Source organism: Haemaphysalis longicornis, unplaced genomic scaffold (genome assembly GCF_048455015.1).
Source record: "Haemaphysalis longicornis isolate Haplotype H1 unplaced genomic scaffold, Haemaphysalis longicornis Haplotype H1 scaffold_4, whole genome shotgun sequence".
In the NCBI taxonomy this organism is placed as follows: Eukaryota; Metazoa; Arthropoda; class Arachnida; order Ixodida; family Ixodidae; genus Haemaphysalis; species Haemaphysalis longicornis.
This window is the reverse complement of record NW_027526361.1, coordinates 40,361,181-40,475,092: the sequence shown is the minus strand read 5'-3', so window position 1 is coordinate 40,475,092 and position 113,912 is coordinate 40,361,181. Positions and strand designations below refer to the sequence as shown.

General features: G+C 48.5%; 5 protein-coding genes across 9 annotated transcripts in view; 1 reads left to right on the top strand and 4 right to left on the bottom strand.

The window, feature by feature from the left end:
• The first annotated feature begins 5,785 nt into the window (after positions 1–5,785).
• On the top strand, positions 5,786–31,194 carry LOC144178543 (protein FMC1 homolog). 2 transcript variants are annotated; one of them, XM_077706479.1, is made up of 4 exons: positions 5,854–5,887; positions 11,701–11,810; positions 28,975–29,127; positions 30,939–31,194. In XM_077706479.1, the coding sequence occupies exons 1-4, from the start codon at positions 5,869–5,871 to the stop codon at positions 31,044–31,046; spliced, it is 390 nt and encodes a 129-aa protein (XP_077562605.1). In that variant the 5' UTR covers positions 5,854–5,868; the 3' UTR covers positions 31,047–31,194. The 2 variants fall into 2 exon arrangements, with proteins under 2 accessions (XP_077562604.1, XP_077562605.1); XM_077706478.1 differs by lacking the exons at positions 28,975–29,127; positions 30,939–31,194 and adding an exon at positions 14,488–16,541 and having other exon boundaries at positions 5,786–5,887.
• Positions 31,195–35,833: 4,639 nt separating this feature from the next.
• On the bottom strand, positions 35,834–51,789 carry LOC144179726 (sodium-dependent phosphate transport protein 2C-like). The gene is made up of 8 exons (XM_077708169.1): positions 51,744–51,789; positions 50,504–50,824; positions 49,304–49,558; positions 46,888–47,079; positions 46,707–46,822; positions 46,526–46,643; positions 38,738–39,334; positions 35,834–36,321 (listed from the first exon to the last, which is right to left on the bottom strand). Exons 1-8 carry the CDS (start codon positions 51,787–51,789, stop codon positions 36,071–36,073), a joined length of 1,896 nt encoding a protein of 631 aa, XP_077564295.1. The 3' UTR covers positions 35,834–36,070.
• A 4,722-nt stretch (positions 51,790–56,511) lies between these two features.
• On the bottom strand, positions 56,512–64,315 carry LOC144179725 (sodium-dependent phosphate transport protein 2B-like). Its single transcript, XM_077708168.1, has 3 exons — positions 64,293–64,315; positions 63,373–63,574; positions 56,512–56,735 (listed from the first exon to the last, which is right to left on the bottom strand). The coding sequence occupies exons 1-3, from the start codon at positions 64,313–64,315 to the stop codon at positions 56,526–56,528; spliced, it is 435 nt and encodes a 144-aa protein (XP_077564294.1). The 3' UTR covers positions 56,512–56,525.
• Positions 64,316–64,350: 35 nt separating this feature from the next.
• LOC144180320 (sodium-dependent phosphate transport protein 2B-like) lies at positions 64,351–67,021 on the bottom strand. The gene is made up of 4 exons (XM_077708693.1): positions 66,912–67,021; positions 66,454–66,556; positions 66,102–66,244; positions 64,351–64,828 (listed from the first exon to the last, which is right to left on the bottom strand). Exons 1-4 carry the CDS (start codon positions 66,999–67,001, stop codon positions 64,391–64,393), a joined length of 774 nt encoding a protein of 257 aa, XP_077564819.1. The 5' UTR covers positions 67,002–67,021; the 3' UTR covers positions 64,351–64,390.
• A 34,692-nt stretch (positions 67,022–101,713) lies between these two features.
• LOC144178538 (sodium-dependent phosphate transport protein 2B-like) overlaps positions 101,714–113,912 on the bottom strand; it is a 102,588-nt gene continuing 90,389 nt past the window's right edge. For all 4 annotated transcript variants that reach the window (XM_077706472.1, XM_077706471.1, XM_077706473.1 and 1 more), the window contains 5 exons: positions 108,145–108,417; positions 106,321–106,512; positions 105,769–105,887; positions 105,182–105,290; positions 101,714–104,685 (listed from right to left, as the gene is read on the bottom strand). In XM_077706472.1, coding sequence (XP_077562598.1) covers positions 103,676–104,685; positions 105,182–105,290; positions 105,769–105,887; positions 106,321–106,512; positions 108,145–108,417 — 1,703 coding nt within the window. In that variant the 3' untranslated portion in view covers positions 101,714–103,675. The remainder of the gene's footprint in view (positions 104,686–105,181; positions 105,291–105,768; positions 105,888–106,320; positions 106,513–108,144; positions 108,418–113,912) is intronic.

The window sequence follows — 113,912 nt, the reverse complement described above, 5'->3', positions numbered from 1 at the left end:
TGGCGGCGTCGTGAACTACCCAGTACGCCCGCTTGATGGCGCTGTAAACACGGCTTTGTAAACATGGCGGATGCTTTTTGCACAGGCCGCTTGAGCTCCTTAATAACATGGCTGCCCTCGCACGGCGGCCGCCGGCTCGCTGCTCCACGGCCGGACTCGACTCTCCTCCTCCCGCGCGCGAAAGGGGCGTCGAGTCCGGCCGTGGCTGCTCCTGCTGGCTCCTGGCTGGCACGCTGGTCGCGTGTTTACTTGCGCCGCGCTAGTGAAGTGATGTTACGCCAGGTGACCAGATGGCCTCGACTGGCACAGACCACAGTGAGCAGCAAGTGAGAACAAATCGTTTATTGACATCCGCAAGTTTACAGAGGCCAGGACATCATTTCATTTCGATCGCTGCAATTGTACGTCGCTTTCGTGACATTTTTTTTTTCATAACAACTCGTTCACTTGCGCTAAGATTTCGAACGAAGGGCACAAATGAAGTATTGACGGCGACAACGGTTTCCTTTGCACCGTCTTTCTAGCGGAGTGCATAACACTCACCTTCTGTTGGAAGAATCGAATATTCTGGCCTCGACAGCTGCCTTCCGATGCGGAATTTCCCACATTTGTCATTCCACAAGCACTCAATTCCCGTGTTTTGCCAGTCCTCTCAACAACTGATGGACGCAAAAGCACATAACAGCAATAACAGTCACGAAACCGGTGCTCCGCGCACATTGAAACGGTCGGCCGTTGCAGCGGTTTCAATTTGAATTGGCGGCTTTGTGGTTGCGAATTCAGAAACGAGGTGGTGCACCAGTCGGCTGTTCGTAAAAAGTTGCGTACATTTTTGCTCAACGGATGTTTGATGCGGAACTTGTTAATATTATTTTTAAATAACACATTGTAAGCGAACTGTGTGGGCTCTTTGAGTCACGGAATGAATGTTTTGTATTCTATACCAAAAGTAACATTTTGCCTGCGCCGTCTGGTGGGCTTGATGGTCGAAAACAGCGCTTTAGGTTGGTCACGTGGGGCGTCGATTTTTACGCCGCCTATAGGGAAGACAGGGAACGTCCAAGCTTGAGAGGCCTGGCTGCGATATTCTCAAGAGAACACAAAAAAAAACATAGAGTTAATACTACTGACTCTAGAGCAAAAGCTGCCCGGCCAGCCCGTGCATTGAAACCGTGCTACACCCGGGCGCTGACATGATGCCACCCTCACAGCGTTGCCCGCTGCCTTTTTGCCTACTAGAGTTGGCGGCAGTAGTCGGTATTCACCTAGTAACCAACGCATTCCATCATGGCAGCCACCGCGCTGTGAGTGCGCCGTGAAAACTTTGCTGTGCAGAAACGTTGTGTGAAGCTTTTCCTGTGGTAGGTAGCGAACTTTTGTGCCATGCTGCCGCATTAGATGCAGTTTTGCATTCTCCGCAACTGAAAAGGGTAGGGCCTAGATTAGCGGGTACTTCGTACGCTCGGAGAGGTAGCTTTTGCGGGTGCGTCAGGGGAGTGTTCGGTCGTCGATTCGGAGTTGAGCGGACGTGTTTTTTCGTTCTCCTGTGCTTCGGAGGGGCTTCATTTCGGCGGCCCGTTGCAAGCGCGGGCCGTTGGACGTCGCCTGGCTTTCGCTCTGCTGGTGTGGGCGGTCGAGTGCCAGCTCCCGCCCCCCACCCAGTACCCGTCTCCAAAGCGGTCGGGACCGCCGCAGACTTCGCTCTTCGTCGCACCATGCTCGCCTCCGCGCTTCAGTGTTCCCTTCGAGGTTTCTCGTCTCCCGGACGCAGCATTACGCCAGCCAACAGTGTTCGTGGTGTGTTGTGTGCGACGGAATCGACCACAGTGGAACTACTCTTCTCTACTCTTTCCTCACCTTTCTAATCTTTACTTTTCTTTCTCCTATCCTATTTCCCTAACTATTCCCGCTTCCGGACTGTGTTAAATGCAGGTGAGCTCCCATGAGAGCTTAATAATATCCCCATTTCATTTATTTTCCTGCTTCCTTTAAAAAGAAATCACTTCCCCCTGATTGCTTTTTTTCCCTGATTTTTTTCCTGGTGGCTTCCCCTGTATTCGCGCATGCGCTGTTTCTGTATATATCATTTTGTGTGTGCTAAAAGAGTTCAGTTGATATGCAGCGCTAGTCCTGTGTAGTCTTTTCTTTGTTGTCCCGTCTGTACAGCGCTATTTTAACATGTTTCACACGCCTCCCCCCCCCCCCCCCCCCCTGTTTGCGTCAGCTGATTGTTTTCGCAATCTATGGAGGTGCCCTTTACAACTACTTGCTTTTCTAGCGAATGGAAGTTCGAACTGGACAACGCTTCCAAGAAATGCATGTAAATGGAAATCGTATTTGTCACTGCACTTTATGCTAAACAAACATGCTTTCTGTGCCTGTTCCTGTGCCTGTCTACGAGGCCCCTGCAGCACGTGTGTCAACTCTTTTCTCCAGTTGAAATGCTTTTAGGTAGTGGCCCTTGCATTAGCTTAGATTCAATAACCGTGAAATACCCAAGCCTAATATTACTAAGTTATGTGCATCAAGAAACTCTCTCAAGAGATTTTCCGTTTTTCTAGGTACGCTTAGAGGATTTGTCATTAATTGTATGCTTGGGGACGTCACACAAGGTACATGATTAATGTTGTCAGGTTACATTAGGTCGCATAATTCTATTTAATAGCAGCTTAAACAAAATCTCGACAAAAGCAAACCAGAGACTAGAAGATATCATGTAGAACGCGCATTTCCATTCTGGGTTTGTGGAACTATAGCTTTCAGTAATTCCAACTACAAATTAAGTAGTGCAAGTGTTCATTAGTCGCTGCAGGGCTCGTTACCTTTTAAAATTTCATGCCTCCTCTCCCAGAATTAAGAAAGAGGAAAATTGTGGGAGGAACTAACTATTTCCAGCAAAGCTATGGCAGGTTTAAAGCCAATAAACAGACAGGGTTAAAAACCAAAAACCTTTTTGAAGAAAAAACAATTTCATGATAAAAAACCTAAGCACTGGAGAAGAGGAGAAGAACGAAATAAACAAATACAAGCACAGGCAGCATAAAAGAGCAAAAAATGAACAAAGCAAATGCAATTCTACGAGGCAGTTAGTCACGAAAGCTTCCACGAAGGAGCAGACACTTCAGGAGAAATTTTAAAAAATTAGAAATTATGTACCCTATTTACATTATGTACACAGAAAATCAGACATATTTCAGTGGTTTTAGACAAGATGGAGCTGAGGCAGCCAAATCAGTTCTTGCCTTGAAGAAGCAGATTGCAGTGATTAAGAGAGAAAAACAGTCACACGTGCTGTAGGGGTGTTACCAGCATGCAGCATTCTTCGTTTGCCCATTTCGTCATTTTGCCTGCTTCTTTTATGCCTATCTTTTTTTCGCCCATGGTGCTGTCTTTGTACTGGCCATTTCCTCGCCATGTTTTTTTTTTCTCACGAATTTTTTATCCTTTATTTTATGCCAGTCCTTTCCTTTCAAGTTTACTGTTCCCATTTCCACATGTAGCACAGCCAGCTGGACAGTTCTTCTTCTTCTTTCCTTGGTTAACCTCCCTAGCTTTCTTCTACAGTTTCTTCCTTTCTTTAAAGTCGCACATTAGGTCATCTTAGCCTTGCTCTTACCATCACAAACTTCCCTAGAGGTCTGGTGGTATTACTGGTGGTGAAATAAAATTTTTTGGATAGGAATTGCTTGTACATATGACCCTCTTGCTTTTGCTGTGTTTATTTTTGCTTCTGATACACGGACTGATGGCATTGCGATTGCCCATTATTTTTGATGAAACTAAGAATGCTGATGACCACAATCTGAATGAGCATTAGCCAGAACTTTCATAATCAGCTACAGCATTACTGGAACCCAGCTTCGGTAATGCAACTTCGTCATCATCCTTGTTGCTGTGAGCACGCTGGAATGGAAGCGTGGAAATTCTACAAGGTCTGGTGTGGCACCTTTGTGGCCACCGGTTTGATGTTGGCATAAATGAGAAGGCTGTGCTACACATATCGAATTCCTTCGTTCTATCGCGTATCGCATTCCTTCCTTTTATCTAGTGTATACAGCTGAAGAACGTCTCCAGATGGCCCTGGCTGAACCGATACGTGCAGATGTAACAGTCGCAAATAATAAAATTGAGAGTTCAATTTATTGTCGGCTTTCTTAATGACTGCCATATGCAATGCACATTAAGTGTCTGAATACTCTATATTAGCGATTGATAGTCTCATGCTAGGCAGTCTGATTCACCTGCTATAGTTATGTTTGGCAGCTGTTTCAAAATTAACCACTATGATTGAACTAATGAGCGGCAATAACAATTTATAGGGGCACTGAAATTAATTTACTTTTCAAGGGAGACGTATATCCTTCGTCGACTTCGCCTTGCACAAAATACATGACGGTCTCATCGCGACCTAAGAAAGCGCATATGTGTGTTACCTCAACATGCTTCCTAAGCGGTCTCTGTTTACAGACAGATTTCCGGCCGAACCCGCAGGCATTTCAGGCAAAACCGCCTGCAGGCGGGGTGGTCCTGATCATTGGGCGTGAACAGAAGTGGCCGTTTCCGTTCATTGGTGAAGGCACCCAGGGAAGGACAGAATAATTTTTCTTAACGCCCCACCACACGGGTGCCCATCTCACATGAACGAAGTTTACTCCTCCCCACCTCCTCTGTGCAGGTATATACATGGGCCATATGAGAGCAGAGGTGCAAGCATACGTAATTAAACAACGTCGCTCATCCGCCGAATTTAAGAAATGTGTTATGCAAAGCATCAAATATATTCTCGAAAATTTCAGATTGCGTGTTTCAGCGATCGAAGGAGCATGCACCAATCGCACACACCCATACAGGAGATTTCTGCACCTACATTCGGGATTACCTTTCGGCTTCGCCTTGTCCTCCTCTAGAAAACCACCTTATCGTGCAAATAAAGTTACCATTATTATTATTAGTTGGCAGTTGTTTTATCTCTGACTCAAGTAAAACACCGTTCAGTTAAAGTATAACAGCACCCGTAAACAAGAGCCTAGTTATACGCTAGGCATAGTAAAATGGTTCGTACATTTCTTTGTTTTTAATTTACGAATCATATGCGATTAAAAGGAGCCGATCTGCCCAGACATGTTTCGCGTAACATATGACCGGCTGACGGCGAGTTCAAATCGGCAGCAGCCACTATGGACATGTAGAGAAGGTGTCCTTGAAGATAGGCGGCGGCGGCTTTATTCCGTATCGTCGGCAGTCTTCGCAAGCGTGTCTTCGCAAGCAACGAAGTGACACAGCAGACACTAAGGCGTGTTAGAGTGAACCTTTGTAAATTAGCCCCACACGACTGACGCTCCTCACAATATACCGAAACTGAATTTGGCGCCTCAGCCCGACGTCTTCCTTTTGCTTATAATTTCATTTATTTTTGTTCGTCAAGCATAAATACTTCAAGAAGACTAATAAAAAACATACAAACTCGTAAAGAAACTTAGTTATTGCCATAAAAGTTGCCTAATTTTAGCTTAGGGCCCTAAATTTGTGCCTCATTTTTAAGAAAAATTGTTAGCCATATCTTCAACTACTGATCTGGCAACTACAGCGTGGCATCATGGCGGCTTTCGTGTTTAGACACATTTTTGAGCCAGCTTTACCCGCCTGAAAAAAAACAACGTGACGTCATGGAAAGTCTACTCTCGTTACCAGGCTGCTGCTTGGTGATGATCGCTGCGCCCTCATGCGTACATTTGTTTTTTCTGTTTACTTTTTTTGCCGTGCCCAGACCCCATAATGGCGGCTTACAGCTGCGGTGCATGTGCACAAGAGTTCGTATGTTCGCTCGTCATTTTCAGCAGCGGCGGGTTAACCAACCGATTGCCAGCGATGCAAGATAGTGAGTGTGGTGAGTACTTCCAGTTTGTTACGATTCAATGCTTTTATTAGCTCTACTTTTCCTTCTTTGCTGTGTTGCCCCGTGACGGTTGTCACAAGGCCTTGCACCGGGCGATCGTAGTAAATTTGCCGCAGCTTCTCGTGACTGTTGGAATGCGTTGGCACTAGCTGCTAATAGGGCCAATCCTAGCTGTTTTTCAAACAAGCTGGTTGCTTATCCTGAATGTAAACGAATGAAAATGCAACACAGCCAGCGAGACAAACTAGGTCCTCGGAGGCGTTGCCAAATCACCCCCCTACTCGGGTGGGTAAAATCAAGACAGACTGATCAGTTGCAGTTGCGAAACGACACCAGCGAGGATTGCTGTACTGGATGGGAGCAGTCTGTCTTGATCTTTACCTAACCGGCCAAACCGCTTCCGCTCACTGACTAGCCAGCGTCACTATCAATAATTAACAGTGACGCTGGCCAGTCAGTGAGCGGAAGCGGTTTGGCCGGCTGGGTAAAAATCAAGACAGACTGCTCCCATCCAGTACAGCAATCCTCGCTGGTTTCGTTTTGCAACTGCAACTGATCAGTCTGTCTTGATTTTACCCAACCGGACAAACCGCTTCCGCTCACTGACTAGCCAGGTGATTTGGCAACGCCTCCGAGGACCTTGCCCACATTTCAAAGGAAGGCGATGAAGGTCAACACATATAGTACCTCTGAAATGTGGAAAGTCTTACGTAGGCCAAACGGGACAGTGCCTTGAACGTTTGTTTGCATGAACATGCAAATGTACAGTCATGGACGATTCAAATACGAACCGCGGAGCGCACGGCCGAAGATACCGGTGCCCTCCTCACCTGGCAGCGGCCTTGGAAAACTCACCGACAGGCGTAGTTAATTATCAAAGCGATCTGAGGGGCTAGTTGGTGTATTGACATGATGTAATAAAAATGCGCGTGTAAGTATGGGACAAGCAAAAGGAGACAAGACGCAGCGCAGCGACATGATGCGCTGTGTGGTCTCCCTTCGCTTGTCCCGTCCTTACATGCGCATTTTTATTACATCATGTCAGTTAATTATGTCGGGAGCGAGGCTGCGTGTCCCACTGCGATATGTTACCCTTTCCTCGCTCGCATGCTTGCCTTGTCACCATGCCGCAAGAGCGCTGAAAACAATTGTTAGCGATGAGGCGCGAGTCAGTATCTGCGTGCTAGGCTCACATGAGCGCCTCCTCCTCGTGTGTGCCGGCGTCTCATTGCCGACATAGCTTTGAATGTGGAACGCAGTAACTTGAGCAAATAACGATGGACACCTGGGTCACGCCCAAACCATGCTCGGTAATGCCCGCTCCGCAGATTTCTACAAGTACTGAGGTGCCTGCCAAAACAAAAAAACGAAAAAACCGGTCCGCCAAAATTGTTGTACAAGGGCAACTGGCCTACAGAATGGTTGGACCTGCGTATCTTCTTAATTTTTGTGAATATTAGAATTCTGCCAGTAATTTTCCCAGCCTACACAATGCTTGCAGTTAATGTATATGATTGGAGACGAATCGTGGTGGTATATCTATTGCTTGCTCCAAGCACCGAATCCGCCAAGTGACTCAGCCATGACTCCGTCGAACAAAGGCGCATTCTTGTTGCCGGCCAGCTCATTGTTCAATTCCCAAGCCACTGCATTACGAATGAAAAACAATGCAGTGCCATCAGAAGTTAGGTGGCATGCATTTATCTTTGTCTCCATTTCCGTGCAGTGGTTTTCTTCGAGACAGCATGATGAGCTAAACAGTATGCCTTGCGAGAACGTGCACACGTTTCCCACGCAAGCACTGGCCGCAGCTGAAAGCAATTACGCGCTGCATTGCTCTCAGCGCGACCAACTCCTTCAGCTGCAACGGCGGTAGTACTTGCAGAGCTCTTGCGGCATGGCGACAAGGCAAGCATGCCAGCGAGGAGAGGGCAACATATCGCAGGTAGACACGCAGCCTCACTTGCGTCATCTCAACTGCGCATGTCCATGCGTTATCCACACCCGCTGCCAGGTGACAGCACTGGTATCTTCGGTCGTGCGCTCCGCGGTTTGTATTTGAATTGTCCATGACTGCATTGACACTTAGCTACGCATTGTAAAAATGGTGCTTCCAGTCCGTTATCTGACAAATGGGAGGTGCTCTTCAGATCGAGGGAGACAGTAGAAGCGGCAAATATTCGGAGTGTGCAAGAAAGCTGTATCAGTGTGCCATCGTGCACGGGCTTGACAGTGCATGCAGAATTCATGTCCTGTGACTACCCCTTCTTGGTTCTTTCCTTTTATAGCTTTATCTGTTCTTAGTGTGTTACAAAGAGGGTGTCTATGTACCAAAATTCAGTTGTAGTAGCATACTTTTCTCACGTCCTTTCACAGACCTTGTCCATTTTTTGTGCTCAACTGTGCCAACCATGGTCTACATATAAAATTAGTTTACACGAACAGCTAGAAAACTTCTTGCTGCTGAATGTTTCTCCCGTTTCTGCTTTTTTGGCAATAGGTCCCTTAAATACGATTGCTTAGCTTTCTGGTTTAAGCTTGTGAACTGCTCAGGGTATCTCCAATGTACACACAGAATCAGTGCATTACTTTCCACGCACAATGCCATGCAAATACTTCCCAAAGTGTCCAACATCTAGTTGTCACACATCCAAACCCTGCTGTGATGAATTTGCAAGAACAGCCAAATTCTTGGATTCTGTCATGCAAGCGTTAAGAGTAGTAGTATTGTATTTTCAGTGCCCATCCTGTTTTTTTTTTTTGCCCCCTTCACCACCCTAACCCCCCTCCCCCCAACCCTGAGTAGTGGGAGACCGAGCTGACCATTTCAGCACCAGAGCGACAGGAAGCCCCAGTGCAATGAATGTGCTCTGGACTCTGCTCGGGCTGGCGGCCTCCTGGACATGGGAAGCTGAACACATCCTCTTGTGCTCAATAAAAGTTTATTCCTCCACCTCTGTGTATGTTTAAAGCTGCATTGTTTTCCAGCATGCATGAATACCAACTGTCCATCCTTCTGTATTTAATGCATCAGCTTTAAAGCTCCACCTTTGTGAGTGAGCATGCTTTCCATTGCCTCAAATGGACAGGAATGACGGATTGCTTTTTTGCCATTGTACAAAAAACAAATTAAAAGCAATAAGAATGTTGGATGAAACAGTCGATGCTCATTTACAAGGAACATTTTGCAAAACTGCTGGCTGTGTTAAGCAGAAATAAGTTCTGTGGATGCTTTACTGGAATAGAGAACGGATTTGCTACTCCAATTTTCGCACTGAAAAAGCACTCCGTGGCTAAAACTTCAGCATTCACTGACAGGCCTCAGAAATGAAGACGACGCCGCCCAATTTATTTTCTTTCATGGGCTCCAATAAATATGCTTGTACAACAACCCTTGTTGTGGTTTTGTGTTGTGAAATGGTGCTTCAACGTGTGGAATAGCAGCTACTAAACACTTGGGTAACGGAGCAAGGGCAGCAGCAGAGTAACTGCAATTCCGAGGATGCTGCAGCGGTAATGTCATCATAATTTATTTCCTTAAAGACCCCACAAGGGGTGTACATACATACAAGGGGTGTACATACACATAAGGGGTGTACATACAGGGTATAAAGAACATTTGCCACATAAGGGGTTGAAATACAAGCCATCAAGAAAATTTGCTACATAGGGGCAAGTACACAAGGTATAAAAACGTTGACACATAAGGGGTGGCTATAGTGGTTATAAGAACATTGCCACAAGGGCTCACTGACAGATGACTGGTTACATTTTTAATGAAGGTTGATGGGCAGGTGATTGTGACGACGTGGTTTGGAAGGTGGTTCGAGTCCTTCGGTGCACGGGGAAAGAAGGCAGCAGTTCTAGCGCGGTAACGAAAAACTAGGAGGGGGTGGCAGGTGCGGTGTGAAATACAAGTCGAGGGGAAGGGGGGGGGGGGGGATGGCAGACGGTTGAGGAGCGAATGAAATAGAGAAAGGGTGACTATGCAGCGTCGAAGGGAAATTGACAGACTGGGCTTTTAGGATGAAACATTAATCTCGTAAGAATATAACGAATGTATGAATCGGGCAGAGCAATTTTGAATTGACTCGAGGTCATTGATTAGGCAAGTTTGAGGTGGGCTCCATATAGCTGACGCGTATTCCAGTTTTGGCCTATGAGGGATGTGTATGCGAGCAGTTTTACGTGTTGTGGTGCGCAACGCAGATGACGCTTCACGAAACCCAATATTTGTTTGCTGATGGGATAACATCTGTAACATGCGCATTCCAAGTTAGATCGGTAGACAGTGCGACCCTTTGAAACGCTGTACTATTTCTAGAGGGGCGTTAGTGAATTGGTATGGGAATAATAAAGGGTTTTCACGGCGAGTGAATGAGACAACTTTACAATTGTTGGTGTTAAGTTTGAGAAGCCAATTGCTGCACCATTCTTGAATGTTATTCAGATCGTGTTGTAGGGTTGGTTGATCGGAAGCATTAATTATCGTACGGTAAATCACAATCGTTGGCGAACATGCGGATTCTTCAGGACACAGGGGCAGGTCATTTATGCAGATGAGAAATAACAGGGGGCCGAGGACACACCCTTGTGGTTCTCCTGATGTTACATCGAGAGGTTCAACCCCACAACACGATCTGAATAACATTCAAGAATGGTGCGACAATTGGCTAGTCGTGATGTGTGCTCAGACTGCATCCACCGCCACCACTAACATTGCAAGGAGACAGGGCAAAGCATAGGCAAAGAAATGACAGTAGTCAGGTCAGCATGTAGAGAAGTTTGCTCACCATGTTAGCACACAAATTGAGCATGTTTATTAAACAGAAAAACACAACCTTTGAAAAGGTTGTTGGCTCTAGAAACTTACTCGACTGCACTTGCAAAACACACACTCAAACTAAAAGTCTCGTACGCACAATTGAAAAGAACACAGATCAAGACCGACACAAATCAAAACTTGTCGCGAGACAATTCCCTAGATGGACTTCAGCCGTACGAATGCATACCAACCTGATGTTGCGATAATATGCCATGCTAGAAATAAAAAATCCGCCAGGCCACAGCCGCAACAAGTCCTCACGGATTCCAGGTCTGCGGTACCAAGCTGCGTGAGAAAGCAACAAGAAACCGCGTCGAGAACAAGGAACAAAGCAGGCTTTGTACCTTTCAATTAAGGAACCAAGATAGCGAGAATGTGGCTTAATGCAAACATTTTTCTGTAATCAAATGCCCAGGCAGCTAGTGGTCTAGTCCGTCTCGTTGGCCTCCTGCCTACGTAATGTGTGCTGCGTTTCCTTCGTTTGTATTCAGGCTAAGCAACTGCCAACGGATTCCAGCAGTCATGAGAAGCTGCGGTAAATTTACGATGATCGTGCAAGGCCTCGCGACAACAGTCTCGGGGCGGAATAGCTAAGAAGGAATCGTAGACGTGTTTAAAACATCGAATCATAGTTACACTATACTGAAAGTACTCACCATCTCGCATCGCTGGCGATCGGTTGGTTAACCGCCACTGCCGCTGCTGAAAACGACGACCGAACATACGCTACAGCGAACTCTGTGCATACGCGAAACGACTGAATGCCGCGATTGCAGGCATGACTAAGGAAAAGAAAAAAAAAAGAAAAAGAAAACCGTACGCATGAGAGTGCCATAGAGTTAACGAATGAGAGTGCACACAGATCACACAGATTCATCGACAGATCACAGATCACACAGCAGCAGTCTGGTAGCGAGAGTAGACAGTAGACAGCCGATGACGTCACGTTTTTTTTTGTGTTCTTTTTGGAATGTCGCAGCGCTGAAGCTTTCGTGGCATGCCGGGACGTTATGTAACATGGCGGCATCCAAGGAGTCGCGGGGTTTGATCCGCGGCGTTCTAAGGGAACTGCGAAAAGTCCTACCTCAGGTGCGTACCTTGTACTTCCACGCTGCTAAATGTGCAGCCCTGATTCTGCACCCACAAAATAGAAGTCATGAAATAAGTCCTTCTGGTGGTAATAAAAAAATGCGTCTTATACGATGGCTGGTCAAGCTTACCTGTCCAGCGTACTATCTGAACCGTTAAACCGCGTGGTACCGCGAACCATTGGACACACGGAAAAAGTGTAAAATAGCCAATGCACTTCGCATGCTTTGTGATGAAAAAAAAAATTCCGTTAAAAGGGAATTGACTCTTTTTAGTCGACCTTAACGAAGTAGGCATAAGTACAAAAACTGGCGCTCTGCCTGCAAACGCACAAAATTTGCGGCACGTCTCGCAACATTCCGAATTTCACGCCTACCGACACTGCCGCCGACGTGGTCAACAAGGCAAATGCCTACTTTCAGAAATGAGTGGACGTCTGAGCGGGGGCGCATTGTAGCATTCAAGCTAAGCTGCATTTCGTGCAAAGAGTTTGATGACGCTTACTTGATCAGAACAGAAGCGAGACCTACGTATTAATGCATCAAATAGGTGCCGCTCCTGATATATATATATATATATATATATATATATATATATATATATATATATATATATATATATATATTGCCACTAAACACCTCCTGTACGTTCTTAATGCTAGCGCATTTAGAACTACCCTTTTCCCGGAGAGTGCAACCTGCTTTCTTTTTCCCTGTCCCGCTGTTTCCATCTTATTGCTTGACGTGGGTCTGCTGGAAATCCTAACCTACAGATAAATTAGTCATGTCAATGTGTCTTGGTAGGCGCGTGGCATTCATAATTTCTACCGTGTGACATTCTTTTTTCCTCGACCTCGTAAATCAATGTGCATATTGACCTCTGTTTGTCTCATATTGTGTCTCACGGTTGTTTCAGACGTACCCAAATGCCAGAGTCAAAGGGGCGTCAAGTGTGCCTGAGGCTGCGAGTCGAAAGATACGCCTAACGTAGCCAGTGAATGAATGTCCATACCAGTCTGTTCGATGCATCTGCTGGTTGTCCATAGATATGCCATGCTCGCTGTCTGGTTTATTACACATGGTGAGAGTGGTCTGTCTCAATTTTAGCCCAAGCGGCCAGAGTACTACTGCCCAGTGACTAGCCAGAGACGCCATTAACCTGCCAAAGCAATGAATAGTAAATAAATAATCAACCTTGACTCTGACTAGCTGATGAGTGGTAATGGTTTGGTTGGTTGGTTATAAACAAGACAGACTTCTCACCGTGAGTAGAGAAGCAAGTGGCGGGCATAATGTGGCTCTGGACGATTCAGCATGTGCCAGCAGTGTGTGCAACAGACTGGTACTGGCATTTAGCGGCTATATACCAACATCTTCTGTGATTCCCATATGTCCTCATACCCTTAGAATCCCTGTCCCGTGAACATCTGGCGTACCTCTAGCTTCTGGGGGAGGAGTACGTCTTATCTACCTTTAGATACACCGTACTGAATACTCATTCTTTCTCAAAATTTTGTATGCCCTGGAAACTGTGCCTGGTCCAGGCGGGCTGCCCAGCAGGAGCACTGTGGTTGCCACTGTCGTAAGGTTGCACGGCTAAAGATAGTGAGAGGGGAACTTTCGCTCTTGCTTCTGTAGTGTGGTTGGTGCAACAGTGCAGCGCTTAGTGCCTGTGCTGAGAAACCAGCCACGCGCTGCCTTAATTGCGCCTGCTCTGGTCATAGTCACCTTGGCCTATAAAATTTTGAAAAATACTGTACCTGTACCTGTGTGTTTATATGGCTGATGTACCAGATGTAATGTACGGCAAAAGGTTCAAATTGGGGGGAGAAATGCTGGATCCTGAGGGCTACGGATTAATTTAATTTAACATGCAAAAATCTCATATTCAGAGGCGTTCTCTTATTTAGCTTCCGTAATGCAGCCTCCACAATCGAAATAAAGCCCACAACCCTGTGGATAGCTGCCCCATTTTAAATCCTTGAACACATGGCACTACAGCGACGAGCTGAGCTTTTGCCCTCGTAAATGGCCGTGTCACTCATTTCTGTCTGATGAGAAAACTCCACTTGTCGTTGTGGTCCTAGTCATTGACTGCACTCGTCAATGTGGCATTTGATGCTGCCGCTGGCTGTGTGGCTTGCCGCTGACACTCCATGTTGCTATCGCTCGACTTGTAAGGGTATCTCATTTTTTGGACCGTGTATTTTGCATTACAAGTTAGGCTTATTCCGATTGCAAGCTTGTTACCTTTTGGGTTTCGAAAGCCTAGCTAGGTACACTCTGTTTGGCATGAAGTCGACAGAGTGGGATCAACCGTCCGTGCACATTATCTTACCTATGCCGCTGAAGTATCAAATGTCCACGAAGCGTGCACCAACCAAGTTGCAAACCTTGCACTGGACTGAAGAATTTCAAGGAATAAAGGCAGCAGAAGTTGCACAGCCGCTGTACCTTGTCAAGGGGAACAGAAGAAGATTGACAGTCCTTTTTTTGTATGAGGGGTTGCATGAAGCCTTGTTTGAACTGTGGGACAATGTTTCTTCTCAAGTCGGCCAACACAGTTTGCTTGATAGACCTGTAGCTGGAGTGGCCCTTCTTGTATTGGCCCTCGGTGCCGCCGCTCGAGAAGTGCCGGGGCCCACTGATTATCTCGTCCCTGTGGCCACTGCTTGCAGGGGCAGCCCTACCTCCCCACGACGAGCCTGTAAGAAGAAGCCCCATCTGTCCCTTCATCTGTGCCATGCCCGTGAAGCGCATTGATGGACTTGCATCTTGTTGGTGTACTCGAGTCATCCTGCCCCTGCCGCAACAACTATTGGGACCCTGAATCCTGTCCCGAGCCGAGGTTCCAGTCTCTCTTCGCAAGTATGCCTGGGCCCAGTACGGGCCACAACTCAGATGATCTCCAAACTGTAATTAAGGACTGCTCAGTGGCACTGCAACGACTAGAAGACATGTTGCCCAATTTCCAGTATGCAACGCGGTCGGCGAATACTCCGGCTGGAAAAGAGCGGCGGCTAAGAGCGCTGGCGTACGCAAATGGCACGGCCGAAGTGCCCACGGACGATTGGATACGGGACCACGTCCACAGACAGCTGTGGCGCAGTCGAAACGAGAAGCGCCTCGTGGTCATGAGCCGTTTGGGCTACACGGTCACCAGCAAGGACCTGAAAACGGTGTTAGGCACCAACTGGCTCAATGACGTCATCATTGACTTCTACCTGGGACTTGTCGCCGAGCGCGCAGGCGAAACGCCCGATGGCCTCCGAGTGCACGCGTTGACTGCGCACTTCTTCAATGTGCTCCGGAACCGTGGCTACGATGCTGTACGCCGGTGGACGGACAGTCTGGACCTGTTTGCTGTCGACCTTGTGCTGGTGCCCATTCATGATTCGGATCACTGGTCGCTAGCCGTTCTGAACATATCGAACCGGTCGTTCGACTTCTACGATTCGATGGGTCGCAAGAACTGGAATTGCTACCAGACCCTGATGGCCTACCTGCGCAAGGAGCACAAGGACAAACGAAACCTTCCGCTGTCTCCAAGCAGCAAGTGGGAGTGCCGCTTCATGAAGGGCATCCCAGTGCAGGGCAACTCGCATGACTGTGGCGTGTTCGTGTGCCTTTATGCCGAATGCCTGGCGCGGGGTGCACCCTTCAACTTTTCGGCCAAGGACATTCAGAGGCTGAGATACATAATTGCGTACGAGATAATGTCGGGGAAGCTGATGGATCACCAGAGCTAGCTTGCGGACGCATCGGTCGTGTTTGAAAGAAGCTTGTGTTGCAGCCTGCCATCATCACCTCCAGTGCCTGTTTCATGTAACGGGGTGACTTTTGTCTTACCCAGCCGGGTTTATACAGTCCTGCTTACCAGGCCTGGAAACTCATTGACTCTTCGTCCGGGCATGCTGACTGTTAGTGTTGTTACTCATATCGGCCGATTCAAGCCTGCCAAAGTGATGTGAAATACCCACCGGATGGTGATTATTTTTAAAAAGTTCTCTGCTAATCCGAAGGCCAGCAAAACACAGTAGGATGATGAAGTACCTTTGTGTATATACTTTGCGTAAGATATACTATGGAAGCTCATGCTTTCTTAGTTTGAATAAGATTCAGTTCATTATAGACCTGACATATCATCTAATGACCTCGGCAAGCATTCTTTTGATTGCAAGGATTGCAGTCACCCCCAGTTAGCAAAAGTCTGCTAACTTATGTTTATGGATCATTCTTTATTTAAAAGTTCACATATGTGCTATACTTAACACTTAACATGTTTTCTTTTTTTTTGAAGTTCTGTTTGCCAAGCTAAATGCTGCCAGTCATAAGCGCTCTGCGACCTACCTTGGGTGAGGTTTGCCTTTCCATAAGCGGTGTACCATATGGGCTCCAGGGATGGTTTCACGGGTACTTTTTTGTTGGGATTCCCTTCTTCATACACTTAAAGTGTAAACTATTTAATTGGAGTAGTTGTCAGTGATTTGAAAGCTTCCTCTGAACAAATTTTTTTGCGGAATATTGATTTTCTGATGAGCTTCTTTTGAAGCTCCTGTTTTTTCGCTGTTTCGTAAGTGTGTTACTGTTAAAACTTGCAGTCATCTTTTTGCACAGCGAGAGGCAGTGCACATATCTGAGTTTGGTTTTGTGGGCTTGGGTGGTTTGCTTCCCTTTTTCTGGAACCTGTGAAAAAAAAAAATAAATGTTCATGTATTTTTTTACTGTTAAATGCTGCTCACTTATGATACTTTGAGAACAGCATTTGTGGGGTGAACTCTGCCACCATCTAGAGAAGTGCCTTCTGTGTCCAAGTTGATAGCACTGAGTACACTTTCACGGCATTTAGTTTCCTCTCAATGGTGTTCCTTATCCACCCAAGGCTGGTGCTGCCCCCAATTGTTATCTACCCTGGGTCAAATGCTTGATGCTTCCTCTCGGTTCATAGATGTCAGTCTATGCGCAATAAGAAAATTGGAGTGCAGTTTGCTGTCTGCACGAAAAAAAAACTTGCTTGACTGGTCAGCATAACCAGCGTTGGCCGTTTAACAAACTGGCACAGGCAGGTGTTGTGAAAGTGATCTGTGCTGCAGTTTTCCTGGAGTGCCTGCCTCGGGAAAATTTGGAAAATGTTTGCAATACTAGCTTGTTTTAGAAATGTATGGTGGTCTTCAGTACGTAAATGAACGCATCAACATATAAAAAGTTGAAAAACGCACAATAGGCTTGATCCCTGGCCAGAAATAATGCTTACAAATGCAGGGCACGAATGTGAACAGTAAAAATACCTGGAAACATTAAACACTATTGATTGCTAGGATGTCATTCCTGCAGCATTCAATGGAGTATTTAACATGTAAAGGAAAAGTGAAAGTAGGCAATGCAAGTGCTGCAGTGGCATTAAACTAAGTGTCGCACCTGCCCCATCCCAGAGCTGTAACGTTGCACGTGAGTGGGGGTGTGTGTAGTTAGCTGAGCCCCATGACGATTACAGTTGTGCAAGTTCATTCTGTTTGGCCAAAAACTAGTGATGGTAGCTTGGGGCTTAGTCCCATGCAGTTAACTTGTACTGTTGGAAAGCCTTTCACTGACTTTGCATCAAAAACTAGCAAAAATGTTCAATTAAGTGAAGCTCTAAGCCATTGCTGCAGTGAGGTGAGTGCTGCTCTTTATAACAGGCCTGAGTATGTGCTAAAGATAAAAAGAATGACTAGACACCTTATAAGGGGCTACACGCTTTTTGGTTTTTAAGCATGAGCAGAGAACTTGCAGTTCAGTATCCCTTAATGCAGAGAACTTAGTTTTAGTAAGTTGAATGTGTTTACTTTTTGCATTGTAAGATTATGGGGCTACAGTTACCAGGATGAGAGATGTAAGGTGTGCTTAGGGCTGTTATGAATTCCTCCGAATACAGTAAAACCTTGTTACAAGAGACACTTGGTTACAACAGCCATTTGGATGAAAACAGTTTGGTTGGTTTTCCTCTTTTTGCCATGTTAACATCACACAGACCTTGGTTACAAGTGACATGTTTCCTGGGTCCATTGAGTGTTTCTTGTAACGAGGTTGTACTGTACCATCAAAGGTGCCTAACAAGTGATTGAAGGTTAAAGAAAATTTTGCTCCCAACGCGAGCAGGCCTTAAATACAAGCTGGTATCAAAAAGTTTAGAGACTAGCTCTGTTTGCCAGGAAGTTCCATATCTACCCGCATTCATGCACTGTGGCTGCAAAAGTGATACCCTTGAACAGCAGTACAATGCTACCAGCTTTCATGCCACTGCTCGAATGTGTCCTCAAAATGTTGTTCTTGAAGCACATCAACCCTTTTCTGCAATCCGCAATGGTTCTTTGCAGTGGTTTCAGTCAAAGAAACTTTTGAGCTGGGTATTTCTTAAGGAAGAGGGGAAGTCTGCAGTAGGTAAATCTGGCAAGTATGTTTCAGGCAGTGATTTCGCGTGTGAGGAAAACTTGGGGACAAGGCGCATTATTGTCATGTGTATGGATAGTGATGCACATGTGAGTGGGGATCAAGACAACTACTTCATGGCAGGAACAAGAATGAATAGAGAGTTTGTTAGCATTTTGTTATATAGGCAAACATGTGATAGCAGTACCAACTGCACTGTGTGTGTTGGCGCTGTAATAAGGTAAGGCAGGCATTGCATGCTTGATACATTGTGCATCAGAGATTCAATCACTTGTACCCCAGTCACACGGCAAATCTAATGTCGTTCAAAGTGAATGACATTAGCTGTAATGACATTCGGTTTGGCTGTGCGGGTCTACACGGTGAAACAAATCTCATTTGATAGTGACAAAGAACCAGGAACAATCGGCCATTTCTTCTTCTCCTGCCGACGGTTCTCCTCGATAAGACGAAGATACTTAGAAAGTACATGCAACCGGCTAAACCTCCCGCTGTCTGCTACAGTTATTTTGTCATTCGGGGTGAAGGAACTGGGATTCTGCCACGGGGATCTTTGCAGTGTGTTGCACTCATTCATCCTGGAATCAGGCCGTCTGCCGTGCTAGACAGCATTTAGCTTAACTGCGTTTCCTTGTCAAGAATATGCGCGCCCAGCTCACTGCTTCGTCTGTACCACTTTCTTCGTGTTTCTTACTTCCAATTTTCATTAAATGGTGTTCGTTTTTACCTTTTTTCTTTCTTTCTCTAATCTCCTTACTTTTATTTCTCTACTCATCTACTGCTAATCCATCCTAATATTTAAATATTTTTCTTTCCCTACAAAAATTACCTAATTTCTTTCAGTAAGGCGCTCATTTCCTGGCCAATCCCCCTGATTGGCCTGGAAAATTTGAAAATTATCAAATCAGGAAAATTATCAAAATTGGCCAATCCGCTCATTTCCTGGCCAATCCCTCACGGTGGTGATTAGCGAGCTTGCTAAATCTGCAAAATTATAATTCAAGTGCATCTAGAATCTTTTCATACATAACATTTTTGTAAAACATAAAAAATTGTTTAAAAATGAAAAATCACTGGTTTAGGTGGCATCAGTAGACATTACAGGCCGAAACAAGTCCGCAAAAAATCCGTATTAGGGGAGTGCGCGCACTGGGGATGAGATTTTCTGTTTTGTTAGTACTTGTTTGTCTTTTTTTTATTTGAAAAACAACATGAAGAGGAAAATGTGAGTCCACTAACAGTTTTTAGAAACAGTATTTTTTGGTTTATAACTGAACTCTAGCGACATGCCACTACTGTCGCGGCTACTCATTTGGCTGATGAATGAGCTGCCGAACCTCAGTTACGCTAAATGTCATTCGCTATTATCATGTAGCGCCGAATTAATTACATTGAGAGCGAATTACATTTGCTCTAAATGTCATTAGATCTGCCGTGTGACAGGGGTATTACACCAAATAGCCAACCTTTAAAAGCCTTAAAACGTCGCAGTAGAACTTGCTATGGACGGTATGGCCCCGGGAGATGAAATCTTGATGCAAAACGCCGCAAATGTCGAAGAAGATAACGAGCATCCACTTGGTTGAGCTGCGGAACTACCACACCTTTTAGGGGCGAAGCACATTAAGGCCGAGGCTTGTTCGTCCGGCGTCCGTGCTCACGGCACAGCACCGTGTAAATCGAAACATCTGTGAACAAAAGTTTAAAAAGAACAAAATAAAAGGTTCACGAAAGGGGTGAGAGAGAGAGAGAGAGCGAGAGACGCACAGCACCGTGTAAATCGAAACATCTGTGAACAAAAGGTCAACAAGAACAAAATAAAAGGTTCACAAAGGGTGAGAGAGAGAGAGAGAGAGTGCTCCTGGAGAGCCGTGCTGCGCATGCGCAGAGAGCATTGGATTGGATTGGATTGAAACGGATTAGATTGGATTAAATTATTGGATTGGATTGGCAATCGTTTTAGCAGCAGTAAGCACTCTCACGGGTGATTTACAGTAAGAACGATCCCCAGTGCTTTGCCCACTCGTCATGATTCACTTCGTGAGATGCGTGATTTTTTTTTTTTTTCAACTGTGAAGGTCGTGGGTTCTTTGTGTGTGAAGATTTGCTTTTTCTCGGTTGCACCCGTACACCTAAGTTTGATTATCAGAAATGATCGTCAACACGAAGGATGGATGATCACTGGCCCGTTGACGGAGTTCTTGAAATGCTTTGTGCCCTACAGTGCGCCTTCTACTGCTGAGTCAGCAGCTGGAGGCAAACTTGGTAGCAACACAACGCATCTCTAATCACGTGAGGGCTGTCTAGATTGACGTACGACACACCAACAATGGCGGCAATGTTGCGGATTGTTCTTCAACAATTCTCATGCATAAGTTGAAGCTGCTGAACAGTTTTGGTATCTTCAGCTGTTGAGCTTGTTGTACCTGATCTCACATCATCTTCTAGCGACATCCTTTCACTCTAGAACAGCATGTGTCCGTCAAAACACCTCATTTCACGACTCATTGCAGCATAACCATAAACTTGCCAGATCTTGCCAAATGTCTCTGCAGCAGGTCTGCCCAATTTTACGCAGAATTTCACATCTACTCTTTTGGTACAGCCTTCTATTCGTGACAAAATTGCAGACAAGGTAACACACATGGTCAGATTACCAGTATTTTCACAGCTCCCAATGTACACCGAGCGTCTTGTGACACCAACTTATGGAGGTTGGGATTTCCTGTTACATATTGCAGCCTTGTGCTGCTCATTTATGGCATGTTACGAAAGTTGTGTCATATCGTTTCTTATGCCATCTCGTATGTCACTGCAGTCCACTCTTTTAGCCAGTTAGCTTGCAGCAACCTTTTTGAAGCTGTCAAACAGGGTTCACTTGTGGCGAGTTCAGTTGGTCACCATGAACCTCTGGTCGGTAGCTGCAGTTGCTGGCTGCAATTCGAGAAGGCGTGCGAAAGAGAATGAAGACAACTAGTAAAGATAGCAGACGACCGTTATCGTTTGCAATTAAAGGTGTTCTTAGCAGAGCCATGGCCCTCGGTCCACTTCCTCAACACTTTAATGCATGCTCAGTGGACCCTACATGATGGCATTGCGCAACTTCAAGGCACGGGAAACCTGGGAAGCTGCATGATCCCTAGATCCAGCAGGCCTTTCCCTTGAACAGCACCCGCCATGGCTGGCTGTTCAATGCATCAGACCGACCACATAGTACACAGAGGTATGACCAGAACACTTTTCCCAACGACATTGACCCAGCAGTGGACAGCAAGGTTGTGGGCCAACCATAAAGAGTTTGGGACACTCTCCAGGAACAGATATCTGACCTCACCAATGCACCTGACCGCGCCTTGAAACTGCCGTCTGCAGCAATAGATACCGTTTAAAACCTTTTAAAAATTAACCTGGCAAGAACACGTTGACCTGGTATGACTTAAAAACCAGATCGAAAACATCTTAGATTTTGAACGGTCCATAGTGAGTCATGAAAAGTTAAGTGGTTAGTCGCACCAAGTGACTGAATCATGAGCTAATATCGAAAATGAGCTTCCCAACAATGCAGGACATCACACAGCAAGTCAGTAAGAGCAAGCCTCCCTGGAGGCCTTATGAGACCGCTCCTAAAATAGCATCTGGTGAAACATCGTGGAGTCTGCGGTGACCTCTTCGCCTGCTTGTGATAAAGCATCCAACCAGATCCAACCACGCAGACAAATTTCTCATAAACCACGTCATTGCATGTAACGTAAATTCTGTCGCGTGTTATGCCGTAGCAAAGGAATCTGGTGAGCTCCTCCTCTTAAGCGCGGGCTGAAGGTCCGGGGTATTATAATTTTGACGCCGCCAGTTCAGAAATGTGCAGCCATAAATACCAACTGAAATCTGAGCAAGAAACAGGCGCTTAGGCACAACGCCAGATGCTAAGCCTGAAATGCGGACTGCCACTGCCGGACACTTCAAGAACGAAGAGGTCAGCCATTTTGGGGCGAGGGCACTATGTTGATGATTGTTCAAGCTTGCACAAACAACTGAAGCGTGCACAAACACATTCAAGTCAACATGGCGAAGCATGTCGACCCAAGATTTCACTCGGCCCTTCTGCATAACCGGTGAAAGGGTTTTATTTACAACAGACATCGCTCCCTCAGGGCTCCAAAACGGGCTAATTGCAACGGACAGCTAAGTACTTGTAATAGCAGTTGTACTCGCAAATTTCGCGATTTGAAAAATTCTCGAACTTTTGCGGTACGTGAAAATTTTGCATTTTAGTAGTATAATTACGCTCCAATCGCCAACTCCTGCCACAGGCGGCTACCGAACCACACCATCGATGTGGAAGGCAGAAAGTGCACTCGTGCGCCAGGTGTGCCGGTCACCTACCGGTAAAATAGGTACAAGCGACTTACTGGCCTGGCACTCGGCCTTGTGCGGGACAACACTTGGGAAGTAGACCCACCTTGTAAGGGGAATCGCCCATACGAAATGTGGGTCGTCTGGAAAATGCTTCTTGCATGGAGGAACGAATATTTTCTTTCCTTCATGTTCTTATAACAGCGAAGTTGTTCTTGGTCGAGGCTGTCAAAGGACGAGAAGGAGAGCAAGCACCAAGCACACGAACATATGCATGCCTGAATGAGGCGCTTATATAGGCAAAGCTTTTCTGCACTACTAAATCTGGTGCAATGTATATAGACCGTTCCATCGGGCGAGGGGGAAACGTACTCTCGCTCGCGGCGCGCGGCCGCCTTTCCCTTTCTCTGGAGTGTCCGCGCCGATCACGGCGGGCCTGGCGCGGCTGCTCCTTTGCCTTGACTACGCTGTGTAAGCATCGCGCGTGCGGGTTTACCACTAAGTTACACATTATTCTAATGAAATGTAAATAAATGAGCCAGACTAGGAGCTTTTGAGTTGCTTGTGTGCTTTAACACGCAAGATGTTTGGCAATTTTGTTCTGCTGAGCTCTTTCTGTACGCCTACTTTGGAGTAGTTGTAGAAAATTCTTCTACCTTCTTTCCTAACTAAAATAGGTCACTGAAGCTTGCCTCTGCCGGAGATGGTATTAGCTCCATCTCCACCGTTGCTGCGGTTACATTGCGGCAAACCCAGCTCCGAGTATTACGTGGGCTGGCCTTGGCGATTTTCACAGTGACTACCACCTCCCTAGGTTGTCCCTTTCCCCAGAAAATCTGAGGGGAAGGGGGCTACTGAAGGGGATTGTACCTCTCTTCTTCCCCCATCCCCGATTCGGGCAAAATAAAGTTCACTCGCTCACTCCAGCCAAGAGTGCAGTCTATTACCCAAATGTGATGTCTCTTTGTCGGCAACATCAAACTAAGCAACGAAAAAGCGAACGCTTGTCTGGTTGCCCAATGGCGGGCGCTTAATAAATCCTCATATGACGCCCTGCAGGAGCTGTGTTGTTTATTTTATTTATGTTGTACATTAGTTTCACGGCTAAATGGTTCTGTGGAACAGCTCGAAATTCTAGAGGGCGTTTTGTTTATAGTTAGCGGCAGTGCTGGCTGAGGGTAAGGTGTTTATATACCGATAAGATGTAATACAAACTATGTGATGTACCAAATACTTGCTGAAGTCTGTTACACTGACACGCGCTTGTGCTTGTTGCCCCTGGGCGCCGAGCGAATAACGGTTAGATCGTTTAACAAACATCAGTTGTTGCAGTAAAGCGATCAAAATACCCGCTATACGCTATCCCGAACACACACACGCAAACAAACAAAAAATTGTGACGAAGTATTGCAAATATATGTTCGACACGGCATCATTTACCCACCGTGGGCCACGCTACCTCGAGGCGAATTTCAGCTCCCCCGCGGCCCAAAAAGCCACCAATTTAAGCCAGATCGCTTAAACTCGTCCTACGCAACAACTTTCTTATTTGAAGTATATTACGGAAATGAATGTACAACGCGCTACAACGGAAAATTCACCGAGCCGCCGTTGGCGCCCATGCGCCGCGGAGCAAACGCCTTATAAGCCAGCAAATCGGCCAGCTACAAGAAGGCGCTGCGCACGCAAGATGGCGGCGCCCTCGTTGGAATGGTCTATACTAGTCTATATTGTTGAGCAACAACAAAACGTTGGGCATATTTGAGAGAAGGCATCAATAGATAAGTGATATTTGCATTGTTCTTCTAATTAAAAATACATGGCTGCGTGATTTTTGCGATACCAAATTTACAAAATACGCCGTGAGAAAACGAAGCGCTCGGAGCGCCCCCTCGTGGCAGTGTTCCAATTTCAAAAGTAACAAAACGTTCCAGTAGATGGCGCGAGCAGTGGAACGTGACAAAAATGAGTTGGCGCGAATGGAATCGATCTGCTGGTCTTGATAAGTTCTATGAATCTTACCCTTGCGACTAGGGATCCCCAGGCAGCCTCGCTGTTAACATCAGCGTTCGCGACGTGAAGTCATGTCTGTCTGTCTGTCTGTCCCGTGATTCAGCCGCCCAGCCAAAAGTTAAAATTATAGCCTTCTTGAACGAGACGTTTTTATGGACAAAACATCCATGCTACTAAACCTAGTGGCACTGTTTATACATGTCAACATTGTTGAGCAAAAATAAAATAGGCATATTCGAGGCAGAACGTCGATACCTGAATGATATTTGCAGTGTTACTTCAGATAAGAGCACATGGCGGCTTGATTTTTGCGATTGCAAATAGAAAAAATGCACCTTGAAAAACATGTTTTGACCGGAAAATACAAAGAGCGCTCGCTTGCGACACTAGCCCTCCTGGCGGCATTCCACGAAGTCCAACAGTACGAAAGGTTCCAGTACAGTGGCTAGTAGTTCAGTAGAAGGCGCGCAAGCAGTGTTTGTGCAAATCTCCACCGTGTTTATTGTGGGAGGAGCGAGACGGGAGGGGAAGAGCGTGGGAGGTGAACGGGTCAGAGAAGAGAGGCATTTCCGTGGCAAGGTCGGCAGACGACTATCGTCTTTCGACGACATTTGCAGCGACGCGAGCAGATGCGCGGCCCTTTTTTGTTGTTGCAAAAATGCAGGGGTAATTTTTGACGGGACTGGATTGGGGTGGCGGGCGCTCTGATAAGAATTGGCCTCCCCTTGCGGGACCCTGCGCACGCCACCGAAGTGCTTCTCATTGGCGGAATCGTGATAGAACGAGCGCTTGCGAAACAGGGTGCGATGACGTGCGACGTGGGTACAATTGTGCTTGCCGGAGCGAGTTTCTGAACGCTTCATTAGCATAGATTGCAAACTGTCACTTAGTGTCGATACGTACCTATGAAGATTCGAAAGATATAAGAAATAGCTATAAGCAATTCAATTTGCGGTAACACAGCAAAAGAAACGATAGGGCCGGTTTAGACCGTGTTGGCCTTTCCGGCGTAGTTCAAACTGAATTTACGAGGTTTGTCTACTACGCGTTTGCGTCGTCATGTACGCTTTTTCTCCTTTTTGTTGTCAGGCGCTCTGCGCTCCCTGAGTACCATCCGCTCTACTTTTTTACCCAACTTTATTTAGAGTTTTTTCCTTGCATTTCATTGCGTGCCGTTTTTATTTAACGTTTGTTTTCTCTCTAATTTGTTGCCTTCCCAATCTCTCACATTCACCCCACTGCATCGTAATCACATCATCCCCATCTGGCGTAGCAAGCACTGCCGCGAGCAGAGCTGACCTCTTCAGCCCACATTGAAGAGCTCTCTCTCTCTCTCTCTCTCTCTCTCTCTCTCTCTCTCTCTCTCTCTCTCTCTCTCTCTCTCTCTCTCTCTCTCTCTCTCTCTCTCTCTCTCTCTCTCTCTCTCTCTCTCTCTCTCTCTCTCTCTCTCTCTCGGTGGAAGTGACTAAACAACAGGTGGTTGGCAAAGCCTTTCACTTTGTATAACCTGGTTAACTTCCTGAGTACTGTACAGTCTAAGGCAATCCCGTGGTTCAGCTTCGCCGCAATGCACTTGGTTGATCAATCGATGCATGAAATTTCAGCTTATGACGATGTCAAGCATGCTTTGACTCAGAAGTGCCACAGCCGAGATCATATTTTTGAGTTAAATGGTATTTGAATGGTATTTACGTTGCTGCCATTCACGGAATTTGCTGACGGCGTTGATTCGTCACTTGAGTGTCTTGCGGTAAATCCGGACTACGGGATTACCTTGGAGTGTAGAATGTGTGGGTGCGCTAAACACAGCTGCAGCCCACTGTATAGTAAACAGTTAAAGTGCCTCAAAGAAGAGAGGGATAATATGTTTGCTCCGTCGCGTAGAACATTAATAATATTGCATTTATAGGTTATTATTGTAATAGTAATAATAATAATAACATTAATCATATTAACAACATTATAGAGAAATTTGCCGTGGGCGCCTTTTACACAGGTACGCCACTAGTGCCCTCAAAGCAAAGTGACGCCCCGTTCTTTTTAAATTTTATTTGAAGGCGTTGTACTTTTAAAACAGACAAAATTGGCCACATTTTTCTGTCATTGAATACCGTCTTAACCCAAGTCAGTGCGCCTAGGGGAACGATCCAGGACCTCACGGGATTTGACGAGAAGAGGAAGGGTATTTTTAACACGATGTGTTTTATTCCCGGATACACAGAGATTTCAATGTATTCCCGGATACACAGAGATTTCAATTTCAATGTATTTCAATTCACTGGCGAGGCGCGCATGCGGGCAACCGTGTGAGTGCGCCGCCACTCGTTAAGTCGGGCTCCGCGGGATGGCGGTACCTGTCCGTGCTAAGCACATGACTGTGTTGCACGTTAACAAACTCTACCTCACCGAACGCAAAGCATTGCCTTGAGTCGAATGTGAGTGTGATTAATAACATCTTTGTTGACACCACCGTGGAGAATCAAGTTGAAACGGAGCAGACGACGCACGCCGGTGTTTTTTTTTCTTCGGCGCGTGCGCGCAGTGGCCCAAGCCGCGCCATGTCCGTGGCGCATCGGCCCCATGTCTGTGGCCGTTTCCAGTAGCGATGAAATTGCCAGCTAAACTTTTCCACGAAGACCACCTATAGAGGCAAAAACAAAAGCGCCGCGGAAACGAAAATTTTTCGCACGACAAAGAACCTCAGGTTCGCTGCGGTAAGCTTCATAGACCAGCTGTGTATGCGGTGAAAACCATTGTTTCAATTTTTAAGGACGATAGCCTTTCTTGGCTATACTTCAACATCAAAATTTTGGTCCGTCCGTCTGTCGACTTAGCCACACGGCCAAAAGTTGGAAGAACTTTGGACAAGAAATTAATGAGTCAAAATCTTCCCGAGCTACTAAATATGGTACCATGCTCCATACCTGTCAACATTGCTGAGCAAAAAAAAAAAAACACATTAGGCATATTTGCGTCAAGATAGCAACGCAATTTTTTTTCTGGCTGTATTATTTTAATTAAAACCAGATGTGTGCTTGATGATAGTATTGGCGCGGACGTCAACCCATGTCTCCCTACAACCGGCAACGCTGTTACCTGATTACATTCCAATGGGACTTGCTAATTCATGACCCACGGGCTTAAAAAGCATCGTGCGCCAATATAAAAAAAGTCGCCCGCCCGCATCTTCCCACGGGGGGAACTCGAGTAAATGCGTCGCATAGGGTTGGTTGTCAGCAGCTCGACGTTCACGAAAGGAAGCTGCTTCTCGGGCACGAAGTTCCGGATCAGCAGCTCGGCGTTGCCGTTTCGCAGCAGCTTCTCGAGCACGCAGTTCAGGATCAGCAGCTTGCTTCAAGCGCTTGCGTTCAGCGTCGTATGCTCTTGTCTTCGCAGCCTTGTCTTCTGCTGTTGATGGTGGGGTAACGTTGCCTTCAACGAGTAGAGTGACGCTGCTGTTGCATTGTGTCGCACTACTTGTTGACGGTACTGTTGCTGGAGCCAAACGAAATGCAAGCAAAGACGCACTTGACTGAAGTTCGAACGCGCGCTCCGCCGCTTATATACACTGCGCGCGCTGTCGAGGGAGAGGAGTATGGGGGAGAGACGCGCATGCGCGCACTTCCGTACACAAGCGCGCGACCTTTCCACGCCCCCCACCACGCTGTTGTCACGCAGCTGTCACGCCGTTAGCACGCTGCTATCACGTGTACACCTGCCGCTGTTGCTGCTGAGCGCGACGGAGCGCACGGGGTAACTACTGCGCATGCGCGCGCAGACGCGTTCCCCCCGCACCGCCGCAGCTGTTGTTGAGAGCGACGAGGGTACGGGGGAGAGGCGCGCACCTGCGCCTCGACGTGACGTCATGAGCTGCGGACGCCTATGGACGGAGGAGTTGGCGAGCCTAAGAAATGCTCCGCATTTAAAAGGTTTAATAAATCCATCAAAATGTTCCCAACGGCCTGGTTTGCTTCTCTGAGAAATGTTGCGCTTCTTTACTGAAATAAAAAATAATCAAGAAACTCATTTTAGTTTATCTAGTCTTTATTAGATTGCGCTAGCGGTCTTCATGAAGTAGTAAGTCCCATATAAATGTTAACAGGTGAGTTAACATTTATATGGGACATACTTGCTTCCTTCTGGGCTTAAAATAAGTTCTGGGAGGGTTAGAAAAAAAAAAGAAATAAAATACCCGTCCTTACACCGTCGTGTAACATGGGGGAGCGAAGGGAGGGTACGTATAATTTACGGTGGTGGAAACGTGTCGGTGAAGTTGTTTTTCTCCGCAAAGCGTGCCGTATCTTGTTTCGAAAAGGGCCACTGTCTTCGTCGCTGACACTTCGTGGCGATCCTCGCGCATTATACTGCAGAAGCCGCTGCGGCCGCACCTGGCGGCGCAGTACCTGCTGTCGGAGGCACGCAAGCACCAGACGACCGAGGAGCGGCTGTGCAGGGCGCGCCAGGAGCTGCAGGCCAAGATGGACACCTACCGCTGCTACCTGGCCAGCTCGCGAAGGGGACGGGTGCGCACTACCCGTCGTGCACGCGCGGGTGTATAATTTTGCAGACGGAACAACGAGAGTGGCGAGATCCTTTGCGGCATAAAGTTTCATACTAGAGTAAGGCCGGCCCCTTACTAGATGGGAATCTGGCGCCACCGTCTAGGGGAGCCGCGCTTCAGCGGGCGTTCCGTCATGTACCGGGCAGGCCATACACGTTCCACTTGACCTTGGCATGGCCTATGAACAGGCAGAGAGTTGCCTCTGGCTGCCCAAAAGCAACAATAATACTGTAAAAGATAATTCAAATTTGTTTTGTTATTATAAAAATAATGCGCCAAGGAATTTACTTGCCAGTGAATATTTAAAAGCTTGGAAGAAATGTTACCCTTTTTTGTTAATTTTCGCTTTGAGACAAAAAACTAGCCATGTCGCTAACCAAGCGAAGTTTAGGCGAGGAACGTCTCTAGCTGCAATGGCGGCGCCCATGGCGGCCCGCCATCGCAGCGCCAGATCTCCCTCTAGTATATATTAGTATGACACTCTATGCCTTGTGGCTACTCAAGTCCAGCATTTGATTATGACGCTTATCGGCTTCCCCTTTGTAACGGGGTGGTGTTTCACGGCGACCTTAGTCGTAACGCCACTGCACAATCACCTTGCCAAAAAAGGGAAGAAAGCTCCTTTTATGGAATTTTTTGTGCTAGTCTGACTTCTTTGTTCGCATGTCTTCCCAGATTGTTCCCTGCTCTTTTCCCACCAACCTTCTAACCTTATTTTACTAACCTCTACGGCTGTCCAATTCACTTTTCCGTTAGCCTTGAAGCCAAGGGCTCCCGGAAGCTGGGTGTCATCCTCGCTGAGGACTGGACGGATACCTTTGCACTCCGTTACAATATGTCGGATATCCTGTGCGCACCTAGTGCCATCTACTGCCTCGCTCAGAACACTGCTTCTATTCGTTTTATGCAAGTGCTAGGAGAGCTCCGCTGTTCTGCTGCAGTAGCCTATAGGGATAGAGAGGGACAATAACATTTTTGTTCGTCGATCAGAGGCTGTTATGGGCCTCAGTCTTGGTCTTTGGAACGATCGACCGGTGTTCGAGCCTGAGCGATGCCAATATTTTTTCCGTAGACCCGATATTTTTAAATCGTAAATTGCTCTTCTAGCTCAATTCTGCGCATTACTTTTGTAAATAAAAGTGGTCTTGTGTCCTTTCTGTTCAGGGGTGGGGTGCGGCATGTCAGCGCATTTAATTGACGTCCTTCATCGCACCGGAAGGACCGGCCTTATTCCTATATTAGAGAGAGAGAGAGAGAGAGAGAGAAAGAGCGAGAAGGAGAGAACTAATGAGTATGCACGAACGAACGAATTATAGAGGCACGAAGACCTTTGGGGGAAGGAGGTAAGTAGGAAAGGGATAAAGGGGGAAACCAAAGTTCATTGTGGGTTCTTAGATCCTTCCGTGCGCGCCTTCGTTCTTGTGTGCCGCCTAAAAAAACATGTTCAGGCCCACTCTATACTGCTTTATAGAGAACGCTCTGCAGTGCGTATTGGCTTATTGCTCCGAGTAAGGATGCGCTACTCCGGAGTAGCTTTAAGTGCACGTGAGCGCCAGATGGCAATGGCCATTTATCAAGGAGGGCGGCTCTGCCCTGGTCAAATGTCGGACAGTGCCAGATTAGATGGTACAGGTTAGACATAGCCTGCCCACAAAAGGTACGCGTTGGTGCCGATGTGTATACAATTTTCGTGTTTCGGCTGGGGTATATGCTAAACCATTCAGGCGCGCAGTAGCCCCATTAATCGGGTTGTGACGCGCCTTCGCTTCGCAGGAGCTGTACTTGCAGTACCATGCCCGCGGTGAGCGAAACGTGGAGGAGTCTGCCCGCCTCGTCGGTCTCAGCGTTCCGAAACCTTTCGACAACGGCCAGGACCGCTGAAGGCAGTTCTAAATGTAGTCAGTGCCGGAGCGTAGAACCGCCCTCGTAACAGCGAGACTGTGAAGAGACCTCCTCTCTGGAGAATGAAGAGCCTTGGTTGTCCACGTGGACAGTATATTGAATAAAGGAACAGCAACCGGGCACACGAGGTTTTGTTTATTGGTCTTGAAAAGGTCACGGGCAGTGGTGAGCGGGAGGAGGGGCGGCTCTCGCATCTGCCCCGCTCATCGACAAAGCGTGACATTTCTGCAGGCGGCTGGCAGCTGGAGCATGGGCGAGTGAACGGCGCCGTCGTGGAAGCTCCAATATCAACGGAATTGCATCGAGGCGTAACAGATGCAACATGACGAATACCACTGGACTCTTGTTTTGTTTGCATTTTTTGTGTCCCACGGGCGGACGTGCAAATCCTAGACGATGGACTTCGAGCATTGGTCCCTAGGAAGCGTAGCGTCTTGTGTAATCGTACACAACCATGCCAAGTGTACCATCGTACACTTGGCGTACAGTCTCGTCGGGCGTCTCCTAGCTCTGTCTGAAACGTATCTCAAGTCGGTGTGCGAACGGCCTGTCTTGTCGTTGTCTTCCAAGGGTTTTCCATAGACTCAACTGCTTCAATTTACCGCATCATAAACTGTTCTCGTTACTTTTTAACATACAAAATACGGTTGTTTGTAAATTAGCCTTATGAAGCTTGGAAGAACCACATTTTTATCTGATCAGATAAACGTAGGATTGTCCATTCCACAGCGTCTTTGAGGTGCTGGTGCTGCTGGAATTACGAGCGACGGCTTTGTAATTCGTACTGAAACTGCAACTGATAATTATCCATGATGTCTTCTTGTAATCTCTCGAGCAGTCCAAAGTAATATATTTTGTTTCGTGGTAGTTCACATTAAACATGAATCACAGTTTGTGTAACCGATTCTCCAGCCCTAAAAAGCTCATGTATTGACACAAACGTGAATTCCTAATCGTTTACAACTCCATGGTGAAATGAGAAGTAAATGAAATTGCGTGATTAAAAATTACCTTAATTCTTTCCGAGACATTAGGTTGAGAGCTACAGAGCATTAACGAGAAAGTTGACTTCACCGCAAAGCGTATTCTGTGTACTTTTGTGTGCTGACGCCGGGCATGACTAAGTCATTGGAGGTACCGGTAGAGCGCACTTGCGCATGCTCGCAACCAGTTCCGCCCCTTGCGCACGCCCAGGGCACCGGTAGCCTAGGGCACGGTATACGCTTGGCTACAACTTTCTTTACAGCGCGGAAAACCGGTACCGCTATGGGCCTGGTGAATTCCGGTACCGGTATCCGGTCTGTTGTGATAATGGAGGGAAGGTGTAGATTTTCTCTTGATAACGTTTCAGGTTCGCTTTCAGTCCATCCAAAAATACCGGCCTGGTTCCTGTCGCGTCCGACTCTGCATCGGCTTAAATGCTCTGGTTTATGAAAACCGAAGGATTGATTGCGTCTCTGAGTATCGCAAAACTAGCCACAACTTTATAAACGGTGTGCGTTCCTTTGATGCCCGTTAAACAAAAATAAGGTTTGCGCACCATACATTTGGTGTGGTCTAGTTGGTTCATTATATGTCGAGGGTACCACGGTCCGTGGTGGTACCATCTTCTGTCCCGCCATCGACCCATAAAGGGAAGGGCGTCGAAGTCTGGGACTAAATTTCATGTATACGTGGAGGAAGGGAAGCCATAGTGCAACTTTGTCGCGAGTACCCGCCATGGTGGTTCAGTGGCAAAGACGGTGCGCTGCTAAGCCCAAGGTCGCGGGTTCGGTCCCGGCCGCGGTGGCTGCTTTTCAGATGCAGGCGGAAGGCAAAAACACCAGTGTGTCCACACTTCGGCGCACGTTAATGAGCTCGTCAAGAGCAGTTGCCACTATTTTGCTTATAACGAGCTGTGGTCGTCATGAGTTTTCCGCAATGCTACTAGAGGCTTTTGACGAGCCCGGCTCGTCAAACGGGGATTTACCCTTTTAAACATAGATGGCAGCATAAGTTCTGTCATTGGCGGTGGTATTAAATTATAGTTTGCACACTAGATGGCGGAATGTGCGCGCTTGTTTCCCGCGTGTTTTACAAACATGGCCTCATCCGTGCGGCGTTCTGATGCGGAGAATCTTCCTTCTTCAGACGATGAAAGCGAGAGGGATAAGGATGCCACCGTAGTGTTTTATTCTTCAAGTGAAGAAGACAGTGATGACGTTTTTACGGACAGTGACTCTGAAGGAGAAGACAGTAGCGATGATACAATGGCTAGATCCCGTGAATGGTTTCGCAAAAACCTCGACAACATCCCAGCCAGACCTCCACGGTTTGATTTCAGGGGTTTCACGGGACTGAAGATCACAGTAAGCTCTCCCCCTCAACCACTTGAGCTCTTTGAAGCTTACTTTGATGATGAGCTGCTTGATGTTATCGTTGTGGAGACAAACCGGTACGCTTCTCAGCTTCTGAATTCTAGCAAGCTGGGACAGCATTCTCGCTTCCGAAAATGGTATGCACTTACGCGAGAAGAACTTCGCGTTTCTCTGAGCCTCCTGTTGCTGCAAGGCATTGCGCAAAAACCAGACGAAAGGATGTACTGGTCTAGGAATCGGCTGGTTGAGATTCCGGTCTTTGGCGAGATAATGTCCAGAAACCGCTTCGAACTAATAATGAGAATGTTGCACTTTGTCGACAACACGACAATCGAAAATTGTGAAGGACACCCGCAACCTCATCTGAGGAAAATCTGGCCGGTTTATCAGGCACTTCCTGAAAAATACCGGACATTGTATGTGCCGGAGCGGGACGTCAGTGTCGACGAGAGCTTGCTGCTCTTCAAAGGCCGGCTCAGCTGGAAGCAGTATATGCCCCTGAAGAGAGCGAGGTTTGGTATAAAGTCATTTTTGCTGTGCGAATCTTCAAGTGGGTATATATGGAACTCTAATTTATACAGGGAAAGAAACGAACATTGAGATCTCGTCAGAAGAAGCAGCAACCTTCGGAATGGCGACGAAAGTTGTTTTGAAGCTTGTGGAGCCCCTGCTAGACAAAGGCTACTTCGTCACAACTGACAACTTCTACACCTCACCAGAACTGGTTGACTTTCTTTTGAAGAGATCAACTGACATCTATGGCACGACGCGAGCCACTCGCAAAGACCTTCCGCCTGGTTTCGCCAAGGCAAAGCTCAAGAAAGGCGAGATGGTTGCCTTTCAAAGGGGCAAGTGCTTGGCTGTCCAGTGGATGGACAAAAAACTGGTGACGGTTCTATCTACAGTACATAGTGCTGAAATGGCGCGATTCATTGACAAAATGGCAAGGAAACCCTGAAGTCAGAAGTTATACTTGATTATAACCATACAATGGGAGAAGTTGACAGAGCAGATCAGATGCTGGCGAGCTACTCAGTGCCACGGAAACGAAAAGAGATCTCCTACAAGAAGATCTTCCAACACCTCTTGGCTGAGGCGACCTACAATTCATTCGTTCTGTACCAGAAAGGAGGAGGCCGAGCATCTCATCTGGAGTATAGGCTAAGGCTTATTGACGAGATCATCACGAAGTACTCTCCCAACAGCGGCACCAAGAAGAAAGGACGGCCAGGGCGCCCCCTGAACGCAAAACGGTTTGGTGAGCGCCATTTTCCATCGCACATACCACCAACAGAGAAGAAGCAAGAACCGACACGCCGCTGCGTAGTCTGCTACATGAAGCGAGATGTAAATGGCAAGAACATCCTAAAGGAAACCAGGATCTGGTGCAGGTGGTGCGAGAAGGCTCTCTGCGCAGTGCCGTGCTTTGAACGCTACCATACGGATGGTAGCCTCAACTAGCTTCAAGTGAACTATCGAGAAATTGTTTGTTTTCTGCAAGGCAATTCAAACCCGACCCGTGCTTTCTGGAGTTGCAGAAATTAATTTGTGAATACACCAGAAATTCCCCAAATATAGGGTATTATATGGGGTAAAGAATGACCATTAAACATGATTATCGACTATAAACAATTTTCGCAAATATTTTTGTGTTTTGAACACGTTTCTGAAGCATATCACATCATTAAAAAATTTGGCCATATTGGTGCATAATATATTTGTTTAATGAGCCCTAAAGGGGTTAAAGATACCCAGGTTGTCGAAATCGATCTGGAGCCTTCCACTACGGTGCGCCTCATCGCCAACGTGCAGCTTCGGCGCGTGAAGTCCCTGATTAGTTGATTGATTGATTGATTGTAGGGTTTAGCGCGCCGACGCAACGCAGGCGGTGAGGTGCGCCGTAGTGCAGGGCTCCGGATTAATGTTGACCACCTGGGGATCTTTAGCGTGCGTCGAAATCTCGTACACACGGGCGTTTTTGCTTTTCGCCTCCATCAGAAAAGCGGCAGCCGCGCCCGGGAATCGAACCCGCGACCTCGTGCTCAGCAGCGCAACGCCTTAGCCACTGAGCCACCGCGGCGGGTCGCGTGAAGTCCCAAAACTTGACTTGGTCACGAGCACCTACAGCTGATGCAGACACTAAACGTATAAACGCTTATACGTTTAGTTATAACCTTGCTAAGTTTAGTTATAGTAAGGTTTAAAGCTGCGCGGTTACGAGCGCAGCTTCGCAAACACAAAAACAAACAATTCGTAGTCTAAAAATGCACTTAGGCATGACAGGAATGTCTGATAACCTATACAAAGCTTATATTCACATTAAGAATGTCGGTCCGGTGCGAACAGTTTAAGCAACTCATCGAACGTTAAAACTATCAGAAAAAGCTACGGCTCGTTCAACCATCCAAACGGTGAGCTTCGCATCATAAAATCTACGAACATTCACTATATATCATACAATGATCAGTCGTTGTGAACCATCCGTGAAATCTAAGAAGATGCGTTTCTAATATCAATAAAAAAAACGTCGAGCAAGGTGCACGCGCACGAACGGAGGTGGCGTGCAAGTCTCTGGTGCACCACGACGGCCACACGGCGGTGTAGTGCGCTGGGCCACGGACGTGGCTGTACGCTTGGGACACCGCGCTATCGCTTCTCCGGTGCTGGAGAAGGTGGCGGGCCCAGGAAGGCGTCCAGCAGGCGGCACCGGCGCAGCAGCTTGTCTTCGAGCAGTGCGTCCAGCGGCGCCAGCGAGTGCGTCCAGAGGGGCAGCCAAGACCAGGAGCGCAGAAAGGGCGGTAGCCGGCCGGGGTTGTGCTTCTGGACGGCGTTGAGCGCCACCAGGAGGAAAGCGGCCATGAGGACTGGCACGCCGACGGCGCTGAAGAGCATGCTTCCTGCGTCGAGATTTGTTAGCACTGCGCTCTGCGCTCGGTTCATCGTTCATTCGGACAACAAATGTGTTTTTTAGGGGACAACAACAACAAAAGCGGACAACAAACAAATTCGAACAATAACAACAAATTCAGACAAATGCGGTTGTATCGTCAGGCAATTGCAATGCCTGACGAGATGTCATCCCCTTACCCTTTTCAGACGCAGCATCATAAGATGAACGTAGAAGAATCACAGAATTATAAAATGTCGAGCGGAAAAACTACGACGGAGATTTGTATACTTATTGTTCGAACAGCAGGTGAAAGGCTATAGTCCTTGTAAAACCTGTAATGAAGCGCTCCTCTCGGCTATGGCCAATGTAACGATATTTGAATTTAAAAGCATATTTGGTAGGATGTTTCTTTTGTGCCATAATTTGTGCGTAGCTTTTTCTTCATTGCAATCAGCGTGTCATAACTAGTACTTACGTGTACTCGCGAGATATCTCTGAATGAAAAGCCATATGTCAGCTAAATGTTATTTCAGGCGATAGCTAGATATGTTATTGTTCAGGCAAAATGGTTCTGTTCGAATTGCGATGGCTGATGCACATTCGCCCGGGCTAGCATGAAAAGGCCTTCGGCATTGTTTTTATACCTCGCTTGTCACAAACGCGGACGCATCCCTCAACATCTTTATTGGAAAGCTCGTTGTCCGCCAAAATAACAATTCGGTCCCCTGTGCCAGGACTAGATAGCCCTCAAGCGTATAATCGCCTGGAGCATAAGCTGTCGGAAGGTCATCATCATCAGCCTGTCTACGCCCTCTGCAGGGCAAACGCCTCTCCCATAGATCCCCAGTTATAGCTGTTTCGTGCTAACTGCGAGCAATGTATCCCCGCAAACTTCCTGATCTCATCTGCCCACCTAACTTTCTGCCACACCCTGCCGCGCTTGCCTTCTCTAGGGATCCACTCTGTTACCCTCAATTAATGACAAACGATTATCTTGCCTTTGCATTACATACCCTGCCAACGTCAATTTCTTCTTAATTTCTACTCATATGTCCTTAACACGCGTTTGTTTCCTGGCCCACTCCGCTCTCTTCTTGACCCTCAACGTTACACCTATCATCTTCCGTTCCGTTGCTCGCTGAGTCGTCCTCAATTTAAGTTGAACCCTTTTAGTGAGCCTCCAAGTTTCTGCATCGTAGGTGAGTACCGGTAAGAGGCATCTGTCATACACTTTCTTCTTCAGGGACAATCCTGGGCTGCCATTCATTATCTGAGAATGCCTGCCGAATGCACTCCACCCTTTCTTATCCTTCTAATGATCTCTGCCTCATGGTTGGGATCTGGTTTCACAACTTGGCCTAAGTAGATATATTCGCTTACCACTTCCACTGCCTCGCCACCTATCTCAAACTGCTGTGCTGTCCCGGGGTTATTGATCATTACTTTAGTTTTCTGCATATTAATTTTCAGGCCCACGATTCTACTCTGCTTGTCCAGTGCGGTAATAATGCTTTGCAATTCGTCCCCCGAATTACTTAGCAAGGCAACGTCATCAGCAAGTTTGAGGTTACTGAGGTATCCTCCATTAACCTTTACGCCCTCTTCCCGATCCAGTGTTCTGAATACTTCTTGTAGACATGCTGTGAAAACATTGGAGGTATTGTGTGTCCTTGTCTGACGCCCTTCCTTGTAGGTATTTTACTGCTCTCCTTACTGAAGACGATGTAGCTGTGGACCCATTGTAGACATCCTGTAGCGTTCTTAAGTAATGCTCTTCTACACCCTGATTCCGCAATGCCTGCATGCCGGAATGTCGGAAGGTATATGATGTCTTCTTACACGCTGGAGATAACGAAACGTGATCCACCGAAGGGAGCGATTCAAGCGAGCGCGCTCGGGACGTATTTAGGGTGTGTGCTTGGTGTATACGTTTCGCCGTCCCGCTGATTTCTTTGCAACACTATAAAAGGGACCGGCCAGACAAGGAGCAGCTGAACAGGGTAAATTAAAATTCAGTCTATAGCTGTCTCTTAGCACTTGAGAAATTAGCAAGTTGGTTAACAAAACTCTGGTAATTGGTTCAGTGGTGTTAAATCAACTGTTCATGCCTCACTCACACAAACGGCTAAATTTACTAGGTCCTATTCTGTCTGGAGTGCTATGTATGTCTTTTTATTAAGTTGTTGGCGCAACAGACGAGCTAGGGTTACCGAAAAAGCGCATGCAGGCTGCCTGGAGTCTAATTCTGTCGGCATTGGTGGGTGCTTGCTGATACACAGGGGCAGCAAACAATATTCAAAACTTCATGCACTTCAATAACTAAGCTGGCAGAAGTTGTAAGCTTCCGCTCTCGCTTCTGCGTTGCGAGCAGTTCCGAACAGAAATTGCGCGCAATGCTCCCTCGATAAGGTGGGGGAACGCACCGGCGAAGGAGAGCACGAGCGCCGTGAGCGGCAGCGTGAGGAAGACGAGCAGCAGGTAGGCGACGGCGAACCAGCGGTACTGGGCCGCCGTGGCGGCCAGCAGCTGCGCCAGCGGCAGCGGGAAGCGCATGAAGGGCACGGGGAAGAAGAGCAGCGCGCCGTACACGTTGAAGAAGCTGTGGCACAGCGCCACCTGCAGCGCCTCGGCCGTGGGCTCGGCGGCCAGCGCGGCCAGCAGGCCCGTGCTCGTGGTGCCGATGTTGGCGCCCACCAGTACCGGGTACAGGCGGCGCAGGTGGACGGCGTCGGGCGCGGCGCGGTCTCCCCCTCCGGCCGAGGCGGCGAGCAGGGCGAGCGCCGAGCTGAGCGCCGTGCTGCTCTGGAGCACGAGCGTGGCGAGCAGGCCGAGGCAGAGGCAGGCGTAGCCCTCGAGCGGGCCGGGCGGCACGCGCGACAGCACGAGCTGCAGCCGCAGCACGGGGCTCAGCGTGCGCGCCAGCAGGTTCAGGCAGCCCAGCAGCAGCAGCAGCGAGAAGAAGAGCAGCACCAGGCCGGCCGTCTGGTCGCTCAGCTGGAGCCGCGCCAGCGCGTTCTGGCCTGCGATGCATGGCAGGGGGACGAGATGCTGGTTTGCTCCGATATGAGTCTTCAGAGGATTACTGCGCCTGGACCTAGGTCCTCGCTTGAAGAGGGCAGCACAGAACAGCTCGCACTGCAGACGCCGAGTTCGCGAAGTAGATTGCCGCCGGTTGTTGCGCTTGCTAACACGGTCCACTTTGGGAAGGATGGGAAAGCCTGCGGACGAAACGATCTGGGCCTGCCAGTCATGGAGAACGTTCAGCGGCAAGTTCGGAAATCTATGTGAGGGGCAACAGCCGGGTATCTGATGTAGGGAGAGGGGTCGCCAGCTCTGCTGTTTCTCCCGCCTTGCACCATTAGTGCGAGCTGCGCCATTTTTTTTTTCAAGCGTTCGTATATGCGCCTTAAAACAGAACAATCGAATTTAATTAGTTCCTTTGGTTCCGTGAAGGGATGTGGTCCCGCCTTTGCGTTTGTTGTATGATATGAAACAGCATGTCAAATTTCCGCGTTTATCAGAAGGGTTGGAAAATGATTTTACTATTTCATTGCACCTCTCACTCAAATAGATTTTCTTGACTTCACCTCAAGCTTGCCAATGACGTTAACGCGCCAGCGTCGAAATTAGTTCTACAACGGAAGCCTTAATCAACTTTCGGCCGAACCTTATTTGCAGGCATAATGCACTTCATTCGTATGGTACGGACACCGTACACAGTTAGGCATTGAGAGCTAAAGTTAACCAGAGACAATTAGCAATAACATGTTAAATGTAATTACAAGAGACTGGAATTTTAGGCAGAATGCTCATTTCCCCCTTGAGTCTGTGTCAAGCCTATAGGCTTGACACAGGACACAAGAAACATGAACTAAGGCGAGGGGACCATTTTAAGCAATAATTTTTGTCCCTATAAGTGCATATTTTGTCTATATATATAAGTGCATATTTTGTCTATATGGGCTTTTTAGCGCCTTTTGACTATATGAGTTTATGTGGGCTTTTTAGCGTCGAAAAATGACTGTTATATACGCCTTTTTTTTTAGTTTTCGAGTCGACGTTCTGCGTAGAATGCTCTCGCTTCAGAAGCCCGAAACGGGGCGTTTGTCGCACCCCATTTGAGAGAAAAATCCCCGAGCCGTGGCGAGCAAGCCGAGAAACTGAAATCGTGCTCGAACCACCGCCACCTCGACCTCGCCACATCGGCCGAGTGGCCAGAGGTCCGTACGCAACGACACCGCAGCCAACCTCACCGACGTCACCCCTGTCCAAACGAGCTGTTTTGTTCTATGTCCTTCTGACGCTCTGTGTCCGCGGACCAACGGCGAAAAAGTTTGCTCATGTGCCCTATTCATTTTCAAAGCAATAAAAAAACAAGAAAATGCAGGAAATGACGCGACGCAGTCGCGGACATGCCACTTAAGGTGAAAAACGCCTCCGAAGGGAGAACCACGTGCAAATCTGACACACCAAAGCTTTAATGTGACCCCACAAACATGTGCACAGTCACCCACCGATCATAGGTACGCCACCCGCCGGCAAGATGTAGCACGTGTAGGACGAAGAAGGAACGAGAAACGGAGCTTGTAGGGATGAACATGTCGTCACTTTTTAAGTACTCCAGTCGTGACAGCCGTCATTTGCCGTGCTGGGTAACCACCAAGGGCGTTTGAAACACGGTAATGAGGGAATCAGTGGCAAAGAATGTTGCGTGCTAATATTGATAATCGGTATATGCGCATAGTTCCTGAATGGTGTTATTCCCACAGTTTCCCTAGTCATCTGCTTCTGCAGAACAGAGTAGCTCAGTTATTTGTACGGAATTATTGCCCTTCTCTGCACTATCTGTGGGATTCATCGGTGCTGTGAAGAGCTGATGAGGTCGTTCTGCTCTGTCAGCAAATAAATACCTGCAGTTAAGATCTTTCTTCGGTCTGCAGTTGTTTCTTCCAGCAGCAGTTACCGATTGTGCCTCTTCCACCAGAGCCCGTTGTTACCCCTTAAAAAACTCGGCTAAGGGCGGAAAACTACTACAAAAAACACTCGCTGGTGGTACAATAACTTTGCAGTCGACAAAAGCGTCGCAACCGAAATTATTTATACCACGATACACTTGAACGTGACTTGGCACATTCGTGTGCTTATTTCGCACTCTTAGCAGAAAGCATTTTTGCAGCTGACAGCTTGGGCGCCACTCTGACTAACAATGCTAAGCTCATTTGGGAGGCCTAGGACAGATCCGCCACCATCCCTGAAGGACCGGTTGCCGATAGAGCCATTCCTGTCTGACAATCTCCCATTCCCGTCTAACATAAAATTCCTGGAATCCCTGTGCTAAAAGTGCCGAAGGTTCTGAGCACCAAACATTCTGATATTCCAGATGGAATGAGGTCATGGAGCGTCCCAAGTACAAGCACACTCCTAGAACATCAGTGAAAGTATGGGGTTGTTTTTTCGTACACAATTATCGACTGAATTAAGGTACAACTTCAACCGCTAATCATTAGAGATGGGTCTCGCTTGTAATGTGTCTTTTTTTCTTTGTTGTGGAATCACCTGGCATTTCGCGTAAAAATGTTAAAATAGAAACTCTCGTGTGACTAATTTTCACGAGCCCGCCGCGGTGGCTCAGTAGCTAAGGCGTTGTGCTGCTGAGCCCAAGCACCCGGGTTCGATTACTGCCACGGCGGCGGCCGCTTTTCTGATGGAGGTGAAAAGCGAAACCGCCCGTGTGTTTGAACTTTCAGCGCCCGTTAAAGGAGCCATGAAGAGAAAATACAACTTCGTTTAATTTGAAAGAACTAGGTTTCAGTATCTCACTCAGCTCCATTGCAGCCCCAAAAGATGTTTTTTAACGAAAAAAAAGCAAGAAGTATTTAATAACTTTCAAATTTTGCGCCACAGTGACGTGTTATGAGCGAGATTGACGTCATACGGGCCAACAATAAAACATAATTTTCAGTCCGTTAACTGCACGTTAGCATTCAAGTGATGCGGTAAAATGGAACTAGAGACCCCATTACAGACGTCCAGTCATGTGTCGTCGCGACAGGTCAGTTAGGGGGGCGCCAATTGCACAAACAAGGTTCCGTGACGTCATAGAAAAGTTGCGGGAAATTAGCTAGGGGGTCGCCACGGCTTCACACGTTTTCGTTAATATCTCCGTTATTTTTTCGAAGATTGCGATGATATTGGTATCATTGTTATCGGGACTAAGCAGTCTTTCTAATAAACCCAACTTGTATTTTCTCTTCATGGCTGCTTTAAAGATCCCCAGGTGGTCAAAATTAATCTGGAGCCCAGGTGGTCAAAATAATCTGGAGCCCTCCACTACGGCGCGCCTCATCGCCCGTGTAGCGTCGGCGAGTTAAACCTCATGAACAATTTTCACAAAGAAAATAGCATTACTTTCCTACAGTCCAAGACTTGTCCACTGTTTTTACTGCAAGTCAAAAATTTATCGTAAAATATGCTGCTGAAGTAAATGTAAATTGAGCCTATATGTGCCTAAACGACAGTACTTGGAGCCTATAAATGCCTAAATGGCATTTTTCAGGGCCTGTTATAGGCGCCTAAAACATGTTTTTTTCGTGCTTAAAGTTCCTGTCTCTACTAATTACTCACTAGTACTCGCGGTCGCAAAGTTCGCGAACACCGAAGATTGGCGTTTGAGACGGAGTCTGAAACAGGTACAATACGCGGCAAATGAAACGCGAACACGAACATATAAATCAAAACACGCAAAATTGAAAAAAAAAAATCTTCGTTGAGGTCTAATACTGGCGCGCCATTGGTATATTCGGAAAGCCACATTTCCGGTTTTGTTTTTGCAATCAAGCCACGCGTCATTTTGACTTTTATGGAAAGAAATCGCACTATTTGCGTGTCCCGATTCATATTTTCGTGTTCGCGTTTCATTTGCCGCGTATTGCATCTCAGCCGTCTTGCTGCCGCCACTGGAACCACGACTTCACACAAGGTTCATGTGTATGGAAATGATAATATTCCTGCGGCAGTCCTCCCCGGACGCAAAAACTTCTTCCGCATCTCAAGTATCGGATTACCCTCTTACATTGTTGAAGATAGCGCATATTTTCTTATCATCTAACGCGTAACCAGCCGATAGTCTCGTTACGGTAAAAGAACAAAAGGGCAAGGGTGTTTGTGCTTCTTTGTGAGGTTATTTTTGCTCCGTGTGTTTTTACCTCCCTCCCCTTGCTTCTGGGTAGAATAAAGAAGACCAACAGGCCATGGAAAGGCAGAACGATTTTAGATATTTTGTCTTCTGATGAGAAGTATGGAAGTGACAAGAAAAACATGTAGCTGCATCAGGATTACTTCAAGCCGCTTTGTAAACCACTTTCGACCAGCTTTTAAGGTGATGAATACTCTACAGCCCCAAGCACTTGAGACCTGCCATTGAGCCAAAGGCGAGAGCTTCAGCGAAATGATTTGCCCGCACAAATGCGTTCTTAAATCCGACTTTGGGCCGAGCGCTAACGTAGAACAAAATTAGGCATGAATTAATCCCCCTCCCCCCCCCCCCTCCCCCAGAAAGGCTTTTGTTGTAAACTGTGAACATCCGCGCATGTTTCGGGGTCAGGTCAACACCTTTGCAGCCTTCTCTTAGCTTACGATGACGTTTTCCGCACTTTTGCCTTACTGCTACTGCGAGGCCGATCAGTGAGAACCTGCGCAACGAAGAATTCGAGCAAAGTCTCCGACCTCATGAGTAGCCTACTAAATTTGCATTTTTTTTGCGTGCCCTAAGTTTACGAAATATTCTGAACCGCGAAACTAGGGGATTTCTAAAATGAAGTTTTTTTTTACAGTGCCACAAAAATTTCCCCCCAAAACTCTCTTTGCTTGTCGTTCTCAAGGACCGATAGCTGAATGGCGATGCCCCTGTTCCTGGGAATATACATGCATTGGACTAAATTTAGTTTCTTGGACACTGCCTTTTTAGATATATACCGTATTTTTGGGATTCTAAGCACCTCTACATTCTAAGCACCCTCCCCTGCTATTGGAAAAAAAATGGGAAAGAATGTTTGCATGAGAATAGAAGCACCCGCTCTACTAAGCAACCATCTCAAGGACGATTTCAGACGCGTGGAAGTGGGCCCGAGCTGACGTTGTGGCCCAATAATTTATGAAGTTTTCAATTACAAACCACTTCAACGGAACCGAGGGCGACCTTCTGGGAGATTGATTGATTGTAGGGTTTAACGCGCCGACGCAACGCAGGCGATGAGGCGCGCCGTAGTGGAGGGCTCCGGATTAGTTTTGACCACCTGGGGATCTTTATCGTGCGCCGAAATCTCGTACACACGGGCGTTTTTGCTTTTCGCCTCCATCAGAAAAGCGGCCGCCGCGGCCGGGAATCGAACCCGCGACCTTGTGCTCAGCAGCGCAACGCCTTAGCCACTGAGCCACCGCGGCGGGTCTTCTGGGAGATACCGAAAGCGGCGGTCCAAGTGGCTTAACGGGCTCTAATAATAGTGACGGTGATTGAGTATCAGACGTAAGGGGTGCGTTCACTGTCTGTACCTGTTTTTCTTTTGAACGTTTGCCAAATAAGACATTTCTTGCGTCTAGGATTTTCGAATCTAAGCACCCCCCTCACTTTTGGCATCGCGATCGTGGAAAAAACGGGGTGCTTAGAATCGAGTAAATACGGTAATGCCCTTCCAGCTTTTCATCTGGAGAAATGAATCAAGCGGATTCAGCTGTTACTTTCACGGTAGCTCAAATAGCTCGCGTTTCGCCTGACTTGTAAACAACAAAAAGCTATGCATAGTTATAACGAATGTCTCTCCAGGCGTAAAAAGGTAGCAGATGCTGCGTTACGGGGGACTTCAGCGTGCCACGCAATATCAGCCGTGCTGCCAGAGCCCCAAAATTCCCGTCTCCGCCTTGAGCCGTCAGGTTGCATTGTCAGGGACGACTGGCTGCAGAAGCAGTGAGCACCTGCTCTTCTTTTGTCTGCCTCTCGTGGCGAGAGGCATCCCTGCTGAAAGCAAGGATCAGCTGTTCGAAGTGGATCACTGCACCTCCGCATCGGGGCGTCCAGACCGCCTCGACTCAACGACTTGTGTCCGACTTTTTGTGACATCGCAGTATATGTTTATGACCATCTGCTCGATAGTACTTCAGTGTTTTGCAAATTTTTCTCGTGAAGTAAGCGCATTGAACGTAAAACATTGCTTTGCGTTCAGTAAGTGATTTTGCCCGCGGACGCAGCGGTGATCGTCATCAGACGCAACTTCTGGCGGTTAATTACCTAAAAGTACTACATGTTTCTGCAAAAATTCTTTTCCTGAGCTAGTACTAAAGATAAAAGTTTGCTGCATAAAAAATATAATTCCTCTAGAACAGTCCTACCGAATTTTTGAGAGTCGTACCTCATGCCAGAAAAGGTTGAGTATGGCCTTAGTTACGGCCTGCCACCTTGTGCAGCTGCTTGACATGAATGTGCCGACACCGACTCTCTTCCACTTTACCTACATCTGTTTTTCCTTCTTCCCGAAGTCGGTTTGCGATATCGCCTAATAGCGAGAATTATTACCCAGCACATCTTCCTTTCTCTCTTGTCTAATATCCACTATTACTTAAGTGGAGTTCACTTTCACATATTTATTTTTTCTCCTTTTTTTAATTTATCTTTTAAGTGCGCTGGTTAAAATATTTTGCTAACATGTGCCTCACACCAGACAGTACATGATAGCAGTAGTAACCGAATTTGTGTTTTCAGCACATACCCCGACGCCGCTTTACACGTCTTTTTGCCATCAGATACACTGTAATACTATCACATTATTCACTATTTCCGTACTGAAGTCCAGGTCGCCATAGATGACTTCTGTTGAGTGCACATGTCCACAATCGCATCATGCTAGATTTTAAAAATCGACGCAAGGTTGGTTGATGATTGATTGAGGGGTAACGCGCCGACGCAACGCAGGCGATGAGGCGCGCCGTAGTGGAGGGCTCCGGATCAATTTTGACCAGCTGGGGATCTTTAACGTGCGCCGAAATCTCGCACACGCGGGCGTTTTTGCTTTTCGCGTCCATCAGAAAGGAGGCCGCCGCGGCCGGGAGTCGAACCCGCGACCTTGTGCTCAGCAGCGCAACAAATCGACACAAGGTAGTTTCACCGTTCAGCTCTTGTGATTAGCACGGAAAGGCAGCAGAAAGGTGGTGTTGCTTACACGGGCGCACGCAGCGGCTGCCGTTGAAGGCGCAGCAGGTGCGCACGGTGTTCAGTACGAGGCCAGTGCCACTGGTGTGCTCCGCGGCCATCTTCGGAGGAGGCCTGGCTTCTTCAAGCTGCGGAGTACCGGCGCTGTTACACTGCGCATGCGCGTGCACCACGTCCACACTTATACGCACCTGGACGATGAAATTGGTCAGCGGCCGGGTGAGCGCACGCAGGTGGTTGTACCGGAGAAGGCGATGCTTGCGGTCCAGGGCCTCCACAACCATCCTCGAAGATGACTCTAGGAAGGCTGTCGGAGTAAACGGAAGCCGTTATTCGAAGAGTTGGGACGCGGTAGACGGGGACGTAACTGACCGAAGGTGACCTCGAAGGGGAGCAGCACGACGATGGTGAGCCAGTTGAAGAGGCCGTGGGCGGTGGCAACGGCGAAGGCCCTGCGCAGCTCGTCCCGCCGAGTCACTTGGGACAGCGAGGCCACGCTGCTTGCCACGGAGCTTCCGAAGTTGGCGCCCATCACGATCGGAATGGCCTGCTTCACGCTCAGCACTGCGTGTACGACGCGCGAAGGAGGAGATTTGAATGCGCCAGGTGACGCACGAAAATCCTACGAAGCTAACACATCCTTCACAAGTCTCGTTTAATTCCTAACCAATGGACGGTGGGTCATACACAAAAGAGCGCTGACCGCTTAGATGCATAGCTTTAGAAATAATGGGTAGCTGCTCGCATAAACCTTCGATCCAGTCTTCCAGCTGGATCGACGCGCAGGACTTCTAGAATGGGTTGAATTACGTTTGATATTGGTTGTGTTCTGTGTCGTTGGGCTGGGTTAGATTAGGTTTATTACAGTTGGGCTGGATTTGGGTATGTTATGACGCGTTCGGTTAGGTTACGCTTGGTTCAGTGAGGTTATGTTACGTTGGGACGTAATATTATTCAGCAAATTTTAGACCACCGAGCTTTTATGGAAACTGCCGTGAGAATTAAAAAAAGGTATTAACAAAATCGCAATGACGGATTCGAACCTGAGCCTTCTCGTTTAAAACCAAGTACTATACCACAGCGCTACAGGGCTTTTTTTTTTTTGCTTGTAACATAACATTTATTTACACAGATTTTCATATACAGGGTGTTTCAGCGAACACTTTCAAAAATTCTTAAAAATAGGCTCTTCGAGAAAAAAAGAAACCCTCTTCAGAAGAAGATTGCTAGCTGCGGCGGACACCAGATAGTATCAAGGGTGTGCACATTAGTTAGGTGGGTAATTAAACTCCACTAATGAACTTCTTAATTAGCGGAGTTTGGGGGGTATTGTCAATGATGATTTTGTAGTGCCGGAGAAGTAGATTTCATATCAGTTTTTAAAAGAACGAAAAAGTCGGTGTTTAAAGCCCTGTAGCGCGAGGAAACCTGCCGTTGTTTTTCGCTCAAAAACGAAACTCGGCGCTCGAGGAGTGCTGTAAGACCTAAGCGAACGTAACGTCGGCTGGTGACGTATTTCAATGAATGTGGCGGCCAATTCGAAATGTAAGTTCAATTTTCCCTAGCTAGGAAGTCTCAGCATGCAGCCACAGCCGCGAAAGCCCTCCTCACCCAGCAAACAAACATTTCCTTTGTCCGATGCGCTTTCTAACACGCAGCGATTATAAACGAACAGCAGATAAACCGAACGAAAAAAAAAATGAACGGATGGTGACGTTTCACATCTTGCACGTCTGGTAGCCGCGTCCATGCCACGTCAGATGTGGTCGAGACAATAAAAAAAAAAGAAAAGCAAAACTGTCACCAACGCCGGCTCCCGAAACGGGCGACCGTGTTGTGGGCAATGGCTAGCCTCTTTCTTGCGCCTACCAACGAAAGAAAAGATAACGCTAGCCGTGGTGTAAGGTGTTCATTGAAAAAATACAGGAGGCGATGGCGTTGATATCAGCTGATTCCCTAGCGTGGGGAATCACCAGAGCCTTCTTGAATTGGGCGACACAGTCACTGCAACATGTCATCAGCGGATGTTGCGTATGCACTAGACTTCTGGCGCAACATGTGCGCTGCGTTTCGGTTTCATGGGGGGAAAATACTTGATTTTCGCGGGCTGCAGGGCTCTACAGAGTGTATTTTCCTTTGCTTTAAAAACTGATCGGTTATCGTCGTCTCCGTGGCTACAAACTCGCCATTGGCAATAACCGCCAAACATCGCTAATTAAAAAGTTCATTAGACAGTTTTAGTTAATTAACTATGTAATTCGCATGTCTCTCATAACTGCTGACGTCCGCCGAACCTGATAGCTTGTTCCTTGAGAGAATTCCTTTTTTTTTTTGAAAAGCTACCTTCAGGAATTTTCGAAAGTGTTCACTGAAACACCCTGTATACATACACAGGGGCAGCTGCAAACACGGCTTTGTAGGAATATTTATCCCATAGAATCTCCGCGTAGCGTGCTTAGCCAATGAGAGGCGACTGCCGTGGGAAATTTCTGACGGTAATTCTCACGGTTACCAGGATAATAGACACTACCAAAGAAATGACTGACCTGGGGCGAAATATTGAGTCTGGTCCGTCTGAAAGCGTACATTTAGCATGTACGCTATTGCACGGTTGAGATGGAACTGACACGGGAAGCTGCAAGGCCACGCCATGTTGCCTCTCACACTGTCGCGCAAAGGGGATGCTTTTGAAAAATGACAAAACTCGGAATTCGCCTTAGCACGAAGCAGCCAAAGCGGCAGTGTCTTATACCGAACAACAAGGTTTCGCCCTCTATTGGTCACTCACGTTGGCAGCCGACTAAGGTGATAGTTATAGAGGTGGACGATGACGAGCTCTGCACGAGCACGGTGACCAGCAGGCCGGTCATGATGCCCACGACGGGGTTTCGGATCACTTCGCTCTTGCCACTCGAGGACGGGTGTGCGGCGAAGAGCTTGAAGGCCGAGCTCAGCAGGTCCAGCGAGACCAGGAACAGGTACCAGCACGCCAGCAGCACAGCCATCTTGCCCACCATGGACACCGCTAAGTGCACCGAGCTCTCTGCGACGTAAAGGGTAAACCGTTACCGTTGGTCGCACGCCGAGAAACACTACGTTTATCCGCCTTTCAGATTGCTGAATTTCAAATAGGGCAAGCATATCTTAATCGCCGCGCCACCGCAGGCCTTGCTTTAGTGGTGCAGAATCCAGGTCATCCTGTAGCGCTGCCTTGTGTTCTTCATGAAGTCTCCCTTTTCGCTAGATGCAGTTTACCGCAAAGTTGCGGCAGCGGAGGAAGTAAGAGTTCAACGAGATACAGTGTGTGCCAAGAGGCCCCACGCACAAGGGTCAGCGACTAAGTCCATACAAGTCAATTCTTTTCATAAAACAAAAACAAAAACACCGGGCAAGTTTAAGTGAAACATCTGTGCATAACACTATCAAATGAACGTGTTGTACGTGTGTGTCATGTAATGAAGGTATTCTTGTAAGCACAATTGGCTGCAGGCCGCTGTAGGGCGCTAGCACCCGCCGTGGTGGCTCAATGGCTAAGGCGTTGCGCTGCTGAGCATGAGGTCGCGGGTTTGATTCCCGGCCGCGGCGGTTGCTTTTCTGATGGAGGCGAAAATCGAAGACGCCCGTGTGTACGAGATTTCGGCGCACGTTAGAGATCCCCCGGTGGTCGAAATTAATCCGGAGCCCTCCACTACGGCGCGCCTCATCGCCTGCGTTGCGTCGGCGCGTAAAACCCTACAATCAATCAATCAATCAATCAATCAATCAATTAGCTGTAGGGCGCTAGCAACATTTCACTTTGCGTTTATGGGCGCCGGTCAACATGGGAAGGACGTCTTTCGAAATGAGGCCTCAGATTAAGGAAAAACAATTTTTTTTTTGTGGTGACGGAGTATCAAAGATGGAATTACGCTAACACGCGTGCAGGTGGTTATGGCGCACCATCTTGGAACCGTGTTCGCACTGTTATCGTACACGTAAAGCGCCGTACCTTGCCTGTCGGGCCGCGGTCTGTTGCTGACATCGGGGTCCTCCACCTGCAGAAGGGAGCGCACAGACTGATCACTCGAGAAGGCCACCTCGCGCTTCTTGACTGCAGTGCTGTCGGCGGCCGCACTCGCTGTCGGGCGGGCTTCCAGACTTCCACCGACGTCTGGCGTCGGAGGGTGCTCGAAAAAGCTGGGTATGGTCAAGCGCTGAGGCGGAGGCCGCGGCAACGACAAGTCCGTCGCACAGCCGGGATCCCTCCGCTCGCCAGAGCTGGCCGACGTTTCGGCCAAGCGGCCGGCTCGGCGCTCCGGTGCTGAAGGAACTGTGGTAGGAACGGGACAATCCAAAGGTCTTCCGATCGCCTTCCTCGCCGTGCGTTTAGCGGTCAAGTAGACTCGTCGTGTGGTTTGTTCTACCGGTGCCGCGGCTACCTCGTCTGCGCCCTGGGGCCTCGCCGCTGGCTTGCCACGCGTGACCTCCACGTCAGAAGGAAGGCAAGCGTCGTCGCGGCCGCGGCTACTCCGTGCGAGTGCGGGTGCTTTGCTTATGGGAAGCGCGGCAGCCGTGGCCTGGCGTTCTACCGGGGCTTTCGAAAGTGGCGGTTCCTGCTCGCTTCGTCCTCGGTGCTTCCGTGGCGCAGTGGTTCCCGGACGTGGCGGCGCTCGAGAAGTCGGCCCGCTGATTGATCTCGAGGGTGGGCATTCGCCTCTGGCCCGAAAGCTGCTGGCGCTCTGGGAGTGGGCTTCATCTGGGGGGGAGATGAGAATCGGCTCGCCTTTCACATCGCAGCGGACGACAACGTAAGCGAGCGACACAGTATTCACAGTGTCATAGCGATCAGTTACCATGTTTTCTGGATTTTTAGCACTTTCTAACGCTTTAGCGCGGAGAGCGCATCATGAACTTTGGTGGTTTAGTGTGAATGGGCCGAAAATCTAATCCCCTCCCCCAATTAGTATGGTGGGTGAAGAGCTCATTTTGCCTAATTGTTGTGATGGCTACGACGGCTCAACGAAAAAGGGACATCACGCTCGAATTTAGGAGAACCCCAAATCGTTTATTCCACCGGGCGCCGTCGACATAGCTTGGGCCTCTGCCCCGTGGTGGGAGGTACCTTAAACACCCGTACGCATCGGGAAAACACCGGTAATACACAAAGCCAAATTGTCCGAACTACGACGTCAGATGGCAAGGAGGCTGCAGTATCGGTGTTTTCGGGTTCCAGCACTTCGGTGGTCTACCACCAGGGGGCCAGGGGGCTGCGACCCGGCTAGAAAAGGACGCCATCTTGGGAATAAAATCTCTCGAATCCCCCCTTCAAGCTATGCCTTCAAGCTGTGCGTTGGTGTGTCTCCGTCGTTCCCCTTCGGAGCCGTCGGCGTCACGCCAAATGCCTGCACATGTTCCGCAGTGTAGTGTCGCGGCGGCGACGGCACCGAAGGGCTCGGCAGAGAGAGACGTGAGCTCGGTGAAGGGGTAAATCCGAACTCTGTCAGGAGCCTCCAACTTCCTGTTCGGGCCCGCTTCTTCCCCTCTTCCCCGCAATGCTCTCAGTTCCTCTCGTGCCCTGAATGCACGTATACCACCCGTGGAGGTTCACACCCATGATTTTATGCCCTCCAAGGGGCGCGTTTCCGACCAAAAGGGCGAGTAGCGAATACCTTCGGACGGACGGGCCGGGTCTTTGCCGTGAGGTTGGCACACTGGTCGCTTCTTATCACGACGACGCGTTGGGGAGGTCCGCGATTCCGACATCCCCTGGCTCCGCAGAACAGCAGTTGCCGGCGGCAGCCTTTGGTTCCGCGACGTCGTGAGCACGAACGGGGTCCGCGTGACAGGTATCGCCGCGTGCTTCGTGCGGCACGAGTTCTTCTTCTTCTTCTTCTTGAGGAAGTGGCACGAACGAAAACGCACGAGGAAATCATACTGGTTGCGGGGCAAGTTGGCTGCATTGCGTAGTTAAGTAAATGAACCTTAAATGGCAAGAAACTATAGTAGAGGAATTCCTTTACAAGAGTAAAGCAAAGCAGAACTTTACTCCCATCCGAGGCGAGAAATGTAAAAAAAAGCGAATATTTATTTATTTATGTATTTGTTTGCTTGTTTGTTCGTATGTTTGTTCCTTTATTTGTTTGTTCGTTGGTTTGTTTGTTTGGTCGTTTGTTTGTTCGTTTGTTCATGTTTGTTCGTTTCTTTGTTTGTTTGTTCATTTGTTTGCTTGTTTGTTCATTTGTTTGTTTCTTTCTTTGTTCATGTGTTTGTTTGTTTGTTTGTTTGTTTGTTTGTTTGTTTGTTTGTTTGTTTGTTTGTTTGTTTGTTTGTTTGTTTGTTCATGTCCTTGTTTATTTATTTTAATTAACAGCGGGTTCCGGGCGGGAAGCTGGCGCTGGAATGCACATCTATCCCAGCGTTGCAGTCCATTAAATTTTTTAGGTGAAAGTGAGACTGCCTGCTGCCGCTCTATACGCAATGATGAGTGCTGCGTATACCGCTACATTTTGATTTTTGGAGCTTAGAATGTTGCGTGACAGAATGAGCATGATAGCATGACCGACAAAGGGCTTTCTGCCACATATCATAATAACTTGGTGCGCGCCTTGTCCCAGCGTGCTTCTGCATTCAATTGCTGGCATCGGAACGCAACCGCAGTCGTGACGCGTTCGCCAATAATCCATGGGCTGCGCCACTCTCCCGAGGAAGAGAGTTTAAACTGAATTTTTCTTATCCAGTAATACGGGGCCCAGATGAGGGTTTGACAAAGGTACTTTGTGAACAATCTCAGTGGCCTGTAATCGTATAGCAACATCCGAATGCACGACAAAAAAAAAGTGTCGCTCCACGAAGTGAACCTATACATTTCGCATGAGCGTACTTTCGAATTTCTGAAGTTTCTGAGTTTACTTGGAGTTTCTAGTCTGCCTAATCATCTCTCGTTTTGTTCGACTGAGGAGGGAGAAAGAGAATGAATTTTTATTCGTCGAGCTGCGGGTGATGTTATGGGCCCGGCCCCGTGAAAGGCATCCCTAGCCCAAGATTCCTTGACATTGACTGGCTGTCCTTGCTCGGGTCACCAGGAATGCCAGTGGTAGCTCTTGAGTTGGGGAAGCGTCGCATTGTTATGCACAGTAGCAGACGACGCACTTCGAACGCTCCCGCCTGCAGCGCCACGCACCGACTATGGTAAGCGTTTTTTATCAAGTTCTTACTTGTTCGGCATTCTCTCTCGCTGACCTTGACAGGCTTCACACTCCGACAGAGCGACGTTGCCTAGCAGCGCTCTTTGTTGGTTTTAATCACCGAGCTTCGTACAACCGCTACGCGACGCGTAAACAGTAGACTTTAGTTTAAACGCCTAACCACCTGTGGTCGCCGAAGACGACTACGACGCGCTCCTTGTTGACTTCCATGCCTGTCCGAACGACCGCGTCGATCTACGTTTTGTGACACTGCTGGAGTAGGGTTGCATGATTGTGCGCAGCGGACCTGTTTCTCCGCGTTTCCCGATGCGGGTTCCCTGTTTCTGCTTATATGCTTGCGATGGATATTTTAATCTACCGTGGCAACACAATGCATGCCACCGCAAAGAATTGGCCTGCTGTTATCCACTTCCTTGCGTTGAAGATGAGGACGGTGACGACAGCAACCCGTTCGGCAATGCCTATTTTGTGGACCAGTGGATGATGATAATGAACAGTGGATGATAAAGTTCAGGTTTATTCTGTGGACCGTACCATGGTATAGTTGATCTTTATTCGTCTAAAGCAACATAAAAGATATCAATCCCCACTTATTATATAAATAACGCGTAGAATTGACTGAAGAGAACAGACTACAGCAAAAAGAAAACTGCATAACTGCTGGGACTCGAACCCAGGTTGTTAGCCCAAAGCAATACTCTGTCTCTGCGCCACGGAAGCCGACGAGCGGAGTCCTTTTAGCAGTAGCTCAGAACAGAACATAATCCTGTGATCTGGACCACAGAATAACGCTGAGCATTATTCTGTCGTCTGGCCCGCAGAATAGGCAGTACGAAGCTTTTCATGAGACCTATTGCACTGAAACGCTGGGAGCACATTTCGTGGTAACACTTCACCCACCTCCGCTTGGCCATTGCCCAGTGGGCAATGGCCCATTCGGCTTCTATTTGATGTCCGGTTGTGGGTCAGTTCTCATGAATTCATCCTCTGGCCTTTTCAGCTAACATATTGGTTCGACGATTCATCAAAATGCCGGCCTGGCCAGGAACAAGAACGGTGGTCGATTCGTTCGATACGAACCGTGTCCAACCGGATGCGAAAATCGAAGCCGTTAGCAGCCCCCCTCCCTCCCTCCCTCCCTCTTGCTGTCTCCCTTTCCCTCTCTCTCTCTTTCTCTCTCTTTCTCGGATTCACTCATTTTTAGCTGGAGTGTAAAGCGCTTATTTTCGCAACAATAGCAACAAGGACTAGAGAGACAACACCGGACGAAGCGCATGGAGTTGGCCAGCTGTTAGGCAATTCCTTGCGTTGAATACGGACCCGCCGTGGTGGCTCAGTGGCTAAGGCGTTGGGCTGCTGAGCCCGAGGTAGCGGGTTCGATTCCCGGCCGCGCGGCCGCTTTTCTGATGAAGGGGAAAAGCAAGAACGCCCATGTGTGCGAGATTTCGGTGCACGATAAAGATCCCCAGGTGGTCAAAATTAATCCGGACCCCTCCACTACGGCGCGCCTCATCGCCTGCGTTGCGTCGGCGCGTTAAACCCTACAATCAGATCAGATCTGTTGAATATGACGACGGTAACGACAACGATTTTCTTCACAAAACCTATTGCGCTTCGTCCGGTGTTGTCTTTCTAGTCCATGTTGCCACCGTTCAAAGAGTAAGCGCTTTACACTAAAGCTATTCAGCGAAAACTGGCCCCCACAGATGCTCCGTTTACTCATCTTCAGCTGAGTGTCGTAAAGGGAGGGCTCCATTTGAAGCAAAGGTGTGCAGATTGAAAGTAAAAGCCGTTTGCACTCCTTTTACATCTGCAGATTGTTGAAGTGAGATGCCAGAAATGCAACCCAGAGAAAAAAAAGCAAAAAAGGAAAGGTCCGAGAAAATGAAAAGAAATTGTGGTTGATTCCTCTGTCCTGGAAATCGGTAACACACGAGAGTGAAATGTGCAGCGAAATCTGCAGCTGAGCATGATTTGCGGGTCGGCGGCTGTCTCGTGGGTGTGCTTGGCGAGCGGCGTCCTGCTGACGGGTCGCTTCGGCAAATGTGTACTGGCGTCATTTCCGTGACGTCGTGTTAAAATATAAAGCCCGAAAACGAACAACCGTAAGTGTAACGCACTCTTTAGTTCCAAAGGTTGCTTCCCCGCATGAAGATGCTGCGTGCAGGGGTGCACCCTTTACAGGCCGCCTGCTTCGTTGTACTGGCGTTATTTCTGTGAGGGATATGACGTCACTCAAATGTTAGTGTATCCCGGAATAAAACACCTTAGTGTTAAAAAGATACGAAAATCACCTTATTTGAAGTAAATGCCATTCCTTCTCCTTTGTTGGCTTCTTTCACTTATACTTGCTAGCTTATTTACCGACTCGGGCATCTCGCAATCTGTAGCCTCCGTGCCACTTAAGCTGTCTCAATATTCTGAGCTAGTGTTACGGAGCTGTGGCTTTCGAACAAAGCGCAGCCGAGAATGGCTGTAAGCAGGATGAAACTTCAACGCCACATGCACGTTATTAAATGGCCTTTCAAAAGAAACAAACTCGCCCGCCGTGATAAAAAAAATTCAAAGCACGTCTTAGAAACACGCACAACTTGCGCAGGTCTTCCGTATTAAGACATCGCGACACGTTGGGTACTTCACCGTCTAGGTCACTGACAACTGACACTGATTGGACTGATACAGTCCAATATTGAAGCCTGTCGGCGAATACTACGTGCAAGTAATTGTCGACACTGTTGTTTTGCGCATACCAAAGGCAATTTTTCGGGGAGGCAAGACAGGGCGTGACGTAAGATTATGTACAAAAATAGTAACAGAACTAAAACTTTAGGTGGTGTCCGCTACAGGCGGTGGTACAGGGGCGTTGTCGACGTTGCCATAGGAGACGAAGGACATTTCGTTGAGGAACATTTGGCAGAAGGGCACGTGGTCCAAGTAGCGTGTGAAGAAGCGGTCCATTGGCTGCAGCGAGTGCATCCATTCCGGCAGGAAGTCCCAGTTCTGGAGGAAGACCGGCAATGCGCCCGGGCACCGCTCCTGTCACGCGGAAAATACAGGGAAGCAGAACGGCGTGCTTTACACGCCACTCCACGTTGCTGTGAAATAATTCAGCGAAGGCTAATGGCATCGGAGGTTTCATTTTTGTTTGTAATGCTGTCGCGGCACTACAAATACAGGGCGTTACATCGATAAATGGAACACTAAAATATTAAAGCCGTTCCACTCAACGTGAAGGCTGCTGGAAGTGCAGAGCAGTAATTCGCCATAATGGGCTGTAGTGCCGTTGTCCGCTCACAGCTACCAACCAATGCAATTCAAATTTCCCGCCTCCGCAGTGCTCGCGCGCCCCCTGCCTGAAACAGCGCCAGCGCTTGCTTTTTGTGCTTTTTTTGCTTGCTTTTCCTGCCGCACATGTCGGCGTTGCGCTGCCACTTTTTTCTCTTACTATCGTAAAAACCAACCCAACGAGCGTTTCTAACTAAATGAACGTGGGCGCTACCGGTTCATTCATTATATACGCGGACGACAGTACCATCTTACTTACAGGTTCCGAGAGCAACGATTTAGGAGTAAAATGCAATATTCTGATTTCCAAACTAATCCAGTGGACCTTACGTCATCGCATTAGTATTAACCCAGCAAGAACTAAGGTAATAATTTTCCGAGCGCGAAATAAAATAGTCAAGTTAGGCGGCCCTATATGTGTTCAGGGCAGGAAATTGAAATAGTCGAAAAATACAAAACCTTAAGTGTAACTTTTTCCTCGACACTTGCGTGGGATTATCAAGCAACTTCCTGAAGTCGGAAGGGTGGCGGTTTGTAGTGTCGAAACTTGACACTAAATATGTGTCCCGGTCATGTGACCTGCAAACCTAGCAGCCACTGTAACTGTTCAAACGTTTGTTCACTTATTGAAAACCTTTTAACACAAGTATTTTTATAGGCTTAAATTGTGTATCTTTAAACATTATTTTGGAAATATTTAAGACACGCCGCCCGCCGCCGCTGCGTTGCTCTCAGTTTGGCTAACTGGGCCTCCATGCCCAGAATCAATGGAAGCGTTCAGTAAACAGACCCAGTGAAGGAGCTTTGACGATTCTACCTTAGTCAGGGGTGTTTGTTCTGCCGAAATATTCGATTTCAGGTTCGAAATACGCCAAAGGCAGCTTTCAAAAAAAAAAAAAAAAAGGACGCGCCCGGGTAGAATCGAACTTCCGACTTCCACAACGTGAAGGCAGGTATTACCTGTTGTCCCTCAAAACAGATGGCGCCTTCGTGCAAAATAGACTAGTGAATTCAAAAAAAAAAAAAACACACACACACAAAGGAATGACAAAGCCTGCGATTCGCACATTTTTTAGCTGGGGACAAGTTTTTAAACATCGCTTTTAATTTCACATACAGACAAGAGTATGCTGCCGCGCTACTGTATGTCATCGTTGCCAGCATTTTTTGGAAGGACACAGCTCGAATACCTTAAAATTTCGATTTAAAAAGTTCTAGGGCGCTATCAGCAAAACCGTTTCTCGTTGAGGTGCTTTAAGTGATGCCCTTTCATTTGGGATAGAGATTAGAGAATATATACTCGACAAAAATCGGTTGCCTGTCCCTTTAACAGATCTGTGCCGTCATCATCATCATCATCACCACCAGACTATCTACGCCCACTGCAGGGCAAAGGCCTCTCCCATTATTCTCTAATTACCCCGGTCCTGTGCTAACTGCGACCAATTTATCCCCGCAAACTTCTTGATCTCATCTGCCCATCTAACTTTCTGCCGCCCCCTGCAACGCTTGTTTTCTCTAGGGATCCACTCTGTTACCCTCAATGACCAGCGGTTATCTTGCCTTCGCATTACATGCCCTGCCCACGTCCATTTTTTCTTCTTAATTTCTACTAATATGTCCTTAACACGCGTTTGTTCCCTGACCCACTCCGCTCTCTTCTTGTCCCTTAATGTTACACCTATCATCTTCCGTTCCATTGCACGCTGAGTCGTCCTCACTTTAAGTTGAACCCTCTTAGTGAGCCTCCAAGTTTCTGCCCCGAAGGTGAGTACCGGTAAGATGCAGCTGTCATACACTTTCTTCTTAAGGGACAATGGTAGGCTGCCATTCATTATCTGAGAATGTCTGCCGAATGCACTCCACCCCATTCTTATCCTTCGAATTATCTCTGCCTCATGGTTGGGATCCGGGGTCACAACTTGGCCTAAGTAGATATATTCGCTTACTACTTCCACGGCCTCGCCACCTATCTCAAACCGCTGTGCTGTCCCGACATTATTGATCATTACTTTATTTTTCTGAATATTAATTTTCAGGCCCATGGTTCTACTCTGTTTGTCCGGTGCGGTAAGAATGCTTTGCAATTCCTCCCCCGAGTTACTTAAAAAGGCAACGTCATCAGCAAACTTGAGGTTACTCAGGGATTCTCCACTAAACCTTACTCCCACCTGTTCTCAATCCAATGTTCTGAATACTTCTTGTAAACATGCTGTGAATAACATTGGGGAGATTGTGTCTCCTTGTCTGACGCCCTTACTTATAGGTATTTTACTGCTCTCCTTATGGAGGATGATGGTAGCTGTGGACCCATTGTAGATATCCTCTAGTATTTTTATATAATGCTCATCTACCCCCTGGTTCCGTAATGCCTGAATGACTGCTGAGGTTTCGACCGAGTCAAATGCTTTCTCATAATCTATGAAGGCTATATATAGGGGTTCAGTATACTCAGCGCACTTCTCTATCACCTGATTGATCCTGTGAATATGGTCCATTGTTGAATAGCCTTTACGAAACTCTGCTTGTTCTTTAGGTTAATTGACTGAAATCTAAGGTTGCAGAAATTCTTTTAGTGATTGCCTTGGTAAGTACCTTGTAGACGACTGACAGTAAGCTGATCGGTCTGTAATTTTTCAAGTCCTTCATGTCACCTTTCTTATGGATTAGGATGATGTTCGCGTTCTTCCAAGATTCCGGTACACTTGCGATCATTAGGCATTTCGTATACAGGTTTGCCAATTTTTCAAGTACAATTTCTCCGCCATCCTTCAAGAGGTCTGCTGTTATCTGATCCTTACCAGGTGCTTTGCCCCCTTTCATTTCTTTCAAAACCTTCCTTACTTCTTCGGTCGTTACTGGTGGGATGTCTATCTCCTCTGAACTACTTTCTCGTTCTGCATTATCCTGGATGCCGCGGCTACTGTACAGATCCCTATAGAACTCCTCGGCCCCTGTGACTATTTTATACCTCTTTGTGATGACATTGCCTTGCTTATCTTTAAGTGCATACATCTGATTTTTCCCCACGCAAAGACGCCTCTTCACTGCTTTTAGGCTACCTCCGTTCTTTACAGCGTATTCGATCCTCTCCATATTATACTTCCGTATGTCAGCTGTCTTACGCTTATTGATTAACTTCGAAAGCTCCGCTAGTTCTATTCTGCCAGCTTGGGTTGAGATTGTCATGGTTTGCCGTTTCCTAATTATATCTTTCGTCTCCTGGGAAAGTTTACCAGTATCCTGTCTAGCCACCGTGCCCCCGACTTCTACTGCACACTCCGTGAAAATTCGTGTAAGGTTGTCGCTGGTTTCCTGTGTCGTAAGCTCTGCTTTATCGGTAAGAGCTGAATATCGGTTCTGCAGCGCTATCCTGATGTTTTCTACTTTACGTTTTATTGTTAGCTCATTAATCGGCTTCTTTCGTACTAGCTTGTTGCGGTCTCTCCTCAAATCTAGCCTAATTCGAGATCTCACCATACGGTGGTCACTACACCTTACCCTTCCGAGCACTTCCACATCCTGCACGACGCCAGGGTTATCGCATAATATGAAGTCTATTTCATTTTTATGCTCTCCATTCGGGCTCCTCCACGTCCACTTCCAGCTCTCCCGTTTGCAGAAGAAGGTATTCATAATGCGTAGGTTATTCCGTTCTGCGAACTCGACTAGTAGGTTCCCCCTGCTATTTCTAGAGCCCAGACCATAGTTCCCAACTGCCTTGTCTCCAGCCTGATTCTTGCCTACTTTAGCATTGAATCTCACATAACTACGGTATACTGTGTTATTACTTTAGCCATTGCCGATTCCACATCTTCATAGAAGCGTTCCACTATACCTGGTCGTCGTGGCTGGATGTGAGTGCGTAGCCCTGTACCACCTTGAGTTTGTACCTCTTATTTAGCCTAATTACAAGACCTGCTACCCTTTCGTGAATGCTTTAGTATTCTTCTATGTTGCCAGCTATGCTTTTATTGACTATAAATCCCACTCCCAGTTCTCTTCTGTCCACTTGACCACGGTAATACAGGACGTGTCCATTTTTCAGCACCGTAAAGGCTTCACCTGTCCTCCTAACCTCACTAAGCCCTATGACATCCCATTTAATGCCCTTTAATTCCTCGAACAAGACCTGTAGACTCGATTCGCTAGATAAGGTTCTCGTGTTAAACGTTGCCAGGTTCAGATTCCAATAGCGGCCTGTCCGGGTCCAGGGATTCTTAGCAACCTCTGCTGCGTCGCAGGTCTGACCGCCGCCGTGGTCAGTTGCTTCGCAGCCACTGGAGACTGAGGGCCGCGGGTTAATTGGCGTACTCATGGCGTATTTATCTGTGCCGTACGACCACTTAATTCCATCGGGTGCGGGTTACCATGGAGGTGCTGTCGAACCAATTAACCAAGCCGTGCAAAGGAAGCGCGCAAGGGACGCGAAGCTGCACCAAAACAGGCCCAAAACAACCGTCGCTAAAGCAGACGACAAAGTCGTACCGCCGACGCTGCCGCCGGTGAGCAGGCACCTCCGCACGGGGAACGCTGGGTAAATTCACTGCGCCCTCTACAGTGTGTTCCGTGAGTGAAACCCTTGCCCCCACCCCCCACCCCCTCCGCCGCTGCCTCCGCCGCTTTGGGAGTTTATTGTCCCGCACACCGCGAAAGAACCGTTGGCTGGTGTGTCAGTGTATTCAAAGATTGTAAGACACTCTGTTGCGACACGGCGCGCGCTGATTGGGCGCCGAAGAATCGCCGGTGAGAGGAGGAATCGCGCGCTTGCTGAGGCGTCGGCGCCCTCTCTTGCGTTGAACCGGATTTAAGAAATTGGCGTGCCCATCTGCCCCAATTTGGGGTAGCGGCAGAGCTCAACGCAAGCGCAGTGCAATGCCCGCCCTAGAGGCATGTCCTCGATGATCAACGAGGCCCCGGCACCAGGTAAGTATGCCTTTTCTTGCTTCGACCGACCACCCCCGCTCAGGCGTAGCGTCAAGAGGCGGTGGGTATTTGAATGTAACACAAATTATAGCCCGTCTATAAACAGCTTGTGCTAAATGATTGTTGAAGCGGACAGGGAGCGCTACACGAATATCTATACCATGTTTGTTTTGAATCGGTTTTATCCATTATACCTTTTTAGTACTCGTTATGTTGAGGCGCGAGGCGATGGAAAATTAGTGTCCCGGTGTTTTAGTACCGTGACCACATGACAATACGCCGACATGAGACGCCGACAGCCCAAGCCCCTAAGGGTTTCACCCCTAAATCATTTCGACCTGGGCGTGACAAACGGAGTCTAAGCAAAAAGGAAATACACAAGCGCGAGTGCCCCCTTTGGCTTCGCCCGCGTTTGTAGCATCTTAGTCGAAAATGAATACTGTACAAACTTACCCAGCTTCACGCTGCTCGATAAAAATTAAGAGGGACCAAAATATGCCCTTTTCTCAAGCTGTTAACAAAGGCGAACGTACTTTGCACCTATGGTTCACCTTATATGCACGCACGCGTCGGTTTTGTCTGACGACCTTGGGACTCTTCTTTGAACCCTTTCAAAATCGGCAAAATAAAAAATTAGCAGTGGCTCTGCTCGGCTATGCCAGGATATACGTAGCGTAAGCTAAGTTTCAACTGGCTATTCTTAGGTTTCCTGGTTGTCTAGGATAGCTGATTATCATGCTTACTCTGCTAAAACGATTTCCAATTCAATCCAGTCGAATACAATTCAATCCAATCCAGTCCAGTCCAATCCAGTCCAGTCTAATCCCACCCAATCCAGTCCCGCCCAGTCACTGCTCCTCGCGCATGCGCAGCACGGCTCTCCAGGAGCCACGCGAAACGGCTATCAAGCGGCTCTGGCGCACCGTTAGACTTGGCTACTGCGCAACGGAGGCGCACAGCTGAGCATGCGCCGGCGCCAGTGCGTCTGCCGCGGCTATGACGTCACTCCTCTGAAATGCGCAGACCGGCGAATGTGCAGACCCAATTCTCTACACACCCGTACTCCAATTGGATTGGATTTCCAATCCAATTCAACACAATTTAATTCAATCCGATCCAATACAACGCAATACAAATCCAATCCGATCCAATCCAATCTAATCCAATCGGATGCTCCTCGCGCTTGCGCAGCACGGCCCTTCAAGGTCCACGCGAAACTGCTCAACCTCGACCAGTGTAGCTTACGCTACAAAATAGTTTGGTAGTTACATCGAAATTACGTTAGTGGCAGGAAAAGGGCCCCCGAGCTCAGAAACAGATAGCTGACCGTAGAGACGCGATAGTGATTCCACTAGGCCCTCACGCAGGTCCTGAGCACGGCGTACACATTTTCGTGACGCAGAGTAGCTCTCCACAAGGGGAACTAGTTTGCAATAGAGAGCTGTTTGGAAGAAGAGCGAACCTGTATGACGTTCACAATGGTAAGGAGGACCAGCGACAGTACAATGGACATGGTGATGATGCTGAACGGGAGGTCCCCGAGCAGCGAAAGAAGCAGGGCCGCCAGCGGAATTAGCACGAACGTGAGCAGCAGGTAGAAGAGCACGAACCAGCGGTACCTGGCACCCGTCTCGCCCAGCCGCTGCGCGATGAACAGCGGAAGCCTGCACGCAAAAGCACCAGCGGAATGCCCGCGCGCGTTATAGCAAGCCTATTTCTGGTGACAGCCTCCGCGCATACCCAGTCGAAAAACACAACATTAAATACGGCAGGATGATCCAGTAAGGGAATGGGACATTCTGTCCTTTGTACAACGGAAGTTTTTGCGTGCGGCAAACATACTGCAGTTTTACGACAGTTATGCCTGTCGCACAACAGACCATTCTATAGGCCCAACAGAGATCCCTGTTCTACGACAGATGTTCCTGTTGTACAACAGAAATTTCTGTTGTGCGACAGAAATGTTTGTTGCGTTTTTCGACCGGGCTGCAACGATGCGCTGGGAGGCAATTGTTAGTATCTCCAACGACCTCAGCACCCCACCACCCCCACCACCACCATCATCATCATCATCTTATTAATGTCCATTGCAGGATGAAGGCTTCTCCCACAGATCTCTAACCCTTCCTGTTCTTTGCCGCTACACCATGTTATTTCTTTCCTCCGCCCTGTTGCTCTTTTTGCAAACGGGGGATTTTGAATGATTTATACAATGCAGGGGTTTGGAGGTTAGCATGATGCAGTAAAACTTCTTTGATAACTGAGAGTAAGAGCATTGCGCGTAGCATTTTGGACATTGACGGGGCTTGTGACAATCGCAGTAAATTATCGCTGTGGACGATTCTTGAGCTGGAGGACTTAGAGCACGCTCGCGGAGCTCACCACCCAGTGGTGCGGACAGCCATGCGTTTCTATTAGCGAGTATACTTGCCACGATAGTGCACTCTCAAATAGGGTCTGCCGGCGCCTCAACTAACTGTCTACAACTTCATATCGGCAACGTAGGTTCTGGCCACACGGTCCTCGCCAAAGAGGGATCCTACGTCCCTCTGCTCAGGCGCCGTATTCCGGAACGCGACTGGCCTGAGGAAGGGCAGCGGGTAGTAGAGCAGGATGCCGATGATGTTGAAGAAGGTGTGGCAGAGCGCGATCTGCAGCGCGTTCCTGCGCGCTAAAGGGTTGCCGGCCATGGCGGCCACGATGCCCGTGGCCGTGGTGCCCACGTTGGAGCCCAGCGTGAGCGGGTACACGCGGCTCAGGTCCAGCATGCCCAGTGCCGCGAACGGCAGCAGCGCCGACGTGAAGGCCGAGCTGCTCTGGAACACGAACGTGATGAGGCAGCCCATCAGCAGGCTCATGTATCCCACCAGCATCGAGGTGGGGAAGTCGTAGTCGCGGTTCACGCACACCGTCAGAACCTGCACAGAGCGACCCGATAGGGCATGCTATCACTCTTCACAGCTCACTGCACAGGCCGTGAAGTCAGCCAGTGCAGCCTTCCGGCTCATACCAATTTCTTCAAAACTTCTAACTTCGGAGTCCTTGAATGTCCTTGGAGTCCTTGAAAGCAAGGGTACTGCTTGCTTTGTGCGGAGTTGACAGTTCAGTGGAATGTTCTTTGAGGCTCCAGAGACGGGAAGACTATCAGTCTAACTGTATGAGCAGCAACTTTTGACGATGAATTGTATTTAAACTGACTCCAAGCTCTGTACTAAGTCCCCTTTTTGCGATGGGTTTACTAGGTTCCTGCACGTCGTGCTAGCTCTTTGTCCTAAATTTCAGGGTGTGCGTAAATGTCGATAGGTGTAGCGTTTCAGACCTTTGTTACTCCACAATCGCGTTAAGGCAAGCTTTCTTGAGCTGACCAGTAGAATGGCCTTTCTACGGTGCACGTTGGGCCACGTTTTGGATCTTTAGTCCGGGAATAAAGATTGTTCCAGCCCAGCGTACCCAACGATACTAAAGCGAGGTCTCATTCCCTAGGATCAGGATCTCAGAATTATACCACTCGGAGGAAAAGCTAGTCAGCACCGGCTTACGTGGTATTTTTGCTTTTGGGGGAGGAGGACAACCCAATACGGCTCATTTTCTTTTTAGTAAAAAAAAAAAGAAGTATTGAAAAGTAGACACATGATGATGCCTCAGCGGAATCAAACGAATACACAATTTGTTATCTCACAACCTTAAGTACTTTAAAGAACCTCTACACGACGGCGAAGTCTGTCCTGGAGCGAAAGCAGACACCCCTGCTGAGTTAATTCCCAGCTCCCACTAAAGAACGTTGACACAGGGCGAAGTGCGCCCTAGCAGTACCGCGTCGGTGGGAACAGTAGCATCGACGGCTTGAGAAGGTAGTCCAAATATCGTGCCAATATCGTGCAAGCGAAGCTCCTGGAATTTCGTTAAGTTTGTATGCATGTATAAAACTCATTTTAATTTAAGATTCCTCTCAATGCATCCAAACCCCTGGGGAGTACGAGAGAATGTCTCTCTATAGAATTCCACTTCAACGACGCCTATCCTTATTGTTAGGTTCTACAAAAGGGACGGTCCATCGCCCACCGACCTCGCCGGCTTCTTTGGACGCCCACAATACTGAATGGTGATCAGTGGATGTTCCCGTGACCGAGGCAGGAGGTCTCACGCGCGCCTCCGAAGCGCTAACGCGAAACAGATGCCCGAATCTCGCACCTTGACGATGTGGCTCTGCGTGAGCTTGGTGAGCACCTTGACCATGACGTAGAAGCAGATCAGGATGGCGACCACCGACAACGCGAAGCAGAAGGCACCCGTCACCGTGTCGCCCATGTTCAGCCAGTTGAAGAACGCAGCGCCTGCACGCAAAGGGGCTGTTTACCGCCACTGCGCACTGCTTCTTCGCCGATGCTGTTCTCTGTCAATATAGCCACCACGTGTAGCCGACGCGAAGAAGAAGAAGAAGAAAAAGAAGAGGAGGAAGACGAGTAAAGTGAAGCTAAATGTAAGCTAAACCTGCAGTGGGTGAGTATTTGGGCTAAAAATTAAATGTATAGTGCAGACTTACACTTGGCGATGCATTCAGTTCCGTTCTTCTGGCAACATTGCTTCAAGATGGTATTATTCGGCTCCTTGCCGAGCGCGATCTGCTCTATTACCTTTCCGTCAAGCTGAAAAAGAAAATTCGCGGTCATAAGCCTTGTCCAAGGTCACAAGGCAAACCGTAAGTAAGATGCACTTATCGCAGTTCAGTATACTTTCTGATGACTGTCTAAAAACAACCTTTTAAGTAAGCTTCACGTTTTGTTGCGGCATTCGTGCTGATCTGTGACATTTACTGCGCGTCGCCACAGCTTAAACGCCGGATTAGTCACAATCTCAGATTAAGCTTCGGGGAGTTCCGCGGGAGCAGAAAAGCATTTTGGGATGTAGTCAAGCGAATTCATGCTAACACCGCCCCAGCTTCGCGGACTCGCGAAGAGGGATGCGAGACACAAGGGAACAAAAGTAACCATTTGCCATTACCTGAACAATGAGCTTTACAATAGGTTTGGTCAGCGCGCCCAGGTAGCTTCCCTTCTCCAAGCGCTGGCCTTTGTCGATGGAATCCACCATTGAATCGGACAAGGCTTCAAGCATATCTGCGTACAAGCGGGTTCAACGAAAGTGAGACAGATGCGACCTTAGCAACCATTAGAGGTTAGTAACCTAACCTTCACCTAACCTAACCCAACTTAACCTAACCGCGGAATCGCACGAAGAACAACATACACGATTAATTCCTCTGTCGAAGCAGTCAAAACAAAATACAAGAAGACAGAGGGCAGACAAGCACCACGTATAAAACTTGATGACAAGCCGACGCACACTCGCACTCCACCGGAATGTGCTCCACTGTGTGCACTCCACTGGGCTTCCTCGATTAGCAGTCCCGGATCGTCCGCGGACTGCCCGAGACGCGATCCGGCGCTCGATTTTTCCATGTATTCCAATGGGACTTCCGGTCCGAAGGCAGTCCTCGGACTGCCCGCGGATGGTCCAGGACTGGTAAATCGGCGAAGCCCATTGTCCCTCGTGATTCTGCAGCTCATGTCATGCTACTTTGCACACACATGCGCTGTCTTATCTGGAGGGGGTTCACATGGAAGCGGAAAGCAGAAGCGCTCGTGTGCCGAAATTTCGGCGCGTGTTAACGATCTTCAGGCGGTCAAAATTGATCCGGAGCCTTCCAACTGATGCGCGCCTCTGAGCCCAGGTGCAGCATCGGCGCGCTAAACCCTCGAAATTTACCATTTTAGAGAGAGAGAGAGAGAGAGAGAGAGAGAGAGAGAGAGAGAGAGAGAGAGAGAGAGAGAGAGAGAGAGAGAGAGAGAGAGAGAGAGAGAGAGAGAGAGAGAGAGAGAGAGAGAGAGAGAGAGAGAGAGTTCACTGTATTTTCCAAGAACGTTTGCTAATAAGGCTGGCAGCCATCACTGTCCAGGGAGTCACAGAGGGGACAGTTGGGTGTAAGGAACTCAGAGGAATAGACCTTGAGGTGGAGGGAACGACTGGCGAGTGGTCTGAAGGAGTAGCCATAGGCGCTCCTGAGCGTTGCTAAGGGATGTGTGGGCAGGAGGATAGCGGCTGCGGGAGAGGCGGTAATGCTCCGTGACTTCTTGGTAGGAGAGGCAATCGATCGCGGGCCGACCGAGCACCGTGGTAGGGAACAGGAGCGAGCCCAGCACGGCTGGTGAGTTCTCGTGCTGCTTTGTGGGCCGCCTCGTTGCCTCCCATCTTAGTGTGGGCCGGGGTCCAGACGATGTCGACTCGTTGAGTAGGGGATTTTGGAGGAGAATTTTGAGTGCCATAGCCGAAATGCTACCGCGAATGAAGTTTTGAACGTCCGTCTTCGAATCCGTGATTATAATGTGTGGTTGCGGCCTCGTGATAAGGGCTAGAGCACTGCACGGGCCCGGGCCGGCCCGAAAGCCCGGGCCCGACCCGGCCCGCGGGCCGGGCCCGAAGTAGATTATCGGCGGGCCCGGGCCGGGCCCGGGCTCAGTGCCACGGGCCCGGGCTGGGCTCGGGCTCAGTGTCGCGGGCCCGGGCCGGGATCGGGCTCGACGCCACGGGCCCGGGCCGGGCTCGGGCATGAATTCATAGGCCCGGCCGTTAATAGTTCCGACGTGAAGTGTAGAAAAGAGCATAAAATTGAATATTCTGAGTATACTTTTACGCGCTTTTTGATGTTAGTTGTACACATTGTTTTAAAAACGTGTTTTTCTAGGTCTGATAGTCACTATACTGTAACTTTAATGACATTTCATCTACTGCATCAATATTTTATATTTTGGTGTATAAGATATCAAAGATACGGTTAGAAGGAATGCCCTAGCGGGGAAGGAATTAATAAAGCCACCCTGGAGCTGTGCACCTATGTCTATGTACGTGTATTTTAGATGTCGAACCAATCTAAATGCGGCTGCCGTGGCTGGAAATCAAACTCGTGTGCTAGAGAAGCGCCACCGCTTAACAACCACTCCAGGAAAAATATTTCAACGCACGCACATATTCGTGGATTCAAATAGAGAGCAAAAAATTTCATTAATACGAACTTGTGACCGAAAAAACCACAGGAAGTTGCCAAGAGTCTGGTCATCAAAGGTGATATTGTCTGTCGTGTAAGAATACGAGCTATTGTTACGCCCATGTGGCGTGAACTGCAGACGGTGTGAGCCAAGCTACGTGTACTTTTAAACCCTTATTTTTTGCGTTACAATTCAGGGCGTGCTTGTACAGACTAGATGCTCCGTCTGATTTCCCGCTACGAAGACACTCGACCAAATATAATAAACAAATTTTCTTCGACGTCTAAGACCAGGCCTGGTCACACACATGCGGGCCCTCCCTAGGCTCAAAAAAAAAAGACCGTGCCCGGGCTGGGCGGGGCTTGAGACGACGGGCCCGGGCCCGGACCGGGCTAGGTTCACTTATGAATGCCCGGGCCCGGGCCGGGCCCGGTGTTACGGGCCCGGGTCGGGCTCGGGCTTCACAAAGCGGGCTCAGGCCGGGCTCGGGCCTTAAAATCGGGCCCGTGCAGTGCTCTAATAAGGGCCAGGGCTACTGCCGCCTCTTCCGCCGTTGCGGCGTAAGATGTCTGTACGGTGAAGGAAGTGACCGGGTGAGAGTTGGGGTGGGTGACCACGGCGAGAGCAAATCCCTCCGCGTGTCGGTACTCCACGGCGTCTACATACATGGTGGTGGGGGAGATGGGGCATTTATCTGTAAGGGCACGGGCGGGCTGGCACCTGCGCTCCGCGTGGTGTACTGGGTGCATGTCGCGCGCGAGTGGACGTATGTGGAGGGAGTCTGTCTCAGATGTCTCGAGGCAACGAAGCTTCGTTCTCTACCATTGCCGGGATGCCAATTCGTAAGCGGTGAAGAATGTGCCACCCTGTGTAAGTGGTAGAGAGGCGGCGTAACTAATTAATACGATGGGCCTCTAGTAGCTCGTGGGCAGTATTGTATACTCCCAACGAGGCGAGTCTGGCAGTGGACGAGTGAAGGGGAATTTGTAATGCTGCCTTGTACGCCTTTCGCATGAGGCAGTCAATTTTGTCTATGTCGGACATGCTAAGCTTAAAAGAATACGTGATCCGACTGATGATGAAAGCGTGAACTAGACGGATTCGTTCTCTCTCCTTAAGCCCGTGCTGACGGCTAGCGATTCGTTGAATAAGGCCAGTTGTTTGATTGACTTGGGAGTTAAGTAGGGAGAGAAATTTACCGTTACCTCGATTGCGCTGTATAATGAGGGCGAACACCTTAAGGGTTTCCACCTCTGGGATTATTCGGTTGTCGAGGGAAACCTGTATGTTCGGCGAATCACGGCAAGACCGGGAAGGGAGAATGAGCAGGGCAGATTTTTCTGGGGACAAGGATAACCCAGCGAGCTGCGCCTCTGTCTCCATGATATGGGCACCCTGTTGAAGGATGGTTTCTATCTGAGCATCGCTACCTCCAGGTACCCAAATCGTAATGTCGTCGGTATATAGACTATCGGAGGCCACATACCAAATCTAATTTTTGGGGATGTTCAGGATTGATGAATTAAACAGAAGAGGAGACAATACTGAACCCTGGGGTGTACCTATTGAGGGAAGTCGGATGCGATCATAACGGAACTCGCCTAACTGGATTGCGGCGGTGCGTGGGCGAGAAAATCCCGTACGTAGTTGTAAGTGCGCTCTCCCGGGTGGATAGACTCTATAGGCCTCTGAGGATGGCACTATGGCATACTCTATCGAATGCTTTTGTCAAATCGAGCGCAAGGATCGCCGCTGCGGCGCGTTTAGGTGGTTGGGAAATTATTTCTTGGTGTACCTGCAGGAGGACATCCTGAGTGGACAGTTTAGGATCAGCAGTTGGTTCGTGACCCTACTTACAATAATGCTAATCGTGGCGGTGAGACTTGTATAACTGCGTGCAAGAGGCAGAAGAACTAAAAAAAAGTGCTACGTTCGTTTGTCCTGAAAAATCTCTACAAAACCCGTGCGTTCATGATTTATTTCTCGTTCCGATACCGGAGTGCGCCAAATGACCAAGGGCATAAGTGAGGAATTGTGGCCAAGTTCGTCAGTGGCTTCAAATAGTGCGTGCCAGGCAAGAACACGGACAAGCTGGGACGTTCTGTGGAGGCTTTTATCCTCGTCATATACCGACATCGAAAAGGAGAGTACTCTCCTTTTCGAGAGTATACTCTCCTTTCCCCCCGCTGGACAGAGAGACAGCTTACGGTTGTCAGTGGATCTTTTTCAACGATCTGTTGCTTTAACTCACGCGTGCGTACTCATTGAAAAACTAGGTGATTACCGCAAGCTGCCGCTGCGTGCATCAGGGGGCAACCACACATCTTTGTTGTTAAAGGGGCCATGAAGACAAACCCCAAGTTAAGAACACTTTGTCCCGCAAATCAGTGGCGACACCCTAGCTTTTTTCCGGCGATTTTTCTATGACGTCACGGAATCTTGTTGGTGCGACTGGCGGCCGCCTACCTACGTCACCTCCAGTAACCTGGACTGGGTGATTGTTGTGGGGTCTCTAGTTCATTTTGATAACCGTTATCACTAATAACTATGCTTTTAGCGATGGCCCATAACACGTCAACCCTGCCCGTATTACGTCAGTGCGGAATGGAAATTTCTTTAAGATTTCTTGCGTGCTTTCGGTTGAAAAGCATCTTCTGTGGCTGTAATGGAGCTGAGCGAGTTGGCAAAGTCTAGTTACTTCAAACTGAACAAAGTTGCATTTGTCGATGAAGAGAAACACAACTTTGTCTCTAACATGTCAATCCCGTAACAGAATGGTGAGCTGGGCAAGTTGGTATGGTGTCATTCTGGACAACAGCGCGAAAAAAGACGTGGACGACGGGAACGGACAGGACGAACGCTGTAGAAAACAAAGCAATCAAATCGAACACACTCCTTCGTACCCCCTCCCCTTCATAGTCAACACTCAAAGGCTTAACATGGATCTCGTGAAGAATAAGCGAAGGGCCACCCCCGGGCTGATAGCTGGGTTACAAAACGTAGGAACATCAAGCTTGGCGGCACGTGCTATAGTTAAGCACGCGTATTCTTTGTCACACAGCGCTTGCAACGTGTGGCTTTCACAATCGTCTCCCAGTTTCCTGGTGTGAAACGCTTCGATAATTTCCCGGCCTGTCTGCCTGGCGTGTCTGGAAAGAAGGGTTGTTTCTTTTAGCACAGGGCACGGTGTAAGAGTAGTTTCTTACACCGTGGCACAGGGTAACAGCCGCATGCGCGGCAGTGGTCTGCTAGCCGGGTCTGCGCTAGCGCTCGTCCTGTGCGTTCCCTTCGTCCACGTCTTTTTTCGCGCTGTTGTCCAGAATGATGTCAATTCCGTACGCAACATATGATCCGCGGTAAAGTGTCTCAGAAAGAGGTGATCGGGGAGGTATACACTTAGTGCTAATATAAAAGATCCTACTGACGGAAGGCCACTTCGCAGGGCAGCAGGACGAGCACGGTGAGCCAGTTGAAGATGTCGTGGACGGTGGCGGCCGCGAAGCCCCGGCGGAACTCGTCGCGACGCTTGATGTGCATCAACGACATCATGGTGTTGGTCACCGAGGTTCCCACGTTGGCGCCCATCACGATGGGCACCGCGTTTCGCACCGTCAACACTGCCGAGAGAAGGAGAGAGGGACACGATGCTCACACCCGAGTACACAGAAGAAATCCTAGTAAAAAGTGTTGTTGGGCTAGTTGGTGCATTATTAATTACGAAATTTGCGCTAACTGGACATACAGAGGAAGGAAGACAAACAATGCGCAACTCACAACTATTTATTTGCAGGGAAAGAAGATGCCTTAAATAGGCTTCTAACATAGCATAAAACCATAAAAGCGATACAACACCACCGTACTAAGATCTCGCCATATAGGCGGGATCTTTTTTAGACAGCATGAATTTCTTTTTTTAGACAGCATGCGGTATACCGCATGCTGTCTAAAAAAGAAATTCCTTGCTAAAAAAGTAATAATGACGGTTCACTGAGGCGCCCGTCGTGATTTTTTTTTAATGAAGTATGCTTCTGAAAGCTCTTATGCGCCACAAAGTCACGGATTCTGTCAGTGATAATAGTTTCTTTGAGGCGCGGCGTACAACCACAATCACGGCAATGAATGGGCAAGTGTGACCCAGTGCCGTTCTTGATTGATAAATCGTGTTCTCTGAGGCGATCACTAATGCAGCGTCCACTTTGCCCAATATATACCTTGTCACATGTGAGTGGTATCTGGTAAACGATGCCAACTTTCAATCCCACGTATTTCATGGCGTGTTTTTTCCCGCATGAATTAAGCTTCTTTTTTCTACTGATACGGCTGCACAAACCACCTATAGCTTTGCGTGGTGCGGAAAACACAATGGGCACCCGATATTTCGTAGTGAGCCGCTTGAGGTTGTGAGCTACTTCACGGCTCCTATACGGCTCATGCAACACGTGTCCCAAGCTCGCGTGTCCGGTAGTTTAAAGGGACTCTGCAACACTTCCGATAAACGCGCGTTCACTCTTTCCTTCGCGTCTTGAAGCGATACGGAAGCTTTAGGCTTAATGTGAGTGCGATTAATATTATATCTGTTGACGCCACTACCGATAATCGGGCTTAAACGCAGCAGACGATGTACGCTGTTTTTTTTTTTTCTTCTTCTTCGAGATGCGGGCTCAAAGCGCACGCGCTGGCATGGTGGCCACCGGCATGGCGGTTTTCGTGTTGCCAGGCGGAGAAATCGCCTGCTAAACTTTTCATTGAATACGTCCTATAGGTTGTATTCAATGGCGTGGCGCGCATGCCAGCAACCATGTGTGCCACCTTAGCAACGGGTACGCGCGGGCTCGGGCATGGCGGCGCGCACGTAACGCCGTCCCACCGAGCTCCTAAGCATTACCTCGACGTTAACTACTGTTTCGCACAGCGTCCTACAGCCTACCGGTCGCAAGATACGAGTGAGGTCGTCGTCACAGATCAGCTGATTGTCGGCTGCCGTGTTTTTGTACCGGCAGACGTACAGGCCATAGAGTGTTCACCCTCTCGGAGAGCGCTTCCCCTTCGTCAACTTGCCGATAGATGTCCGCTAGTCTCCCAGCTAACAATGCGCTTTCGCTACCGCCGTATCTCAATCGCCGCGCGCATGAACGCAACTTTTTCTGAAGCACTATTTGGTTTTTGTATTGAACGAATTTGCTGTTGGCAAGGGGCGGGAGCACATTGTCCATGTCGGTGTTCGCAGGCAACTGTGCTGCAGCGTAGGCAGTTAGTGCGTCGTGCGCGCTTCCTTTAGAGACCACGGCTCCATTCTTCGGTGGTGAGAAGGAGTTCTCAAGGGCTAGTGAAGCATCCCCAGGCAGTGTAACTGCGATTATTCGCAGCTGTTGACGCCACAGCCAAGAATAGGGAGGTAACGGTGCAGACTACGGACGCCGGGGCCTAGGCTTGACTTTTTTTTTTCTGCGAGATGCGGACTCCACGCGCAGACACGCGCAGACCAGTGGGCACGATCATGGCAGTTTAATCGGGGTTGCCAAGAGAAGAAATTGTCCGCTAAACTTTTATGTGAATACCATCTATACCGATGTTGTTCTTCAAGCATAAGAAAGCGGGAAGGAACAAGCGCGCAGAAGGGGAAGAAAGTGCGCTTACTAATCCTGCTCATCATATTGTGAAATTTCAGAAGTTCATTGAGGGTTTTACGCGGTGGGATCCTGCTCCTCACTGCGGATACAGGTGGAAGTCTCAGTACAGGCATCGCTGCTAAAGATAACTGCACGCGGGAGTCGCTGAAATCTCCTCGTGAAATATACGTGAACACTTGCGCCTGCAGCGGCTCTGGAAAAAAACTGCCCCAGTTCGAGGTCGCCAAGAACGCCCGTACAGGCTACCAACTGAAATGATCCTCAATGGGTTCTCCCAGCACTGCTACGCGTATAAAAAAATTCACGCACCTCCACGAAGTCGATCACGACGAGTGGGCGAAGCACTGGGGATCGTTCTTACCGTAAATCACCCGTGAGAGTACTTACTGCTGCTAAAACGATTTGCAATCCAATCTAATCCAATGCAATTCAATTAAATCCAATCCAATTCAATCCAATCTAATCCAAACCCAAATCCAATTCAATCCAATCAAACCCAATTCAATCCAATGCTCCTCGCGCATGCGCAGCACAGCTTCCCAGGAGCGCCCTCTCTCTCTCTCTCTCTCTCTCTCTCTCTCTCTCTCTCTCTCTCTCTCTCTCTCTCTCTCTCTCTCTCTCTCTCTCTCTCTCTCTCTATCCTTTTGTGAACCGTTTATTTGGTTCTTTTTAACCTTTTATGAACCTTTTTTCGCGGATGTTTTGATTTACACGGTGTTGGGCCGTGAGCACGGACGCCGAACAAGCCTCGGCCTTAAGGTGCTTCGTCCCTAAAACATCAGCGTCATTCTACTACGTAAAGGCGGATGACCAGCGGAGCTGTTTGTGAGTTATTGGTTGGCCATGAACTCCCGCTGGAACTTCGTTGTCACGCCGGGGAAGCGTTCGACGGGATTGCGAGCAGGCTTCCCGGTTCACATTATGGAAAAACCAGCTTACAAGGACTAAGCTTACGGCGATCTTCTGCTCCACTTCTAAACACGAATGCATTGCCGGAAGGCATTTTTGCTGGGAAATATATGCCATATTATATAAAAATATGAAGCGCCGGAGGCAAACAGGTGGCCGAAGTGTGGAGGAGTGGAGGGGTTTCTCTCGTCCTGAGGACGCTAAAGAAATTTACCAAAATCGCTAAACCTAAAAGTGCGCCCAACCTCCGCTGAAAGTGCGTCCAATCGATCGTCAGACCTTCCAAGACCTAAATCGCAACCGAAGAACGAACCCATGCGAAGATTTTACCCGCGCAACGTAAACGCATCTACGAACCATATAAATGCACACCGCGGTACGTGGTTTATGAGATAAAGGTATACTATTGTGCTCCTTCTTCATGACTGATGCGTGTATTGTCTAATCTAAAATCATTCTCTTTTCGCGATTTTAAAGTAAGCGTTTGGACACAATGGAAGCCTTGTTTCACGCATGCGCCGTGTGTCCAGAGGTCTTATAAGCGTAAGAGTTTCATACTAAAAACTAGAGGGGACACTGGTGCTGAAGTCGTTCAACCACCATGGAGCTGATTGTGGGACGTACACCTGTGATTTTCGAACCTCGCTTAACTTGAGGCTTGGCGGTTGTTATGTGTACTCGGATTCAAATTTTCCCGCGCCATCAGTTTCGGTTTCGCCGTCGAAAGTAACGACAGCTCGTTCCGGGGCATAATTGCGGTTAGCGGCCGATTCCCGGGGCTTAAATGAGCAAGTAGTGCTCGGCCGGAATAAGATGAATGCGGAAAGCAGTAGCAGTAACACGTAAGAAAGTAGTAGTAGGATTCGGAAAGCAGTATAAAGCAGTAGCATGGCTAACACTAGTCATGTTCTTCGGTATTGCTGAAAACGGACGCGAGCTTGGGATTTCGCCCAAGGGAGACGGTACGAGCACGCGGGTTCATGACATTCATGACAACGCTTTCGAGGACAACATGACCGCGTTAGCGGCTAAATAAAATCGTTTACCAGCAGTAAGAAAGCCATCGAATTTTTCTTCACGTAACAGTATCGCCAAAGCGTCGACCGCCGGGTGGGTCAGCACCTTGTCACGGAAGAAAGCGGCGTCGCATGTACAGATCGATTCCGCCAATGCAACCGTAGTCAGCTAGGCTGTTCGCGCAAGCACACCACAGCCCTTTTCCGCTGTTAATCAGCAACCTGTAATCACTGGCGTGAACAAGGCGAACTGTCGGAATGTCGGAACACAAAATCGCTGCCACCACCCGTGACCGTGTACAGTCGTCAAAACTGTTAACAACAAAACACGAGGTGCCTGCCTACGCACAGAGTGGCAGCTCACGATAGCCACAGCCGCATCTTTGGCGCCTGATTATCGGGACTCACGATGCTGCCCTACTGCACTCGGGTGCTTCATCGCATGCGCACAACCTGGCTTAGCAGCCTGAGCGCTATTGTCAGCTGCCGCTCTGTGCAGACGCTAGCATTTCGTTCTTTGTTGTTGTTAACAGTTTTGACGACTGTACACGTGTGGAATAGGGTGCAGCCGCTCTGCTTCAGGCGCACGCCATCGCCGACTCGAACGCAAAAAAAGAAAGAAAGAAAACGCTTCGCTGCTGACTTGCCGGCTCCGCTAAACTCAGCCGTGTATATAATTTACGAATCCCGTCCCGTCTAAATGACCAATTCTTCAAATTCTTATAAACCTCAATATCAAATTAACAGAAAGTACAAGTTTGTTGACAGGACGCCATTGGTCCAACTAATAAAGCTTTCGCTTTAATAACGGGGTAGTTCATAGAGTTTCATACTAATATATACTAGAGAGAAATCTGGCGCTGCAATCGCGGCCCGCCGTGGGAGGCTCCATTGTCCTCGCCTACTTGACTTAGCTAGCCATACGGCTTCTTTTTGGGCTCGAAGCCAGAAAGGTGACATTTTTTTCCTCTGCATCGCGCAAAAAGCTTCTAATTACTGACAAATAAATCTTTCTGGAAGTTCAATTTTCAACCAATTTCAACCATCTTTTAGAGTAATATCGTTGCTTTTTTGCAGCCAGAGGCAACTTTTCAGCCTGTTCAGGAGCCATGCGAAGGACAAGTGGAACGTGCCTGGCCGGTGCATGGCGGAACGCTCGCTGAAGCGTGGTTCCCCTAGGCAGTGGCGCCAGATTTCCCTCTAGTATATATTAGTATGAAACTCTGTGGGGTAGTTAGCCTGTCCGTGCGTATTAGGGGACGCAACGCACGGTTGGAGCCGACCATGGAGACAGTGACGGAGGTGGACGAGGAGGAGCTTTGCACCATGACGGTGACCAGGACGCCGATCATGAGACCCACCACCGGGTTGGTGAGCAAACGGCTGTTGGTGAAAGCGCGGCCCGCCGTGCGGCCGCTGACCAGCTTGAAGGCGGCGCTCAGCGTGTCCAGGGCCACGAGGAAGAACACCACGGCCAGAGCCAGGAACAGCGTGTACTTGAGCACGCCGGCGCACGTGTGCGTCGTGGTCTCTGCAGCGCGCGCCAGCCATCGGCTTCATGTGGCGCCTATGCATCGCCGTCTCTTCTAAAGACGGCGATAGTCTTTAAAAGTCGATAGTCTTCTAAAGATACTCTTCCTCGGACTATAGCTAACCGCGAAAATTAAAGCAAAGCTTTCTACCTCTAACAGCCAACGGTTTTTTCGTGGCGTGCGGGACAGTAAACTCCCAACGCCGCGGAGGCGGCGGCAGAGGAAGGAGGGGAGGGTTTCACTCATGGAGCAGACTGTAGATGGCGCGGCTCGCAGCGTTCTCCGCGCGGAGGTGCCTGCCCTCCGGCGGGCGCCTCTCTGCCTCTGCCGATGACACTTGTCTTAGTTAAATCAGGAACGCTGGGGAATTTCACTAAGACAAGTGTCACCTGCCGAAGCAGAGAAAAGATAGAAAGGGAGATTCTAGAAGCCTTCGACATCATGAAAACAGACACATGCATAAGCATGCCGTCCGTCACCCTCACAGATAGGGAGGTAGAATTGCTTGCACATGCGCAGAGGCGCTGAGACGAGAGGGAATTTTTGATGGATTGGCATTTTCTTGTTATCAATTTGTAACCTTGGTTCGCACCAGTGTTTTTTATGTATATTTGGGTGTGTTGTGGATAATAAACCAGTTGATAGTTCGCGCTTCGTCCCGTCCTTGTGTGCTCTTCCATTGTATGTTGAAGTTTTAATACAGCGTGGTTCAAGAAGAGTGAGTTTCGTTTCATATGAGCTTTCACCCCTATAGGTGCGGCTAAAATCACTCTCGGAGAGATCGACGTTGCGGTTGGAAGGCAATTTTCATGGCTATAATAGCGCAATGATTAAAATAAGCCTCCGGCTCGACTGGTTTGAACAAAACCAGTTCTGGTTTACGGAGGTAACAGAACTCACAATTGAACGAAATCAATTACTTTCCACATCCAGTTGAATAGATGCTGCAAGCTTACCCCGCAGTCGTTCATAACGAGCGCGTATACTGATAAAATGCAGACAACGTATTACCTGGGACCGCTATGTGCGGGACATCTGCGCTCTTGACGGAGACGCGATGTCGCTGCGGATCGGTTTCGAGGCCGGCCGTCAGGGCTGCAGGAGAAAGGCGACGCAGGGCGAGCATTACTGGGGCGACTGGTAGCAAGACAGGGGCGAGCTAATCTTGGTACAGTTCTAAAGCGGAACTAGCAGTGAAATCTCAGAGTTTGGCCGCACAAGATCCTAAAACGGGCCCCTTAAATTGACTCGGCAGCACGTCCGATGAACGCGTTCACTCTTTCCTTCGCGTCCAGAAGCCCTGCGAATCGCCAGGGGGATTTGCTCGTAGCAGCACAACTACCCGCCTTCCGTTTCTGCTTTTCTTGTGTGGCTTTCTTTTCTGAAGTGGTTATCGAAATCGTCTACTGCTGCGACTGAAAGGGAGCTGGCCCATAGCTCCTGCGCTGCTGTTGACGTAATTTGAGCGCTTGAAGGACGCCAGGACAGAGAAGGAGAAAGAAATCTTGAGAAAGTTTTTAAGTTACCTGATGGGCATAGGGCAGTGATGTTTTTAGTGAGGCACTTTGTGACCCCCATATTTAAAGTACTGGACGTGTACTGGACGCTCTGGAAGCATCTAAAAGTGTTGCAGGGCCCCTTTAACGTTCACCCTCTTGGTACACCAAAGCTACACGTCTAACACCCTTAATATTGCTACGTAAGATCCAAGCAGCACCTGATCTCGTTTTTTCCCATATATGGCCTCTGTAATCCTGCGGGCATATGCTAGGTCAAAGCCGAAAATATGACGTTAGGCAAGCTGGGACTGCTGGGACAACTGCAGAAGCAGAAGGTTAGGTACGCTCTGTGGCCACGCCGGGACTCTCCTTTCTGTAGCTACGACTTGTAATTACTACATCATCGGCTTCGCATCTTCTCCGCCGGGACAATATTGGTATTTTGAAACATAGCGTGTCGATGGAGGCACGGTTTGTTAGAGAGCCCCGTCAACATTTGTGGCAAGTCAATGTACGAAGCACTGCAAGCTGTCACTTGTCACCCTTCAATGAATAACTGACCAGAGCACGTCATGTTTCTCCGCTGGCGCAGATCTGGCGAGTATGCCATGATGTCTCGTTTCTCCTACTCCTCAAATTCCGTTTTCGGCAACCGTCTATATATTGTGCAAGCATAAAATAAAAGCGGCTAATGAAAGCGTGGGAAAGGACATTCCGTAGACTTTACCAGTGTATGAGCCCTTCTCGAAAACAGAGCTTAGGCCTTCAGCCATGTAGTCTATAAGTAGGCAAGGTGAACGAAACAGATGAGCTCTTTCTCCAAACAAATACTGGAGCTGCATTCCATACGAATGACTGTAGCACTAAAACACTAAAGACCTCCTTGCGATTACCCCGCGCCACACAGCGCGGGGAATACAAAACACGAGGTGACATGTTCATTTCGTAGCCCGTTTTCTCCGCACCGTCTGCTATACAGGTACCAACTTGCGTAACACGTCACCTTGAGCAGTAGTAGGGCATGAAATTTCTCAGATAACGTACGGCACGAGTTTTTTTTTTCTTTTTTGCATTTGCAGGTGCACTACCCAGACGACACCCTTTGTACTTCGTTTTTAATGATTGACGACACCTATGTCATGTAATCCTATTAATATGATAACAGGAACATACAAGCCTTTTATATAGAATAATTTTCGTCTGCAACAAACATTTGCTTGCCCTGTATTGTTCGTGTGCTGTTTGTATACTGCATATTTTACTTCTTTTGTTTATTATTGGATAAACATAGTAGAGCCATTGCTAGTAACATTGCGTAATTCCAGGAATGCGCTCACATTTTGTGGCACTAACTCCCCAGCGCTTGTCGTGTACTTTCTCCAACCTAACGTCTGAGAAACCCGCGGGATTCTGGTTTCGTGCCCATTGTACAATGTGTTTGTCAGGGTTAAAACAGTTAGCTCTTGCGGAATTAGAAAGGATATTATTGTCATCATAATTATCATCCCTCCTAAAGATTGAAGTCACCCCCCGCCCTCTCTCAAGAATGATCCGGAATCTCCCTTCCTGTTCCCCTAATAATGGCTTTTCAATTCAACGATGGAACGGTATTCAAATGAACGCAGACGGATAAAAATAATTCGACACTTTGAATCTTTCTTGGCTCCATTAAAACGTCTCCACTTCTGTTTATGTACCCAAATGTCGACCAATGTCATTAGTGGCACCGACGCCTGCTATGAATGGTATCGTTCCAGTCTGTCTCATAGGGCAGAGTCAAGCATATAAAGCCAGATATGCGCATCTTTCGCGCTATTTCTTTCTTTTCCCGCAGCATCGGCCTTTAGTAATGCAGGTGACATTTTTCGCAGCATTTTGACAACATTTTAAGCATGCTTAGATGCGCGTAAATCGCGTCGAATGACTTATTTAGCTAGCTTTGACACATCAATCATTGTGTTGTTGTGTCCGCGTGAGGCGGCTGGACGCTCCAACGGGGTCCTGAACTGAGGAAACCGCCCGCTTGACTCGTCTCATTAAATAAAGTTTATTCTCTCTCTCTTGTTTACATTGCCTTTTTCTCGCTTGTTTTCAAGGAGAAAAGTAAGAAATGAGAAGCCGCTCCTATACAAACGGGTCGCTCATACAAGAAATTCGCTGGCCGGTGGATCTTTTCGATCTATGAAAACATTACGCGGTGATAAAAGAATGGCGTCATTTGGCGTGAGGAAAAACGGCGTACTCATCACTGACTTAAAGAGCGAGATAACAAGAAGGACAGACGATCCTCCCCACACGAAGGGCAGTGGCGCTTTCTTCCGCTTGTAACGAGTACGAGAATGAGGGATAGAGCGATGATGCCACTTTCTGAGTTGGCAAACGAGGTGACCTCGGGAGAGGCATGCGTAGAAAGATCATGATTCTGTTTGTGTTGATAGAAAGCGGGGTTAAAATGGGATTAAATGATGCCGTAAGCCTTGGGAAAAAAATAGCAGTGGCTTAGCTCGGCTATGCCACGATATACGTAACGCGAGCGTAAGGTTCAGCTGGTTATTCTTATCATTCCTGGTTGTGTAGGATTAGCTGATTATCATGCTTACTGCTGCTAAAACGATTTCCAATCCAATCCAATTTAATTCAATTTAATCCAATCCAATCCAATCCAGTCACGGCGGTGGCGGCTCCGGCGCGCCAGCTGTGCGCCGCGAGACGTCACTGCTCCGCGCATGAGCAGCACGGCTCTCCAGGAGCCACGCGAAACTGCTCAACCTCGGCCAGTGTAGCTCACGCTACAAAACATGTCATACATACCGCGAACCGTACTAGAGTCGGCCAGAGAAGCTACCTTAGTATCTTAAATCGCCCCCTTGACTACGCAGTGTGTACCAGAGAGCCCAAAACTTACAAGGCGGCTGTCCGACAGCCACCCGCGGCCATCTTGCGAATGGTTAAGGCACTCTGGTTAAGGTAACGTACACTGTTGACAAGAAGCTTCCGCCGGAGTTGGAAGAGGAAACAATTTGCGCAGTTGAGAAAGCGAAAAAAATCCCCCCACCTCCCCGAAGGGGATCGTGCGGAAATGCGAATGCATTGGGTGCACCGATGAGTGCGGTGCGAGTAATTATTATTAATGGCGTACTTAATGAAGAGAGACGAGAGTGTGAGTCCTCCAACCGATGATGAAGTTGAAGCAACTGCAGTGACGTCACCGCCAGCGGGAGGTGTAATGCTCAGGTTGCATTGTGTTACACTTCGTGCTTGCGGTATCGTTGCCGCGAGGGATTCGACTTCACCGACTTCCATCGCTATCAAGGCGCCAGGCGTGCGCTCCACTGCATTATATAGATTCCGAGCGCAGCGAGCGGAGCGAGGGTTCGCGGAGAGGAGAGAGAGCCCGCCGAGCTCCGCGATGCGAGCGCCCTCACACGCCAGAGCACGCTCCTCCTCTCCACTCACTCTCCGCTACTCCGCCCGAGCTCGCGATTTGAGCGCCGCGGGTCCGCCGCGCCGAGACGACGACGACGACGACGAAGGCAGAACTACGAGGCGCGCGCTCACGTGCGCTCGCGCTGGAGGAATGCAGGCGCACGCCGACGGAGCACGACAACCCCCGACTAAGAAATGCATTCGCATTTAAAACTTGTGAAAGCGACTTCAGATCTGCCATGGGTCTCTGCATTGAAACGTTTGGAGAAATATTCTACCAAAGGAAAAAAAAATCAATGATTTCAGAGAATTTTCCAATTGGTGCTCACCCAGCACGAAGTGTCTTCGCGCCTTTTAATTCACTTAGGAAAATAACACCAATGCTGCTCACATGTCTTTCTTTGTGAAAAAAATCGCGTGCTTTAAAATTGTATAAAGACTCCTATGCAGAATAACTAGTGTGTGCTTTTTGTTCCTTTCAGAGCTACGCTCTTTTTAAACGTCACTTATCTTTTTGTGGAAGCGAAACAATAGCATTCGTGTAAAGCGCAAGCTGTATGCGATAAATCTCGCGTAAAGAGACCTCAAAAATGTAAGTTAAGGGGACCCTACAACACTTTCTACAAACGCTTTCACTCTTTCCTTCCCGTCTGGAAGCTCTGCGAAAGAGTTATCGACAGCACGGAGCGGCACTGCGTGATTTGCTCGTCGCACCAGATACGCCTTCCGTTTCTGCTTTGTTCTTGTTGCTTTAATTTTAAAGTTGCTATCGAAAAACGTTCATTGCTGCAAGTGAAGGAAAATCGGCCAACAGCCGCTACTTGGCCTTAGTGACGTAATTCGGGCCGTCGAAGAACGTCAAGACCGGGAAGGAGAGAGAAATTTTTTGAACGAGTTTCCAAGTTATCTGGTGAGCATAGAGCAGTAATATTTGGCTTAGGTACTTTGCGGCCCCCTAATCTAAGTACTGGGTGACTATGTTCTGCAAGCATTTAATATTTCAAAAAAGAATTGAAAAACGTTTTGCAAGGTCCCTTTAAGCTAACAGCTTTTCCCAGCTTACGTAGCCACACAGAAAACAAGCACAGTAATAAACAGAGGACGAGGCGTGGACAGAACAAGCGCTATCAAATAGCGCTTGTCCTATTCACGCCTCGTCCTCTGTTTATTACTGGGCTTGTTTCACGTTTGGCTATGAACCAACACGCCCAAACCTTTTCCCCTCCAACTTCCGTAACAATTAAAACATACTGTCTCATACTCGTGCAGCGCACTGCAGAAAATCAGCTAAAACATTGAATTCTAAGGTGCCTATCCGTAAAACTGGAAAGGCTGTAACTTTTACACAAGCGGTGAAATTCTGAACAATGATGACTGAGGCGAATAAGCACAACAGCAACTCTGTGCGCCTCTTAACATGGCCTGTGGGTAGGGAAAAGGGCAGGGAAGGTGCTTGAAAGCGCCTCTCAGCGATTATAATGTGGCTGTATATGTGGCTATGCTACTCGATCGGCATGAGTAGAATAGCGCGCATGCTTCCGCATGGCAGTCAATGCACCCTACCAAAAAGAAAAGCATGGGCCCCCGCACTGAAACTGAAGAGCGCGTAATTCCGGGAGCTAGTCGGAAAACGTTCTTTCTGGCTGTCGATGGTGACTGACCATGGCGTCCCTTCAGGCGAATGGGATGTTCTATCTGCGCAAGCACGAACAGCGTGCACGCTCCCTATCACCCGCGAAATTCAACTGTTTCAAACGCGAACACGTGTGGTGCTTACCCTGGTCGGCACGGTCGGCTTCGGCCGTACGTTCCTGCTCCTTTCCAGAACCACTCAGGGCGGCTTGCGAAGGCAACGGCTTCTCTGGCGCCGCGTCAGAACCCTTTTTGGCAGCCAGTTGGCTAGTATCCTTAGAAGACACAACGGGGGTCTCCGCGGTTGTCGTACTAAGGGCGGCAGGCGACTGGGAGGGGGTCTTCTTAGGGGTACGCAGGGGCGCTTCCTCGGCCGTCTCCTCTAACACCTTGGGCTCCTCCTTGGAGGGGTCGGACACCCCCTTGAGCGTACTGAGCTTCTCCTTGGACGTATCCTTGGGCAAAGGGTCGCTGTGCTTCCCAGACTGCGTAACCGGTGGCGGATATGTACGCATATCGCCACAGATCGAGTGCTTACGTCTTTGCCATGAGCTATTTTGTCTCTTTCACGCCGCAGTAACTATATGCTTACAGGGGGTACATGCTCGGCTGTTTAGAAACTATGGGCCTACCGAAATAACAACTTGCGAACAGCTTGGTAGTGGGCGCCGAAGCCTGCAGCATGAAGACTGCACGTGAGGAGACAGGAGAAAGATGAGGAGAAGGCGAATACAAAGGGCCGGGGAAAAGGGGGAAATAAGGCAGGATAACCGTGTGCACTCAATTCTTTGGTCAGGCACTACTATCGTACATGTAAGCCAGTATAGTAACGCAATATGAAAACATTTGGATTAAGGGGGCCTTAATTTCATCCCCCGCGGCAGTGACTCGTGCGTCTACGTCATCTAAACAGCCGTCCCCTAGCCGTGAATTATCATGCGCTACCTGTGGCACCGAAGCTGCCAGAACCGAAACCCTTCGTTTTAACCATAATATGGAGGAAATCAATATCTGGAAGGCACAGGTAGCGTGAGAACAAATTTCAAACTAGTGGAACGATATTACGATAGTTCACTCGACCACCACTTTACTGAGCCGTGTTTTCTGTCCTGCCGAGCCATAAAGGTTGCCGAGTTCCACTAGGGTCGAATAACGGATTAAAAGGGTTAAAATTCCCAATGTAGCTACAAGTGAGATTGACACAGTTTAACTTCGCTGTTGTCTGAACAAACAAACAAAAAAAAAACTTCAGAGCGCAACGGACGCCATAATTTCGGGGCGCGTGCACCTCTGTTGTGTTTCTCAAAGCAGCAGTGTCTCTATAAGGAACCGATTTTCCTATAGCCACGCACAGGCGTTGTTGCTACGGGCCCGGAACGGGGAATCGGGTGCGACGTACCCGTTTCTGATCAGTTTCCGACCTGCTTGGCGTGCTCGATCCGCCCGCCTTAGAGCCCTTGCCACCGCCCCGGCGCTCTGGTGTGGCCGAGGAGCCCTTCACTGCGCTCCTGCGGCCTGCGGTCTCGCTGGCACGATCTGGAGCCACACTTGGAGACGGCACCGCTGTGATGGCGGCTTCCGTGGCACTGTCCGCCGTGCCGGCCACCGCCGGCGATTCCGACGCACTCGATCCCGCTGCAGGGGTTCCTGAATTTTTGTAAGCGCCGTCTCGTGCAAACAATAGTACTGCTGCGTATACACTCGGGAAGCGTCGTCATATATTGAATCAGTGGATTAAATTATGTGCCAGTATTTTTAAAGGCGACAGTCTGTTTTGGGTTTTCTAAGCACGAAATATTTTGCCCCCTGTCAGTCTGCCACTCGAGTCAGTCGCCCAGATTAGGTGAAAAAACGCTTGAACATGAGGTATGTATAGTCAGGACTGTTCCAAACTATAAGACTGCCGGCATGTCTCGTACACGTCCATATTATTCATTCAGCGCAAAGAAAACCTCAGACATAGTTGAGGCAAAATGAACCCGGAGTACCAGCGCTCTTTTATTTAAGAATACGCGTTGGATTGAGTTTTACAAAAGCAAATAAAAAAGAAACCACGTGGCAAACTGGTATCGAAGAGAGGCGAGATGAAGGCGAGCACTAAAACAAACGAGTCTGCGGTTGTTCCCTACTCAAGCGTGGCGTCCCTTTCCCGACGAGCCCTCCGCGGCCGTCGAGTACAGCTATCAACTTGTATAGTAGTGGTACGTATGTGCTAATTGCTCAGGGGCGTCGAGGCCAAAGAGCGCGAAGTCCAGGTGAGTGATCTTTCATCGAATAAAATATAAAGAGAATTAATGTAAGGTAGCTGGGAAAAAAATCTCACGCACCCCTCCGTCTACCGTCGATGGTTGAACGCGAAGCTTTCTTCTGGGGGATTGCTGCTTGTAAGATGAAAGTGTACGAACAACGCTCAAGAAATATGTATAGATGATGGACTGGGGCATTTGGTTCTGAAGAGTGTACTGTAGAATGAGTGAAATTTCATGTTCTTCTGCCGAGAAAAGGGTGGTGTGTACGCTCATGGTTCTGCACGCATTAAAGTTCGCACCATGAGCAGCACAAGGCACCATAGGTTTTGGTTGCGTTACTATAAAATTCTGTATATTCATACTTATCCTGCAGGGACAAGAATTGCTGAAAAATCTCAGTTCTTGGTGCCGTGTTTTAATCTGTTTTCATGGAAGATAAGGCACGGGATACAGTTCGATGTTGCCATAGTGGTAGGAAGTCAGTAAAAAATGACATGTACACGTCTAAAAAGGAGATGTTGAGACCCGAAGCTTCTTCTCTCACTCAGTGAGAAAGGCAGAGATGTGGATGGGCGATTTAAAAACAGCAGAGATGTGGATGTATCATTAAGGAAACATTTAAAAGGATGCATGGTTCTTTAGCGATGAAATTTTAAAAGCATAGAGTAAGTCCATGTATGATCGTTGATCATCTAAGCACCACTTGTTACATTCAACACACAGGCTTGGACCGTACTAGTACTCAAAGAACCCGACGAAAGGCGAAGCGCCAAGTGGAACACTGGGTCGAGCATTATCAATGCTGTTTTTGTCGCCGACCCATACACGACATTGCCATAGTCCAGTCGATACCCAACCAGGGCAGTATACAGGCTCAGCAGGAGTTCTTTGTCAGCACCATATGATTGGTGTCATAAGAGGTTAACGCCTGTGTGTTCGGGATTTCGGCACACTTTAAAGATCCCGAGGTGGTCAAAATTGACCCGGAGCCCTTCACTACGGCGCGCCTCATCGCCTGTGTACCTTCGGCGCGTTAAACCCCATAATCAATCAATCAAGTAATAGGACGTTAAGGATATTCGCTGTTTTCAGACATGATTTGAGGAATGAATATGAGTTTGTCTTCAAACACAACACCTAAAAACTTGTGCTCTTTGTTCACAGGAATCGAAACGTCAGGCATTAGGCAGTTTTAGCATATCGTTACCGTTTCCCGTGTTACCGGAAGCGCTGGCGACGGTGAAGTCTGTGCCTGTAAGTTACCATTCGCGGTAACTCTCGCGCTGCGCAGTCTACTCCCGCAAACACAGTAAACGGTAACGCAAGCACGGTAACGATATGCTAAAACTGCCTATTCAGAGTAATGTTTGGGTCCGGATGGACCCTCGCTTCCTGGAGAACACCACGCAGGAGCACTTGCTTGCATTGAGTTTCAAACCATTCTAGTCTGCCCAGCCGTCTAGTTTTTTGTACCAAGCTGTACTTGACGTTCACAGATTGACATATTACATGATTTGTCAGATATCTAAACATCGTCTACATTAATACAATAAGACATGGTAGGTGGCAATACCATCCGAAGAGAGTTCATTTTGACTATGAACAGTGGCTAGCTTAATACTCCACCTTGCGGCACACCAATTTCTTGCATGTGAACCTTTGACAGTTCACTACCGACTCTTAAGCAAAATGTTCTCTCGAACATATAACTAGCCAGGGTTTTTAACATGTTGCCCTAGATAACAAATCATTTCAGGTCTCTGACGATGCCGTAACGCCAAACGGTGTCATAGGCTTCCTCGATTTCGAAAAACGCCGTAGCGCAAACTTTTTACGCACACAGGCATCCTTGATGTACGCTTCAAGTGCCATGAGTTTGTCGTTCGTGGATCTCCCCGCCCTGAAGTCTGCGTGGAAGCTCTCGAGAAGACCGTTGTACTGCAGAAAGTGCATGTACTCCATGCAGACAGTGCATGGTTTCGACTTCGACTCGTTGAGCTTTTGATGTTTTACTCGTCCGCAGTTCGGACTTTTGACAGCAGCGGCTTTGAATTTGACCCTTGGCCATTTGATTTCGCATGAAGAAAGCTTCGCGTTCAACTATCGTCGTCGTTAGACGGAGGGGTGCGTGGCTTTTCTGTCTAATTTTGCACGCCAATGCTCTCCTTTCCAAATCCAAACAGCTGCGTTAACGGCGCAATGGGATAGACGTCAGCTTCATAACGTGAGGGACCCAGGTTCGATTCCAGCCGTGGGGAGCGTTTTTTTTTTTTCTTTCACTTCACCCAACAATCAAGATCATCATCATCATCATGAAAAGTTGCCTTTCCTGCAGTGCGTTTTCGACTAAACATACGCCATCAATGAGACAGAAAGCTTCGCAATGAACGAAATGCATTGAGAAACCCTGTGAATTAGTGCGAAAGGTTAATTGCAACAATCTTTCGAATTTCTCTTTTCGGTACTGAAACTAACGATAGAAACATCGCGGGACGCGCTCCTGTTCTGTGACGTTTTAGCGGCTAACCCTGTTGCCGCGCATTCTGTGGTCCTCGAGCCCCCCTGCGTCAGCTAACTAATCGCGTTAAGTGGACAATGCAGCATGCAGACGCGGGCACGCTGGCTGCGGCAAATCTAGTCTTTATCCACGTGACCACGTCAGAGCCGAAATTAATCGCTGACAAGTTACCCAGCGGCGTCCAACAAAGACTAGGGGAATATTTCCCATACGGCACAGCAACGGCGCCAACTTTGTGTCATGAAAGTCGCATTCTTACAAAACATGCGCGTGTAATTACCTCTCATTTCGTGTTTTCACTTAAGTCATGCCCCGTGAGCTTCGAGATACTTTCGTATGACCCCACTTTGAATGCGCCGTAAACTGGCGTATGGAAAAGGTGAAACTTTAGTTTCGGCAGGAGCGGTCCACAGGTTTCATAAAGTCCTTTTACAATCCTTGCAGGATTGTAACTCCCCTCTGAGAGATGGTGAGCCTCTGGCTAAAAGCGCTCACATCTGATCGGGCGAGGATTTCGACTTGCATGTCCTGCGTTACGCAACTTCTCAAGGACGCCACTGCTCATGTATTCTGGAAGTATAAACTCATCGGCTCCCGACACGGTGCTCTGAGTTAATTGCTCAGAGTTGGGCACTACACCGGTGTTGCCCAGGCGTTATTAGCGAACGCGAGCTGCCCGTAGGCGTGGTGGGAGGACCTCACCTTGCATTGCGAGTGGGTAGTCCTCAGGCAGCGGTTGAAATTTGGCCGAGGTTGAAGCTGCTCGGCGCGACTGCTTCGTCTTTTGTGCGCCAGGTGCTCGAGACATGCGGGTCCCACGAGACATGAAACGGGACGGTGCGGTGTTGTTGATGATGGTGCTCAGGATGCTATCAACGACAATGACACGTGCCCACACGGCGCCGTACATTTCTGGAGCACAGAACGGGCACTTCCTGCCCGGTGGAAAGCAGTGTTTAAATACGGTGACAGGCTGGCCCTGCACCTAAATCAACCTATAACATGCCGAGCCACCGCTATTTAAGAAAAAAATGAGTGCAATTGGTTTAGAACATCTTTACAAAAGATCGTTTGACTGAGAAAAAATAAGAGGCCCCCTCCTTGTAACGACGACGATGGTTGAAACGCGAATGAATGAATGAATAAAGCTTTATTGCGAAACTACCAGCCGGGTTAGGTACCCTCAGTTCAGGGCACCTCTAACAAATTTCTTTACGAAATCTGCAAGGCGGCGTTGGTCGTTTAGGGCTGGTGATTGGAGTGCTGCTCTCCCTCCGGGGAACGGGCTGCATCCTTCGAAGATGTGGTCCTGGTTGAGGGCCTTGAAGCACTTTGGGCAGCTGGGGGTTGGCGTTCCGTTGTAGAGGGCCACTCTGGCTGGGGTTAAGAGGGTACCCATTTGCGCTTGCCTAAAAAGTACTTGTTCGTGTTTCGATAGTTGTGGATGTGGGCGAACGTACGAGTTAGGGTGATGGCGGAGGTCTTGAAGAGTAATGGGTTTCGGGGGCGTAGGTTCCTGGGGTTGGCTGCGGCTGCAGGGAGTCCGGAGAGCGGTGTCACGGGCGAGCTGGTTGACTCCTTCATTGCCCTGCACGCCAAGCTTTCTTGCGTGTCAAAATGAAATGGCGAAGTGACAAAGACAAAGCCACTTCAAACTCAAAGCGTCAACAATTGATGTGCAAATTGCCTGCGAGTCAAAGTCCGAACCACGGAGCAAGATAAACAGGAGCGCCGACTTCGCTCTCTCCTGCGGGCTCTTAAAGTCCATCACTCGCGGAGCGCAATGTAGATGGCGCAGCGAATGGTCCGGCGGCTAGGCGGCCGGCGTTCCCCGTGCGCCGGCCGGCGCGTTGGCGCAACGCATTCCGTCGGCTTTTGTCGTCTGCTTCGGCGACGGTAGTTTGTGCACGGAGTGCTTTGGGCCTGCGTTGGCGCCGCTTCGCGTTCATTGCGCTCCTCCTTCGCACGGCTTGATTAACTTGTTCGACAGCACCTTCTGGGTAACCCGAACCCGAAGGAATTGAGTGGTCGTACGGCACGGCAAAGATGCGTTAAGGATTGGTTTGCATGGCGGGAAAACAAAATGCAGGGCGCACATATAGACATATGGCTGCTATACAAACACTATCTTTTGCGCAGTGCTTGCCGAAAATGTGACTCCGTTTGTAAATTTGTAAACACGAATTCGGCTGTGTTTTAACAGGTTTTACAAAAGGCGAAAGGAGCAACTGGTTCTGATCACTAGCGATTATAAAAGTTGCCTCAGCTTTCTCGCCGTTCTCCAACTTACGTCCAAAACAGAGTGTGCCTAGAACACGGACCGGCACTCACACGCTCATCAGAAAATAACAGAAACGCGATAACATCACCCGCGACTGCCCGCGACGTAGCAATCTGCTCAAGATCGAGGCCCTGACAGTGCGGTCTTTTCACAAGCCTTCATTTCGCGATATTTGAATTCGTCCGGACCCTATATCTCTGTGGTGATGACTCGCCAAAAGAAAAGGTTTGACGAGCCGGTTGTTTTGCTGGTCAGCCGCTTAAAGAAAAAAAAAAAAAACGCCGGGAACTCTCGTAGGCCCAAAATTGCAGGCATACAAATCGTAGCATTTTATTTGGAGTCCACGGCGTTATCGACGAGATAACACGACCGTAGAGCGACAGTGAACATCGGACGGTAAGTTGCGGTATGGGTTACAATGAAGGTTGCGTTTGATATTCGCGGGTGCCTTATCAAGATGACAGTGTTTTTGTACACTTATTACAACAGGGCAGCCGTCCAATTCAGTCATTTGCACAGAAATGGGTGTCTCGTTGCCGTTTGCCGATGGAGACTCCGGGAGACCCTTGTAAGCATTGTTCGTGCGCAGAAGCGGCATAAATAATTAAGCAGGCGGCTGGAGAGCGGGCCAACAACAGAGGGTAATTTTTGCGCTGCATCGGTTTGTCGTAAGCAGAATCACGCTAGACTGCATGTTGTGGCGTTTCATATTACTCTTGCTCATTCTTTGGTGATTCTAAAGTCGTCGACGTTCAGTTGCGTCTTACACCTGCTGGGTTAGTACAATATTTTTAGCGGGTCTTCATAATGTCAGAATAAACGCCCCCCGATAGGGAATAAGCGATCGCATGTATGCGGTGGCGTGCGATTATCTGCGCTGTCTATTCCGGCTGCGCACGGGTGTTTGAATTCCGCGCGTGCAGGCATTCCTCCTGCATAGTAGGACTGGCATACGACAGGCGTCGTTGCGAAAGAAACGACGCCCCTGGGGAGAGCGAAGAAGGGAAGAGCCATGTACAGAGGCACAGCGACGAGAGGGCAAACGAAGGAGGAAGAGAGCAAAGGGAAAGCTGGGCGGCCGGCGGCGCGTGGACATTATCGGCCCGAGCAAAATAATTTTTCTGGGCCACAGTCGGCGCTCCTCTTTATATCTTGCTCCGTGGTCCGAACTCAGACGACAGCAAACGAATTCCTCACGAAAAAGCTGAGCGCCTTCTACCCCCCCCCCCCCCTCCAATCGTCATCGGTAGACCATCGTCGTCGTCAAAAATCCAAAATGCCAAAGTGCGAAGCCAAAGTCAACTTCAACCCAGTCTTAGTCCAAAGTCAACGCCCGCGCAACAAATCCAAAGAAAATGCTGAGTGGCCCGAATGCGCAGTTTTTTTTTTTTTCAATCCCAGAACATTATAAATCTGGCAACATGCTTTCTGATGGTGGTATACTTAGCTACTCAAACTGTAGTACAAGGCTTATCATCAATGGAACCCTCGCTAGGCCTATATCAATTCTGTAATCCATACGTCAAAGCTGCCCCGCTTCCCCGCTCCTTTTTGGCCGTTATTTGGTGCCGTTACGCCTTAGAGTGAAAACCTCTCCTCTAGTCTGCTGTTTTTGTCATTTCTTGTGTGTCCCTGTGTCCCTGTGTCCTAGCGCTTCAATTCTCCGTCATGTTATACCAACTGGCCCAAACCAGCACCCTCGTGAACTATACTTCAGCGGAGACTAAGGTACTGGCTTATGCCGGTGGCGTTACATTTTTCTGTACCAATAAGCACAGTGTTGACGAGACATTAAAGTTGACCGTCTATTTCACCAAAATAACCGCAGCTGAACTGAATACAGAAAAAATTAAAGCCGTTACTCTCTATGTGAAAGTTGTCGCCCGGAAGTGCCGAGCAGTGATTCGCCATAATCCACTCAATGCTACCGCCCTCGCAGGGCTCGCGCGCCGCCTGCCTTAAACTGCGCCAGCAGGACTTCTGTTCTTTTTGTGCTTGCTTTTCCTGCCGCACGTGCCGGCGTTGCACTGCCACTTTTTTTCGCTTATATCGTAAAAACCTACGCAACGACCGTTTGTAACTAAATGAACGCGGGCGCTGCTGGTTAATTACGTATATTTTGCATCAAATGTACCTACAGCTTTCTTTGCGCTAAACAACGGGGAGATGTATGACACGCGCCAGCGGTTCACGAGTTTCGAACGCTTATGACTATATAAACCGCTTGGCTTTCGAAGCCTCTGGGTTACGCCGCGACGACAGCCGCTACAACGGAACGCCGTATGGCTCTACTTGGGTCCAGCGAGCGAGCTACAACGAGAAGGCGAGCCCCTAAAGTGCCCCGGTGTGTGGTCCGGATTATGGGGAACAACGCCACTTCTTCATGGGGGATTTCTCTAGGACCTGTCACCAGGAAGGTACTTTGGTGTGCCGCTAGACTGCTTGCAACGTAGTCTGCTTTCGTAACGTTGAGGTGGGGATCTTTCAAGCTTGCAGATCAAGGCCTCACATTGCTTTCAGCCACAAACGTCTCTATTTTATTCTGCCATGGCGTACAACACTTTTCTGGCAGCGACTATATTTTACGTGATGCAGGCACTTGCATGTGCGTGCACCAATATTCGAAAGTTTCACTGGGCCTTCGCGTCTTTTATTTGGCATTGAAGTTACGAACCCATGCGGAGAGACAACCCTTTTTTTCCAATTCGTGCACGCGGCCTCAGTGTAAGCCACCTGTACGCCCGTAAGCTAGTCTTCCGTTTCCTCTTTTTGCGTCACCAGACCGACCCTTTTTTACGCTCGTTTGTGCATGTGTCTTTACCACACTACCGTCATTGGGAGTCACCTCAGTAGACCTCTCTCCACACCGACCAAGCCCATTCTTATAGGAGGGGATGGAGAGTGTTAAATTCCTGTCAGTTCGTTTCTGCTTACATTATTTAGCTACTACCCCAAGAAAAACGAAAAACATTATTAAATCCTTTTTTTCCTTCCCGGCTATATTATATTCCCTACATAAATCACAACGGCCAGGATGTTCTGCGCCGAGTTGAACGTATGCCCACTGCTAGAGGGATTACAACTTTCTTTTTTTAAAGTACATTCCGCAACACTGCCTGTAAAATTGTGGCTGCATGATCGCGGTATTCTTGCTCCATCTGTACATTGTAGTTTATGTGGAGACACTGATCATGGCTTTTTACACTGTCGTAGTGCTGTGTTCTTGTAGGATATATCCTGCAGAGAACTCCCATAAAGACGTTTGTGCTCAGTCCGGTTTCCATACGGTACTTGGTTGTGTGTTCCTTTGGTGAGGTGCCCTACGACCTTTTTTGTTTGTTTGTTGTATACAGCCTGTGAAAATCTCGATTAGCAGATCGAAATGCTGCGATTGACGCGCGCCCCACCATGGAGTACTTCCGCGACGTGGTGGCCACCGCTCACAGTGAATTTTCAGCGATGGTTGAGCCCCCGACTCCTCATTATCCGGGATTTATAGGCTGCATGGTAAATGTGTGTACACACACGTACACAAGTGTGTATAGAAATGCTGCACACAGAGTGCACAGTACTGCAGTGCGTTAGCCTGCAGGCTGGGTAGCAATGTTACATTGACTTCTCGCCTCATGCGACTTTTGTAGAAACGTTAAACAGATTTTTGCGCGTTTTGCACATAATCTTGTATGTAAAAAGACAGTGCTACTTTTTTATGCATTAAGGAGAAATATGTATGTGATGAAAACGTGACCCATTGTTTTTATCTTTACCTGTAAATATACGTTTTTTGAGGGAGATGTTTGAATCCATGGAATAAACACACAAAAATGATGGCGCAATCGGTCTGACGTCGGCTTCATAACGCGAGGGAACGAGATTTGACGCCGTCCACGAGAAGCGTTTCCTCTCGTGTTTCAACATCATCGTCGTCGTCGTCATCATCGTGCGCCCTCTCATTGTCTAAGGCTGGCTTTCCCTCATTGCGTTTTCGCTACGACGCCGCCATCAGTGATACCAAGAAAGCTTAGCTTTAAAAATGCATCTAGAATGGCGTGGGCTTAAACATCGGCCGTTACATTTGGAACCAGAGGCTACATCTGAAAGCCATAGAGATCGAACGTGAATTCTCTTTATCCATTGGTGGTGGTGGTAACACGCATTTTTATTTTCAGAGGGTTCAAACACACCACGTTGCCCTTTGGATAATTTTGGTGTCTACGGGAAAAGGGATAGGTTTTGGGAATTGGGGGAGGGGGGGGGGGTAACCGAATGGCTCCAATGGGGTAGAATGTTAAAAGAAGTGGTGGGGGTCGGATGTCTCAAGGAAGTTCCGTAGAGCGGTGAGCAGACGCCGTTCGCCGCTTGGATTCGGAAGATTTGGGTAAAGTCAATTGGGTCAAACTCGGTGGGCTTTCATTTCTACTTTTTCGGAGGCTTGTTGTCGGCAGACGGCAAAGCGAGGGCAGACCCACAGAATGTGTTGCTACGAATCAGCCCGCCGCAGTGCTTTGTGCCGCACTCCTCGGATGTGTGGTGAAGCCTCCACTACGTGCGCCTTTCGAGCAGGCCTCCCTGTCGGTGACTCACGCTTTCAGCCGACGGATCCAAACACGACGCTACATGTCTGGGAAAGTCCGGATCGCTGTCGCCTCTCTTTCTGCGTGATTCAAACTTCGGCGTTTGCAGGCGAGGCATGCTTCGACTTGTCTGGAGGACGCGGAAGCCGTTGCTGAGACCTCCTCTCTCCCCTCACTCCGACTTAGCGTGCGCCGCTACTACCAGCCGCTCACGAACTCTGGAAAGAGTGTTGTGTGTGTCTGTGCCGTTTGTGTCGTGTGCACAATCTAGAGGGAACGCTTGTTTGACCGTTAGAGCTTTGGGTATAAATAAGACCCCCCAAGCGCTGTAGTTCATTCCTGTTGGAGCAGTGAATAAGACACCCCAAGTGCGGTAGTTTATTCCTGTTGCAGCAGTGAATCAATGCTGTCACTCTGCTCGAGTCCTGTACTGTAACCTCGCCCGTCGGGGCATTGTTCTCTTCTGGCTTTGGCTCATCTCTCGCCATTCAGTAAACAAGTTAGGTTTGCCTTCGGCTTCTGGTCTTCAAGGCAGCAACATTGGCTGGCCGCTCGCTTCACCACGCTACCACACGCATGTCGGAGGCGAGGGAGCTCGGCTCGGGTACGCCTTCCCATATGCAACAGTGTGTAGTGTCATAAGAATATCGCTGAAACTGTTCTTGTCAGGTAAATAAAGGTAACCAATTACCCAACTGCCTCCCTGCAAGCACTGAAATTTAATTAGGAGGTGGCTTTCAGTGGTTGCAGGAAAGGCAGTTGGCTAATTGGCTACCTTTATTTCCCTGCCAAGAACAGTTTCGTGCCGTTCCTGGGCTGTTCAAAACTTATCAGGCAATGTGAATTCTGTGAGAAAAAAAGAAAACACAACATAAAATACCGAGCGGCTCTGGAGCAGTTTTGAGCAGTCCAAAAGGACAACAGGCCCATCCTTTAGGGGAAGAAATTTGCTAACGCGCTACTTTTTATCGCATGGTCTGGGAGTACCAGCATGACCCAGACTTGAATCTAGTTGCCAGTCCTACCTACCAGCAGTAGAAGAATAAACTTGCCAGCTCTGAGGAGGTGGATAAACATTTTTATTGTTAGCAAAATTTGCATGGATTCTTACGGAGGTGAAGTCCTCGGTCCAGGACCCCATATGCCTTGCCGGCCGCTACAGCCCGCTCCACGAGCCGACGCTGGTGGGATCCGAATAGACAACTATGGCTGACCGAGAGGGCGAAGACGGTGGAATCAACGGAGTCGCGGACTAGGGACCCCGCCCACCTTCCAGTTCTTCAGTTGTGCCTGACTAGCCGCATGCATTTCGTTCATGATCTGGTCCTAGCCTCACGACGACGCTGTTGACGTTGGTGTCGTTTTTCCTCCTGTCGCTTTTCTTCAGCATACATTCTGTCATTCAATTCTTCAGTATACATTCTTTGTCGATATGCATGCAATAGAGATTTTTGTATTGATTTACATACAGAGGGTACCTTGACATGCAGTACACTGTGTGCAATCTGTTCTTTATTGAAAAAAAAATTATGGTATGTAGTGTAAACACTGCACTGTTCCAAATCAAACGTAGAAAAGGTGCATCGGGTGTGGACTGTATTATGTAAAATTTATGTGGCAGTGAATTAGAAGGGGTTGTCTTTTCCACACAGTTAAAAAGATGAGGTACACTCTTTTCGCTTCTCTTTGTGACATATCCTGAAGTTTTATTTTTCTGGGATACTCCAGAGACCATTATCTCCGCACTTTCCTGCAAGCGGCCTCAGTAAAAGAGCTTCCCGATCCCATCGTATCGCCAAGTAACGACGCTTGCTGTGCTGTGAAAGGGTATCTGAAAGAAGTGGTGCCGGCTTTTAGATTCCTGAGCCTGCTATTTTCATTTGAGTGTTTTTCAGCAGCTTCAAGGAAATCTGTTAAACCACTCACCTAGAAGAGACGCTGTTCCTTGCGCCATTGTTTTCATCTTTGTACAATGCGGGCCGCGGCCAAGATCTTCTGTCTTGTATAAAGAAGGCGGTCGTGCCAGCATTAATAGAGATCAAAACACTCCCAGTTAAAACTGGATGGAAAAAAGTCGTTTGTACATTACTTCGCTAATTGCCTCTTCTGTCAGACGCCATCATTTCTCTTTTTTTTTTTTAAGGGGGGGCGTTGTGCAGAGAACTTTAACGAAAGATTTTCCGCTCACGTCACATAATATCCAGTTGGTGTCAGTAGAAACTCTACACGGTTTACCATGTGGCCTTGTTAAGCTGATCAGCCCTTACGCAATTTGAAGGAGTTGGATGGCTGCGGACGCCATATTGCATACAGTGCCAACAGCTTCACTCTGACGTGGAGGCGATTACAGTGTGCCACTATTTCGCACAGTATATCGTGTTGCTCCACAAGGGGAATGAGATGCAATGTAGCGAACCGCATATGGCTGCATGAGTTTGGTGCACCCACAAGTTTTGGCGTTTTTATTAGGCGGGTAATAACATGACATTTGAGAATGACGGTAATAAAAACTGGACCTGCACAGCTGCATGGGACCTGGCTGGCTGAAGGTGAATGTAATGAATGAGTTGTGTACCCTCCAATTAAAAACGTGTGCTTGTGACATGTACTGTGGCATACAGGAGTAATTTTCACGATCTTAGAATGGGACGACTGGAGCGGAATTAAGGTCGATCGTTGCAACGGGCTTAAGAAATGCCTTAAGTAAGTCACGTGTTCACTCTATGCCAGGCAGTTTTAGTAAGCAGATGGACAGGCTTCAGATAGTACCTTAAACAGCTACTATCATCCGTAGAGGAATCGTTTCTACAGAAATTAAAAACACGCAGGAAGTGTCAGAATGAAACAGAAGCGAAAAAATAAGCATGTTTGCCTACATGCATCGAAATGCACAACTTTGGAAAAGATGGGCAAACGCGCTAATATGAACGCAGTATTTTCTGCCCCTCATAAATTGTCAGGCATGTGTTTAAGAGTTAGCAAAACAGCAAGAACGACGCTGTGTTGCTCCACAAAGCATATAAATCGGTTTGTAATCTGCGTAAAAGTCGTAGTCTATGCGGTTCCGCTGTCCTGTGGTAAAATATGTAAGGCAAACGAGGGCAAAGACTAAAAGAGAACCACTACAACGTCCACAAGGCGATCAATGGGCACCTGGGCCTCCACTGTAGGGATTCATTACTCGAATTGCTAGATTCCTATCTGTGTTCTCGATGCCAAAGTGTGAAAATTGACGATGTTTGCTCAAGTCCAAGATCCGTACTATCAGGCATCCCTCAAGGATCTGTGCTTGGACCACTGCTTTTTCTCATTTTTATCAATGATGTCGCACAGCAAATACCGGTAAAAATGAAACTATTTGCAAACGACTGCTTTCTGTCCAACAAAATTCTTAGCCCCAATGACTAAGCGCTCCTCAATTCTTCCCTTGGTAAAATCCAAACACGGTGCAAAACGTGACAAATGCGCATCAACCTCAAGAAGGTAGTGACAATGACAATAACACGAAAACGACAATCCTTAAATATTTCATACTCTGTTAGGGGTCATTCCTTATCCTCTGTGCAGAGCTACAAGTACTTCGGCGCTCAGCTCACTTCGGATATTAAACGGAACGAGCACGTATCTTTCCTTCAGCAGAGGGCAACTCAGAAGCTCATGTAGCTTAAAGGGTCATTGTCAAGAAGGGCCCCGGAAATAAAACTAGTAGCTTATAAAAGCTTCATCCTCCCGATACTCGAATATGCGTCAGTTGTTTGGGACCCTTACACTCAAATTAACATTAACAAACTGGAGAGCGTGGAACGTAAGGCCATTAGATTCCTCTACAACTCATATAGTTGGCAAACATCACCCAGTGCTCTTTTGAAATATGCCCAATTAGAAAGCTTGCAGTTGAGACGGTACTGGGACAGGCTCAAATTTATGTACCTTCTTTACCACGATAAATTAGGAATTAACAAGCTTAACAAGGAATTACAACCGGTAACATTACATCCGACACGGTCAAATCACGCTTAGAAACTGTTTCACTTTTCGTGCAGAACAGGTGTGTTTAAAAACTCGTTTTTCCCACGAACTGTTCGAGAATGGAACGCGCTTCGCCCCGATGTTATTTATGGCATGTTTGACGGTAGATGCATTTACGTCATCTCTGAAAAAGCAAGCGTCGCCCTGAAAGTGTGCAAAATTGCTATGCCTTTGTTCTTTACACTTCCTTTCATTGTAGGGTGTAGTTCATCTTTGCTGCTTGATAAATTGTCTTTCTTGGTTACTTTTCCCTGGGCTTCTTTTCTGGAATATTCGCAATGAGACTGTTCACCGCCTGTGTCGCCATATCGGGACGACGCCCCGCCTCTTGTGCAGACTATGTATGCGCGCAGAAGACTGCGCACCTATTTCTCTGCATAATAGTCATAACGTTCTTTTCTTGTGTGTATATGATACTGCGCGCGTGAAAAAAAAGCAGGCTGTTACGTTTTTGTTTTTTTTTCGCATGCCTGTACAGTTTTTGCTTGCTGTCTCCTTGTCATTCTGCAGCTTGTACCTAACTGGAATTACTTATTTTTTTGTACTGCATAGATTTTTCCTTTTTGTACGTGTTGCAATGTACACCCACTCCTGCCGAGGGCCTTGTGTAAGGCTGGCAGTATTCCTGAAATAATAAATAATTTCGGATGCAGACCTATCTTTTCTGATACAATTGTTGTATCGAAAGAAAAAAAAAACACTAGAGGAACAATTGAAGCTGCAGAAATTGTACAGTTGAAAGAACACTGCGTTAGCATGCACTCTGACCCTCTCCCAAAAAGATATTTTGACCCTAAGTTAGCCTGTTTGTGGCGCAAAGCGGTTTATGCTGAGGGACGAGTGTTGGTGATAAGGAACACAATCGAGTTAGTCTTGCTTTTAATTTTCCTGCATTTTTTACTGTGTTGGTATACATGCGCCCGAACGTCGAAAAATAAACTGTTGTAAGCAAGCGCCGCCTTGTTCCCTTCTCGTGTGTGTCCAATTATGCGCTGTTCCCCTCTTTCAACACCGCGAACCAACTTTCCCAAGCCTCAATTATAGCAAGCAACGACAAGGCTGTTGCAGTGCAATACAGCTGTTATTTCGATTATCGTGCTGAAGATAGCCCTCTCATTCTACTTTACCGGCCTCATTGTTTTTTTTTTTTTTTTTTTTTTTTTTTCAGCGAACACATGCAGTCTAGTCCTTGCCTGCTCCAGAATTAACCGTTACAAGTCGCGCCCATTCGTGCGGACAATATTGGCTCCTTACCGTGCACAGAAAAGGAAGGAATGAGAACTTTCTCCTTGGTATCCATGTCCGTTGATTTAAAAGTCGACAACATGCCCTACGTCGCAGTACAAGTTACCGTACCTGACCGCTCCAGCTTCCTCACGGCCACGTCAGTCTTGGACGTGCGGCTGCCCCGCCAACCATGGAGGGGTGACGCGTCGCGGTGAAGACAACAGTAAGAGGCGTCAGGTAAGAAAAGGAATTAAAAACGCTTTTTTATTCCTCCATCGTGCTCAACCTTGATTGTACCGATGTTCAAATGCGACTCTTTCGCAGTTCGGGCGGTTGGCACTGAACGTAATAAATAATGAAATCGATTTTTTTCGCTTCTCAACAGTAAAACAATGCAGAGGATGACCTCATGGCAACTCAATACAGAACATGCACTCCGAATCGCTGCAAATCCCCTGCTTCGGCACCAACCGAAAGCACACACGCACACACACTGATACAGCGCATTGTACCTTGCAGACACGTTCTACGAACATGTTCACCAACGCATGACCACACTCGCTATGCTGCTGCTCAAACCCCTTCAGCCTAGGGCACCAAAGTGCAGTATCACCACGACAGTTCATCGAAACGAACTGCTGACCCGCGTATTTCGTAAGCTCAGAGGGAAGCGCCCGCGGACAACGTCCCTTTCCTCGCAGTATACAAACGTTGAGAATGGCGTGCACCGCCTTAGTAAAACGCATGTACGAGTGTACGAGCACGACCTCGTAACCTCGGACTGTACAGGGAAGACGAAAGACATCACACGTTGCAGGCACTATGAGAAGAAGCGTTGCGAACAACGGCGACGACGACGGCGGCGTACCGCACAAAACGCGCCAAGGATGCCTAAGACTACGATAAGCGATTAACCATCTAGTCGGTGCACCGGGAAGCGTTTGGCTACAAGAAATACAAGACACATGGCTGCGATCCAACAGGATGGAATATGCGCTACGCCAAAGCGATCGATACACGGAGGAACTCGAAAAATGAGAAAAGGAGCGCTAAAAGAAGAAGTCCGTCCTCGCCACCAGGTGAATAAAAATGTGACGGTGCGGCGTTCTGGAATGTCTGCGAGTTGCGTTAAGGAACGGACGATGAGAGCTCTAAAACCAGAAAAGCGAGGAGCCCAAAGGCAGTCCTGTCACGTACCTTGCTTTGATACAAGGCGATAGGGAAGCTGAGGGGGTTTCGATGCGCAAGACATCAGACGCGAACACTCACGACTGGCTAAAAAGAAAAGAAACTGGCAGGGTTGCGCACAGAAACAGCTAAAAACACAGCGTAGAAAAGGGGGCTCCTGTACTAAAGTAGAAGACTGATTTCTTGCAACAAGCCCTTGGGCCCCCAGAAGCAGTCTAGAAAAAGGTCAATGATGAAGGTAAAATAAAACTGCATTCTAATGTAACCCGGCATATCGATGGCAAGGGACAACGCGCATTCAGTTCGTAGAAGTAAAAACTAGCAGGGCGACGTTACAAGTACCTAAAAACAAGCGCGGAATGCACCTTAGGGCGGCACCTGCGCCCTTGCCTGCGCCCTCCCTCTTACGGAACTATATGGCATTTGGTGCACAACACCGCGAACAAAGCCTAGCGACGCCAGCTGTCGATACGGAGAAGTGGTTACGCGCTACGGCTGAGAGATCAGGAGCTCGGCAGCAGTCGACACTATCGCCACGTTCTGATACGTAAGCTAGCGCTAGCTACTACCCATGTTCACCATACTTCTCTACTTTAGGCGTGAAATGACTTATCACATAAGGCTACACGTGTCTCCATTTTTCTTTCTACGGAGCGACGCGCGACCTTAACAGTCTATGGCATAATGTATCACATGAATATTTGGTATGCCTGCAAAACTAATAATATACGGTATGTCTGTAAAACTAACCGCAACTAGCAGGTTACCGACCTTCGGGACTGGCGCTACAAGGCGATTCCTAGGCTACGGGTAAGGCTCCTCCGTCGTCAAATGCATTCCTAAAATAACGCGCTCGCTACAGGCACGGAAACGTACGCACATACCATTCACTCACTCATGCACTCTCCGACGTCCTATGTACATGGCAGAAGTTCGTATGTATAATATTACACACACACATATATATAGTAGACGCGTATGTACATCACAACCCAGGAAGCTGCTAGGAGCGCTATAGCTGGGTTATAAACGTGGCACCCCCGTTCTGCTTCTCTTTAGTCCAGTTGAACGCAGAATTCTCGAAGGCTTGAAGGTCGGACTGCGAGTCGGACGGGCACGACGACCGGCGGGACTCGATGAAGTTCATCTGGGAGGAGACCTCCCGCATCGTGGGCATCGCGGACGCGTCGTGCGCCGTCTGCGGCGGGCACAGCCGTTGGCAGCAGCCGCACCGCTTCACGGCGGCCGAGATGAGCCGGTCCAGCGGGTCCAGGGAGCGCATCCACTCCGGCAGCCACAGCCAGGACCGAAGCCTCACGGGCAGCACGTGCGGGGCCTTGCGCTGGATGACGTTCACGGCGACCACAAGCAGGAGGATGACGAAGATCGGTATGAGGACGACCATGAAGACGATCATGCCCGCCATGGACAGTCCGAAGACGGCGGCCGGGAAGAGCAGGAACATGCAGATCAGGTAGAGGACCGAGAACCAGCGGTACTTGGCTGTCGTGTTGCCCAGCACTTTGGCCATGTGGATCGGGAAGCGGGTGAAGGGAATCGGGTAGAACATGAGGATGCCCAGCACGTTGAAGAAGAGGTGGCAGAAGGAGATCTGCAGGGTGTACTTGATGCGGCTGGAGTCCGCCGCCAGGGCGGCCAGGATGCCCGTGGTGGTGGTGCCGATATTCGAGCCCAGCGTCAGCGGGTAGATGCGCTCGAGGCTGATGACGCCGATGCCGGCCAGAGGGGTCAGCGCGGAGGTGAAGATGGACGAGCTCTGGACGAGGATGGTCATGATGCAGCCGAGGAGGATGGCGAGGTAGCCGACCAGGATGGAGTACGGGAACCGGTACTCCGCGTTCACCGTCGTCTTGATCACGACGGCGATGCGACCGCGCAGCATGGAGTGCAGCAGCTTCACCATGAGGATGAGGCACACGCACAGGGTCAGCAGGGAGATGCCCAGGAGCAGCAGGCCGACGAAGCTGTCCTGCCAGTCCAGGCTGGCCAGGGCGAACTGACCTGCGAAGGGACGCGGGCCGCGATGTCACTCGAGCGATTGCGATTCGCCGAAACGCGATATAACGGAAGGGAACACTTCTGCTAATTTGCCGCGAACTGAGAACCAGATTGACAAAAATAAATTGCTAGCCGCAACGTAAAACTGAAAGCTTGCTTCTGGGCTAGTTGGTACATTACTACTTATGAAACACTGCGCTAAATTGATTTATAAGTAGTAGAATTGAACTTTGTGAAGGATAAATGCCTATTTCTTGTAAACCCTAAAACAAAAGCCTGTGCATGCAGCCATTAGTGAACTAGTCGCTTATCCGATGGAACAAAAAATATGCGGCATTACGGCCGCTTAACACCTTTATTCGCCAAGCGCGGAGGCTCGTAAGTACAACGGGTAAGTACCGGCAAGCATTACAAATGCGTTTGTGGAACTACACAACTGATTGTATGACGCGGCTGAAATGTGGCTCGAAGTGCGGCATAAACGACGAGTAGTACTTACAGTGCTTCGCGCAACCCTCGGTCGTCATGTTGCAGCATCGCTTGATCAGGGAGTGGTTGTAGTAGGTCTCGTCACCGATGGCGACCTTCTCGATAATCTTTTTGTCCAACTAGGGAGAGAAGCGAGACGCATCTATGAGGACCGCACTCGGTGTGCCATTGGACGAATGGACTACACACGGCCTACTACCACCCAAAGCGAAGGGCGCAAAAGATTACCGAGAAGTTACAAAAAATTGCCCAATGGTCGGAAGCTTCGCTGAAATGCTTGTGAACAGATCCTGATTAGTTGCGTATTTAAAGAAATCGGTATACGGTAAAGGGAAATGACGATGTTGAAAACAATTAGTACAACAGTTCAGTGGCCGATAGCCACGTTGAAGTGCCTCCAAAAGTACACCCAACAACCCTAAAAATGCTATTCATCTCCCATCCTCGCCATGCTAGCCAGCGCTTCAATCCCCCTGTCCCTAGAGCGGTCCCTCAGGATTCGGCCTTGCTATACTTGTACTGTGGCGTCTCACTACAGCGAAAATGCGTACTACGTTCTGTCACGTAGTGGTGAAAATAGCAAATGCTCTGACGTACCTGGATGACAAGACTGGTGAAGGGCTTGGTCAAGACTTGCAAAAAGTCGCGGTTAGCACTTTTGTTTGTAGTCCAGTCCGTAGAATTTATTATGGCGCTTGTCAGGTGGTACAGAAGCCCTACAAAAGACAAAGAAGGCGTTACACCTAATGTTCACTCGTAAAACTAACAATATGCAAAAAGAAAAACCGAGAACGTAACTCATAACCATGTTCTTTTGCAAAGCGGCACTTGGATACAGTGGTTTAAGCAGACAGCGACTGTAGCCACAAAGAACCCTTCCAGATGTCATGCAACCTCGGCAACGATAACGCAGGGTGAATCCAAAAGCACCCCTACAGTATTCGTTCCCCTTGAACTGGCTGACAGCAAAGTTAACACATACAATTCTCAAATGGCAAGCATTCTGGATTTTCGAGTCGTCTCGTATAAAAACTTGGGAAAACACGTACCCGCGAATATAAATTAGTCCGAGAGAAATACTTTCGTCGGCATAATGATTTCACCGGCGGCCCGAAAGGTTCGCGAGCGAGAAACTCGTGGATGGCTCACCGAAGGCGACCTCCAAGGGCAGCAGGACGATGACCGTGAGCCAGTTGAACATGTCGTGCACAGTGGCGGCGGCAAAGGCCCTGCGGAACTCGTTTCGCTCGGCGCTCTGCATCAGCGACACGATGGTGTTGGTCACCGAGGTGCCGATGTTGGCGCCCATGATGATCGGGATGGCGTCGCGAACTTGGATCACTGCCAGGACAGAAAGAAAGAGGAGAGACAAAACGTCTTTTTTTATCTAGCACACACACACGAGCCGCCCGCCGACTGCCGATCGATCTCAGCTGGAGCCAACAAAGAGCACGCGGCAGAGCGGAGCAGTAACTCCCACTCAACGACTAAAGAAAACTTGGCATTCGCTTATAACGCGGCCATACGGAACTTTACTCCATCTCGGGAACGGAATCCTCTATACACTCTGGTCTACTGAAATGATGAATACGCGCGATACGACTCCGGCGATAGAAGTTCAACCATCGTATGTGGCTTGATGTAGACCTCACAGGGCATGTTGACGAAATCTTAGCGGTTATGGAACATCTAGAACGTCATTGCGTGTGTTTTTCGCGCGGCCTTTAATGAACCAAGTAAGAACCGGATAATTCTTCTCCAAGTCATAATTAGCTAGACAAATTATTGCGTTCAGGACTTGCGTGTATACACACAAAATAGGCGCACAACAACGTTCGCTCTTCTACCATTGCAGGTCAATCAAATGCGTACAGACACATGTAGAGTTCTGAGCCTCAATAGTGGCGGCACATTTACAGCAAATTTCGCTATTCAGCAGGAGCAATCGCATAATATACTTCCGGCGTGCAAACTATTAAGCCTGCATTCACATTTCATTTCCCCAGACAGCACTTGGACAGAGCTTCTGGTTCATTCATTCTTTGTCCAAACTGCAACAGCTGTTATCAGAGAACCGGATATGCTCTACGATACTGCAGGCACCGTGATACTGCTATGCGGGAACTTTCAGTTGACATTGAGAGTTAACCAGGGTCACAAGTGCGCCACAGGAAGAAAATGCACAACTCGAGAGACAATGCGTTCCAAAGGCTTTCGAAACGGCGTGTAGGACAGGTAATGCTGTCTAAAGGAGAACGAGTAATACCCGTGCCACACGTACACGAAAAATAACATTAAGTGTCTAATGCATTAAGTTTTAATGCCATTAATTTGATGCAACACGCAAAAAATCCAATGCCATTTGCTCTAATGTCATTTTTGGTTTAAGGAGTTCCGCACAACTCATTCGCCTGCACGAACGCCTTAAGTCTGCCTACTTTCGAACGCGACGAGCACCAAATGAAACCAACGAAAACTATCAGCACCAGAGTGTTGACGCGGAAACGTAGCTGAACTTCGAAATAAGACGATTTCTTGTGCACTCTTGGTGGCGAAGTTTTGAAGAAGACTAAGTTCACTAAAACAACGGCAAAAGGCAAAACATCGTGTCACTCGTCGTGTTAAATTTTTCGGATTTAGCTACCACTGGCAGGCGATGACAGCTCATGAAGCCACTTTTAGAAACAACTCACCATTTTTAAGAAAACGCTGTTTCTCATGTTTTCTTTCACACACACAAAAACTTATAACCCTTGTAAGACGTTTTCTCTAGGTTAAAGAATTCTAAAATATTAGTAAATTTCTCTTGTTAGTCATGATCACCATCATGCCTAACACATTGAATGCCTTTGTGGTTTCGCGTGTAGCACGGCCCGACCAATTAATGTCATTTGGCATCTTAACGCCTGAAGCACTTAATGTCATTTTTCGTGTACGTGTGGCACGGGTATAAGACGGTTCATGCGGACTTACAGTTCGCGCCGACCATGGTGATGATGATGGATGATGACGTGGAGGAGCTCTGCACGAGCACGGTGGACAGCACGCCGATCATGAGGCCAACGACGGGGTTCTTGAGCACCTCGTTTTGGGACATGACCTTGCCGGCCGTCTTGCCACCGACCAGGCGGAACGCCGAGCTGAGGAAGTCCAGCGAGCAGATGAACAGGTACAGCAGGCCCACCAGGCATACCGCCTTCGCCACGCCCAGCAGCACCCGCTGCGCTTTGCCGCCAGCGCTGAGCTCTGCACGTGCCAAGAGAGAAGGCGCGGGGGCCGCTGCAGTCACTCGCTCAGGGCGACGGGCGAGACGAGTGCTCGGAGAGGTGGAAAGCCCAGTCATGTGGTCGAGGGTAACTCCCGCTGCAGCATCGCGACAAGCTAGGGAGGATGTGTGCGGCGAAAATCGACGCCCCGCGAGGATTTATTATGGCAGTTAATCAAGGTCTTTCAGCTAACTTTAAGTTGCACACGATACGTTCGTGACAATACCACCTACAATAGAGAGCGCCACTGCGGACTGGTGAAGACGTGGAAATTACGTTAGCATTTCATGAAACTGTACGTGTTCATAAATGATGTGTTCAGACTAGCGAGACACAAGCCATATCATGAGCTACAGGGGTTTATCCGGAATTTAGATCTTGGGGGGGTTGGAGGGGGGGGGGGGGGGGGTTCAATATCTTCCTTGGGGGGGGGGGGGGGGGGATAAATTCCTAGTGAGCTGAAAAACGGCATGTCACGTAGTTCGGTTGGCTGAGACGTGAAATGACGTCATTCCTTAAAGTTATTACGACAGTTGTGGCAACAGTGTGAACCTGGCATAACGCTGAAGTAGACTGAGTAGGCTGTGTGGTGTTTGTCTTACCCTTTAGAAGTGCTGATTTATTTCCAGAAATGACGAGAACACCGAAGGGCATCCGTGCCAACGATTGGGCAACTTCGCGCAAGCAATTATGTTAAGGCTTTATGCACACCGACTATCCAAACTGCCATCCTTTTAACAACGAGTCGATAAAGGGGCTGCCCGCCAAAAGTATAGTTTTTTTATTTGCCCATTTGATGAGCATATCGCAAAGTGGAGTTGACTTAATTGCCTTGACTTAACATAGGTTTTTAATAGTCAGCCAGGCACAATTCTACAATGATCAATACAAGCACGAACGAGAGTACTTTATCTAGCAAAGGCATTTTTTAACATTGTTATGATCACGCTGCATGTTAGTGTGAGCCTTTAAAACAGGTGTAGAGAAATATGGCGAGACAGGAAAGAAGGCACACATCACCAGGAACACCACACAACAGTTCGTCTAGTAGTCACCATAAAAACATTTCCCACAGTGCAGAACGCTGAACTGCTGCACGCCGAAAACACAAATGAGAGTTTCTCAATTACGTACTAGAACTTCACCGAGAAACATTAAAGTTGTTTTGCAAAGTTTAAATTTGCGATGGCCGTGCCAAGTTGAAGTCAGCAAAGCTTAAAGGGAACTGCAACACTTACTTTTTATATCCTAAATGATTTCAAAGCGTAGTCAGCAGACACTCAGTACTTAAAATAAGGGGTCAGAAAGTACCTCAGCCAAAAATTACTGCTCTATGCCTATCAGATAACTTAGAAACTTGCTGAAAATCATCATTTTTTCTTTCCCGGCCTCGGCGTTGTTAGAGCTCTCGAAATAAGTCATTGCAGGGGTGTAGCGGCTATTGTTCGGCTTTCAGTTTCAGCAATAAACGCATTTAATAGAAACTTAAAAAAATGTACAGGAGCAAAGCAGAAATGGAAATGGAAGGCGAATCTGGCGCGATGAGCAAATCACGCAGTGCCGCTCCGGGCTGGCGATAGCTGCAGCTTTCGCAGTGCTTAAAGACGCGAAGGAAAAAGTGAAATAGTTTATCGGCAGTGTTTATCGACAATAGTTTATCGGCAGTCACTGATGTACCAGTGACTAACCGGGCCTGAAATGTTACGAGCAAAGTTTCCAACAGGGTTGGGAACCGCAGACGCTATTCGTTCGACACCTAAAAATAAAACAAATACAAAAACCGCGTCGTACCTTCACAAGCCGAATCAGGATACTTCAAAGAGCCCACGTCCTAGCGTTTTCTACGCGAACGCTTGCGATAACAACGTCCCGGCTTCATTGACAAGCCTTGCGAGGGAGGTTGAGGGGGAGCAATGGGGGAGGGGCTGGCGCCCGAAGCCCACGGGTGACAAGTGCAAACACCCCGCCGAAGCAATGGCCGCACACTTGTCGGCTACGAAGAAAGGCGACTTGCACAACGGGCGGCCGGCCAAGTGTGGATGCCAAGTATGACAAACAGGCAGACGGTTAGAGCTGCGTCGGCATTAAACGTCACAGCTGTCACTCTGGGATCGCCCACCGCGGATTCACAACAACCTGTGCAGTCGCGGCCTATCGACGTCATGGAAATAACTCAGCTGAGGCTTGGAATAGCTGGAACCTGGCATTGACACGTGCTCAACAACTAGCGGAACAAAATTAACTGCGACAATGTGGCACGTATCGGAAAGTTTATTTTACAAAGTCATTTTGTCCCGTAGCTTATGCAGTACGCGTTTTGGAAGCGTATTTGTGACAAGGGAGTTAATTGCCGAGATACGCCCTAGCACGGCATTGCTCTGTAACTTGGTACCTCTACCACTAAGCGAACTGGCATACGCCATTCCCTAGCGCAAACAACAGTGTCCTGAATCGTTACAAGCACTCCGGCATTAGCATTCGGCGCACAGCATTCGAGAAAGGGCTAGGGGTCGTCGCAATCGGGGACAAGAACAAAGTGCGCTAGATGCGGCCGGATAAGCGGGCAGTGAAGAGATTCGAAACGTTATTTGAGGTGAGCGCTCGCCGCTCGGCAAGCCTTCCATTGGGTGCTCCAAGTCAAGCTTACGAACGACGTGACGGTCCCTTAATTGAGCTCCAATTCTTGCTAACCAGGCTGCATTCTCCGTGCGCACTAAACAGCGGCGTGTACTGGGACGAAACCGAGATGGCTCCCAGCAAAGATCAACTGCCGTGAGCACGAAACGCACGCTGGCAAGCCTCGAGTGGCACCGGGAGAATAAGGTGCACGAAGGGGGCGTGCGGGTGCAATGGAGATACGGGCCATTCGCCGACCTGTAAAAAGCCTGTAACTAAATGTGGACCATCCTTCGCCTTGCTAAAGAGCAGAAGTGAAAAAGGACCATGAAAACAAAATACTACGCTGTTTTATTTTAAAAAAAACTGCTTTTAACTTGCTCAACTGCAATGCTGCTTCCATAGACGTTTTAAACGAAAAAGGGAATACAAAATACTGAAAAACCAAAACATCGCGCTATACAACATCAACAGTGACATAATAGGAAATACTCAAAAACAGGCATCGGTGTAATAACTCCGAGTTAGTATTCCTGTGGCGCGATTAAAGGAACTAACTGGAAGCACCCCTACAACGTCTATACATGTTCCTTGGCGGCGACTTGTACGCCCCTGACGTCATAGGGAGGGCGGAGGTGGGGGGCTCAAGGGGCTGACAAGCCGCCACTGTTTTCCTTATCGAGCCTTATTTTAAATTTGCGTTGAAACTGACAGCCTTTCCAATGAACCGCTCATATTTTGTCCTCATGGTCCCTTGAGAGACCAACAGGCGGCCGGACTCATTGGTTGCCGCTGTACGCCCGTGGCGTGTGCGTTACGCGGGCACGAGTAGACGACGCCCGGCGGGCCGAAGCCGCGCCCCGGACACGACCTTTAAGGGAGGCGGGGGGGGGGTCGCCACTCTCCACAGTCTGGTTCGCGCCCAAGGTCGCCTCCTGGCGGGCCACCCAGTATCGATCCGGGGCGCTCCGATGACAGCATGGCGTCCATCACGCGAACGAAAAGCGTATACGTATATATACACGGAACGAAGCGCCCCCTACCCGTCGCGTAAATAATGAACGCCACAAAACAGCCAGCGGGTGCGAGGGAGCGACAAATCTTTGGCCTCTGCTGCCCGCAGGCAATCTCTGCGAGTCTTAACTGTGCGCTTGTATACCGCAAATGTGCCTCAACAGAAGGGCGAGGGACTAACTTATACTGCGTGGGACATACCCTGAAACAGTTTTAGGTGCGGCTGAAAGCAAAGGGTTACGGGCTGTCGGGGAGAGAGGGAACAAGCTTCGGAACTCTTTTCGAGGGGACAGGCTGTCGTAAATTAACGGTACGGCGACTGCACACGCTTCCACGTCCGAGGAAAATGAATGAATAAAAGTACTCCGAGTCGCAAGTAGTCAGGGTTGAACGAACCGCCTTGCAAAGAGGCGCGCTGATCAGATATACGAGAGGCAATTCGATTAACAACACTCTACGAGTAGTGATTCCAGGACACGCCTGTTTTTAGCTGTAACGGTAGGGGAACATGCGCAATTGACACTTTAGGATAGCAATCGCAAAAAGGAAAACGCGACAACCTTGACCTGGTAGGACGCAAACAAAAGCATCGCAAGGTTTTTAATTAACCTGTAAAGGGCCAATTAACAAGAAACTTAAGGTGGCATGGCCTGGACGCAATAAGTTAGCGGTAGTTCGCCAAAACGACACCTCGCACTGTCTTTTTCGCGCCTTGGTCAAGAAGGAAAAGGAATACGGAGAAAATCATGAATTCGAATGATATACAAGGCGGTGGAGCTTTTGACCCCAGAACTTCCGCTGGCCGAGTACGTGTACCAAAGAACGGGAGGCAAAACGGCGCGCAGAAGACGCTAAACTTCTGCAAAGAAATGCGCGCGGTAGCGGAAAGATGCATAATTTAGACCACCTGGGGGATCTTTAACGCGCGTCGAATTTTCGATGCACTGGAACTATAGTTCTCCCTTCGTCGAAAAACTTCCGCCGCGGCGGGGATCGAACCCTCGTCCTCGGGGTGAGCGGCGCAACGCCTCAGCCACTGAGCGACCTCTGCAAGCAGTGCGAGAGCAGGGTTATCCGCAACCCGGTGTCCTCAATAACGCTATCGGGGTGTACTCACACAGCCGCGCACTATTTCCTACTCCCTGTTCTAAAAACCACGGCCGAATAATCGGCTAGCCAGATCGCTAAACCAGCACAGCGCAAAACCCAAACTTACCAGCTACACAAGACGCTCTGTGAACGTTACAGGAAGAAGTTCGCTCTTGTATTCTAATATCCGCTTGAACCGTTGCATCAGCTTACTGGTGCAGGGATCGAGCGAGGACAGGCCCCCTTACGCCAGTTTTCAGTGCGGTAGCCCGAAATAGGTTACTGCCAAGCGACAATTTTTATTCGGCTTCGAGAGGCTCAATCGGTGTGTATACGCTGAAACGAAGCGGGCGGACGCCGACACAGAAGCCCGTAGGCTCCCTACAGGGTAGTCCGGCTGCGTGTCCAGTTACCGGACTACGCGTCCAGCGAAAACCAGCCGAGCGTTGGGGACAGACAGGGGCGCCTGGCCAGAATAGAAGCTGCTCCGGTCAGCCGGCGGGAGGCTGAGTAAGCGCGGCTAGGACTGACCGATAAGGGACTCGGCACGGGCGGACTACGCAACGATGCCCCCGGCAGGAAGTGAAGCGCCGGCTGCGCTGCAGAAGGGGAATCCACGTGCCGGTACTTAACCGTTTACGCCATTGAAGGTGTGGTTTACGGACGGGAGTAATCCTCGCTCGGAGACTGGCCTTCGCATCATCATCATCAGCCTATATACGCCCGCTGCAGGGCAAAGGCCTCTCCCATTAATCT

What these genes read in the sequence shown, in the direction of transcription:
- LOC144179725 (XM_077708168.1), bottom strand. Translation starts at nt 64,315, where the DNA reads ATGGCTGTCCGCACCACTGGGTG. An exon ending in GCTGTCCGCACCACTGGGTG is followed by an intron (nt 63,575 to 64,292) that starts GTGAGCTCCGCG and finishes TTTTGCGTGCAG; the next exon opens with GCTTCCGCTGTTCATCGCGC. An exon ending in CCATTGTGAACGTCATACAG is followed by an intron (nt 56,736 to 63,372) that starts GTTCGCTCTTCT and finishes TCCGCGTGACAG; the next exon opens with GAGCGGTGCCCGGGCGCATT.
- LOC144179726 (XM_077708169.1), bottom strand. Translation starts at nt 51,789, where the DNA reads ATGGCGTCCTTTTCTAGCCGGGTCGCAGCCCCCTGGCCCCCTGGTG. An exon ending in AGCCCCCTGGCCCCCTGGTG is followed by an intron (nt 50,825 to 51,743) that starts GTAGACCACCGA and finishes TTCCTACCACAG; the next exon opens with TTCCTTCAGCACCGGAGCGC. An exon ending in ACCGCGGCCCGACAGGCAAG is followed by an intron (nt 49,559 to 50,503) that starts GTACGGCGCTTT and finishes TTTACGTCGCAG; the next exon opens with AGAGCTCGGTGCACTTAGCG.
- LOC144180320 (XM_077708693.1), bottom strand. Translation starts at nt 67,001, where the DNA reads ATGGTGGATTCCATCGACAAAGGCCAGCGCTTGGAGAAGGGAAGCTAC. An exon ending in AACTGAATGCATCGCCAAGT is followed by an intron (nt 66,245 to 66,453) that starts GTAAGTCTGCAC and finishes CTTTGCGTGCAG; the next exon opens with GCGCTGCGTTCTTCAACTGG. An exon ending in CGCAGAGCCACATCGTCAAG is followed by an intron (nt 64,829 to 66,101) that starts GTGCGAGATTCG and finishes CGCTCTGTGCAG; the next exon opens with GTTCTGACGGTGTGCGTGAA.
- LOC144178543 (XM_077706478.1), top strand. Translation starts at nt 14,572, where the DNA reads ATGGACTTGCATCTTGTTGGTGTACTCGAGTCATCCTGCCCCTGCCGC.